Consider the following 142,882-nt stretch of genomic DNA (forward strand, 5'->3'; position numbering starts at 1 on the left):
CACAATAATCCCACGGGGTCAGAAACACTCACTTCCTATTATGGGGAGTGTGACTTGCTAAAGCTCCTTTCACCTGCAGCTGGAGGAGCCTGGGACTCAACTGCAGACCACCTGACCACTACTTCCTTTGTATTATGTCTCTTATCGCAGTAGCTGAGAGAACCTCACGAGAAATGTATTTAGAAGCATTTTCAACAGTAAAGCTCTATACACGTAGTTTTAAGAATGTTAAGCAATTTGTTACATTAGAGAGGAAGAACTAGAACCTGATTAAGATTTTAAGGGTGATGAATTAATTACCAGAGAATAGCTTTTCTCTTAATAGTAGTAATATTTCCTGCATTTTAAAAGTTCTTAATTTAAATAACAAAATAGAAAACAATTCAATGGAAAACTGGGCAAAGGACATTTCTCCAAAGATATTTGAATGGCCAATAAGTACATGAAAAGAGGGTCATCATTAGCCATCAGGGAAATGTAAATCAGAATCACAATGAGGTACCACTTCACACAAGAGGATGGCTATGATTAAAAAGGCAAATAACGTTGGTGAGGATGTAGAGCAATAGGAACTCTTAGACTGCTGGTGAGAATGTAAAATGTGCAGATGCTGTGTAGAACAGTTTGGCAGGTCCTCAAATTGTTAAACATCGTTACCATATGCCCCAGCAATTGCACTCCTAGACATATACCCCCCAAACTTGAAAACATATATAAAACTTCCACACGAATGTTCATTTCAGCATTATTCATAATAGCCAAAATATGGAAACAATCCAAATGTCTATCAACTGATGAATGGATAAATAAAATGCGACGCAATATCACTGAGCCATACACAGGAATGGAGCACTGATACATGCTGTGACACAGATGAAGCTTGAAAACACTATGCTAAGCAAAAGAAGCCAGTCACAAAAGACCATATATTGTATGATTCTATTTATATGAAATGTCCAGAATAGGCAAATCCCTGGAGACAGAAAATAGTTTACTGGTTGCCTAGGGCTGGGGTGCTGGTGGAGGGGGTTCAGGGGTGACGGCTAAGAGGTACAGGGTTTCTTTTTGGGGTTATGCAAATATTCTAAAATTGATCGTAGTGATGGTTGCCCAACTCTGTGAATATACTAAAAACCACTGACTGTACACTTTAAATGGGTGAATTGTATGGCATGCGAATTAATCTCACATGTGAATTAAAAGCTGTTCTCTTTTTTAAAGTTCTGTAAGTTCACCATAAACTGCATCTGCATTATGAAGTATTTATCAAAGTTTACTTTAAACCACATGGGTTTTTCTTATAACTGCCTATAAGTTGTTAGGATTCTAATAATTTTGTAGCATTTGCATCAAAATCTCTGACTATGTTTCACAGTGATGACTTAAAATTACATTTAATTTATAGACAAACATATGAAATACTAACAGACCTAATGCTAAGCATTTCAGTAAAAGGATGGATGGAGAGCCATATGACATCACTATCCAACCGCTTAATCAAGAAACCTTAGTCACTCATTTCCTCCTTTCATCAGCAGGAAGCCCTGTTAGTAAACTCCATAAATAGAGAATTTTGTTTATTCACTACGGTATCCCTGGTGCTTAGCATAGTACCTGACATACAGAAGATGCTTAATTAATATTTGTTGAATAAATAAAATTCATGTTCTTCTTGAAATTAACACCTTTAAAAGAAAAAGAAATTTAAACCCCCCACTTCATAATTTGTTAAATATACATATTAATTTTTTAAAAATGTAGACTATGGAAGTTTCCTTTGCCATTCTGGTTGCTGAAACATATTAAGGCCAAATTCTCAATGGGACACAGGTAGGCTACGCTGCCAGGATATGGAGAAACAGAACGTAATAACTTTATTCAAGTTTGCTGTTGTTACCTGATCCATGAATATTTAAAAGATACTTTATTTTATAAAAACTTACATCTGTAAGTAATGGATTGACCATAACAGAGGGCTTAACCTGGAATACATGGATAGGCTGAGGGTCCCATGAAACCCTAAAATTGTATGCAAAATCTAACATATATTGGCATGTGTATCTTTTTGGTAAGAGAGTTCATAGTGTAATCAGATTTTCAAAGAAGTCTCTGACCCGAGAGGTTAAAAAATTACTTAACTAGAAACAGTCACGAAGTCTTTTAAACATGAATTTGTACAATAAAATAACATCCAACAGCTCCATCTATGGGTAAGTCATTATCACCTAGTAGAAATAATGACAAGTACCAGAGACCAGTGCATCTTATGAATGCTTGTGTTTAAATCTTCAGTGTCACTCTAGTGGGAATTTATTAACTACAGTATCACAGTTTTTTTTCCAGATATGAATGCAAAAATTAGGAGACTGTTGATGAATTCTACTTACAGTACTTCAGCACCAAAAAATTGGGCAGTTACGCTGAATATGTATGTACAGTTCAACATTTGTCAGTCTTAAAATGCTTATTTATAGTGAAATCTATATAAAACCGTTAAAAAGTTTTCTATTTACATTTTTTTAAAAATGAAAAGTATAGTTTCCTTTGCCACAACTTGTCAAAAGTGACTCTCACCCTCCCACCCTCTTATCCTTCACTCTATTTGTGACAGACAGTGATCACAAGACCCAAACATATTGCTTAAATAAACTGTGTCCTAAAAAGGCAGAATGCTTAAAAACATTACATTTAGAACTGTAAATGAACTTTTTATACATTTCAAAGGGGGTTAAACAAAAGTATGCAAAAGTTATTTTCAAAGTCTCAATCCAACATGAATGTGCAAGTTCAATGTGAATAATTTCTTTTCCTGAACATAACTGAACATTTCCTTTGGGCCAGAAAATGTTTCTTTTCCTCTGCTTCACAATGAAACATTTTCTCATAAGTTTTCTTAAAGGAGGGGAGGAGACAATGGGAGGTGGAAAGGGTAGGCAATCCTGGTTTACAGGAAATTTGTCAGAAGGAATATGGCCGACTTTGAAATGTTTACATTTAAATAAATAGAAGGCAAATGTGCTGCCTATAGCACAGAGAAACAACAACACAATAAATTAGCATACAATTGGTGAGAATGTACAAGCCACCCAGAAAGCACTTCCCACTGGTTAGGGATCTGATTTCCACCATCCAATTAGGATTCTTTAATGCCAGTATTTTTCAAGTTATTTTATAAACTATGAACCGAGCAAATGTAAAATGTTAACCAATTCAACACTTCCAGGGATTTGCAAAAACATACAAGATTTTTTAAAAAACTGTTCCTGACACACTGTTTCAAAATACAAACTATTCACATTCTCCTTTTTTGATGGTGTTTTGCTCAGTAGAAACCAGTTGAAGAACATTCAAAGGAAAAGTCTTTCTCTACTGCAAGATAAACTTTTCCATCAGCCATGGTCCAACAGAGAAAGAACATCAGGTCTTATGTCACTGTAGATGTGCATCTTTTTCTTTTTTTTCTTTTTTCTTTTTTTAAAAAAGTACATTCCCCTGTGAGTTTTATCTTGTCTTAAAATGCTGCTCCAGCAGCAATTCTTGTCGAAACACTGCTGTTTCAGGGTCCGTAGCCTAAGCATGGGCAAAGTGCTCTCTTTAGACATCAAAATGCAGGGCTTCCCTGGACACTTGGTAACCAAGTAGGTTTTAAAGTGCACTCCTGTGTCCAAAACACTAGGACCGTTCAGCAGAACTCTGAGAGGGGCTGGGCTCAGTTCCATCCTCTGTGCTACTGTCTATGTCCTGCTCCATTGCCGTCTCATCGTCATCCAACTGCTGACTGGTGAAGTTGTTTAGCTCAAGGAGCCCGCTGGGCTCTACTACCACGTTGGAGCTGGAGTGACAAGGAATGGCATACTGGGGAATGGCCTGCAAGAAAGACACAGGAGAGAAGCTTCACGGTAAGGTAAGAGAAAAGGTAACAGAAGGATCTCCCCAACAACACTAAGGAAGGACAAAGGGAAACTGACGTTTCTTGGACAACTACTACCACTAGGCACTGTGCTGGGTGCTTGCTTTCACATATGGTAGTCCTCTAAATCCCCATAACAACACTGTAAGGAAAATAATATTTCCCATTTTACAAATGAGGAAACTAAGAGGGTAAGTGACTTAATCAAGGTCATACAGTTGGTCAGGGTTAATGCCAGGATTCAAATTCAAGTCCTGTACAACTCAAAGTGATCCTTCCACTCCCTGATGGTGCCTCTTCTAACAAAAAAGGTTAAGGTCTGTGCCTAATTCAAGAGAGAGACTTGAAGGACGTTTTCATTTGATCATTAAGCAAATTTTAAATGTAAATATAGTCAGATTTCGCTCATTATCATCTGCAAGATGAATGATTAATTTGCTGATACCATAATATATTTTAAGCCCTTTGGTAACCCTTTGGTAGTTCAAAGGGGAAGCTACCTGTTTGGGTCACACACTAACAATCTTTACTGAAATTGAAAGTAGAGAAGACAAAACTATCTTTTAAATAATAAAAATATCAGCAGATAAACACATACTCTGGCCATATTGCCTTGTCAGATTCTTTTTTCTCACCGTTATTAGACATCTTTTTAAAAGGTTTATCAGTACATATCACAGCCCTGCTTAAAACTCTACAATTGTTTCCTATTATACTTGCTATAACACTGAACTCCTTACCACCGCTCCAGCCTATGCCAAACTCAACAGACCTTGGGGCCTTCGTACTAATTATTCCCCTCTTCCTGGAATGCTCTTCCTCCAAATCTCTGCATGGCTGGTTCCATCCTGTCATCTGCATTTTAGCTCAAACGCTCAGGGTAAATGGCTTCAAGAAGCCTTCCCTCTATGACCATGAAACCAGAGTACTGGCTTGGTCCCACTGCTCGCTCTGTCAGGTGCTGCTACATTTTGTTCATTGCATTTAGCATCTGTTTCTTAAATTTTTTTCTTACCCTTAGAATGTAAGCTCCATGAGAGTATGGAGCAGAACATAGATCTTGACTATCTTTTCCACAGCTAGATGCCCAGAGCTTTGAACAGGGCCTGGCACACATTATATGCTCCACAAGCATTTGCCAAATGAATAATGCATCTCTGACATTAAAAACCCCAGATTAAAGTTGAATACCAGCACTATGCAAATATACTTAACCAAAACAACCTTCTACTGGGGGAGATGTAAATTTGATTTTAACACTATCAAGAAAATACTGCAAGATACCTAGGCATTGATTCTAGGGTGGTGGAGTTTTTTGTTTGTTTGTTTGCGTCCCCTCCACCCCTACCCCATTCCATATAGCTGATTATTGTGAAAAAGTCTCAGGTGGGGTCAGCAAACCTAGATCTGGCTCTGACTTGCTGTGGATCTCTGAATAAGTCACTTCACTTCCTTGAGCTTTAGTTTAATCTTGTGTAAAATAAGATAGTTGGAAAAGATATGTTCTAAAGATCCTTGTGGTTCTAAAATGCAATGAATTCCACATATGTAGTTTCCCTCAGAATAGAAGATATTCGTCTTGTCTACTCCTCTATCCTCAGCACCTAGCACAGTGCCTGAAACACAGAGATTAAATAATACATGTGGAATGAATGAATGAACACATAAACAAAACACAGATAATCTGTCTACAGAGAATGCTTTTCATTCAAAGCATTTACTATCAAACATGCTGACTTTTTACAGAACATTGTTCAACGAATCAAAGCACTTCTGCAGACTTCCTTCACTCACCCTCATAGGGATTTTACCGAATCAGAAAAATCAATAGTTCAGGTCAAAGCTAACCATAACTAATAATAAGAAATGAAAATGTTCTAACAACTTATTAATTAATGATGATTATATTAATAGGAGCTATCTTTATTAAGTATTATTCTGTATCAGACACTTAACCAGCTGCTTTGTATATATTTTCTCACTTAATCCTCAGCAACTCTGTGAGGTAAGTGTTATTGTTTCCACTTCATAGGTAATGAAACTGAGGTACAGAGGTTAAGTCTGTTGCTCAAAGCCACAATGCTGGTACAGGTGAGATTCAAATCTAGGTATTTACGACTCCAAAAGCTAGGTGCTTCATCATTATGCTGCCCTTCCCTCTGACATAGCAATAGAGCATACGGTACATGTGAAAAGTTAGCTGAGTATTCTACAGAGAACCTACCCATTAGCTATCATCTTTGATACATGAAACAAATTACATTTTCACCGCTGTTCATAAAGTACAGAAAAAATTTCCAAATAAGTTATCCAATTATTTTCAATTTAATGAGCATGCCAATTTAAACCCCCAGGAACCATCATAAATTTTAGTAAAAATAGTTCATAGTGGGGCCGGCCTGGTGGTGTAGCAGTTAAGTGCGCTCGGTGGCCCAGGGTTCACCAGTTCGGATCCCGGGTGCAGACATGGCACCACTTGGCAAGCCATGCTGTGGTAGGCGTCTCACATATAAAGTAGAGGAAGATGGGTATGGATGTTAGCTCAGGGCCAGTCTTCCTCAGCAAAAAGAGGAGGATTGGCAGTAGTTAGCTCTGGGCTAATCTGTCTCAAAAAAAAAAAAAAAAGTTAACAGCTACCACTTATTGGGCAATCACTAAGAGCCAAGTACTGGGCTAGGTACTTCATCTCAATTTTGTGTAATCCTTACATCAATCATGTAAAGTAGGCATTCTTTATTCCCATTTTACTGATGAGGAAACTAAGGCACAGTCAGGTTAAGCTGCCTTGATCAAAGTCACACAGTGAATGGCAAAGCCAGGAAACCATTCCTTTTCTACCATACCCTAACTCTTAGAGGGAAAAAACCCATAACAAATCCTTTTGTCAAGGATTATTTAATTTACTAACATTTGTTTTTACAAGGAAGAACAAATTATGTCAATAATTCAATGGCCAGTTCTATTTGCCTTTAAACATTTCTCCCATACATATATTGTATTCGGATTTATATTGACCAACTTTCATTCTTTCTCTGGAAAAGGGAAAGTCTACCACAGGAACTTTCAAGTCCCAGAGTAGTGAATCTGTGGTAAATCCTAGATTATCCACATTTCAATAAATCCAAATTCCCAATTAACTAAAATGAGCTGCTCTGATACTGTCCAAGCCATACAGCTGTTTAGCAAAAAATGACAAATGTCAAGAAAACAACCTGGTACCCGGCAAGGAGAGAGGGAAATAAAACACAACTTCTAAGGGCTAGTCCTAGTAATTCTTCAGTCTTGATCTATTATGCATGATGACAGATGAGTTTTAGAATGAAGGAAATGGGAGGCAGAGGAAGATCTGCTGTGAATGAAGAATCCCTTATGTTCACTAGCCTGTACTTACCAAGGCAGAATAGTAACCATAACAAGATTTTTCAATAACAATAATTGAAATAAAAAGCAAAGCTTTATGGTTAATCCCAAGTTAAACATAAAATTAAATTACTTAGAAACAATCTCTTACAACATGTTTCTGCAGACATTTCAGTTAATTAAGGTTTTTTTGTCCTGAAAACCATACATTTGGATCAAGAACTGTTTTTCCCAAGAAAACAGTCCCTGAAATTAACTTGAAATAAAAGTGCAACCCAGTTATATCTCAGGAGTTTTTGAGCAAAGATTGGGGAGCCCCAAGTTTGACCCCAAGAAGTTGTTCATCTTCTGGGCTGACTTGCTGTGTTAGCACTGGCAAGTATGGCTTGCATCTATAACCCAAGCTGATGAACGGGCTCAGGGCCCTTGATTGCCTCTAAGGTGTGCTGTGTGACAATATCCACAAATTTTCTAGGACTCTATTTCCAGAAAATAAATATAAATTTGAATTATTTGTAATAGGTATTAAGCCAAATTTGTCAAATTCCATCTCAAAGATAATCTCGGTCTTTTTGCCATTTTGGCTTGAGTCTTCCTGTGACATCCCAAAACACACCAAACTCACAACCCCCAAGATGCCCAAGATTTTTCATGTTCCTTCCAATTCTTACCTGGATGATAATTTCTGCTGGGCTCTCTTCAGCTTTCTTTTGGCCTATATTCTGAATACGCATGAACTGGCCTGTTGTAGGCACTCCTGGAGCATCGATTTTCCTTGTTGTTAGGGGAGGGCCAACAGCAGATGGACTTGAACAGGACTCTCTACATTTCTGTTGCTGGGGAGTCGAATTCGCCATCCCTGCCACCACCACGTGGGTGGAAGGTAATGATCCTGCATCACCAGTGAGCATACTAGTGGCAAGAGCCTTCTTTGGGGGATCCACTACCATATGCTCTACATTTGTATCAATCTGAGCTTCCATCAAAGACATTTTCAAAATGTCTGACACTGCTGTCTTCTCAGAGGCCTGAATGGGAGATATGCTTGTAACTGGTGATGTCAGCTTAGGCACAGAACTGCCACCAGTTATCTTTGTAACTGTAGGAGGCTGGCGCCCCTCAAAAGTTATCTTTGTAACAGAGGATCCTTGGGTTATAATTGGCTGCTCCACCTGAAAACAAATTGGGGTTGTGTGTGTTACAGCTACATTTCTTTGAGAAAACCTATCCAACACCCCAGACAATATGGCAAAAGAAACATTCGTGCTGTATACTAGGAAGACATTTTGAAGCTCGATGTTTTAATAAGAAGGCTGGATGGGAAAGTATCTGGTTACTTTTAAGGAACCTAGAGAAAAAGGAAGGGTTGAAAGAACCTTTGTTCAGCCAGCCAAGGTTCATAGCAGTAAAAGAAAAAAAAAGTCACAGCAGCCTTGTTTTCCTTTGGGATTTACATCCCCACACAGTATGCTTTCAACCCGTCTCAAATTATTTCACATAATCTTCAGCTTTTTAAAATAAAAAGAAGGTTTTTTTTCAATTTTTTGCTTCAAAATACATTTATACAAACATATTCTATATATATGTATTTATAATATACACATACACATATATCACTCCAAAGCCACTGATTTTCGCTAAGATAATTTTTCTTTCAAATATTCACAGATAATTCCTTGGCAATCTAGAAGATAAATTTATTAACTAGATGGTGATGATGTAAACTACAAAGGAAAATGTTCAATAAAGCTCCTTAAAAGACTGTAGTTTACTTAGCATTACTGCCACAGAAATAAGAGTTTACAGGCATGGAAATAAATACCTTATACGTAAAAAATAAAAATAATTTAGGGGTATCGCTTCTATGCACTGTTGATCAATGCTGAAGTGATTTCATTAAAAACTGCCTGGAAAATCAAGTTCTGAGTGCTATGCTTTTTTTCTTCCTATATTAATGTGTGCATTTCTTTCCTAATGTCAACCTTCTCAAGGGGTAAAGTAATATCAGCGTAATGAGGCTTTTGAGTTTCCTCTTGCCAGGAGAAAGCACTGCTAATCACGATAGGGTCGTGATGTTCTCATTTTTTCCGTGAACAGAGAAGTTTAACTTTGCATGCTATCAATATTCCGTTACCTGGCTTGCCGGCTGTTTCTCAGACGAGGCTGGGAGCGGCATTTGGCTCTGGGGGGTTTGGGGTTGCACGTAGATTTTTGGTTGGTTCGGAGCCTGCTGCAGTTTAGGGAGCTGCTGCGTCGTTTTCACTGCAAGCACCTGTACTACAGTTTGCGGGGGCTGTGCCATTAAGGTAGGAAGCTGCCTGTCTTTGGCCACCATGGGATGCTGTGTGTGCTGTACATCTGGCTTGGGCTGTGCTTGTTCTTGCTGGAGAGGGGTGAGTTTCTGATGCCTGATGGAAAGCTGGGGCATTTGCGGGAGTTTGTGCTGGAGCTGGTCTGCCTGCAGGTGGATGGTCTGCTTCTGTTTAGCCTGGAAGCACTGCAGAGTTTTCACTTGCAGCTGAGTCTGTTCCAGCTGGGGCTGGCTAAGTTTCTGCTGTTTAGCTGACTGTGACTGAGTCAGGGCAGATCGGTAAAACAGACCTGTCTGAGGGTCTAAAGTGTCCATCTCTTCAACCTCGCCCTCCTCAGTTCCAAGTTCCTCGCTGTGTTTGGTAAAAGCAGTGTGACTGCTTAATGCCTAAGTAAAAAAGGTACAAAGTAAGAATGAAATAAGAAAAACACCTACATTGCTACATTTTCCTCAAACTGGAAAAGATTTGGTTATAAGATTTATTCAAAAATTTTCAGAATGAAGAGCCCAAAAAGACAAGAAACCTCAAGGTTTCTAAATCTAAAGGCGGCTTTAGATTGAGACTCTTGTAATTTCAACTATCAGACATTAAGTACTGCAAAAACTGGTCTACTCACTTCTCTATAAAAAGTCCTAGAGGGCCCAGAACTTATAAGAATAAGGTTGCCCTGTAAGCACAGCCCATCACAGAAAAAGAAAAGGCTCCCTGGCTCCGGACACAGCTCTCCAGCCTGGTCATCACAGATGTTAACCCAGCCAAAGAAAGAACGCAGTAACCAAGGAGTGAGGTGTCCAGAGCAGAGCCAAGGTCCAGAGAAGCCCACTTTGGCTGTGTGCACATCCAACACTGTCCAGAAGGGAAGAACTGTCTGAGGGACGTGCCCATCCCAGTCCCCAGAGGGCTTCTCTGCGGAGTGGAGACGGTCCATCAGGTTTCACCAAGGTCTGCATGAACAGCCCTCTGCACAAGCCCTCCTCGCCCCTTTGCTCAGACTCCAGGCCCACCAGGCCCCAGCTTCCCAGAGACCCAGCTCCCAGGAGGGAAGGAGACGGGGGAGGGGACAAGAGCACTCCTGTCAGCAGAAAGGGAGACTGCCCGGGGTTGCTTACAATAGTGCTGGGAGGAGGCATTGACCTTGAGCGACATGGTTAGGGCCAGCCTGTCTGACTTTCCTAGGCATCTTGAGAAAGGTCAACATCAGGACTGCTCAGACGAGGGCCAGACTCCAGGCTGAGATCTGACACCTAGCAAAATCTCTGGCCATCTGGCGTCCCTCAGTTACCAAGACCCACCCCAACCTCATCCTTCCCACTGCCTTGTCATATGCTACACCTCTACTCTAAACTTTAAAACTTTGAGATTCAATATCCCTTACACATGCCGGTTTTTAATTTAACAGTTCCTTCATTGCCTTTTAGGTAGTTTGCCTACAATTAGGGTCAACCAGTCAAGTGATGGTGATTTATGTGACTACTCATGATAAGTCATGCTTAAATCTGATATCTATGATATCACTTTATAATAGAGGCAGGATGCTTTGGGTTTAAATCCTGTCTCTGCCACCCAGGATAAGTTACTTAACTTTTGTGAGCATAAGTTTCCTCATTGGTAAGAGGGATAATACACCCACCTTGCAGGATCATAGTGAAAATCAACCAAGTTAATGTATTTAAAACTCAAAGCACAGTATCTGACACAAAACCAATTTAACATATTTCTTCCTTTTCCCCATCACCCTTGATACCAGATTTTCTGTTTTATATTAATTCATTCTCCTTCCTGTTGAGTCTCTTCCTCCTTAATTTGTCACATATAGTAAAAAAAAAAAAAAAGTCAAATATTTATTTACCTACTTATTCATAATGTTCCCCTGAGGATTTATTCTGAAAGCAAAAAGCAAAACAAACAAAAAACTCAGAAATAAACAGCTAAACAAACCAACTTCCATTTCATTTGAAAATCTTACCTCAGTGATAAATTCTCCCCTAACAGTAAAATACTCAGAAACAGTAACCAATTCTGATGTCACAAACTCATCTAGATAGCCCTACCCTGCTGAAATGTTAAGAGTTCAGAGAAGAACACTAGTGTTCAAGAACACTATTTCTTAATTACTTTCCAGTGTAAAGACTATCAATTCATTTCCTCTACTCACTCCTCATGGATGAAAGAATTACACACTCTTTTATTCAGTTATTTCCCCTCTTTTACCAGGAGATGAAACTGAACCTTACTTCAGGAAGGAAGCAGTTACAGAAGGTAGGAAGAAAAAAAAGAGATACAACCTGCTGCATAATGTGGGTGATTGCTCCAGGAGAAGACGCCGGGATGGACTTCACCACCACCGAAGTCTGTGTTGCGGTCTGTGACTGAGCCACATGCTGGAGCAGGGTCCGCTGGGGCTGGGAGGGCTGTTGGGGCTGGGAGCGATGGCTGACTGAAAATAGAGGAGGTGATGATATTTCTCCAGAAATCACCACAGCATCTGTAACCAGTAGTCATTTTAAACAAATGTCTGTGAGATTGCATCCCAGAGAAAATGCAGTAATGTGAACTAGGAGGCAGAAGACCAGAGTCTGCCCATCTATGAAGTGTGTGACTCTGAGAAAGCCACTTATCTTCTCTGAGACTCTGTGTCCTCATCTGTAAAATGGGAATAACAGAGCTATTATAAGGATGAGATGAGAAATGTATGTGGAAGCACTGTGAAAACTATTATCACAAAGGAGGAACACACCCCTTCAAGTTACAACCTCCTGCGAGTTACACTCACTTTTCCAATGACCTTTTACCCCAGTAGGGAAAGAAAACAAAATCAGTTTCTGTAATGAACCCAAGACTAATATCTTTAAGGATAGTAAGACAATACAAGTTCTTTAATCTCTTGGTCCCAGTTCCAAATGCAATACAAAACCAGAAGCATACACTCCTTTATATGAAGAGACACTGTTTCTCATTCTTACAGTTCCTAAAGATGTAAGGACTCAAAATGATACTGCAGAAAGAGAATTGGACCAAGAGTCACACCCAGATTCTGCCCCACTCCACCAACAATTAGCCATGAGAATTTGAAGAGGTCACAAACTCTATTAACCTCTAAAACTTAGAGATTTTATTTTGTTTGCTTGATTTTTGGGTTTTTTAAATGAGATGATAAAAATTTCTCTCTCTACCTCGAAGAGGACCAAATGAAGTAGTGGATTGAAATTAGTCCTTAAATTAAGTACTAAAATATAAAGTTAACAAAAGAATAGAAATATCAGTGTTCTTTCACCTTCTCAAATTTAGCTCACCTGACACAAATGGGTGAGAGTGCAGTGGAGGAAGAAGCCCACTTCTTATTCTCTTGCTCTAAAGGCCCTATGGGATAAACTACACATTTATATTTACATCTATTTGTAGATGTATAACTATACGTCTACACTGACGCCCATCTATCATCTTTCACCAGCCTCAATGTCAACTTTTTGAACAGTATAAACATTCACCACTTCCTATTCTACAGAGTTTTAAAAACGCTTATGGTTGGGGCCGTCCCGGTGGCACAGCGGTTAAGTTCGCATGTCCCGCTTCTCAGCTGCCTGGGGTTTACTGGTTCAAATCCTGGGTGTGGACATGGCACTGCTTGGCAAAAGCCATACTGTGGCAGGCATCCTACGTATAAAGCGGAGGAAGATGGGCACGGATGTTAGCTCAGGGCCAGTCTTCCTCAGCAAAAAGAGAAGGATTGGCAGCAGATGTTAGCTCAGGGCTAATCTTCCTCAAAAAAAAAAATAAATAAATAAAGCTTATGGTTTCTGGGAAACCAACTTTTTGAATCAGGAACAGAGTAAACCAAATCTACAAAATTAGCTAAGGATTCTGAGAATGTCAAAACTCTTTCAATAATCCATGATTCTAATGCTCATTTATCTTGATCTACAATTTTAAGTAGTAGTAGTTCATACTTAGAAAAGTCATAGTGAGGTGTCCAAGGGTAAGATGATCACTATAGAAATCAAAATAAAAGTGCCATTTATGTATTATATTTGTGTGTCACTTAACGACGGGGATACATTCTGAGAAATGTGCGGTTAGGTGATTTTGTTGTGTAAACATCATAGAGTGTACTTACACAAACCTAGATGGTATAGCCTACTAGACACATAGGCTATATGGTACTAATCTTATGGGACCACCATTGTATATGTGGTCTGTTGTTGACTGAAACGTCATTTGGCACATCACTGTAAAGTACAGAACTTTAAAACTATCCAGTGAAATATAAACAAGCTTTACTTATTTTTATGACACATTCTATCTATATTCACAAATATAGTTTTTCTATTGTTCCTATACATATGCCTACATGTGATATAAGAAATTATAGGCACCATCATCAGTATTCTTTTAGAAATGGACTACAGTATCTTACTGTACCTTATAGTATACTTTATATGTATATTTTAAATTATAAGCATTAATAAAATCTTCTATATGTGCTCAACCAAACTGAAAAAAGGGGAGTTAGGGTTTACATTAAAACAACTATTAAAATCATTACAATATGACTGACTAGGAGAAAAGACAAATCATACTAATATTAAAATTAAGCAAGCAAATTAATGAAGTTTTTTATTGATGGAAGCATCATCAGAAATGAATGACATTCGAAAAATTAATAATAAATTTAAAATTTCTGATGAAATTATCAGATTACATGGATATATAACATATGGATACTTCTACTGCCCATAGTAATCTTCACAATTATTACATTAAATTTTTAAAATTAAGAAATGAAATGGATGTGATAGAAGACCAACTAAAACCATTTAAAAATCATCCTCATTCAAGATGCTATAAATCTCTTCATAGTAACTCCCCAGAGTGCAGGAAAGTTAGAGAAAAGTAACACCCACTGCAGGATAGTAAAAGAGGCCAGGGCCAAAGCTGGCTTTGAAGTCAAAGAAAATGCTCAATGTGGCTGAGGATATGATGGGAGGAGATTATGGAAGGAGGTCACAGACTGAACATTTGGAAAACAGCTGAAGCGACCTTAACTGGGCCATAAACGCCATAGAACAGTCACTCACTTCTTTTAACAACTCATATTTTCCAATGTCAAACTGCTCCTTTCTGAGAAGGAATCCCACTATTCTACAAAAGGAAAATCTCTCTCCCTTTCACTGAGTGGAGCTTACCTTTCCTCTACCAGATCAGAGTAGAGCGCATCCATTTAAGTGCTTCCCCCACAAAACAATCCTCTTTTACCTTTAGTTATACTACAAATGGATGCACACCACTTACCTAGAAGGGGAAAAGCAACCTCTGTCCCCTCATCAGTGCGTTCTGAAAAGGATAAGTAAGGGAAGAAGTCATAGGTCTTCTCATCTATTTACCGTTTGATAATCTAGTCTATCCCCAGTTAATACTGATTTCCCCAGATACTGCCCTCTGCTTTACTTAGCATTCTGCTAAATATCTCTAAAAAAAGATGTCAAATGGCTTTCCATAATGTTTAACTAGATTTTCCCTTTTAGCAATTTTAACCCATTAATCTTAATAATATCTCCTAAAATGATGCCAAAGAATTCCTTTTCCACTTTGGTATTTACATCCTTCAAATATTTGTAACTTTATGTTCTCTTTCAATCACTGCTTAAGAAAACTTAAGACAGGTGTTCTTTACAGATTGCTTCATAAGTCATCTCTCCTAACCCCTAATTATTCACATTACTACTCTCTGAACTATTTCAAATTTCGAGGTAATGAAGTGTCCAAAACAGAAAGCAGTATTCCAGGTGTGTTCTCACCAGAATATGAGAGAAAGAATCCATTATCCTTCCTGCTCCACTTCTCTATATATGCCATCCAAAAATCTCATTAGTATTTTGCTGCCAGACCACATTTTAAACAAATACCTAATTTGCTTTCCACCAGAACCTCCTAAGTATTTACAGGGATTTAAAGTTTTCCACATTTTTTTCTTTGCATTAAAAAAAGAGTTGGATTTTATATCTTCTTTCTCCATTGACCCACCTCCCCTCCCCGAAAACTAAAAAATACAGATGCATAAAAATATTTATTCTTATATAAAAGATATTTAACTGTTGCCATATATTCACAGACATTATTTATGGCAAACTTGCAATTTTATATTACTTGCAAACTTTGTAACAACCTATTGATTTTTTTTCCCTATTCTTAAAGACAAAGTAAATCCCAAGGACAATGAATTTGCTCTTAGAGCAAACTGGAAAAGATCTGGAAATATAAAGAATATCTTCTCCCCCAAAGAACCACCCCAGGAAATCCAGAAAGGTAGCTCTCCTACCTTAATACTACTTTTGTAACAGGACACCTACCAGTAGTGATGTATTCAGCAACTAGTTCTGACTCTACCACAGCAATTGATGGACTCTCAGGAGAATGTCTCTTTTCCTGGGTCATCTGAATAGGCACTGCCATTTGACTCAAGTCAATAGTAGGTTGTCTTGGTTTAGATTCCAATTTTTCCTTTACTGCATAAAAAAGTCAGGGGAAAAGTTAACTTTTATTACAAACAAGTACCAAAACCAGAGTTGTCCATGGGGATAATGAACCAGATCTCTGGGGTGACACACTGGCAGTGACTAAGGAGACAGTAAGTTGAAAAGAAAAAAGCAGACTACTATGTATGGCTGTGGAGTACGCAACTTGTGCAACCATACCCAGCAGCCTAGCAAGAAGGACTCATATGCAGTCAGACTAAAATCTCCCCTATTATCACTAAGCCAGACACCTGGGTCTGTGTCCCTTGTACATACTTCCCTTAGATCATTTCCTTTACCCTCCTTCAAAGTAGTCCCTGGTATTCTTGAGTTTACCAACCTGAAAACAAAGGGTGAATAAGCAGTACACAGCATGATTTGCTCTAGGGCATGCCCACCCAGAAAAGCACAACACAGTGATCAGTTTAATATGATCTATTAAAATTCAAGATGATCTCTAAAGAAGTGTTACAATGTCTTCAATGACTCTTAAAGAATAAAAATTTTCAGTGTTAGGAAAAAATGGCCTTTCTGTTCCTGCAAAAATGTCTTATGGAATGGTCTGGAATCGAGAATGGTTTCCATGGATAGATTTACTTTCTATCTTATCACTTTTTCTACAAAATTTACCCATTCGGTTTCCACCCTCTATAAGGCATTAATGGAAATGGCTGAGTATGTTAAAGACAAGGAGCTGAGGAAATGCCTAAGGCCAAAAATAACACCAACAGAAAGATTAACCAAAGACTTACATTGATTACAAGTATTCTTTGGGTAGTGTGGAATAGATATTATAATAAACAGTAACCAGTAATTAAGTCCACTGAATGATCATTCAGATTATTCCCACCAAGCATATAATGTGACAAAAATCAAAATAATCATTTAAACAAAGAAAGCAAAACAAAACCAAAAGAATACTAAAAGTCACCCCACAAGTAGAGAGGACATTGAACTAAGAATCAAAATACGTGGAATCTCACTCTGACACTAACCAATTGGGTAACCTATCTAGATCTCAGTTTGCTTATCCATAAAATGAAAGGGTGGGATGAGATCATCGCTAAGGTCCCTTAAATACTCTGACAAACTTGGAACCTATTATAATAGGAAAGTCAGTACTATAACTAACACGGTTTTGCCCAGAGTTTAGGTAAAGATATTCAATAACTAGAAATACTGATAGGATCTTGTTAAATGAGTACAGCTTTGCATGGAAGCGCAAGCGGTTAAATTATACAAAGAATATGAAGATAAAATTAAAATAAATTAGAATGCTAGCAAGGCCATTAATGATGTTTTATGACCACAAAACTGCCCCACCAAAATCAAGGAGGACGGCAGGGGCCCTTCAATCTGCCTCCCACTATTCTTGAAGAGAACTGGCAACTCTGCTGCATCTATCCTTGTGCTTAGAGTGATAGACTTACTCCTTTCTGGTGACAAGAGGCAAGAGGACTGTCCATTTCAAGTAGGAAACAGAGAAAAAAGAGCTCTGCCATTTTTTTCTTCTTTCTACTGACTATAATCTACCCATCCTTCAGTACTCCTGTGCCTATCTTAATGAACTGACAAGTAAACAGACTGCACCAATGAATACAGACAAGTCCAGAGGGGGGAAATGTGCTCAAATAATAACAAAGAAAATATAACAGTGGTAGTATTTTAGCACAACCCATCTCTAGAGAAAACATGCTTCATTCAAGTGAGCATGTGAATTCATACCTGTTGTCTGTTGGAGTTCTAACAGAGCTTTGATTGTTGAAGTAGCTGATTGTGATTCACTGGATACATCCTGATAAATTATGGTGGGGCTAGTCTCCATTGCAATCTCATGTTCTGACCAATCCTGACGCCGGGAAGCAATTACATGAACTACAGGCTGGGAATCTGTTTTATATTAGTTAAAAAAAAACAAACCCTATAAACAAAGTTTCTCTTAAAAAAAAACAATTTGTTTTTTTTTAAATCTTTGTATTTACTGTAAACTTCATGCTTTATCTCCCCAAGAAGACTGTAAGCCTCCAGAGGGCATAATGTCTTTTGTGTCTGTATTCACTTATTCATTCATTCATTGATTCAACAAACTGGGCACCTATGTGCCAGAGTCTCTATTTGGCACTGAGGATATAAAGGAGCTCACAGAGTAATCAAAGGATGCTCAAGAAGCACACAATCTGGTTGGGGAGACAGACATGTAAAAAGACAAATTACAATTCAATGTGGTAACTGCTATAATATAGGTGTGCATTTGTGTGTGTGCATGTTTGTAGGTAGAAAGAATAAAATGTTGCAGGAGTTTTATTTTCCCCAATGCACCTGGAAATGTATTCTGTATTACAACCTGAGCATTCAGTCCACAGTTATTGGATGGCTGAATTATTGAAAGGAAATCCTGTCCAGTGACAACAAGAGGGATAGATAATCTAGAAGCAGCATGATATAATAGGACACAAATAACATTTGGAGTTCCAAGTCAGCTTACAGTCCCAGCTCTATCAGTTATTAGCAAGTTGATTCTTTGGGTCTTAATATCATTATTCATAAAATGCCAACAATAAAATTACCTCTCTACCTCACAAGATTTCTGAGGATATAACGAAACGATACATGTAAAAGAGCTTTTAAACTATGAAGGACAAGAGAAATGTTGTTGTTGTGGTGGTAGTGGCCTGAAAGTTCTCAATTCTAAGACTTTTTATTAATTTGAAAACAAATTACAGCCCTAATTCAAAGCTTATTATATTCATGCTATACAGGTATGCACGTAAATACTAAATGTGCATCAAATCAAGCAACAAATTTTTTATTGAATTTTCCATTTACAGAATAAGCAGGTTGGACTAGACTACTGTTAAGTCCCTAAACTCCTTTGTCCAAGACGCTACACAGGAAATCATGTGGGATATAAAGGCATGAACCCTACTCCCAAGTTTAGATTATAGTGGAAGAGACGTAAAATAAAGATACACACAAAGCTTTTTATTTGGGGGTAAAATCAAATGATTAGGGCAAATAAGACAAACAAAAAGAAAGAAAAACACTGCTTTGAATTGGAATGGTCAGTGAAAGCATCACAGAAGAATGAAAAGCATTCGTGTAGCCCAAAAAACAAGAATAATTACAACATAAGTTCAACCTTCTATAAATCTTATACTTTTGAAAACCACAAAGTTGTCCAAAAAGGTTGGGGCAGGGAGAATAACTCTTCAAAAACAACAGCCTTCCCAAAGAAAACAAAATCAATATACAAGAGATCTGAAATTTTAAATTACCATTAAAAAACTGTATCTTCCCCTCAAAAACACTGGGTAGGATATATGCCACACCAGGAATGTATAATTTCCATTAAACTTCCAAAAAAATCTAGATTGAAGAACATTATCCTGCAATATCAAATGCCATTCGAAGCATATAACAGTTTTTCTTTACTCACTCTAAGCAGATATATAGAATTCAAACTTAAGAGAACTGATTATATTAGGGAATCATTCTCTCCACATAACCTAAGTTCTCAAATTTAGGAAATTCTCATAATGACACTGCTACCCCCTGGTTAGGTGAGAGGACCTTTAGGTAATGACTGTGCAACCCAACTCTATAAGATATACTGAACATCCAGAAGAAAGTAAGGATTGCATTTGTAGAAAGGTAAGGTAGAAAGAGACTGGAAAAAGAAAACAAATTTCCACATGGGAGCCCTATGAGAGACATCACCCCAAATAACATCACCCTGTAGGGACCGGGCAGATGGCTCACTCTTTCTGCCCATACTCAGAAAGAGTAGCTGACCATCACAAAGTATCACTGCAGCAACGCCAACAGCTGTGACACAGAACAAGAGCATGAACCTACATGTTCCTTGAGTGACTTTCTCTCTACTGCTGGCTTATGCTTAGACTGAAGAAATCTACGGCCTATCAAGTCTGATGCGGGGATCAGAGTACAAGGACTGAGACACAGGAGCCTGATCACAAAGTACCGTTCGATTATGCAGTGTGCATCCACCTAGACATCCCTATCTCTCTTGAGGAAGGTGGATTGCTGATCCTCAGTTATCTTCCCCCACAGGTCATTTAACAAATACTTATTGGACATCTACTACATGTTAGGTAGTAGAGATACACACTGTACTGTTATAGTCAAAGACAGACTGAGGCATCTCTATGGAAGAATATTTCCTGTGTCTTTATTATAAAAGGCCTATATCATACTCTCATAGAATTGTAAGACCTCTTGGCTAGAGAATCTAAAAGTTCGTCTAACACCATCATCAATCCTATGCATAAATCTTCACAACAATATTCCTGCTGGTCCAGAAACTCCAGCATCAGAGAACTCACTACTTTCCAAGACAGTTTCCTTCCCTCTCTGCACAGTTATGACAACTGGAAAAATTTCTTATATACACTGGAAATAGGTCTTCCTGTGACTTCTACCCAATGGTTCTAGTTTCCATCCATGTTTCCACAAAGACCAATTCTTTTCCCTCTTTCATATCACAGTCCTCAAGATAACTGACAACAGCTCTCATGTCCCTTCCAACTCAACCCTCATCTCCTCTTCTCCGTAATAAATCTCCTCTCTCCACCAACTATTCCTCGTATAAATGATTCCCAGACGTCTTACAGATCTAAACTATCTCTTTTAAACTAAACCCAAGATGTCTATATCCCTTCTATGATGTAACATGTACCTTCTCCCTGAAGTATTGTCATAAAGCCCAAGGCCTTCACGGTATTTAACTGCCTAGACAGCATTGCCCCAAATATTCCAGAGAACTTTAGCTCCTCAAGATGTTCTGCAAAAGAATGGTTCCATGTCAAAAAAGCTGGGGAGCGTTTAACATTATATACTCCATTCTTCATCTTTCACAATATATATTAGCACATAATGGCTCTGAAAAGTTCTGTAATAAGTATGTTTTGCTCAACCTGGATTCATTCCCCACCCTCACCATGATCTACTGAGATCATGAAACTTCTGGGAAAATCATTCTAGAAACCAAGTTGTGGCCTACTTAAAGCAATGTCTTTAGAGAATGCATTTTTGTATTTGCCTCATGCCTTGATCCATCCTTAAACCCCTACCCTTGGTTTTATCCCCTTATACTCTTCCATTTTACTTCCTATAATCTTATATTCTATCTAATCCACCTTAAAACTTTTTAGAAATAAATAGAATATAAATAAATAAACTTTCAATATTTTTCTTTTTTTTAAAATCTGGAACCCAGTAAGGCTAGCCTTTTCCCAAGTGAGAAAGGGAAAAAAAGAAGATCCAATTAGGAAGGAAAGCTCAGGAGCTGTGGAAGGGATATGGCCCAAACTTCAGTAAGTGGCTCAGACAAGTGTAGTCTTGATCCGTTAGGCTTGGTCATCTAGCTATATACCAATATCTAAAAATACTCATACTCCAGGTGTACCACATAAAACGCCCACCTGCATGGTTGGGGGGAGACCCCAGAAAGGAAACATTTTGGACTCAGGCAATAACAATAAGTTTATAAGGCTGAAGCTTAATCCTATGTCACAGTTATTATGGTTGCTGTTTTGCTGTTTGTTAATTCAGTGAAACTTTTACTAAATGTCTACTTAGGCTAGTTAACCTCTTTGCTAAATAGTGGATATATAGAGATGAATATGAGCCTTGCTCTTGAGAAGTTAGTAGCCAAGTGGAAAAGAAAACATAATAAACCAACAATCAAAAAGTACAAAATAAAATGATCAATGATAAAAGAACCGGTAGTACAAAGCAAGTTTGGAAGCATAGTGTAGAAGGAGTGATGAACATTCCCAGGGTGATCAAGGAAAGTGTCACAGGTGAAGATGAAAACCTCTATTCTAGCCTGTGAGGCAACAGTTCAGGAACAAAGTATAGGCCTAAACTGCTCCTTCTTGAGGGTGGCAGAAGGTGGGGAAAGTTTAGAAACAACAAGCAGAATCAAGAAATTCCCATGGTATAAAAGACATCCTTATTCCAGTACTTGTGTAAGGAAAGTCGCCAGAAAAAGGATCTGACATCAAGAAAAGGTTAATTCTTTCTTACAGCAGAATGTCAACTATCAAATGTATAAAGAATAATGGACTTCAGAAAATCATCAATGGATGCTCAAACTAGTAGATAAATGTTTGATGAGAAATACGTTATTTGTATAGTCTCAAAGTATTTCCCCACAAATTACTATTAATCTCAAAGGGAAATATAGTAACTCTGTAATGCAAAAAACAGGAAAACATCACCTTAACCAAGTGATGAACATTAACATCATCAATATTGAGACAAACTGACATCATGTACCTCTTGATAAGATAGAACTAAGGATATAACCTCCCATCTGTGGAATTCCTACTGAATCTAATCATGAGGAAACATCAGACAAAACCATATTGCAGAATATTCTATAAAGTAACTGATCTATACTCTTCAAGAATGTCAAGATCAAGAAACACAAAGAAAGGCTGAGGGACTATTCCAAGTTAAAGGAAAATAAAGAGCAATAGCAATTAAATGCAACTAACAGCAATGCATGGTCCTGAATTGGAATGTGGACTGGGGAAAACTGTAAAGAACATTATTGGACAGTTGATGACATTTGAATGGATTGCAGATTACAGAATTCTAATGTTAAATTTCTTGATTTTGATGACTGTACTTGAGTTATGAAGAGACTAACTCTTAAGAAATACAAACCTACAAATTTAAGTATTTCGGGGTAAAGGACATGATATCTACAACTTTCTCTCAAATGGTTAAGAAACTTAAAAGTTATAAACACCGAGGAAAGGAGAGCAGAAAGAGAATCAACAACAAAGCAAATAGGGAAAAATGTAAACAAGTGGTGAATCTAAGACTTTACACAGGAGTTCTTTTAACTCTTATAACCTTTTCGTGAATTTGAAATTACATTAGAAGAAAAAGTTACCTAAAAGGGCAGGGGCTAAACACCACACAAGCAATATAAAGGAAAAACGGACTGCTATGTAGTACTTACATTCCCAGTAGATATGACCCTCACGTATTTTGCAAACCAGTGTGATCTTAGACTGACCAAAACCTTTATCCCTTCCTCTTTAAATCATAGCATACATATTCCCAGCCCCTTGTCTTTGTGAGAATGTACTAAGGAGCTATACAAGGATAGCGGGGGGAGAGGCAAATGTAGATTATAAAAACTGGCTTGATAGTTAACCATATCAGACATTCCTATTCTGAATTGTGAAATTTTTCTGTATTACAGAATATTTTTAAAAGAAGTAATAAGTGATAAAAGATACAGAATAAATAAAAATAGAGGAAGGCATGTATAATAACAGATTGAAGAGCAAAAAATCTTACACTCAATCACTTCCAAAAATAGCCAAACTTTTGCCCCATTCTTAGAATGAAAACTGAAGACTCACTAATGAAATGGCATGTTTGGGAAGTAATGATTGGCTTACGGCTCCCCTAGGAAAAGACTATCAATTTCAAAAGATAACCTGAGATTATGTATATATAGACATCTATTGTTTGTCCCCCTTTTAGCACTAACTCACAAGCTAAACATTTTACCTGCCTTCTATGAAAATAGCCAGCCCTGGTGGTCTAGTGGTCAAGATTTGGCACTCTCACCACTGTGGCCTGTGTTCATTTCCCGGTCAGAAAATGACACCACCCATCTGCGGGTTGTCATACTGTGGCAGCTGCCTGTTGCTGTGATGCTGAAGGCTACACCACCAGTATTTCAAATACCAGCAGGGTCACCCATGGTGGACAGTTTTCAGCGGAGCTTCCAGACTAGGACAGACTAGGAAGAAGGACATGGCCACTCGCTCCAAAAAACCTGTGGCTGTGAAAACCCTATGAACAGCAGTGGAGCACTGTCTGATATAGCACCAGAAGGTGAGAGGATGGCACAAAAAGACTAGACAGGGTTCCATACTACTGTATACACGGTTGCTAGGAGTCTGAATCAACTTGACAGCAATAACAACAACTGTGAAAATATTTTTCAAGAAGGGAAAAAGGCTAGTATTATTCAAGAAACTGCAGACAAAAATAAAAGAGGAAAAGCAGCTGATGTCTTGAACTAACAACGGAATCTATAAATATCAAATCAGTAACTCCAAAAGAAATAAGAGAATAAGCATCACTCCACTGTAACTAGCACATAAACTGATCCATAATCAATATAGAATGATAAAGTGAATCTAAGCAAAGTGATTCAGAAAATACTACCATCATTGATAATATGCTGAAGAAAACGATCCACTTTCTAAAATGAGCACCATATTGTTTTTCTGTTAAAATCAAAATTTATATTTACTTTTAATTGATGAGTTTTCAACCATTTCAAATGCCGCATCCTTTGTGAAGCTTTCTCATCGTCTTCTCACTGGAGTGTGAACTTTCAGTCTTTGGCATTTTTCTGTTTATTACTAATACAATTCTTACACTAAAGTAGAACATGTATTTTTTTTTTTAATCCCCTCTTTTGGATTTTAAGCTCCTACAGGGCAAGAACTGTATTTTACTCAATCTTTCTAGGGTCTAGTACAATGCTTAGTACATAGCATAAACTAATAAATGTCCAATAGAATTACCTGAGTAATCAGCAATTTGAACCATGTAAGACTAATCTGGGAAGACTCCTCTGAAGAGTTAAAATAATAAATGTTTACACAATATGAAGAATCTGTATTAGAAAAGTGAAGGTGCTATGAAAGCACTCCAGAGAGAAGAATGGAGAGGTAAAGAGAAGAAATGGAGTGAGTGAGAAATGATCAAGGGAAGATAAACAGCTTTGCTTAGATGGATCAGAGTGTATAAGGATAGACATAAATATACCACCTGACAATAAAGGTGGTTAAGCTAACTGATACACAGGAGTACAAGATTTGTAGAAGGTCTCAAAGTTTACGATCATGAGTTTATTTCAAGAGGCTTCCTAGAAGAACAACATAATTAACACAGCACTGAGGACAAAGAGCTTCCCTACTATGGTGTCTGACTTCATAGCTCCTTCCTTATAATTAGGACAATCATAAAATTATCATCTAAACTGGCACACCTTTGAGAGTGAAAGGGAATAATATTAACAACTATGCTAGAAGAGACGTAAACCAGGCCTTGTCCCATGCAAACTGCAATGTATGGGCAACCCACTTATAGCCTACCTTGGTTCTTTCTCAAGGTTCAGCAACAACGAGCAAACAGTGTATTCACTTTTTTGCATACTTCTACTACTTACCCAAAGCAAACAGGGTGGATCACAGCTCTATCCAGTTTGCTAATACCTCTCTGTCAAAATCATCATCTCAAGTTACCAATTACTTGATGAATATATGCCATGCAGAAAAGGAATGGGAAGCCTTACCAAAAGCAAAACTTCAGCTCACTGCTTACATATCAAACAAAAGAAAACAAAACCAAAAGGAGTGACAAATCAAAGCACACATTTGTCTGAAATCCCTAGACACAACTACTTTGGAACTAGGGCACTATTGTCAGCAGTAATTACATAAATCAGAAGTCAAATGGACCTTACCTTGGGAACTTTGGGAGGACTCCGTAGAAGAGGAACTACTATCTGTGTAACTCTGCGCTTCTTCTTTTCCCTCCTGAATAGATGAATTACCAGCCTCTGCCACCCTGGATGCTTGCTGTAATGTTTCTGTGACCAGCTGCCTTGTTTGCTCACTAACAACTGTGGCTTGAAACGTCACTGGTTTGGGTTTAATAAGAACCTAGAAGAAAAGCAGAAATAGACCCAGTTTAAATTTTAGAGCACTATTTAAAATGCTAAACTTCTAGGTCATAAACTAATATTTTCCTGACATGGAAAACAGCATTCTGTATGTTTATTATGCTTTGGGCATAGCATTGTTCATCAAAGATTAATTTAATCTATGAATAAATTATAGTCAAGCCACATACAATGTTTAAAGTGGTACATGCCAGATTGCAACAGCCATGATTCTGCTAAGAGCCTTTGCTCCTGTTTTTGACTTCAGGAGTCATTTTACAACCTGTAGGCTATATAGTAGCATGATAGCCATGAGCTAAGGATGGCAGAAAAGAAAGACACAAGAAGTCTAGATTCCTAGTGGAATTTCTGAGCCACAAAATAACAGTCCAGGATTTCCTCCCTCTAAACATTAAGTAACATAATAAAAATCAAACCCTAATTTGTTTAAGCTACTGTTGTTTGGGTTTCTTTTCATTAGTAACCAGATGAAATTCCTAATTGACATAATTGCACAAAGTAAACTTGCTTGGGACCTAAGTCATCTTTGAATAAATCCCCAGAGGAATAGTGATTTACATAACTATTAGAAGCAATATGGAATATGTGGTAGATCAACTCCCAGCAGGTCAAAACCATAGATACAAAAACAAGTGAAATGGGAAAAAATTTTCAAACTGAACCATTCCACTTCAAAATTTGGACTCTAGGAGGTGACTTCAATTGGGTGCACAGAATAAAAATGTTAACTCACCACATTTATTTTTTATTTCTCCCCATCAAGATTCTAAACCTTTTCAGACTCTTATATTAGTCACCCATTTCCAAGAATTCAAGAATGAAAACATAGGTTATACTATGACTTAGATAATGGAGCAAATGAAATTGTTACAGTTGAAACTTAAGGCAATTTGGACTTATTTCCAATCACAAAACTTATTTGTTTAGATATATAAACTATTTAGCTGTGATTCTGAGGGAACTGTTTCTAAAGGCAAATTATCAGTTTAGAGGTAAATTAATATCTTTTACAAAAATTCTAGGATAGCATTTCTCAACCATATTCTTAGAAAAGAAGTTAAAGCACCTGCAAATAAACAATAAGATAGCAACATAAGATGAATCCTGAGCCTAACTGTCCCAGGTAAATTTCCAGAAAAGTTCCCTTATCTTCTATTGGTTGAAAAATGAACAGACCTCTAGCTTCTCCATTATTTAGGTTTCAAGTAAAACAAATTTTATAAGTAAATAAAGTGCTGTCAAAAGCCATATTAGCTTATAAAAAATAAATATTTTCCTCTGAGAGATTCTGAATAACTACCACCCTCCTTCAACCATCTACTTCTCAAGTAACAATATATACCTTCAGCAAATTTTATTCCAAGGTGATTCTTTTCCCTAATCTTTGCTCATGATATGACACAAATATTTAGATATCAAAAAAAGAAGTACTGAAAAAAGAAACACAGGTTTTGAAAATAGATGATATAGACCTTCAGTCATAACTTTTAACAATCTGATTTTTTTTTAAAGATTTTATTCTTTTCCTTTTTCTCCCCAAAGCCCCCAAGTACATAGTTGTATATTCTCTGTTGTGGGTCCTTCTAGTTGTGGCATGTGGGACACTGCCTCAGCGTGGTTTGATGAGCAGTGCCATGTCCACACCCAGGATTCGAACTAACGAAACACTGGGCCGCCTGCATCGGTGCGTGTGAACTTAACCACTCGGCCACGGGGCCAGCCCCAACAATCTGATTTTTTAAACATTACTGATCTTTTCATTCAAATTTCTACCTTGGAATTTTAGGAATGTGAAATATACCAGAATCAAGAAAAATCACCATATCTTATTGCATACCTGTGTTTTCCCTTGCTGCCCATAAACAATTTTTGTTGGGATGATTTTAGCTGCTGGTTGTACTGTGGAACCTATTCCTTTTGGTTGAGTTACAATCATTTTGGTGATAGGTCTTGTAGCAGTGATAATAGCTGGCTTTGCTCCTGTTGGCACCGTCTGAATAGTCTTTTCTCCCTAAATTGAAGTCAGCAAATATATGAGATTTATATGCATTTAAATGATAAAAACTACCCTTTTACTAAAAAAATCACAGAAAGATTTTCCCAGGGTGACAGGAAAGGACTGTAAATTATACACAAAGTACAATGATCAAGTATCAAAAATCCTAGACTTAGTTGAAATGATCGCAGGAGACATCTGACCAACTTTCTGTCCAAAGAAGACATTATTTCCTGATGAGTGAATTTTTAAAAATTACCTTACATAAGAACATTTATTATTCTGTCCCATTCATAGAATACACATATTAAAATAGTCAGAAAATTGTGGAAGAATATATACTAAAATGTTAAGAATAATTATCTCTAAGAGTTGGTATTATAGGTCTTGCTTGCCTACATTCATCTTTATTTTCTAATTTATCTGAAATAAACATTTATGTAATAAAAAAAAAACTAATGTGCATTATACCAATAGCTAAATGTGTACTTTCAAAATAAACTTCCTAAGTTCCCCAAATATGAAATTCTAAGAATATACAGCAGAATATCTATGTGAAAAAGTATGGGCAAGAGATGAAATCAGCAGAAATATTAACATTCCTTCTGAGGTTACAAGGGAAATTATGAAGGAAAAATTTAGGACATTTCCCACATTTTACTACTAGTATGTTACTAATATCACTTTAGTCTATTAACTAGATAACTTAAGCCCATTAACTTTTCACCATTTTCTCCATTTTCATCTGCTTTTTCTTAAGCACTATTCTGTGGTCATTTATAGAGTCAATACCTGAGCTTAACTAAATTAAATGAAAATACAGTGATTTTACTAAATTGTTAGAATTAAAAAAATTAAAATCCATAAAATTAAGAAAGGATCTGAAATTTTTCACCTTATCAGTTTTTCTTAATTTTTAGTCATTATGATCTAAATGTGTGGCCATTTAAACTTAGCAGCCAGTAAAAACAAGAACCCAGGTGAGCTGGCAAAAAGGTAATCACTCTATGAATTTAGAGCTGAATATGATGACAAAAATCACAAGTTTAACTACCTGCTGTAATCATCTAAGGAAAACATGAAGTGTCTGCCATCACGTGATTACTTATTTTAATACAGTTAAACACTCTTCACAGCAGCATTTCTGGAAATAGCTCAAGTTCATTTGCGAAGAGCTGCTAGTTTGCAAGTGGGCATGTCTATCTATTAAATAGCTGGGTGGGCCGTATCCAACTTTAATGACCCATTCAACGCTGATCAAAACCAACTAGCAGGGTATTTTTTGAAAAAGCTCTTCTAATGCATGTGTGTGAGCAGGCACAGGTGACCAAGTTGTGAGTACAGGTGCATGTACATATGTGGTGAAGAGGATGGTGTTATACTGTGATCTGCTTGTTTTACTATCACTTCCTGTGTCAAACTATTGCTACTAGATATATATCTAGCAGCTAGTATTCACTTGTGACTCTGAGATTTATGTGACCATAGGACCTAGGGTACATGGTATCCTCTCTTATTTATCAAGTTCTATAAAATTACAAACCAGACTTTAAAGGGTTCTGAAAATCTGAATTCTAATCCTGGCTTTACTTTTGGCTTACTATGTAAACTCAGGCTAGGAACAATCTATGTTTTCCAACGTATGAAAAAAATCTAATGCTGGAGCCCTACCAACATTGTAAAGACTATGATGCCTATGAAGCCACTAGAGATCTACTACAATGCAGTATAGCATTCTTTTTTCTAGCAAAGTAGGGACATTACTAAGCCTAAATAATTAATTACCAAGAACAATGACAATAAGAGTAAAACCATTTGTTGAGGACTTCCTATGTGCCAGGCACTGTCTTAAGCACTTTCAAAAGAGCTACCAGTTACTGAACAAACTCACTGGTAGAGATCATCCTCCTCAAAGTACAAATGAAGAAATTACAGATGAGAGAAGTTGAATAAGCCAAAGTCAAACAACTACTATACTGAGAGACAAAAACCAGGTTTGTCTAACTCCAAACCTCTTAACAACTGCCTTCAGAACTATAAATGAATCTGTTATTTTTTTTTACTAGCTCAAAGAGATAAAACTGAAAAGTAACAAATCCCTGTCACTTAATTTAGTCTTACTCCCAAATATTTCTCTTTGCTCAGCCTTAGCCAAATACTACGTTGGTATCTACTGGCCATAAGCAGGAATAAAACTGTCCTCTAACAGAGATCTTCCTGTAGGTAAGGCAGTGGCATCCGTCATCTGGACCAAGCCAAACATCTAAACCATGCTCATAAGCAACCTAGCTATGAAAAACATGTTTTAGAAATTACTGTGAAAAATGGCATCAATAGGTGGTGTTTTTACAGTTATTACATCACAGTAGTGGTAAACCAAGCCATTCTGGCCATTACGGGGTTAGGAAGTCCTTAGGCAAATATTTGGATAGCTGGTCTTTAAAATCCTCAACGGATTGCTGAGTCTGCAGTTCAAGCTCTTACTTACTCCAGCATTTAGCAATGTTGTGACAACGTTTTTGCCCGGGAGGCCTTGAATGGTCGTTCCTTTTCCTGTAGTCTTTTGCACAACAATCACATTGGGCTTGGAAGTCATTGGGATTGTAGTGATTTTGGTAGTCGTTCCTTAGAGAAGGGGGGAGAAAAGGAGGCCTGAGTTAAGGACTAGTGATATTTGGTTATTTCTGTTTATGTTGTACACAGTTAATACATGTAGTCAGTCATCCCTAGATGACGTGAAGGCTGTCATGAGGATGAAAATGAAGGCCTGGAATCGTAAATTACAAGTTGTCCCAGAATGAGAGAACATTAAGAAGAATTGAATCTTGCAGCAGTCATCTTTCTGGAACCTGAGGACCTACACAGCAAACTGAGAATCTAAAAAGATCACTATTAGTTTCCCCATCAATATTTTTCTCCTGACTACTTAATTGGAACAAATCAGAATCTCGATTCCATGACAAGTATTTCCCCTAAACCCAGTATTATATCTATGTGACTAGTGGTATGGTGAAACTCTTCAAAAAAAGAACATAAGAAAGAGGTAAATACTTATCAAAATTCACATAACACTACACTCTGGAGAAAACGTATGAAAATAAATAAGCCATGTATTTTTGTCTGTGATCAAAAAAGAGAAAACAAACACTCACTCACAGATTAAACGTGCACTCTGGTGACTTGCAGCACTCGGGGCAGTCTGAGGTGACACTCTAATTTATAAATTTATATTTTCAACCATTGAGATCTACTTAGTAGATCCATTATCTATTGATTCAAACATATTATCTCACCCTCTTTCCCACATCCCTCCACAATGTGCTTCTCTTCTACCTATCAAATCTACCTACCTATCAAATTTATACCTTATATTCTTCTAATTGTCCAACTTGGAAATCCTTATGCAAATCTCTGATTCTCGCCTTCTCTTCACTCTCTGTATCCCCAACAAAATGAAAGCCCCTTGAGCTCCACACTGTATCTTTTCATGTCACTGATTCCTCAGTGCTTAGCACATAGTATATGGCAATTACTCAGTAATAGTTGTTCAATGAGTATGTGAATGAACTCAATTTGTCACCAACCTATGTCTTCTTTCAAAATTTTACCCATGTCAACTCAACAGACAGACCCTCATCTTTTCTGGCTTCCCATATTTTCTATTTCAAGTTCCTCTATCATACAAATAGCTCTGATGGTCTCTGTCACATCAAACATCCTAAAAAAACTAATTTCATCATGTCAAGAACCCAGAACATGTGAAACTGGTCAAAAACCTTCCTAATCTCTGTTGTAACTTCCTAATCCCTATAGTAATCCCCTAGTTCTAACTTCCCCTCTTGAGTTTCAAAATCCTTTATGATCTGGCCCTTAATCTACCAATTTTATCTTATTTGTTCCTACTCCACAATACACACCATGAACTCTAGTCTAACAAGTAACTTCTTTACTATACGGCTTCCTATTACCAACCACACAAAACCCAAACTCCTCTGCTTAGCTTTCCAGGTTCCGTCAGACTTTAATTTTGAGGATTATCCAGATACCTCTCCTTCAGTGTGCTGGTTTCCACATTGGTGCTTGAGGATACCAATCTCAATGCTACTTTTGTGCCTGTAATTTCCTCTGTCTACGAAAACAGGCAAGTCATTTTTCTTTTATAGGCTTGCATATCATTTATCAGATGACTAAGCACAAAACAGCTACTCATTAAAAACAGGACTGATTAATATATTCTCAAGAAGAAAAATTAAAATTCTATTATTTTCTACTGGAAAATCTTAGCATTTCTTACTAGAGTTTTAGAAATAAGATTGTACTAAGAATAAGAATATTCTAATTATATGTCAGTTTTTGGCAATCTTGTTAAAATATCTTTATATCTGCCGTCATCTAACGTCTCACTAGCCCATGGTAACACACTCAGGTTACATAAAAAAGCACTTTTATCTATAGAACAGCTTCTAAATGTTTTTCCACTTTACCTTTAGTCCCTGAATAGTGAGCTGTTAAGAGCCACAAAAACAAAAATCAACTTTAACTCTTAATTAACTCCAAACCCTCATATGCGATTATGATGCCTCCTTTGATAATGCAGCCTCACCAAATATTTGGTTAATAAAAAAGTGTTTTTAGAAAGTAAACATTAAAAACTACCTCAAGAAAATGTAAACTATGCTTTAACTCTAGGACTACTTTTTGGACAAAACTTGCTTAACAAGTGAATTATATCTACGAAAATGTCTAATCATTTCCATGACAGACGTGTGTCAATTTACGAGACAGGTGCAAACCAAGTTTATCAGCTTAACAAAATTGGGGAGGGGGGACTGTTAGAAAACAGAAGAAAAAGGCATAGCATGAGGAAAAGTAAGTACAGCATTATATTAAAATAGAATACAATTTATGACGAGAATCAGCAAATTATAAAAGTCTAAAATTCCAGTGAGAATGTTTCTGTATCTCAGGTGATACCTATGTTATATTGAAGAAAGACATATTACTCATCTTTTTAAAAAGGTCTTCCTCTGTGCTTCCATAGTATTCAGTCTATAGTTCTCATGTTAGAAGAGAAGATATACAAGTCCATTTGTTTAGCATTCTTTAGGGCAGAGAATGCAGCACATGTACATCCCTAGGTATCACAGCAACCAGCCCAGTGTCTGCTTTATACCATAGCAAAGAACCCACCTCTATATACAGTCTTTACTTACAAAGAGTCAAGATACAATGGGTGCAAATAACTGTGAATCACATTTGGATCATGGGCTATGATACGGATGCATTTCAGAGATTCCTATTTAAAAATAAGATGCCCATAAAAGTCTGAGCATCATGGCAGGGAGGCTTAAAGAATGCAAATTTACTGGCCTAGATTTTACTATTCACAGATTCTTAAATCACTCTGACAATCCTGGTCTTTTGGGTAATGTTTTACATTGCTTTGCTCAAAGAATGAGCGAATGAATGAATGAAAAATATATAAACACTAGCTCCTTGCCTGGACACTGTACTAAGATCAAGAGAATCAAAATCAAGTCTTGCCATTGTCACAGGTTCTCATGTCCTTAGAGGCAAGACAATCAGTTCATCTCTGGTGGAGCCAATCTTCTGCTTATATAAACAGGCATGATTCTTTAACCAATCCTCAATGAAGCTCACAAAAAAATTTACATATCTGATAGTTCTGTTCGACTGAGTTAAATAACTGCAAAAACAGTCAGGCCTTCCATTTAATTGCTTACTCTAATAAAAAGAAAAACCTGACCTTTCTAGAAAGCACTCTGGAAGCATGAACTTGCCTTCTAGGATATTATACGAAGGAAGAACTTCACATAATTTATGTATAATGATGTTCATCACAGGATTATTTATAACGACAAAAAAATTCTAAGCAACCTAAAACATTCAACAATGAGAAAATGGCTAAATCATGGTACATCATATGAGGGAACACTGCGTAGCCATTAAGTGGGGTCAGGGGAGGTTTCAAAATATATTTAGTGGAATGGGAAATAATATTATCATATGAAAAAAGGATAACTGATTAGATTAAATCTCAACTTAATTTTAAAAAATATATACACACATTTATCAAAAAAATTAATAGAAAAAGGACTAAATGGAAATATTACACTTAAATTTTAACATATTTCTCTGGATGGTGAAAATTATAAATTTTTAATTTTCTTTGTACCTTTCTGTATTTTCCAAATTCCCCACAATGAGGGATTTTTTCTTTTTTAAAGCCTTATTCTTGGAGCTAGATGCTTGAGTGTACTTTAAGAAAAGTATTTCTTTTTTGTTGAGGGCAGGGGGCACAGACTCTAGAATCCAGCATCTGATCATGCATGAAGGCAGAAAACTGTTTAAATTTATCCAACCAGGCTTACCAGTTTACTGTGAATAGACAACCAGTGAAACTACTGTGAAAACTAATAAACTAACCTATAATCCCAGTATCATGGAGATATTCTAAGAGAACTGTCCTTATAAAATATATTGACATGTAACATAAAGATCAGTTTACAGCAGTCGGAAATGAGACAATTTCTTTAGAATAAAAGTGTCAAACAGTGAAGCAGAGGTAGAGACAAAATGAACTCCCTGCAATTCTGAATAAAGTTGTTTCAGCTGTGTGTCAAGTATACCTTACAGTGCTGGAAAAGTTTAAGAACTCTTCTCATTTACATCCAGACACTTGAAACAGCAACTAATCATGAGTTGCTTTATATTTAAATACAAAGGTGGATAAAATGCATACATGTGTAGGGTATATATCTCACCACCTCTTTGATTCTAGGAAAACGTGCTTGCTGGTATTGCTCTACCCTGGTACAAAGCAACTAAATCATAAATAAGCTCTGAAAACAGAGACCTCGCGACATCTAGACATTCTTTCAAGCTATATGGTATCATGAATTCATATATAAGTAAAGAAAAACTCTTATGGTCATAAAAAACTACGTACAAATGAAAAACACGATGACTTTTTGAAAAATGTTTTAGTATCTGCTCTTTACTATTTAAAGATATTGTCAGGTAATAAATTATAATTTGAGTTTTAACTGTGTTATTTAAAACATCCTCTTAAAAGCTGGAGTATGATGATTCTTTCCCTACTGGTTTCACCCTCCTCATTTGGCAAATGTTGGATTGTCTCACTTACATTTAAAAGTAGAGCCAAAATTAGCAGCTTTAAATATAGAGCTTTATGCCAATACTATGCCCTGCTTTGTTTTTTTTCACTCCCTGAGTTATCAGCAACATCATATTACTGCCAGGAACTTCAATCCTTTCACTTTAAAATGTTAGAACAACTCACCTGGGGCATACAAAATACGGCTAGTCTACAAAAATAGTAGACAAAGTCCACAGGGCTTGCCTGATCAGAGATTATTTACATCATTTTAATTAAAAAATAATAATCAACGAAAACGGATGTGATGTTAACATTCCACTTCAGGGTCCACAATCCAAATACTGCAGGAATTAACGAGCCAATAAAAATTAGGTAGGGTTCTAAAATACCGATAAATACTAGCCTTCACTAGCCAAGTAAAGTATTTTTAAAAAGTAAACAGTCAATATAAATGGTGAAAAGTAAATAAATATATTCAAGTATTTTTATTTTTAATAAGCTAAAGTGACATTAGTAATTGAAATTATGAGATATAGTCCCTCAGATATATTTGGATGAATAAATACTAATTCTGCCACTATCTAGCTTCTGTGGTCTTAGGTTGATTTCATCTCTCCAAACTTAAATCTGTCTGTGTCTGGAAACTGAGGATTATACCAACTATTTTAGAGTTATGATGTCTGAATGGATTGACAAATGGGAGAATATTTTGTAAATGAAAAATCTCTATGCAAATGTAAACCATAATCTTTTCATTCTGATTAAAAGCAACTAAATGTTCTTTCTATGTTAAAACTATCAAAAGCTTAATATGTGAAGATTTAATACCAGAACTGAAAAACTATACTTGATTACTAAATGTCAGGGCTAAAAACAAAGCTCTAGATTTCTAAGAAGAAAATTGAGATCGAACAGAATCCTTCAAAAGTGAAATGTTTTTTTCCTCTTACTGGTCACCTATACCTTTAACATATTTTGTATATACCTACCAGAAACTATATTACTGCTAATTATCTTGCCCCCCAAGGTAGCTAATGATTTGGGTACTACTGTAATGATGCTACCACTGGTAGTTTTCACATAGGTTGCAGCTCCAGGGGTTGCAGCCATCCGACCTATGGATGGGCTCACTGTTGGCCGGGTATAGGTTGCCTGTGTGCCTATAAAAAGGGAAAAGCCAAAAAGAAAAACTTGTCATTACTTACATAAGAATGACAATTTATACAGTTTAACTATAATTCAATGTAATCTACATTGCCTAACTTGAAAATGGAATTTCAAGGTGTCAAGACATTAAGTAACAATTTACAGCCAGTTTTCAATGCATATAGCAAGAACTACAGCCAAGTCAGTTTGAATTAATTTTACACATAAAATTTTGTGATGTGTTGCATCAAATTACTAACCCCAAGAAAAAGTACAACTCTGTTCCCTTCTTCTACTACCCTTCTTCTACTAGTTTTATGCCAAAAGAAACTTAAATTTAATCATCTGTCCTGCCAGAGCATTTTAGATATTTCTGTTATAGATTTTAAGGTTTCTGCATCTGTTTTATGCTATCTCAGTGCCAAACCCAATGTCAGCACTCAGCAAATAACGCAGTATTGTTTGCCTGAAGTTTTATAAACTTTTACTGTTTTGTACTCTGCTACCCTCTAAATATATTTCCATCTTTTAAAGAGTCATTCCATCATTTTACTAGAGATTAAAGTTGAAGCTGCCAAGAGTTGCCAGGAATATTTCTCTGTAGCCTAAAAAGTTCACTATTTACATATTTCCTCAACTTTAACTGACCCGTTATTTTTCCTTATGTCTCTCAAAGGATTTTACACTCTTCCCCAGTATTTCTAGAACGTTTTTCTTTTCCCAAACAGGAATTAAAAACTAACCAGATGAGCCTATTGTAGTTTCCTACAAATCTGGTAACTCAGAAATATTATTCCTAAACTAAGAATTACTACTCTTGGGGAGAATGAATATGACTAAGATAACACCTTCTTCAACTGAAAAAAAAATTTTCATGATCATTAGATTCAGAGGTCACTGATAACAATTTTCAACAACTCCCTACCCCCAAAAATGCTTTTAGCAAGTTATTCACTGTTTTAAAATATAATCACTACCCAAAAAAGGGAGGAGGGGAAGAACATTAAGTAGCATTAGTTTAAATTGGTTACAAATACAGCTGAATCAGAAAAAAATCTACTGCAAAGTAAATACACTATAAAGATACACAGTTTGAATCAACCGAATTAAACTGAAAAATTCAACTTAAGCTTTTGTTTTAAAAATAGAAACACACCTTAATATAAATACATAAGCATAGATACATTATTACTTTTTACTACTACCTTTGTACCAAATGGAGGAAAGTTTTGGGGGAAGTATGATAGATTTAATACAAGAATAACAGTGTTTTAAAAGCACAGGCTTTGCATAGAGACAGAAAGTAGAATGGTGATTGCCAGGGACTGGGGGAAGTTGGGAATGGAGAGTTACTGTCTGGTGGGTACAGAGTTTCAGATTGTGAAGATGAAAAAGTTCTGGATGGTTGCAAAATAATGTGAATGCACACAGTTTAATCTGAGTTCAAATCCCAGTTCTTTTATTGGCAGTGTGACCTTGGGCAACCTGCTCAACGTCTCTGTTTTGTCACTGAAAATGGAGATACTAAAGCCCAAGGGAGATTAAGTGTAATGTTTATACAGACCTTTACATACTGGACAATAGACAATAGCTTGTAAACTTGAAACAGGTATCATTTTTCACTATTTAGAGTCTATCATCTAAATACTGACCCTCTTTAATAAGTTTGGTAAGAGTTATACAAATTTAAAATAATGCTAATGGCTAATTCTAATTTTAATTAGTAGCAATAGCTATTGAGCTCTCTGCTGGGCACTTTACATACCTGATTTCATTTAATACTTACGATAACTTTATGGTATAGGTATTATTATCCCAATTAAATGATAAGGTAAAAGATTTAGAAGGATTAAGTAACCAGCTCAAGGTCACAGAGGGTGGTACTATTTAAAATGTTCTAAAGCGTCACTTCCTTGAAGATAGCCTGGTTGCTCTCACATCTGGGCAAAATGGCATCTTGTGCGTCCCTCAGTCTGAGTAATGCTTATTACTATACTGTAATGTAACACACTCTCAACCTAATCAGAGTGAGATCCTTGTGGGCTGGGACTATATTTTCATTCATACAACAAAATCCGACTAGCTGTGCATATATATGGTGAATAAAACAGACATGGTCCTTTATCCTCATGGAGCTCATGGTCTAATAAGGTAAACAACATTCAACAAATCAACAAACAAGTAGCTAAATAATTAGAAATTGTAGTACATGCTATAAAGGAAAAGAACAGAGGACTGTGATAACAATGAAAGAGGGCTAATTTCAGTTGGGGGGGCGGGGGACGTCAAGAAAGGCCTCTTTGAAGAATTGTCTCATTAATCTCTGTATCTCCACTGTCAAGTACACTGCTGGTCAGAGAAATTACTCAATGAATATATGATGAATGAACAGACTCATGCTCAAGAAAACTTACCAGTAGGAGTGGTTACCAGTTTAGTTGTCATAATTGCACCATTACTGCTAACCACCATAATAGGGGAATTGCTACTGGTGGGCAGAGTTGCTGTTACTGGTTTGGGTAAGATTTTACTTGGTTGAACTTGTTGTGTGATGATTTTAACACCTTTAAAAGAAGAAAGATAAATCTCAGTACAAATTATTTTTAAAAACATGTGCCTTATACCAACCCAAGAGGGCAGTAGTTACACACATTTACTCAGTCCTCCTTAAAGAGCAGCTTTTTTCCATATTGATGAAACTCTAAATTTTTATTCCTTAAATTCCTATCTTTCCTAATTTCTCTCATTTAGGAATACAATTAAAACACTACAGAAGCTATTAACAAGTTCTTAGAAAAACCCAATCTTTTGTCTAAGATCATGTGATATAAGAGCTTTCAAACCAAATTAGCCACTGACCTGAACTTTTATAGACAAATAATCTGTTCCATGCAAATACTTGGGATGAGAGGATTAGAATAACAAGTCAAAAACAAAAGTTAATGTAGCTTTTATATATTCCCAACTACACCAAAGATTTCTCTAACCTCTTAAATTATAAAGGCTGGTGAGAACTATAAAGAGCAAGAACATTTTCTTTTTGAACGTTTATTTCTAAAGTGACTTTTTAAAAAAGTATTTTTAACAGCTCACTTTGTCAATACAAAATAAAGGATACATTATTATTGCACCTACATGAAATATGCAGGTGGATAAGAATTTGAAGGCAATATGTAAAAATAAAATAAAAATGTTAGGGTAGTGATGTTATGAAGTTTTTTTACATTTTTCAAAAATTTTATTTAAATGTTATAATTGGTACGTTGACTTTCCAAATGTAAAAACCCCATTTAAAAGAAATCTCTCATGCTAACTTTAAATTTAAGTACTCATAATTATTAACTGAGTAAGGAAATTTTTGGTAAAACTTTTTCCACCATTAACTTCACTGAAATAATTCATGGGATAGAATATATTGCCATAGACAACTTAAAATTTTATTACTTTTTTGGATGGTGATTTAGGTTAAGACATTAGAAAACAAACAAATATATTTAATAGCCTTAAATAATCTTAAATTTCTTGTAGTCAACAAATAAGTTAAAAATATGACATCCAGGTATAATTAGGCAAATTATTTGATCTCTATGACTCAGCTTTCTCATTCATAAAATAAACATACTGTTAGTATATACCTAGAAGGGCTATTGTGAAGATTAAATAAATCAAAATTGTAAAGTACCTAATACGTAGCACGATTGAATAAAAGTATTATTGTAGAAATTAAGAAATTCTGATTATAATAAATCATAAATAGTGAAGTTGTAGGGGAAAATGATTTCTACTATTATCTCATTAATGAATTACAATAATGCTTAAGGCACGCAAAAAGAAGCCCCCAAAGAAATAACTACACAAAGAGAAAAAAATTAAGGGAATCATAAGAAACTACTTTGCTCAGTCATATGCAAATAAGTTGAAAATCTGGATCAAATAGATCATTTTCTAGAAAAATACTTTTTATTGAAATTGACCTCAGAAAAGAGACCTACCTAAAGAGACAAATTTTGTCAAAACAAATTTTTAAGAGCTCCTCCCCCTTTGCCAAAAAACAGCAGCCCAGATAGTTTCACAGGACAGTTCTATAATCCTTTAAAAAGAAGACAATTCCAACATATTTTAAACCATTTCTCTTAAAAGTTCTCATCACAAGAAAAAAAATTTTTGTAACTGTGTGGTAATGAATGTTAACTAAACTTATTGGGGTAATAATCATCTAATATATACATATATCAAATCATTATGTTGTATACCTAAAACTAATACAATGTTATATGTCAATTATATCTCAATTAAAAACAAACAAAAACCATCCAGAGACCTGTTTTGACAAGAGAGCATGAGGAGCTCTGCTAATCCACCGACCCAATGAGAATGGTGAAAATGATAAAAGAACAACCAACAAAAAACTCTGGAAATAGTCCCAAGGAAAATTAAGAAACATCTATTCAAGAATATGTAGAAAAGTTTGGTAAGAAAGACAAGATCTGGGGCCAGCCTGGTGACATAGCTGTTAAGTTCGTGTGCTCTGTTTCAGCGGCCTGGGGTTTGCTTATCAAGCCATGCTGTGGCAGGCATCCCACATATAAAGTAGAGGAAGATGGGCAGGGATATTAGCTCAGGGCCAATATTCCTCTTTGCTGAGGAAGATTGGCCACAGATGTTAGCTCAGGGCTAATCTTCCTTAAAAAAAAAAAAAAAAAGGCAAGATCTGCAGTATTTAAACTAAGACCCATACCTCCTTCCCCCCAAGTAAGGCAAAGACTTCTCTTCGGACTGCTGCAATCAAGAACACAGGGCTTCCTCTTACTCCAGCTCCCAGATGGAGGGCTTTCTTCTGAGGAGCAGTAGGACTTCAGCTTATCTCATCCTGCCCCTATGTACCTTTTGCTAAGGCTAAGTCCCAGAAAAGTGCAATCAAGACGTGGGGGCTCCCTTCTTCTGCCCAGGCCCCAATTTATGGAACAAAGGCTCTACCTTGGGCATGGCACTGCTGAGAATACTGAGGTTTTGATCAACATTGCCCTGGCTTGTGAGGCAGTGGCTCCACCACCAAGACAAGCAAATTTGGAGGATCTCACGTGGCTGCTCATCCTCCCACTCATACCTTCACTGAGTGCTCAGCTCCTGGAGCTGAGGAGTCATTCAGAAAGAAGCTTGCCACTGACCCTAGCCCGAGAGCTCCAGAGCTGCGTGAGAGTAGAAACAGGTCATAGAACAGATAGCTCCTAAGCTCTTTGGAAAGCGACTGACTTCATTTGTCAGAGAGCATGAAGTTCAAGCCTAAGGGCACTGTCAAGAATAATGGAGGATGTGATGAAAAGCAACTGGAAGGCGATTCATGGTTTAACAAAGACACATTCTAGAATATAGCCAGATAGTTTGCAGGAGAGAACTGAGGAATAGGGAAGCTGAGAAGAACTCTCCTGTGGTCAGAACGAATATCAAAAATAGACTTCTGAAACTATTACTTCAAAGAAGCCAAAATTTGGTTTGTAGAGCAATTTATGCTCCAGGGCATTGTTGAAAACAATAGAGAAATCAGTTATTAGAGTTTTAATGGCTGGGTGTGGTCAGGGAAGAAGAGGAAGAGAGCCATACCAACATCACTGTCATCTCAGAATGACTGTGGGCATACCCAGAGCTGTACCTCCCTGAGGAACAACATCAGAGATTTAACTGCTAAAATAATTGATCTAGTAACTAAAAAACAAATAACCAAGCAAATAACAACAACAAATCGGGGGTAGGGGGGGCCAGGGGAAGACCAGTACCCAAGTACAATATCTAATATCAAATATCTAAAATATCAATATAAATACCAAAAATGTGCAGTTTCCAACCAAAACATTAGAAGGCATGTAAACAGGAAAATATGACCCAAACACTGGGAAAAAAGGAGGCAACAGAAACTGCCTGTGAGAGCAATCAGATGTCAGGTTTAACGAAAAAGAAATCTAAATAGAATTAAATATCAGATTATCTCTTCAAACGGCCCCTCTAAAGATAATTCAAATCAAATCTGTTGGGCCAGCCCCAGTGGCCTAGTGGTTAAATTCAGCGCGCTCCACTTTGGCATTCTGGTTTCGGTTACTGGGAGTGGACCTACACCACTCATCGGCAGCCACGCTGTTGTGGCGATCCACATACAAAATAGAGGGAGACTGGCACAGATGTTGGCTCAGGGCTAATCTTCCTCAAGCAAAAAAGAAGAAGATTGGCAGCAGATGTTAGCTCAGGGCTAACCCTTCTCAGCAAAAAAACAAACAAAAACAACTTCAAGGTAGCTATCACAAATATGTTTACAGAACTAAAGGAAAACATGATTATAGAAGTAAAAGGGTATGGTGACAAAGCTGCATCAAATCGAGAATATTAATAAAGCAATAGGAATTACAAAAAAGAACTAAATGGAAAATCTGGAGTTGAAAAGTATAATAACTGAAACAGCAAATTCACTAGAGGGGCTCAAAAGTAGATTGGCTTTCAAACTGGCAGAAGAAAGAATTAGCAAATTTGAAAATAGATTAATAGAGATTATGCAAGCCAAAGAATGGAGAGAAAAAAGAATGAAGAAAAATGAACAGAGCTTCAGAGAAATGTGGAACACCATTAAGTGCACCAACACACTTGTACTGGAACTACCGAAAGGAAGAAACAGAATAAAGAAGAAATATTCAAAGAAATAACGGCTGAAATGTCTCAAATTTATTGAAAAGCAATAACTTACACATCCAGGAAGCTCAACAAACTCCAAATAGGATGAACACAGTGATGCACAAACAGACACATCATACTAAAAATGCTAAAAGTTGAAGACAAGGAGAAAATCTTGAAAGCAGCAAGAGAAAAGCGACATCACTTACAAGGGAACTGCACTGAGATTAACAACTGACTTCACAGTGGAAACAATGAAGGCCAGCAGGCAGTAGGATAATCTATTCAAAGTGCTCAAAAAAACCCAAAAAACTGTCAAGCAAGAATCTTTCAAAACAACAGGGGAAACAAAGTCTTTGCCAGAAAAACAAAAATGGAGAGAATCTGTTGCTAGCACATCGCATTACAAAACAAGCATTAATGGAAGTTTCATGAACAGAAAGAACAAATAACAAAATAATGATGTCTTCTCTTGCCAGTTATATTCAACATTTTACTAGAGCTTTTTTTTTTTTTGAGGAAAATTAGCCCTGAGCTAACATCTGCTGCCAATCCTCCCCCTTTTGCTGAGGAAGACTGGCCCTGAGCTAACATCCGTGCCCGTCTTCCTTCACTTTGTATGTGGGGCGCCTATCACAGCATGGCTTGCCAAGCAGTGCCATGTCTGCACCCGGGGTCTGAACCGGTGAACCCCGGGGCGCTGAAGTGGAATGTGCACACTTAACCGGTGCGCTACCAGGCTGGCCCTACTAGAGCTTCTAGTCAGGGAAATAAGCAAAGAAAAAGCAATACAGGCATCTAGATTATAACAGAAGAAATTATCTCTATTTGCAAATAATGTATCTTTTACATAGAAAATCCTAAGGAATTTGAAACTATCAGAACTAAAAAACAAGTTCAGCAAAGTTGCAGGATACAAAATCAATACAAAATTCAGTTGCATTTCTATACATTAGCAACAAACAACCCCCCCCCCCAAATTAACAATTCCATTTACAAAAGCTTCAAAAAGAATAAAATATTTAGGAATAAATTTAACAAAAGAAATGTAAAATTTATGCTCTGAAAATCACACAACATTGTTGAAAGAAATTAAAGAAGATTTAAATAAATGGCAAAACATCCCATGTTCATGGATCAGAAGACTTAACATTGTTAAGATGGTAATACTGCTCCATTGATCTACAGATTCAATGCATTTCCTGTCAGAATCTCAGATTACTTCTCTGTAGAAATTGACAAGCTGATTCTAAATTTCATATGGAATTGCAAGGGACCTAGTATAGCCAAAACAATCTTTAAAAAAAAGAAGAACAAAAAAGGAGTACTCACACTTTCTGATTTCAAAGCTTACTACAAACCAATGGTAGTCAAAACAGTGTGGTAGTGGCACATGGATAGACATAAATTAATGGAATAGAATTGAAAGTCTAGAAATAAACCTATACATACGGTCAACTGATTTCCACCCAGGGGGCCAAGATCATTGAATTGGGGGCAGACAGTCTTTTTAACAAATGGTATTGGGACTACTGGACAGCCATATGCGAAAGGATGAAGTGGGATTCTTGAATCACATCATAACAAAATTAGCTCAAGATGGATCAAAGACCCAGGGAAACTATCAAACTCTTAGGAAAAAATCAGGGATAAATCTTTATGACCTGGGATTTGGCAAGATTCTTAAATATGACATCAGAAGCATGAGCAACAAAAGAAAAAATACATTGGACATCATCAAAATTAAAAATTTTTGTGCTTTGAAGGATATCATCAAGAAAGTGAAAAGACAACCCACAGAATGGGAGAAAATATTTGCAAATCATATATCTGATAAGGGTTTAATATCTCAAATATATATATTAATAAAAAACCTCTTAAAACTCAATGACAGAAAGACAAATAACCCAACTAAAAAGTGGGCAAAGGATATAAACAGGCATTGCTCCAAAGAAGCTATATAAAGGGCCAATAAGCACATGAAAAGATGCTCATCATTAGTTATCAGAGAAATGCAAGTCAAAACCACAATGAAATGCCACTTTACACAACTAGGATGGCTAGAATCAAAAAGTCAGAGAATAACAAGTGTTGGAAAGGATGCAGAGAAACTGGAACCATCATACACTACTGGTGAGAAGGTAAAATGGTACAGCTATTTTGGAAAACAGTCTAGCGGTTTCTCAAACAATTAAACATAGAGTTACTATATAACTCAGCAATTCCACTCCTAGGTATACACACAAGAGAACTGAATACTCAAATACTTACACGAATGTCTTCCACAAGAATTATTCATTATATCCACAGGTGGAAACAATCCAAATGTACATCAACAAAGGGACAAAAATGTGAAATATTATTTGGCCATAAAAAGGAATGAAGTACTAATACATGCTGTAACATGGATGAACCTGAAAACATTGTTAAGTGAAAGAAGCCAGTTAAAAAGACCCTGAATAAAAAGCCAAAAATTTTAGACTCATGTGCATATCATATGATTCTACTCACATGAACATCCAGAATATAGAAATCTAGAGACAGAACGTAGATGAGTGGTTGCTTAGGGCTGGAGAGTTGTCATGAGGAGTAGAAAGTGATAGCTAAAGGGAACAGTTTCTTTTGGAAGTGATGAAAATGTTCTAAAATCAACTGTAGTGATGGCTGCACATATCTGTGAATATATTAAATATCATTGAATTGTACGCTTTAAATGGGTTAATCATAATGGTATGTGAATTACATCTCAATAAAGCTGCTTTTTAAAAAAATTACAGGGCATTATAAAAAAGGAAACTTCACAATTCTTTCTTGGAAGGACACATAACATTGAAACTAAAGCCTGATGAAGACTGCACACACAAAGAAAACTGCAAACCAATTTCCCTATGACTATCAATACATTATATTATCCATGCCTCATATTAGGATAAATTCCAAAAGACTTAAATGAGAAAAATGTGAACTATGACTAAGAATCTAGAAGCATAAAGACCACACTGATAAATTCAACTATATAAAAAGAAAAAAGATCTGCACAGCAGAAGTCCCCATAAATAAACTCAACAGAAAACAATAAACTGGGAGGAGAACCTCTGCAAATCATGAAACACACAAAATGTTAGTTATCCTGCTACATAAAGAATTCTTAGAAACTGATCAGAAAAAGATCATAGAAGAATGGACAATGAACACACAGAGTACACAAAAAATGAAATACAAAGGGCTCTGAAACATAGAGTTGCTCAAACTCACTCTCAGTAAGACAAACGAAAATAAAACAACACCAAGATAATGGTCCCCCCACATCAGATTGGCAAAAATCCAATTGTTGGCTAATATCCTGGTGGGAACAGAACACTCTGAGAAAACTGGACAGAAGTACATTACTGACTGGAGTATAAATTAAAAATTCCTAAAGAAGAAAATCTGGCAATATGTATCAAAATTTTAAATTCTTTTATCTTTTGACATACTCCTGGGAATCTCACTCCTGGGAATTTATCCTACAGATATACTTACAGACATGCAAAATGACTATGTACAGTCTTGTTTACTGCAGTTTTGTTTGGGAAAAATACCCGAAGATTGGAAACAACCTTACAGGGGATGAGTTACATAAATTATGGCATATCCACTGTAGAATACAGAGACAAATTAATTTTATGTACTGAATGCATTAGAAAGCTCTCCAAGAAACACTGTTAAGGGAGGGTGAAAAAAGCAAGGTGCAAGTATTACCTTCTACATCAGTGTAAAAAGAGAAGAGGAGTAAAAATTCGAATTTAAATTTGCTTGTATATTCAGACACTGTAAAAACACATAAGAAGCTAAGACTTTTATTTAATGGTTAGGGAGAACTGGATAGATAGAGGACGATTTATTCACTGTATAACTTTTTATGCTTTTCAGTTTTTGAGGAAGATATTATTCTCCATTCAAAAAGTAAAATAAAATAAAACAATTGATTCACAAATAAAAATCTCACCAAAACAGACCTTAGAAATTGGAACATAACATATAATACTTCCAATTTCTGCAAACAAACATCAGAGATATTGAAATCTCCCTTCTTTACTAGAAAGATAAAGTTATCAAGTATAGAGTAATATGCAGTGAAAAAGTCCAGACTATGATAAGTTACACATGTATATTACAATACCATGAGCAAACACTACAAATTTTTCCAGTAAAACCACAAGAAGGAAAGAAAAGAGAAACAAAACAGAGGAAAAAGAAACAGAAGAAGCAAAAAGAAAAATACAGTCAATAGTCACTTAACAACAGGGATATGTTTGGAGAAATTCATCGTCATGTGATTTCATCCTTGTGTGAATATCATACAGCATACTTTCACAAACCTAGATAGTAGAGTCTACTACACATCTAAGTTATATGGTACTAATCTTAGGACCACCATAATACATGTGGTCTGTCGTTATCCGCAATGTCATTAAGCTGCATGTGACTGCAATAAAACAGTACATTTAAGCTCTACCATATCAATAATTACCTTAAACGTAAATGACCTAAATATATCATTTAAAAGACAAAGATTGGCAGAGTAGATTAAAAAATGTAACCACACTATATGCTGTCTAAAAACTCACTCCAAATATAAAAACATAGGTAGAATGAAAGTAAAAGGATGGGAAAAAATATACTATACAAATAGTAATCAAAAGAAAACAGGAGTGGCTATATAAATAACATTAGTAGACTTTAGAGCAAAGAAAATTATTAGAGAAAAATAGGGACACTACATAATGAGAGAAAGGACCAATCCACCAGGAAGACGCAATGTTTCTAAATAGGTATGCACCAAACAAAGATGCCTCAAAATACATGAAGCAAAAACTGAGAGCTATTTTGGGGTATTAAAGTCCAACAATCATAGCTGAGAATTTCAACATCACACTCTAACCAAGTGACAGAACTACAAGATAGAAAATTCAACAAGGATATTGGAGAACTGAACAACACAGTCAACTAATATGATCTAATTATGCGTGTGTGTGTGTATAAAACACTTCACTCAACAACAGCAGAACAGGTATTTTTTCAAATGCCATGGAACATTCACCCAAGTAGAAAATATTCTGAGCCAAAAAATGAACCTCAACAAATTTAAAGTAACTGAAATGACACAGAGCACATTCTCCAACCAAATGGAATCAAACTAGAAATCAATAGCAGAAATACCACAGAAAAAATCTCCAAACACTTGAAGTTCAGCAACACACTTGTAAGTAATTCATGGGTCAAAGCGGTGGTCTCAAAGGAAATTTAAAAGCACACAAACTTGAATGAAAATGAAAACATAACACATCAAAATAAGCAGGATGCACCTATAGCAGTGCTGAGAGGAATTTATGACATATTTATTTATGTGGATGTAAATATACATGCTAAATGTTTAGAAAAGAGGAAATGTTTTAACTCAATTTCTAACTCAATTTGCTCTATTTTACTAGAAGAGCAAAGTAAACCCAAAGCAAGCTGAAGGAAGGAAATAATAAAGACAATAAAAGTGAAAACAGAAAAATGATTAAGAAGATCCATGAAACAAAAGCATAGTTCTTAAAAATCTCAATAAAATTGATAAACCTCTAGCAAGTCTGATAAAGAAAGAGAGAGAAAAGAGACAAATCATCAATATCAGGAATGAAACAGGGGACATTAATAAAGATGTTGCAGTCATTAAAAGGATAATAAGAGATTACAACTAACAACTTTACACACATAAATTCAACAACTTTGAAGAATTGAACTAATTCCCTGAAAACCACAAATTACCAAAATTCAAGAAAGATAAAACAGATACTCTGAACAGTCGTATAACCATTAAAGAAACTAAATTCATAATTTAAAAGTTCCCTATAAAATAAATCTCCAGGCCCATATGACTTCACTGGAGAATTCTACCAAGCATTTAAAGAATTAACACCAATTTTACACAATCTCTTCCAGGAAACAGAAAAGGAAGAAATACTTCCAAAATCATTTTATGAAGCCAGCAGTACCCTGATACCAAAATCAGACAAAGATAGGACAGAAAAAAGAAAACTATAGACTGATATCTCTCATGAAAACAGACACAAAAATTCTCAACAAAATGTTAACAAATCAAATCCAGAAACGTATAAAAAGAATTATACACCATGACCAAGTGGGATTTTATTTCAGATGAACAAGGCTAGTTCAGCAGAAAATCAACATAATCCAGCATATCAAGAGACTAAAAAGAAAAGCATGATCATATCAATTGACACACAAAAAACAGCTTGCCAAAATCCAACACCCATTCATGATAAAAACTCTGAGGAAACTAGGAATGGAGGGGAACTTCCTTAACTTTATAAAAAAGCATCTACAAAAATCCAACAGCTGACATCATACTTAATGATGAAACATTGAATATTTGCTCCTTAAGACTGAGAACAAGGCAAGGACGTCTGCTCTCTTCACTCTTATTCAACACAGTACTGGAAGTTCTAGCCAATTTAAAAACATAAGAAAAAAATAAAAGGCATAAAGATTAGAAAAAGAAGAAATAAAACTGTTCCTATTTATAGATGACACAATTGCATACACTGAAAATCCCAAGGAATCTATGAAAATATTCCTGGAACTTATTAATAAGTTAGCTCATCAAGGTCAAAGGCTACAAGATCAACCACATTTCTGTATATCAACAACAAACGTGAAAGTTGAAATTAAAATCATAATTACATTTAAAATCACTCCAAGAAAATGAAATACTTAGATGTAAATCTAACAAAACGTGTGCAAGATTTGTATCCTCAAAACTGTAAAACAATGATGAAAGAAGTCAAAGAAGACCTAAACAAATGTAGAGACACACTGTGTTCATGGACTAGAGGACTCAACAAGATGTTAACTCTCCTCAAACTAATCTATAGTTTTAATGCAATTCCTAGGAAAATCCCAGTATGGTTTTAGTACATATAGACAGGCTTAATCTTAAATTTACATGGAAAGGCAACAGAACTAGAACAGCTAAAATAATTTTGGAATAGAAGAATGAAGTGGAAGGAATCACTCTATCCAATGTTAGATCTTACTATACAGCTACAGTCATCAAGACAGTGTGGTATTGACAGAGACAGACACATAGATCAATGGAACAAATGGAGAACCTAGAAATAAGACCCACAAAAACATGCTAAACTGATTTCCTAACAAAGATGCCAAAGCAATTCAATGGAGTTTGATAACCTTTTCAACAAATGGTGCTAAAGCAATTAGGAACCCACAGGCAAAAAACAGATCATGGACTTATATGTAAAAAATAAAACTCTAAAACTTTTAGGAAAAAAGAAACAGTAGAAGGAAAACATGAGGACCTACAGCAAGGCAAAGTTCTTTGACTTGATACCCAAAGCATAATCTATAAAAAGAAAAGCTGATAAACTGGACTTCATCAAAATCTGTTAGTGAACAACTAGCCCTATTATTAGGATTTTTTAAATAACAAATTCCTCCCCTAACTATGTTGGTTAGATTTCTGAAAGCAGTGATGGTGTGAGACTCTACAATTGAGGAACTTAAGACTTACAGGAAAAATAGGGTTAGAGGACTGAGGTTTTGAGTAAATCTAGAAAAGTTTTTATAAGCATTTTTAGATGGAATAAAACAGAATCCAAACAACATAATAAATATATAATATCATATGGCTTTATTAGCCATAATAGATTTTTGTATAACCCATACTGTTCCAAAGAAATAATTAAAAATCAGTTTTCATAATAAGACAAAGATGCCCACTCTTACCACCTTTATTCAAAATAGTACTGGAAGTCTTAGGAAGAGTAATTAGGCAAGAAAAAGAAACAAAGGAATCCAAATCAGAAAGTAAGAAGTAAAACTGTCTCTACTTGCAGATTGCATGATATTATATATAGAAAACTCTAAAGATTCCACCAAAAAACTGTTAAAGTTGTAGGATACAAAGCCAGTATACACAAATCAGTTGCATTTCTATACACTAATAACAAACTATCGGAAAGAGAAATTAAGAGAACAATCTCATTTACAATTGCATAAAGAAAATAAAATACCTAGGAATAAACTTAACCATGGAGCTAAAGACCTGTATGCTGAAAACTGTAAGACACTCATGAAAGAAAGTGAAGAAGATACAAAGAAATGGAAAGATACTCCATGCTCATGGACTGGAAGAATTAAGATAGTTAAAATGTCCATACTATCCAAAGCAACCTACAGATTCAGTGCAATCCGTATCAAAATTCCAATAGTATTTTTCACAAAAATAGAATAAACAATCCTAAAATTTGTATGGAACCACAGAAGACCCCCAAATAGCCAAAGCAATCTGGAGAAAGAAGAACAAAGCTGGAGGCATCACACTTCCTGATTTCAAACTATGTTACAAAGCTATAGTAATCAAACAGTATGGTTTGGGCACAAAAACAGACACTTAGATCAAGATAACAGAACAGAGAGCCCAGAAATAAAGTCATGAATATGGTCAATTAACTTATGTCAAAGGAATCAAGAATATACAATGGGAAAAGGACAGTCTCTTCAATAAATGGTGTTCAGAAAACTGGACAGCGACAAGCAAAAGAATTAAACTAAACCACTATCTTATACCATACACAAAAATTAACTCAAAATGGATTAAAAACTTGAACATAAGACCTGAGATCATAAAACTCTCAGAAGAAAACGTACAGGGCAAGCTCCTTGACATAGGTCTTGGCAATGATTTTTTGTATTTGACACTAAAAGCAAAGGCAACAAAAACAATTATAAACAAGTGGGACGATATCAAACTAAAAAGCTTCTGCTTAGCAAAGGAAACTATCAATATAAAAAGGCAATCGACAGAATGAGAGAAAATATTTGCAAATTATCTGATAAGGGGTTAATATCCAAAATATACAAAAAACCCACACAACTCAATAGAAAAAACCAAACAAATTAAAAAATAGGCAGGAGATCTGAATAGCCACTTTTGCAAAGACATACAGATGGCCAACAGGTACATGAAAAGGTGCTCAACATTACTAATCCCACTAATCATCAGGAAAAGGCAAATCAAAAGCACAATGAGATATCACCTCACACCTGTCAGAAAGGCTATTATCAAAAACACAAGAAATAAGTGTTGGCAAGGATGTGGAGAAAAGAGAACCTAGGTGCACTGTTGGTGGGAATGTAAATTGGTGCAGCCACTATGGAAAACTGTATGCAGGCTCCTCAAAAAATTAACACTGGAACTACCATCTGATCCAGCAATTCTACTTCAGGGTATTTATCCAAAGGAAACAAAAACACTCTCTCCAAAAGATATCTGCACCCTACGTTCACTGCAGCACTATTTGCAACAGCCAAGACATGGAAACAACCCAAATGTCCATCAATGGATAAATGGATAAAGATGATGTGGTGTATATACATACAATGGAACATTATTCAGCCATAAAAAAGAAGGAAATCCTGTCACTTGCAACGACATGGACAGACTGTGAGGGCATTATGCTAAATGAAATAAGTCAGACAGAGAAAGACAAATACTGTATGATCTCACTTATGTGTAGAATCTAACAAAACAAAACAAAAACAAAAATCAAAAAAACCCTGAACTCAGATACAGAGAACAAACTGGTGGGTGCCAGAGGAAGGGAGTGAGGGGCTGGCTGAAATGAGTGAAGGTGGTCAAAAGGTACAAACTTCCAGTTATAAGGTAAATAAGCCCTGGGGATGTAACATACAGCATGGTGACTGTATTAACAACATATATTTATTCAAATATACTAACAATACTGTATTGTATATTTGAAAGTTGCTAAGAGAGTGAATATTAAAAGTTCTCATCACAAGAAAAAAATTTGCAACTGTGTCGTGATGGCTGTTAACTAGACTTACTGTGATCATTTTGCAATATATACATATATCAAACCATTATGTTGTGTACCTAAAACTCATACAATGTTATACGTCAATTATCTCTCAAAAAAAATAATAAAATGTTCTTATCAGAAACAAAATAAGGCAAAACTGAAAATGTCAGTATCTTCTAAATTCCTGTTCTACCGTTAAAGTTCAGATTCATCGAAGGGAAAAAAATCCATTTTCTTTTCTTAAAGATATTAAGTATCTTTTAAATTTCCCTGTGTCTGAACTTCCATCCTACCTACCTTTCTATTCAATACTTTTATGATTCAATAACTTAGAATAATTGACTCCTACTTCTATGATAGAAATGCTTTCAATAACTGCTAAATTCTTATTCTTATAAACCACAAACTTCTTCATTGTACACAATGTTCTATAATCTTAGCATCTCTCTCCATAACAAATTTTATGCTAAATTCATAATACAGCCCTCTAACACAAGACTCCTCAGACTAATTTTTCCACTGCCCACTTCCCATAACACCAATGGGCCTCAGGATATAGTTCCAAAATCTAAGTTTGTATTTATCAGTTTCCTTTCTCTTCTGAGAGTTCACCGAAAAAACTTCCTGTTGTGCAAGCTGCTTTTTCTCCCTTTTTCTATTCCCAAGCTCTATTCTCTTTATATAAGTATTTCCAACAGGAGGGTGCAGAATATATTTTCGAATTTAAACACTGGTGCTTGAGGAAATTGTATATAGAAGTAAATCCATCTATATTAGCAGTCTTCAGAGAACTGGTGATTGGGGAAGAATTCCCATTTCTTATAAACATTTTCCAGTTACCTGACTCCTGTTTGATTTGAATGGTAGGCTTGATACCAGGTGGCAAAGGAGACTGCTGAGGCTGTTGCTGATGAGATACTGGAGAAGGCTGAGCCACCTGTTGCTGTGTCTGTTGCTGCACTGGATGTAACTGCTGCTTAGGAGACTGCTGATGCTGTTTAGGAAACTGTGCAAGAATCTGAGTTGGGGCACCCACTAAGCTTTTGGGGGAAGGAAGTCTAGTTGATGCCATTTTGATTGCTGATGTAGATACACCTGTGAAAGAGTTAGGAAAAAGAAAATTTAATAGTAAAGCATAATTAAAGTTACTACTGGTTATTGTAGTAGATATCAGTGTAAAGACTAGGTAAATCAATAAAAACTATGATTTATTAAGCACCTAGTAAGTATCAGATACAATGGGTGCTATTTTACATATTTGATATCTAGTTTTCAAACTTTGCAAGGGAGGCATCGTTGCTCTCACACCCAAAAAAACTAACTGATTTTCCCTTGGTGAAGAATTAGAATGAGGGGCCAGGCTGGTGGTACAACAGTTAACTTTGTGCGCTCCACTTCAGATCCTGGGCACAGCCCTACGCACTGCTTGTCCAGCCACGCTGTGGCAGGTGTCCCACATACAAAGTACAGGAAGATGGGCACGGTTGTTAGCTCAGGGCCAATGTTCCTCAGCAAAACGAGGAGGATTGGCAGTGGATGTTAACTCGGGGCCAACCTTCCTCAGAAAAAAAAAGTTAGAATGAAAAAGTATCAGGCAGGATGTTCTCATACATGTCTCTCAACAGATTTTCTGTTAGAAAATATAGGTTCTCAATGTGAATAATATAAGAACAAAGCAACCTAAATTTTGAATCTCATTTGTAGTACATTTTTTCAAATATTACTTTTCAAGTTCTAATGAGCCAATTTTAACACAGCATTACATAAAATAATTCCCAATGAAACATTCACCTTTTGAACTACTATTTAGCATGGCAAAATAGCTTTTCCATAGCTCATTTCCAATAATCTATAACTTAAGGGCATTTCTTGAGAATTCTACCTGGATCATTAAATTAGCATGTGGAACGTTAACAAAGGGGCACACTCAATATACTCACAGGAAAAAATCTTCATGATTTAAGGTTTTAAGACATTTCTTTCCAGTGCAATGCTAATATTAGCATGCATAGATAAGAAGTACTAATAACCTCCACTAAAGATGTAGAGTTTGAGAGAAATTCTTCCATCTGCCAGATTTTTCATCAGTAATCTTCTTACAATTCATCAACAACTCAACAGGACTATTACCTGTAAATGAACTAATATTCCTAACAGAAAGAACCAGGAATATAACTGGCCATATCAACTTTTTCAGCACTGCTAAAACAATGAAAAGAAACTGATAAATAAACAGCCTAGTTATCAACTTATTAGGCTATACACCTTCCTCCACCATAGGCCCACCACTACATTGCATTACAGAAAAATTCAAAATATATCACACTGCTATGTAAAATGTGTCTGGAGAATGATAAAGTTGGAGAAGAAACCTTGAGAAGTCACTCTGACTCTCTGGGCCTCAGCTTCCCCATTTCTTGAATTTTCATTGCCCTAAAAGTCTCTAAGGGTTGCTGTGTGGATCAGGTAAAATCGCAGATTGAAGACTACTTTGAGAGGAGACAAAAGGAGTAGTCAGAATCACCTGGAGGGCTTACTCACATTACTTACACATCCCCCTACCATTCCTCCATGAATACTAGTATTTTGGAGACATGTGTGTGCTCTATTGCTTAGCCATATTGAACTAGATTATCTCTGGAGCTGCTTTAGGCATCAACATTTTATGACTTAATGAGTATAAAGTGTTATGCAAGTGAAAGATGTTATTTTTAAACTATTTAAAAGCTTTAACCTTTATTCTGCGTCCATAATAAACTCCAGTATTAACTGAGGAAATTTTGTACATGGGTAACTCCCTAACTAAACTATGTTCTCCATATACTTTTGATTAGGAAAACTATCTGATGTAAAAGCAGTCAGGGTGACTTTAGAGTCAGAGAATTGTGTTCAGATCATGTCTTCAGGGAGCTAATGTCAGCATCATGGCAGAGTGAGCTTCCCCAGTAATCTCTCCCCTCCAACATACAATGAAAAGGGCATCCATACGCCAACAGAGGACGTCCAACACAACACAAAAAACGTCGGAGAGACCCACGCAGCAATACAACAGAGGGTGGAGATGTTGGAGGCCCCTCGGAGGAGGTGGAATGGGATAAGAGAAAACTTTGCTCCTTCCCATAAAGACTGCAATCTGGGACTCCAGGAGGCCTCTGAGAGGGAAGGAACGGGTGAGGGGATGTTCATTTGTGGGAGCTCAAGGATCCCCAGTGGGCCCTTGCAGCCTAGAGGGAAGCTCGCTATCGGGGTGAAAGCTTTCGCAGGGGGTGACCTTATGCATCCAACACACCAGGAAAGCAGATAGTGAGAGCAGACGCCCCTCCCCCCACTCACCGAGCACCGGCTCCAGCGCCTGGGATTTCAGTGGAAGGCAGAGGTTCAGAATACATGCCTCTTGCCCCCCCACCCAGTGGTGATAGGCGGTAACTGCAACCAAATAATACCAGGATGGTAAAAACAGAGCCACACCCTCTAGCAATATCAAACATTATATTAAATCTCCAGACCAGAGAGAAAATGACAAGTATCCACACATCAGTTCTGAGGACACAGAAATATGTAATCTAAATGACAATGAAATCAAAATAGCTATAATAAAAAAATTCAACGAGTTAAAAGAGAATGTAGAGAAACCATTCAATGAGTTCAGGAGCTACTTCACAAAAGAGATTTAAACTATAAAGAAGAATCAATCAGAAATATGAGAGATGAAAGACACAATGGAAGAAATAAAACAAAATATGGATTCCCTGAATACTTGAGCAGACACCACAGAGGAGCGTATCAGCATAATCAAAGCTAGACACGTTGAAATGCTGCAGATAGAGGAGGAGACAGAACTAAGACTAAAAAGAAGTGAAGAAAGTCTCCGAGAAATATCCCACTCAATTAGGAAATGCAACATAAGAATTATAGGTATTCCAGAAAGAGAAGAGGAGGAGAATGAAGCAGAAGGCCTGTTCAAAAAAATAATAGCAGAGAATTTCCCAAACCTAGGGAAGGAGCTGGAAATCCATGTGGAAGTGGCTAACAGATCTCCTAAATATGTTAATGTAACAAAAGACCTACTGCAAGGCATATAGTAGCAAAACTGGCAAAACTGAATGATAAAGAAAGAATACTAAGGGCAGCAAAGCAGAAGAAAATAACATACAAACAATCCCTATCAGGCTTTCAGCGGATTTCTCTGCAGAAACCTTGCAGGCTAGGAGAGACTGGAATGACATACTCAAATCTTTGAAGGACAAAACTTTCAGCCAAGAATACTCTATCCAGTGAAAATATCCTTCAGATATGATGGAAAAATAAAAACTTTCCCAGACAAATATAAACTAAGGGAGTTCATAGCCATGAGACCCCCCCCCCCCCACTACAAGAAATCCTCAAGAAGGTCCTCATACCTGACCAAAAAAAGGGGTGGGGGAGAGAAAGGGGATACAAAGCACAGAATAAAGAGATAAATAGGTAGACAGAATCAGAGCAGAACAGCAAATATTCAAGTATAGCATTAAAGACAAAGAGACGGAAAACACCAAAAACAAAGATAATCTTGTCATTTTAACTGGAAAGACATAACACAAGATGGAATAATATGTGAGAAAAACAACTTAGGAGGCGAAGAGGAAAGGGACTGAATTGGTTTACTCTAAGGAAATAAGAGGCCATCAGAAAAGAGACTATCTTATCCACGAGATTTTGAATACAAACCTCATGGTAACCACTAAATAAAAAAGCAGAACAGAGACGCAAATAATACATAAGGAGAAAACAAAGAAATACAACATAAAAAACTACATAACTTGACTGGCAGACCAAAATACACAGGACGAGAAACAAAAGAAATACAGGAGAATCAGAAAACAAATGATAAAATGGCAGCATTAAGCCCTCATGTATCGATAATCACCCTCAACATAAATGGACTGAATTCTCCAATAAAAAGACACAGAGCGGCAAGATGGCTTAAAGAACAACACCAAAGAATATGTTGCCTCCAGGAAACACATCTTGGCTCCAATGACGAACACAGGCTCAGAGTGAAGGGATGGAAGATGATACTCAAAGCTAATGGCGAACAAAGAAAGCAGGTATCACAATACTTATACCAGACAAAGTGGACTTCAAGATAAGACAGGCAAAAAGAGACAAAGAGGGGCAATATATAATGATCAAAGGGGCATTCCATCAGGAAGAAATAACACTTATAAATATCTATGCACCAACACAGGAGCACCAAAGTACATAAAGCAACTATTAACAAACCTAAAAAAAGCTATTAATAACAAGACAATAATAGTAGGGGTAGGGGACCTCAACACTCCACTCACGTCAATGGATAGATCCTCCAGACAGAAAGTCAACAAGGAAACAGTGGAATTAAATGAAAACCTAGACCAGTTGGATTTAGACATATACACTCCACTCACATCAATGGATAGATCCTCCAGAAAGAAAGTCAACAAGGAAACAGTGGAATTAAATGAAAACCTAGACCAGTTGGACTTAGACATATACAGAACACTCCATCCAGAAAGAGCAGAATACACATTCTGCTAAAGTGCTCACAGAACATTCTCAAGGATAGACCATATGTTGCAAAACAGGGCAAGCCTCAATAAATTTAAAAAGACTGAAATAATAACAAGCATCTTTTCTGATCACAATGCTATGAAGCTAGAAATTAATTACAAGAAAAAAGCTGACAAAGGGACAAAGATGTGGAGACTAAACAATATGCTAGTGAACAAACAATGGATCATTAAAGAAATGAAAGGAGAAATCAAAAAACATCTGGAGACAAATTAAAATGAAAATATACCATGCCAACTCATATGGGATGCACCAAAAGCTGTATCAAGAGGAAAAGTCATCGCAATACAGGCTCCCCTTAACAAATAAGAAAAATCCCAAAAAAGTAATCTCAAACTACACCTAAGTGAATTACAAAAAGAACAAACAAAGCCCAAAATCAGCAGAAGGAGAGAAATAATAAAAATCAGAGCAGAAATAAATGCTATTGAAACAAAAAAGGCAGTAGAAAGGATCAATGAAACAAAGAGCTGGTTCTTTGAGAAGGTAAACAAAACTGACAAACCCCTAGCCAGACTCACAAAGAAAAAAAGAGAGGGGGCTCAGATAAATAAAATTAGAAATGAAAGAGGAAAAATAACAATGGATACCACAGAAATACAATAGATTATGAGAGAATACTACGAAAAACTATATGTCAACAAAATGGACAATCTAGAGGAAATGGATAAATTCTTAGACTCTTAACAAGCTCCCAAAGCTGAGTCAACAAAAAATAGAGAATTTGAATAGACCAGTCACAGGTAAAGAGATTGAGACAGTCATTAAAAGCATCACAAAAAATAAAAGTCCAGGACCAGACGCTGTCCCTGGGGAATTCTACCAAACTTTTAGGGAGGATTTAATACCTATGCTTCTCAAGCTATTCCAAAAAATTAGAGAAGATGGAACGCTTCCTAACACATATGAGGCCAACATCATTCTGATACCAAAGCCTGACAAGGACAACACAAAAAAGGAAAACTACAGACCAATATCACTGATGAACACAGATGCAAAAATCCTCAACAAAATATTGGCAACCCAAATACAGGAACACCTCACAAAGATCACACATCATGATCAAGTGGGATTTATACCAGGGACACAGGGATGGTTCAACATCTGCAAATAAATCAACGTGATACACCACATTAACAAAATGAGGAATAAAAACCACATGATCACCTCAATAGATGCAGAGAAAGCATTTGACAAGATCCAACAGCCATTTATGATAAAAACTCTTAACAAAATGGGGATAGAAGGAAATTACCTCAACATAATAAAGGCTATATGAGACAAATCCACAGCCAACACCATACTCAATGGGGAAAAACTGAATGCTATCCCTGAGAACAGGAACAAGACATGGACGCCCACTATCACCACTCTTATTCAACATAGTACTGGAGGTTTTGGCCAGAGCAATTAGGCAAGAGAAATGAATAAAAGGAATCCAAAAAGGGAGTGAAGAAGTGAAACTCTCACTGTTTGCAGACATGATCTTATATATAGAAAACCCTAAAGAATCCATCAGAAAACTATTAGAAATAATTAACAACTACAATAAAGTTGCAGAGTACAAAATCTACCTACAAAAATCGGTTGCATTTCTGTACTCTAATAATGAACTTACAGAAAGAGAACTCAAGAATACAATTCCTTTCACAATCGCAACAAAAAGAATAAAGTATCTAGGAATAAATTTAATTCAGGAGGTGAAGGACTTATACAATGAAAACTATAAGATATTATTGAAAGAAATAGATAATGACATAAAGAGATGGAAAGAGATTCTATGCACATGGATTAGAAGAAACATAGTTAAAATGTCCATACAACCCAAAGCAATCTGCAGATTCAATGCAATCCCAATCAGAATCCCAATGACATTCTTCATGGAAATAGAACGAAGAATCCTAAAATTCATTTGGGGCAACCAAAGACCCCAAATTGTTAAAGCAATCCTGAGAAAAAAAGAACAAAGCTGGAGGCATCACAATCCCTGACTTCAAAATGTACTACAAAGCCACAGTGATTAAAACAGCATGGTACTGGTACAAAAACAGATACACAGATCAATGGAACAGAAAGCCCAGAAATAAAACTGCACATAAACGGACAGCTAACCTGCAACAAAGGTGCCAAGAACATACAACGGAGAAAAGACAATCTCTTCAATAAATGGTGTTGGGAAAACTGGACAGCCACATGCAAAAGAACGAAAGTAGACCATTACCTCACATCATACACAAAAATAAACTCAAAATGGATCAAAGACTTGAACATAAGTCCTGAAACCATAAAACACCTGGAAGATAATATAAAGTTGTACACTCTTTGACATTGAACTTATAAGGATCTTTTGGAATTCCATGTCTTCTCAGATAAGGGAAACAAAAGAAAAAATAAACAAGTGTGAGTTCATCAGACTAAAGAGCTTCTGCAAGGCAAAAGAAACTAAGATCAAAAGAAAAAGACAACCCAGGGGCCTGCCCGGTGACGCACGGTTAAGTGCGCACATTCTGCTTTGGTGGCCCAGAGTTTGCCGGTTCGGATCCCGGGTGCAGACATGGCACCACTTGTCAAATCACGCTATGGTAGGTCTCCCACATATAAAGTAGAGGAAGATGAGCACAGATGTTAGCTCAGTGTCAGTCTTCCTCAGCAAAAAGAGGACGACTGGCAGCACTTAGCTCAGGGCTAATCTTCCTCAAAAAAAAAAAAAGAAAAAGAAAAAGACAACCCACCAATCAGGAGAAAATATTTGCTAATCATCTATCAACAAAGGGTTAATCTCCGTAATATATAAGAAACTCACACAACTGAACAAGAAAAAAACAAACAGCCCAATCAACACATGAAAAGATGTTCAACATCACTAATCATCAGGGAAATGCAAATCAAAACTACACTAACATACCACCATACGCCTGTTAAAATGGCTATAATCACTAAGACTAAAAATAACAAATGTTGGAGAGGGTGTGCAGAAAAGGGAACTCTCATACACTGTTGATGGGAATGTAAACTGGAGCAGCCACCATGGAAAACAGCAGAGATTCCTCAAAAAACTAAAAATAGAAATACCATATGACCCACCTATCCCACTACTGGGTATTTACCCAAACAACTTGAAATCAACAACCCAAAGTAACATATATATACCCCTATGTTCATTACAGCACTATTTACAATAGCCAAGACATGGAAACAATCCAAGTGCCCATTGACTGATGAGTGGATAAAGATGTGGTATATAGATACAATGGAATACTACTCAGCCATAAAAAAAGATAAAAACATCCTGTTTGCATGAACATGGATGGACCTGGAGGGAATTATGCTAAGCGATATAAGCCAGACTGAGAAAGACAAACATCAGATGATTTCACTCATATGTAGAATATAAACAAACACATGGACAAAGCAAACAGTTCAGTGGTTACCAGGGGAAGCAGGGTTGGGGGTGGGCACAGGGGGTGAAGGGGAGCACTGATGTGGTGACAGACAAGAAATAATGTACAACTGAAATCTCACATTGATGTAAACTATTATGAACACAAATAAAATAATTTTTAAAAATCATGACTTCAACACATAATGCTATATGATCTGATTAAAGTACTTAATCTCTCTGAATATTCATTCAGTCCATAAAAACTTACTGAGCACATACTTTATGCTAGATCCTTGGAAAACTATTCTGTATCCATGAAACAGTCCCTACCTTCAGCAAAATTAGAGGAGAAGTCAATCAAATGATCACACAAATCCATCATTACAAACTATAATAAATGCTATTTTTGTTTTAACAAGTAAAAAGCTCCTCTTCCTTTTGCCCTTTGCTTCCCAAAATATTCAGCACTAAAGCCAACAGGTGGTGCAAAGCAAGATGGACCGAAACTAGGTGGCTAAGCAGAAGAATGGGCAAGCATGAGGTGTCAGAGCCCACGAAAGAGACTGGTCTAGCATGGGAGTCAGAGTCCAAGTAGGATAAGGAGGATGTCCTTGCTGGACAAGGGGACTGCACCACGTGTGCAGTTAAAGCCCAAGTAGGATAAAAAAGGGTTCCATGAGTGTGAACCACCTAGCATAGGGTCTGAAATTTTGAGGAGGATGCTCACGGGAAGGGGTGGCTAGGGTGGTACCCGAGTCCAAACTGGATGAAGAGGACTTCTGGGTGGGAGGACAGCCTGGTACAGGTGTGAAGCGCTGAGCAGGGTGAGATAGGCATCCACACAAAAGGGTGACATGGGCAAGGTGTCAGAACTCAGGTAGAGTGAAGCAGGAGTCTGCAGAATGTCAGAGCCTGAGTGCAGTGAGGAAGGCATCCACATGGAGGTGGGGGCATCAGCAGGAACAATGACAGACTGGTTACACACTGGTGGACTTAGATAAGTAAGTATATGAAAGATAATGGAAACTAGGTTTTTCACTATCAAATAAGGGAAAGGAGAAAATTAACTGGCAGTGTTTGGCTGAAACTGGATATATCAGTATGAACCCATAGTTTTCAAGACATAGAAATAAATATAGATTTAAATAGGTGTGTGTATAAATGTCTGTGTAAGCTGACGGGTGCATACACACACACCCCCCCCCCCCCAGCAATGACCATATCTAGCACCCAGATTCTGGCTTCTAATTATTAGTTTCCATTAAAAGGAATCAAGGCTCCTTGAAGGAATGGCTGATCCCAGGGCTAGAGCAGGAAAAGTACACGATGAGCTTGGTAGATAGAAAAGACTTCCTTTTCCGCCTCTTTTTGCAATTTCTTTGAAAGAAAATTGACTGCTTACAGCAAAAATAACAACAATGCAATATGGGGTTTATTATATATAGAATTAAAATGTATGACAACTGGGGCCGGCCCAGTGGCGCAGTGGTTAAGTGCGCATGTTCTGCTTTGGCAGCCCGGGGTTCGCCAGTTCGGATCCTGGGTAAGGACATGGCAGTGCCTGTCAAGCCATGCTGTGGAAGGCATCCCACATATACAGTAGAGGAAGATGGGCATGGATGTTAGCTCAGTGTCAGTCTTCCTCAGCAAAAAGACGAGGATTGGCGATAGACATAAGCTCAGAGGTAATCTTCTTCTTCAAAAAAAAGTATGACAACTGTAGCACAAGGATGAGAGAGAAGAAATAAGAAGTATATTATTCTAAGTGTATGGGAAGTGGTATATTATTTGAAGTTAGACTGTTGTAAGCTCTAGAGCTGAGTTCTGAACCCCCTCCCCACAGGATATTTGGCAATCACTGGAGACATTGTTTATTGTCATGACAGAGTGTGTCTACTAGTATTTAGTAGGTAGAGGTCTGCTAAACATCCTATAATACACAGGTCAGCCCCTCACAACAAAGAGTTATCAGTCCAAAAAGTCCATATGTGGAGGTTAAGAACCCTACTCTATAGAAACTATTAAAAAAAATATATATATATATATATATGTAGCTAATAAGGCAATGGAATCTTTAAAAAAAAAAAAAACTCCAAAAGAAGGAAAAATAAAGAACAGAAAGGATGAATAAAAAACAATTATCAAGATGGTATAAAGTCAATCATATTTATAATTACATTAAATGTAAACGAACAAAACATTTCAATTAAAAAGCAGAGATGGTCGGATTGGACAAAAAGGTAAGACCTAACTATACAATTCTCATAAGAAAAGCATTTTAAATACAAAGGCACAGATGTGTTAAAATTAAAAGGATGAAAAAGATATATTATGCAAACACTAATTATAAGAAAGTTGTAGTGGCTATATTAATATCAGGAAAGGTAGACATCAAAACAAGCCGTATTACCAGAGAAAAAGAGCAATACTTCATAATGAAAAGGAAGAAGGAAGTCACTTCATCAAGAGGAGACATCAATCCTAAATGTTCATGCACCTCGTAACAGAGCTCAAAATACGTGAGACAAAACTGACAGTTAAAGGGAGAAATGTACAAAGCCACAATTACAGCTGGACATTTTTATACTCCTCTCTCAGTAACTAATATAACAAGTGAAAAAAAAAGATAAAAAGGAGGAAAATTTGAACAATTCCATCAACCAATTTAATTTCACTGACATGCATAAGACCAAATGAAAAGTCAATTGTTTAAAAATTATTTATTAAATAATCTAATGCAGCATACACTCTTGGTTGCCTGACTAATTTTCTTTCTTCTCTGCCCTTTCTCCTTTCTAACAGAACCCCATTTTCTCCCTCCAAAGGATGTACATTCCTGGGCACTGGCATGGACTTTAGAAGTTGGCCCCAAGCCAACACTGGAAGTCAATTCCTAATTGATCTAATAAGCTAGTCAAGATGGCCCCATTCCTTTTTGCCAGGGACTAGTTTAGGCTAGGGTATACGACACAGATAAAAAGACATGAGGGGAATCACCTCCCAGGGACTTCTGGGAAAGGTTTTCTATTTCCTAAGAGAGACCCACAGAAGGGGATTATCCTGTGCCCACTGTGATATCTGGATGTGATTCATGGAACTGATGCACTCATCTTGCAACCACGATGGGAGCTACCATGGAAAAAAGCTGATACACCAAGAAACGCAGGGAAGAAAGGTGGAAAAAAAAACTCCCTGACGGCTCCAGTGAGCTACTATATAACTTAACTGGAACTTCCTTGCTTCTAGACGTTTGGTTTCACGAGATGATAAATTTTTTTATTGGTAAACACCAATCACTCTGTCAATGCAGATTTATGTAAAGTCATTCAATTATTCATTGCATTTTGCAATTCAATTTAGATATTAACAATCTAGTGGCTGTGAACAATTTATTAAACATTTGAATGCCCAAAAGAATACAGGCGGCTGTGAATACCAGTGAAACAAACATAATAGTTCATATCTGGAGGAATTACATACAATTCAGGCTACATCGGTAATTTTGAATAAATATGAAATACTTAGTGTTTTAACATGAGCCCTAGAGAAAGAATGAAGCCAAAAAGACATCAAAAAACAAAGTCATATAAATGAAAGGGAAAGAAGATACATAACTGTAAGAATATTACCTATATTTTATCTTATACCCATCGTGATAAAAGAAAAAAATCAAGTATTAAACAACTTGACTGGTTAAACAGTATGCCATTCAAAATTTTTTTTTAATTCTAGAAATCATCTAGAAATACCCCCCTTTCTTTAGCAAACAGGAAGAACAAAGACTTCATAGTGGATACACACTAGTGAAATATTTCAAGATGATAAAGTTCAGGGAGCTAAAATATGGCAATTAGCAAACTCTACAAAGAAATTCCAACCCTTTGATCTGGTAATCCTGCTCCTGAGATCTGGTTTTAAGAAAATAGAGGGGTCAATTAAATTCAAAAAATGTTCACTATAGTTAAATCTGTAATATCAAAACCTGGAAATAATCTAAATATCCAACATTAAGGAAATAATTTAGTGAATTATGTAATAGTAATAGAAATATTAAACAGCACTGAAAAAAATGAGAATAATTATAGAAAAATAGAAGAATGTTAATGAAGCAATGTAACATGAACAAAGTATGATACCAAATGAAATACAGATTTTTCATTTCAAATCAATAAAAAATATCATATGGGTCAAAAGGAAATAATATATAAAATGGAAAGTGCTGTTGTAATAGAGTGGTGGGATTACTAATGGGCTTTTGTTCTCCATTGTTCTCTAAAATTATTTAATCCACTAATACTTTTTGATTTTAAAAAACTTGGATGTTAAATGAGGACCACATTTGAATTGACAGGGTTGGGGGATTTCATAAAAGCAGGATTTCATGAAACAGAAATGGAAAACAGGGCCAGCCAGGTGGCACAGTGGTTAAGTTCGCACGTTCCGCTTCCCAGTGGCCCGGAGTTCACCGGTTCGCATCCTGGGTGCGGACATGGCACTGCTTGGCAAAAGCCATTCTATGGCAGGCATCCCACGTATAAAGTAGAGGAAGAGGGCACAGATGTTAGCTCAAGGCCAGGCTTCCTCAGCAAAAAGAGGAGGATTGGCAGTAGTTAGCTCAGGGCTAATCTTCCTCAAAAAAAAAAAAAGAAAGAAAGAAATGGAAAACAGGAACTGCATTCAGGGCCACCCTAAAGAAAATAAATACAGTGAAGAGAACAGGAGTATTAGTAGACACAATGTAACTGGACGTAATGTGTTGAAGTGGGGTCAAGGAGGGAAATAAAAGGTCAGCAGAAGACTGTCACAGTATTGGGTAAATAATCCATGAAGTCCACAAAGAATATGAGGAGAACAATGAAATGAAAGAAAACTTCTCTCACCAAAGTAAGTGAGAAGAAAATGGCAACAAGATTTATCTGAGAAACAAATAGAATAAAAAGTAGAAAGGCCACAGTAATCAATGTGAGCAATAAACAGCAGCCCATTCTTCGGTTAATGAGGAATAGGAGGAGTCAGATGGATTTAAGAGATATTTAAAAAAGCTATTTACACTTTCTGCTCTAATAAATATGCAATCTAGAGAGGGAAAAAAGAAATCAAATGTGAAAAAGCAGTCCACTAAAACAAACTATTTCCTTCTATATACACAAAGCACATTTCAACTATCACTTTTTCTGTATTACCAGCACCAGACTTATAATCACCAAGTTAAAAATTACCCGTTCCAAACATTAAAGTGCACAGCAGAGTGTATAATCTGTTACCTTTTATCTAAGCAAAAGGGGAAATATACTATATACATATTTGCTTATATGTTAAAAAAAGGAAGGATAAAAAAATTACAGTAGCCCCCCCCTTATCCATGGCGGATAAGTTCCAAGACCTCCAGCGGATGCCTGAAACCATAGATAGTACCAAACCCCATATATACTGTTTTTTCCTATACATACAAACCAATGATAAAGTTTAATTTATAAATTAAGCACCATAAGAGATTAACAACAATAACTTCTCTTTGGCAGATCCAAATTTCCAGCATCACTACTCTTGCGCATCAGAGCCATTATTGAGTAAAATAAGGGTTACTTGAAGGCAAGCACTGCGATATGGTGACAGTATATCTGATAACTGAGACTGGCTATGAAGTGACTAACAGGCGGGTGGGTAGCATGTGCAGGACAAAGGGATGATTTACTTCTCAGGTGGGACAAAGTGGGACGGCACAAGATTTCATCACGCTACTCGGAACAGCAGGCAATTTAAAACTTATGAATTGTTTATTTCCGAAATTTTTCATTTAATATTTTTGGGCTGCAGTTGACCATGGGTGACTGAAATCATAGAAAGTGAAACAGCAGGTATGGGGAGACTACTGTAAAGGAAAAAAAGGTTAGCTGTCAGGTAAGGATAAAACAAAGTATAAGAACTGTAGATCAAAGGTAGACTTCTCAGAACACACCTTGTTTTGTAGATTTGAATTTGGAACTACATAAATATTTTACATAAGTATAAACGAAATTAAGTCAAAAATTTTAAAATGCAATCCATAAAAATAAAACAAAATGAAAGAAATTACCCTAATTGTATACCAAATTAGAGCTTAACCACAGAGGAAGTTATTTCAAGTGACTTTAAAATATACTAATTTGACTGTATATCTTTAGTGAGAACATCCTAAGAACCAAAATAACCATAATGAAATCTTAAATTTTGTTCAGTAATCATATTGTTAGTCATCATATTGGTTTTGTTATTCTGAAACTGTTATATATTACAGTATACATCAAATACATAATTTTATTAATCATTAGGAACCAGAATTTTCAGTATAGGAGGAGAAAAAAGATACAATTATACAAATAGAAAAACAAAGAAGTAAAACCCCCATAATTCTAAATTGGAATTGGTAACATCAGTGCAAACTAATGATGTATTTCCTCGTTACAATAAAGGACTTGAGGTCTGTCCACAGAAAAGATCTAGAAACAATGACCAACCCCAAAGCGCCCAGATTGTGGTGTCTAAACACTATTTCTCACTAGGAAACCAGGGCTCCTTAAAGAAACGTCTAATTCTGAATCTGGGGCAGAAAATGCACAAGATGAACCCGGGACACCTTGCCATACCACGAAATTAGAAAGCTATTAAGGACTAATGTGGTCGTGTCAAAAGAATTTAGTAGTCAATTTGAAGAGGCTCCCACTGAAATGGATGGGACAGTTTGAGCACCAAAAGACTTATCTGCAATGGATTGATAGACATCAAAAATCTTAATGAATTGGGGAGTAAAAATCTCATTGGTCACTGAACCAACTCATTATCTGAAAACATATAAATAAAGGGTAATAATCAGGCATTTATCCTTCTTTTCCTACAAGAATTGGATCTCAGGGAAAACAGTAATAAGAGAAAGCTCTTCTTTAAGAATTTTAGCTAACAAATGAAAAAAAAAAGATAAAATTCACTTTGTAACTACCAATAAAATAATGATCAAGGCAAAGATTATCAATAGCTATTAAACATTTGGTAATACTTGTACCTACCAATCAAAGTTAATATCATTAAAGAGAGAAACCAGACACACACCCCTTGAAGAGATGCAACAGAAAATACCACAAGACTACTTACGAAATGTCCATTCCCCTATCTCCAAAGACAAGCAGACTTGAATCTGATCAAGCTTCTTGATTTAACTATCAGTTTTATGGAAATATACGGAACAGGAGAACATGTTAAACCACACCATGGAGATAAAAATCAGCAAAATCCAGAATATGAAAAACTCTTAGGAAAAATGGCTGATTTCCTTAATAAATAAATTAAAAGAAAAGGGGAAAAAAGGTAGAGAGAGCTATACGTTAAAAAAAAAACAAAAACATAACCATATCAACTAATGTGTTCATCTTATTTGGATCCTAACTCAAAAAAAAGATTTTTTTTATGACATGATCAAGGAAATTTGGATACTAACTAGAGATTTTATGATATCAAGAAATTATTGTTAAAAATTCTAGCTGTGATAGTGGTATTGTGAGCTGTGATCTTTTTTAGAGATACAAACTGAAATATTTATAACTAATTATATGATATCTGGGATTAGCTTCAAAACATTACAGCTCAGGGGTGTGTGGAGGGAAATAGCAGGTACAGATGAAACAATACTGATCATGTGTTGCTTATCCCTGAAGCTGGATAACGGGCACATGGGGGTTCATTTTGCCACTCTCGCTACTTATGTATGTTTGGAATTTTCCATAATCAAAAATTTTAATTATCCTTTCATGTAGATGATCAACTCAGAAAAACCTTCTAATTGGTAGAATTTTAAGAACTCCCTATTCTGAATACTAAAGAGTTCCTTTCCCTTCCACAGCATGAGCCAACCATATGCAATGCCCCTACTCCCGACCTTTGGAACCATCTCTACATTTACAAACATGGGGTCACCCACCAAGTTACTACTACTAAGACTCTTCTCCCCTTCTACCACCAGCTGCCCCTACAAGAATAACCAGAGAGAGATACATCAGCTCTAAAAGAGCCTGTCTCTAATCCCCAACAGAAGCACACACTGAATGCCCTTGTGCCCCAGGTAACCACACAGGAGCTGCTACAGAAGTCCTCCAGTCAGAATCACAACTGCAGTCTGTATACTGCCACTTCCAATAACATTTACCTTTTTAAAAAATAAATCTTAATTTCTTAGCACTAATAATATCTAAATTAAATATCTCAAACAAAAATTCAGAATAATCATATAGTTTCCTATAGTATCTACTTAGATAGTTTACTTTTACATCTCTCATGCTCTATAGAATTCCAGTGAATTTATGAGAAATCTCTGAGATGTGTTGTACAGCTCCCCTACAACTACTTACGGCTCGAAGAAATACAGGATGCTAAGAAGCAAAGGAGAAAATAGGAAAGTCATTAAGTTCCCAAGAGATTCAGAAGATACCTGGAGAAAATTAAGAATGAAAAACAGAAGCATGGAATATTCATTTTGCCTAAAGATATTTCATTAGTAACTAAGAGAAATACCCTTCTTATCACACATCACATCTTCTTTAGAAGAACAGTAATCTTTCTAATACAGTAAAACTTGAGCAAACTGTGTGACGAGTAATAAAAGGGAAAAACAACTATCCATGGATGATAGTTTTGAAACAGGGGTCAGAAAGGTGGGGAGACAGGTGGCCTTTCCTTCTCTCGCCTTCAAATATTGAAATGGTGAACTTGGATCATGTCTGCAACCAATATTTTAAACAGATTATCTATATTAAAATTATTTCTATTTTTAATAATACTATATTATAGTCTACTGTTATGAAAATAGAAAAGTTGGAATGGTTTTAAAAAATTACTTAAGGTAACAAATAAAAGAAAATTTCAAGCCTGCTATTACCTGTCATTGATTGAGACATTAAATGGGTATTAGAGCCAGAAAATAGAGATGTTTTCATACCATTAGGGCTGTAGAGTTAAGGAATACCGATCACACCCACATCTAGGTAACCTCTTCCGTGTTAATACAGTTACATAGAACACACTAAACATTACTAAAGCAATTAAGAAGAAGGCTGTGCTTTCCTATTTGGGTGCTTGCATTCACTACTAGTTCATAAACTAGAATATTTCCAAGTCCCAGTCTATCTTAAGCTATATATTGTTCAACTAAAATTCAATGAAAACTAACACTAAGTACTGTTCTATATTGCTCCTATGCTCCCTTTGATAGACTACAACCATGGGTATAAAGTCTGCATAATAAATGCTTGCCTCTGATCTCCATCTTAAGACTTACCCACACTAAAAAGAAAATTTCCAACAGTGTGCTATTTGCCTTTCCATGGCAGGAACACAAAGATATGGAAGAGAGCTAAGCTGATTTACGCTAACATGGAACTGAGGGTTCCACATTTCCGTTCCTCTGCTATTAAGTAGCAACTGACCTTCAGTTCAGCCTCAGTTCCTATCAATACCTCCCATCATCCACCTATACAGAAAATTTAGGAGACTGAAGAAAAGGTGAATGGCATGTCCTTGAAATTATCCTCTTCCCCATACTTCTTATCACTGGGCAACTTACTTTGAAGCGATTGTATAATTAACGTTTCTTCTGAAGGACCTATAGTAAAATAATTTCAAGTTCCTCATTTAAAAATTTCATTAAAGATATTTGTATATGCCTTTGAAGTATTTTCTGACAAGATTAAGCTACATCCTGTGAATGTTAATTGCCTAGGTGACTAGGTAGTATGTATTTGAAAACAAAATCTTGGTAAGCATATTAATATAAGAAAACTGAGATAACCCACTATCTTAACATTCTCAAACTGGGAGAGGGGGAGTGGTAATCTCTGATATAACAGTAGGAACATTCACACCCAAAGCAGAAAAACACACCTAGAATTTTCTTCAAAATTCCCATACAGCAGAGGGAGAGAATTACACGGTGAATCACTCACCTTGTGCTACTGTTGACATGACCACAGACGGCGTGGAGGACACCACAGCTGTTACTGCAACCGTATTAGGAACAGGTGACGGTGTAGAACTGCTGCTGCCACTGCTGCTGCTACTGACCAGCGAGGACTGTGAAGCAGTTATAACCACTGGCGGCTTCTGGGTTGTGGAAGCAATGACTGATGTTGGTACAAGCTTAGTGACTGCTGCATAGTTATGGGATTTGGAGAGAATGTTGGGCACGAAGGTTGAACTTGGTGATGTGGTCACTATAATAACCTAAGGAAGGAAAAATAAGTTATTTTCATGTACCTACTATGCTACTAATGTATCTAAACTTGCAGTTAGTTATATACAATTCAAAAATAGCTTAACAGATATGAAGAAACAATTCAACAAAGAGAAATATATAGTTAAAAATATATGAAAGCTTTCCTTTACTAGTAATCATCAAAATGCATTTCAAAGAAAAAATTTTTACCAACCAAACATTTTAAAAGACAACATTCAATGCTGTATAAGATACAGCAAAGTATGCATTTCGATATACTGCTTAGGGAGTATAAATTGGCACAATCTCTCTGGAAAGTAATTTGGATAGTGACTCATTTATACATACTTGTTGAGCATCTACTATGTGCCCGGCATGGTTCTAGATGCTGGGGATAGTGGAATGAACAAAAGAGACAGGGTTCATACTTTCATGGAGCTACATTCTAGTAGGGGGAGAGAAAAAATAAACAAAAAAGTATGTCATGTAGAGATAAATAGGAGAGACAATAAAGCAGGATAGGAAATAAAGGGTAACAGGAGTGCTGTATGAGTTTTTATAAAGTATTCAATGAAGATCTCTCTGATAAGGTGACATTTTAGCAGAAACTAAAAGTAGGTGGGGTGTGAACTATGTTACTACCTAGAGGAAGAGCACCCAATGGCACAGGGAGCAGTAAATACAAAGGTCCTGAGGCAGAAGTAAGCTTGGTATGTTCAAGAAACTTCAAGGACCTAATGAACAGGATTGGAATTTATAAGGCAGAAAGTAGAAGGAGAGAGATTCAGAGAAGTAATAGAGGACTAGATGATTTAAGATGATGTTGATAGTATATACCCTTGATATGATGTGATGCAAATGGCACTTTACCTCTATGGTCTTTCTTCTGAAAACCCATAACCCTAGTCTAATCATAAGAAAAACATCAGACAAACTCCAACAGTGGGGCATCCTAGAAAATACTTGACCAGTATTCCTCAAAACTGTCAAGGTCATCAAACACAGGGAAAGTCTGAGAAATTTTCACAGCCAAGAGGAGCCTAAGGAGACATAACAAGTAAATGTAATGTGGAATCCTTTAACAGAAAAAGACAATAGGTAAAAACTAAAGAAATCTGAATAAACCAGGGACTTTAGTTAATATTAAGGCACTAAGGTTGGTTCATTGATTATAAGAAATGTATCATACTAATATAAAATGTTAAGAATAGGGGAAACAGTGCAGAGTATATGAGAACTGTCTGTATTATTTTCTCAATTTTTTTGTAAATCTAAAACTGTTAAATAAAGTATTTTTTAAAAAGCAATACTCTTATCTGCTAGGTGAAAAGTACAGTAGGGCAGAGACAGTAGAAACAGGGAGTCAAATTAGGAGGCTCCTACGATAAACCAAGCAGAGATGATGGTGACTAAAGTGTTTGTGGTACAAAGTGAACAGATTCTGAACATATTTAAAAGAAAACCAACAAGATTTGCTCATGGCTTGGATACAGAGAATGGAGAAAAAAAGATGCAAGAAAGATACTTCAAGGCTTAGAAGAACGGCCAGAAACCTGTAGATATAGGGACACAGCATTTCAGGCAGAGAGAAGAGGATGGTGCAAAGTGTCTAAGGTGGGAAATAATTGATATATTTAAAAACAGAAAAAAAGCCAGTGGAGCAAAAGCATAGAGGGCAAGCAGGGGTTGGAAAAGAAAGCAGAAGCCGGATCAAATTTGTAAAGCTAGAGTAAAGAATTAAAATTTTACAGTAAGTATAATGGGAAGCCATGAGAAGATTTTAAGTAGGGAAACAAAATTTGCTTTATATTTTAAAAGATCATTCTAGCTGCTACATGGTAAGAGGCAAGTGCAGAAGCAACGAGACTAGTAAAGAAGCTATAACAGTAGACCAGGAAAGAAACGACAAAGCTGCTTGGACTGGGGTGTTAGTAATGGAAATAAAGAGAAGTGATCAGATTCAGATTATTTTAAGAGGTAGAGTCAATAGGACTTGATGTACAGAAACGGTAGGGTTAAGAAAAAGAACATAATCAAGATGAACTCCTAGAGCTAATATGCACTTGCTTATTTAAATCTCCCCAAAATCCTATTAACACAGATACTATTATTATCCCCATTTTATAGTTGAGAACACAAAAATCATTTACAAATCTGCAGTATCACAGTTCTGGGTGAGTATAATGGTGGTGTAGTGATACCCAAAACAGAGCAGAGTGTCTTCTTCCAAATTCTTTCCCCAAAATTACTTGTACCTATCTAGGACAGAAAATTGCTTTGAAAAATCCAAAGAATTTAAGGGAGAAATTCTTTTTCATTTTTATATCAGTTCTAAAGAAGGCCTAAAGTTAAATTAGTCAAAATTTACCAAGTATGTCTATAGTCAGTACCTACACCTCAAAGAAGCTTTAACTATATCATTTTTATATATTTCCAACATTACAGAGAATTATAAGACATAAGTACAGGTTCATTACTTTAAGGAGTTTGTTGATTATTTGAGGAGTCAAGAGAGACAAACAAGCCTTGACCAGTAAACACCTTTATAGAGTCGACCGGCATACTTCTACACAGACTTAATCAGCAACACTATGCAGCATTATTACAAAAACCATCATCGGTGGCCGGCCCTATGGCCAACTGGTTAAAGTTCCATGTGCTCCACTTTGGCAGCCTGGGTTCATGGGTTTGGATCCCAGGTGCAGACCTACTCCACTCATCAGCCACGCTGTGGAGGCATCTCACATACAAAGTAGAGGAAGACTGGCACAGATGTTAGCTCAGGTCTAATCTTCCTCAAGCAAAAAAAAAAAGGAGGAAGATTGGCAACAGATGTTAGCTCAGGGCTAACAAAAACAAAAACAAAAAAAAGTAAAAAATACAAAACCAACCATCAGCCATCATATAAACTGAGAAGAAGTAGACTAATATGGTAAAAAGACCAGAGGTTTAAGAGTCAAATGAACCTAAGCTTAATCCTGCCTTTGCCACTGACAAATGGCAGGCCCATGGACATGTTAAAATCTCTGGGCTCCAATTTCCATCTATAAAATAGGGATAATAACACCTACCATGCAAATCATTACAAAGGTTAAACGAGATAATGATGTGAAGCATCTAACATAGTGCTAGGCACATAGCAGGTGGTCAATATTTGGCAGTCAACAAATGGTACTTATTAGTACTACTTACTAAATGTCAAAAAGATATCAGAAAGGCATTATAGATCATACCAATCTGGAAATATATTTTAATGCACTCTATTTTTGTTTCATTAAAGCACTGTATATATCTTTTCCCCAAATTCTGATACCCCTGAGAATCCAAAGAACTCACAGCTACTACCACAGCCAAACCAATTAGAGTAGTAATGGCAATTAGGTTTCACATTTGCCAATTCCAAACTACAGTAGCAGCTGCCTGGAGGACAGTGTTTATAAGGACTCTGCGGCACAGATGAGGACTCACCAAGGCTTGGCAGGAAAGTATGCCACAGTTAATTAGCAACGTCTGTCATGGGCAGGGAAGAACAAGCATTCATACTTGTGTCAAATATCTGCAATTTTAGAACTAGAGTATGCATGTAGGGTTCTAACATGAAGACAACAAAATTTCAGCAAAATAAATCTGGAGTCTTTAAGAGCATGTTTTAGGTTATAGACACAAATGATAAAACACACTTTGAGTTTTCAGTCTGAAAGTTGATTTCTGATCTGAAAAGGGGTTATCCAAAGTCAGAGATCCACCCTGAAGAAATTACTGGCACTTTAAAGTCACTTATTACGACAGGGAAAATAAAGGGATTTTGAAACCAAGTGAACCCAACAGTGTTTATTCAGGCCATAATTCAAATTACTGACCTTCTAGCACTCACAAAAACTCCTTAAGAGTGCTGGGACTTGCACCCTAAGGATAAAATGAAAAATATCAATCAAGCACGTGAAAGCATAAAGCTATATTCTGTTGCTTTGTTTATATAAGTGCTGTACCAACTGTTATACTTAAAATGAAGGCACCACATTAATATAGGTGGAAATTTGTCTACCCTGAAAATAGATGACCTATCTGAATTTGAATCAAGTCCACAAATTCATAATTATACTTAATGCAAAATTTTACTTTACCTAAAATAATTCCTAAGTTGACTGGCATAGGATTTGTGAGAAATCCAAGGTGAATGCAATAATGGCAACAGCCTGAAATTTCAAAAAAATCCAATTACCCAGCAAAAGGAAAAAAACCTAAAAATCCCAAAGAATATCTATTAGTCCTATCCACACTCAGCTTGCCCAAATAACAAAAGTAATGGCAATGAGTCCACATGAAGTAAAAGAGTACAGTTTTGCATCTGGAACATAGTAGATACTCAATAAATATTTGTGGAATGAATGAGTCTTATTTTTAATTTAGTTTACGTTAAATGTTTATTTTTCAAACACAGTAGGAAAAACCTAAGGTTCCGAGCCTGGAATCTCATGGTATGGCTCATATATAACTTTGGAGATAAATAAGCCCTCATATAAGCATCACAAGTGACAACCTCAATTATCCATTCCCAATTGACAATTCAGAAGAAAAAACAAAAACAGAGATATGGTAAAGTCAGTGAATCAAAAAAAGCAATCTCATCGACTTCACTTATAGGTAAACCCCATTTATTACTAGTATTTTTATATAGGTCTACCAAAGAAAACTAAAAAAATTAATACTGGTAGGTGACATTTTCTAAGCACTCTCATATGTACTATACTAAGTACTTCCCATGAATCATCTCATTTAATTATCCTGATAACTCTAAGAAGTAAGTACTACTATACTATTATTATCTTTGTTTTATAAGGAAATGGAGGCTCAAGAGAGGTGGCAGAGCTAGTATTAGAACCTGATCTATTTACTCATTTATTCATTCATTCATTCAACAAATATTAATTAACACCTACTACATGCCAGGCACTGTTCTAAACACTAGGGAATACAGTGATGAATAAAAACAAGGTCTCCACCCTCAGCAACTTATACTCTATGGGAGAAATAGGAAATAAACAAATATGCGATATAATGTCAACTAGTTATAAGTATAATGAATAAAAATAAAGCACAATAAGGGAATAGAAAGACATGGATGGAAGGCGGGTACTCTTTTAGCTATAACTTTGCTACACTATTTCTCAAATACCAAATTAAAAGAATAGACAAGAAGAGGGGAGGAGAAAATTACTGACAAAATAAGACCCAGCAAAGAAGGTAGTAGAAAAAATAACAATAAGTAGATTTAAAACCTCCTAGAGTATACTAGGCTGATGACACCTATTATAGGGCTAGCCCAGAAAGCAATAACCATATTATAATAATATATGAAAAGTGATATTCAGAAAGATTACCTTGAAGTCATCAAATACAAATGCAAAAATTATGTTCAGTATAACATTTAAGAGGTCATCAAAAATAGTCAATTTCTATATATTAAGGGGTAAGATTCAGTTAACTGATGAATTCACTTATTTGGAACAGCTCATTCTCAACAGTGCCAATAAATAAAACACTGCTTTCCATAAAATACCTGCAAGGGAAGGGAGCTAACAGTTTTTGAGTACATACCTTATGTGGCATGTTTAAAATACCCAATCTCATTTTAATCCTCACAATAACCTTATAAGATTGGCATTATTTTCATCTCACAGATGGGTAAACAGATTTAGAAAGACTAGTTTATCTCAGGTCATAGTGGAAGAGCTGGGGTTCCAACCCAGGCCTCTTTGACTACAAAAATTCTTGTTTGATTTTAACACTACACCATAATGCCTCATCCTGAGACTGAAAACAGAATTTTATTCCACAAATAAGGTCATTATCACTTCCAGTTTATTAAGAAAATGATAATTGTTTTTATTACATAATGACACCTTTCCAGAAAACTCAAGGAAGTTCTTTAAATAAAAGTTCTCGTGGATCTGAAGATTCAAAGGTGGGAAAGACGCTGCACTGAACCCCAGAATGTACCTCTAACCCTTCCCCAAATCCCTCTAAAACAGTATGAAGGATATTTTAAAAGGGAGGGAGGCACATAAACCCCTAAGGTCAAAATGAGAAGGAGACAACAGCTGTAAAATTTTGGAAACTGGAAAACAGACAGACAACTAGTAACCGATCAAGCATACCCAAGAGAGTGGAAACCTAAGATGGCAAACAGAAGAACAAAAAACAAGACAACTTGTATCAGAGAATCCCAGACTCAGGAACTGAGAGCACCAGATATTTTGAAGTGGGAGTAAAAGTGGGACTAGAGAGAGAAAAATTAATTGAAAGTTTGTTTAAGCAGCATTTATATCCCTAGCTATCCTCCCCCATCCCAAAGTAAGACTAGGAATTTATTCTGAGGGAGAGACTGAACCCAAGTGAATCTGATGATACCAGACTGAGGCAGGTGGGTGCAGTGCTAAAAATAGAGGGGTTAAGTAAAGTTTATATACTGAATGATGAGACTATCCAGCTCTCTCCCTCCATTTACTCCCAAAATACTGGCAGACAGGCTTACTACTCTAGGCAAGAGACTGGAAGATTCTTTTCTGAGGAAACCTGACCAATCCATGAAAAAGCCCTAATGAAAGTGATAACTGGTGGAGGTAAAGGGGTAGGGGGTGTTTTTCAACAAAACAGCCCAGTTAAGTCAACCTACAATGAAAGCCACCAGCCAACATGTCCCACTCTACACACAGAGCTTTCCGTCAGCTTTTTAGTGCCCACTTTCATATATAAACGGACAGCCAGCATTTAAGGAAACTCTGAAATGAAAGACAGAGATCAAAACAAATAGATAAAAGGAACTTACAGGTAAGAGAGAAACCATGAAAGAAAACATCAAAAAAGTTATCATGAATATGATCAGATAAGAGAATATAGTGATTTTACGAAGAGCAGGACACTATTTTTTTTTTAAAGGAACTTTCAGAGAACAAGAGCTACTAGAAATTTAAAGTATGGTAGCAAAAATGAAAAGTACCACAGACTTAATAAAGTACAAAGTAAAAGGATAAAGAAAATAACACGTAGAGAACATTTCCTATGTGCTAGGCTCCATTCTAAGTTTTATGTTCATGATTTCATTTTTTACACCTGAAACCTTATAAAACAGATACAGTGCTCTCCTATTCTACAAGTGAGGACACTCAGGTCTAGAGTTCAGCCTTCCCAGCCACACAGCTAGTAAGTGGCAAAAACTGGGATTTGAATTCAGGAAGTCTAGTTCCAAAATCCGAACTGTTAACCACCATACAATAGTAGAAAGAAAAAGCACCAACGGAAAATGGGAATCAGAAAAGGTAAGAAAATTAAGGTAGTTCAACGTCCTGAAAAATAGGTGATCCAAAAAGAGAGAACAGAGAAAAATCAGATAAATATTTCAAGAAACTTCCCAAAATCAAAAGACATGAGTATCTAGAATGAAAAGGGCCACTGATTATGCAACCCAATGGATAAAATAAAGACCCATACCAAGGAAAATTTCAGAATTCTGAAAGTTACTAAAAGTTTTCAAAGAGAAAAAGAGGATCTGAAATTAGAATGGTATTGGGCTTCTCAAAAGTAATACTGGAAGCCAACAGCCAATGGAGCAATACCTCCAAAATTCTCAGGGAAAATGACCTCCAACCTAGAATACTTTAGCTAAACCATCAAGAAAGTGGCAGGGTGCAATAAAGAAATTTTTAGTCCACCATTTAAGGTCTCAAAAAATTTACTTTCCATCCACCTATACACCAAGAAGCTACTGGAGGATATGTTCCACCAAATGAGTAAATCAAGAAAGACCAAGATCATGATGGTGAAGGGAGATTCCCAGAAATACAGGTGTGCAACAAGCCTAGGGCATAATCAGCATCCAGATTAGTGTGGGAAGTTAGAGGGTTCTGATAACATAAAATTGACAGAACACTGATGATTTGAACATACTGAGTGAAGAGTTTAGGAATGAATTAATGATAGCATACAAAGAATTTTAAAAAAGACAATAATTATTCACTTAATCATATCCTTCCTTTCTTCTATGAAACACCTGACTCTGACAACTTTGTTACTCTGGCAAAGTAAAAACTGAGTTCCTAAAGATAAAGTTATCCAAATATAGGTTAAAAAAATCTTTTATATTTTCATTTTTTTCCAAATCACATCACAATAATAAAACAGACCAAAAGCCTTAAAGTTGGGAGATCTGCTATCTGTGTTATATTGGGCAAGGCATTTGGCATCTCTGAGCCTCATCAACAAGAAGTGAAATAATAATACCTATCCCAAAGCTTATGTGCAGATTTAAGAGAGGTGAACATTCGCAGCATAATGCCAAGCACATAGTAAGCACTCAGTGCATGTTTGTTAAATCTGAATCATAATGACTAAAAAAGATGCAAATAGCAATTGGCAGACAGAGACTCCCTCCACCACATACCTTCTGTGTTGTTGTGTTTGTCGTCTGTGTTGATGGTTTGGTGAAGGTAATTTTCACAGGAGACATGTGGGGTGGTAAGGAGTTGGCAATGCTCTGCATGATGTTGCTCATCTTGGGACTGCCACTCACAGGCACAGTGATGGTCTTTGAGACCGGAACAACAGCCTTTGGAACCTCCTTCAGGACAACAGGGGAGGAGCTAGATGAGTTTGTTCGCCTTCGCTTTCTGGGTTTTTCATCTTCATCCGAACAGCTAACACCTGAAAGGCAATGACAATATTGCTATATTTATAGCAATCTGACCTTGGACTTTATACTTTATTTTAAAATCTTTGCGTCATCAGTCATCTTCGACCTCCTTTTGCCTCAAGCCCAATCAGAGAGTAAGTCCTATCAATCTTCCCTCAGAGAAGTTGTCTCTGAATACCTTCCCTTCTTTCTTTAACCTGACAGCCATGTCAGGCCTTCTTATCCTCAATCTGTATTTTAGCAACAACCTCCTAAAAGGTGTCCACACTTTCAACTGCTCCACTTCTATTCTACCCTCCAGCCTACTACCAGTTATAAAATCTCACGTGGACTCATGTCAATGCCATGCCTCAAATCCTCAAATGCAGGGAGTTTTTATCTCCCTACAAAATGAGGCACAAAGTCATTACTACATCATTCACAGCCCTTTATCTTTCCAAGAACACAATACCCTGCTCTACCCAACCCTGTGCACCCCTATAATCCTGGCACACTGAACTACTCAACATTCCCCAAAGCCACCTTAGCACATTCTATCCATCTAGAGTCTCTACATACTATCTTTCTTTGGGGAATACCACCTACCATCAGTGACCTCTTCACCATTCTGCAATTACCATCCTGCAAGCCATCTCCTCAGTGAATCTTTCTCTTACTCCTCTAAGTGAAGCTAATCCATGCCTCCTCTGAGCTTATAGAGTGCTTTAGACATTCCCTTCTGTTATCACTTACCCCATGGCAATGTGGCTGTTGGCCTGCACATCTCCCACTATTAAGGGACTCCCAGAGGGTAATGACTAAGTCTTAATGGTTTATTTCCCTGGTATAGTTAGTGCCTTGCACATATGAAGTTAGGTGAATGAAAAATTATATCCCAAACTAATGTTGTCTGTGTGACTTCCGAGAATAAAGCAATAAACTTCCTGTTACTTCAAACTACAGATTATGTAAAATGGTTTCTTCATGATTGGGATTCACCTTCAATGTTTTAAAAAAGGATAAAAAAATAGACCGCTATAGTTATTTTAAAAGACCACCTCGGCTAAATCTATAGAAATCAGATATAAACTATTAAGTCCCAGATTCTTAGTTGTCTCTTTATGCACTAAAGCCTCAACTGTTTTTGTAGACTTTTAAAAAAAATCAAATGAGAAACATAAAACCTTGCAATATACAAAGGAAATCTCTACAGAGCAGACATTAAAAAAGTATACAACATGACTCATAGAATTGGTAATAAAATATAACTCCTTACACCTTCAACTTTTAGACACTAATTTAAACAAGGCTGACAATGACCTAAAATCATTCCTGCCTAAAACAGCAAACTTTACATCTAAAAGTTACAAAGAAATTAAACTTATAACTATACTGAGAAAAATGAAAATCCAATATTAATGATCTCCAGTTGATATGAAAGACAAAACAATACTGACATAACAGACATTAAAAACAAAAAATGAACTGGACATCAAACTGCTTCACAGGGTAGAATCAAGGGGTTAAAAACTGCAAATAAACTTCAAAAAATTACAGTCAACTAGAATACAAAACATGGACTCTCTAGAATGCTTCACTGAATCAACAGTTGGATGACATATAAATAATTTTTAAAAACACCACAAAGATTATAACTATAGGAGTTAACACTGAATAAATCACATAAGCACATTCCTTTAGTTTCTATTCACATTTTTATTCCATGACAATCAAAACAAGTGAATACTTGAAGGATAGTACTGTTGAAGGCAGATTTTCCACAAAGAACAAGAAAGAAGCAATTTCTCAACCCCCAGAAGTGATTAAAAAGCAATATAAACCTAGTCACATGTAAAGAAAGGAATTCTTTAGAAATTTCAAAAACTAACCACTGTTAATAGCCAGTGGACTGATGATTTAATCCAGGAAGGCAGATCTAATCAGAGCCTATGCTGCAGCATTTAGCCAAGATGGCCCTGATAACACTGAGAATATCACTTACTTTTGACATAAACAGTACTTCCACTTGGCAAGACAACTACATTGGAGGCAGGACTGGCAGGTCTTGGAGACTTAACCGTTGCTATGCTGCCACTTGGAACAGGGGTAGAGGTTGGGGTTGACGTGGTACTTGTGTAGGAATAGCAAACCACTACTGAAGGAACGATAAAAAAGTCTGCTGTTAACTTTCACCAAAACTGTCCACGCATACAGAAAAATTATTTTTTTACTGCAGGCCAATTTTAACATTTTCATACGATCAGAAGTTAGAGGCCAGTACTTAGGTATTAGGTCCACAGGTTAAAAGGTATTAATAACCTTTCCTGATAATCATCACTTAACTGGATTTTCCCCTAAGTATTTAACAGCTGTCTATAGGTGACATTGCCAATGGAGAAGAGAGTAGTTACAAAGAAATCAAATACTGGGAAAAATGAAAATCATTTTTCATTCATGGCAGGACTTGGACAAGAGGTAAATTACTTGTATTCCCTTTTAATACTAAAAGCAATATCAATAAGGGAGTAATGGATAATTTTTCCCTAACCATAGCAATTTCCAACTTGGCTACTGGGAGGAACCAAGGCAAGGTTCCTTTATTATAAACCAACTCACTAGTCACTTGCCATCCAAGTAGTGTAAGAATAATTCAACAAAAGTAATGACAACATCATATTTCAATTTCTTGAATAACAACAACAACAAGCAAGAATAGCTCATAGGCACCATTTACTGAGTACCATACATTATGCTAAATCCTTCCCATATATTATCACTAATTCTGACAACACCACAACCTCATTTTAAAGATGAGGAACCCAAGGCTCAGGGAAACTAAAGACTTGCTGGAAGTCACAGCTAGGAAATGGCAAACTAGGATTCAAACATAGATTTGACCATTGGAAATCTTTCCACTCTACCAGAGAGCTGGTGGATAGAAAATGTAAAAGTGGAATTTCGAAAAGGATACCCTTCCTATGACAAAGAAAACAGGAACCCTATGGAGGCCAAGTTTGCACACTGATAACTGTCTTTCTCTAAATACAGCTTCCTTCAGCCTAAAACAGAGCCTGGCATGCGTGAAAACAGTGTCTCACTCTGCTCCACAGCCCACTGCTAGTCAAGAAAAGGCAATTCCCCAAAGTAACCTTACAATTGCATTATTTTCAGGTTTCATGCAACACCAAACTAAGCTATTAGAGTTAATTCAAATATGCACTCTCAAATTTAATGTTACTCTTGGTGACCTCAGGAGAACTTGGGGATTTTTAAAACATGTGTCAATTACTAGATTAAATAACAATAAGAAAGCCTTCTCCATCTGCCAGGTAATCCCTAATGGATTCAGCACATTGACTGGAACAGAGAAGCAGCATATACCATTGATTCCAGAAGACAAAAACAGAACTTTATTTTCTAAAGTATCAGTTCAGCACCTTTGTCCAGCAGCTAAATGACTTCTATCATCTTACTTATTTTCCATGTCACCCATTAAGGCCTTTTATCCACTTTTAACAAGATACACTGATATCAAAACTTCATTCCAAGAAGGCTTTTTGCAATTTTCTGATTAATATAATTCACATTTTGAACAAAAGAGAGGTTTAATTTTGGCTGAAACTAAAGCCTTGGCAGTTTCTAGTTTCATAATAAGACTTGCTCACTATGTTTTGCAACCTTTAAACACTGGGATAAAAACAGATGAAAAATAAGACAACTTTTCTTGAAGAATCTGAGAAAAGTCATCTCTACACAAATATTTTTCTACTCACCTTCCTTGCTTCCTGTTTCTGCAGGCACTGGAAGAGATGCATTGTGCTGGATAGCTGCATTGGCAACAGCGTTAGCTGTTACAGTGAAGGCAGTTTGGGGAACCAGCCGGGGCATCAGTGGTACCAATCGACGACCTTCAATGGACCATTCTGAAGAGCTATTAGGTCCAGACATACTAAACAAAAAAGAAAACGCTGCTACAAGGGTTCTCAATCACTAAAAATGAATCAAATATATTTTCTCAAACAAACAGAACTCTTTAAATTACAAAAAGTACCCTGAGTGAATAGGAAAGGCTTTATTTTAAGCAAGCAAGATCAAAACTATGAATAATAATCAGAATTCAAGGAATTTCACACACACATATTTTATTCTATAATCTGAATCTTTTAACAAACATAACTGAAACTGTGAAAAATTTTCCCATGCTTTCTAAATAAATATTGACATTATTTTCATTAGTTTAAATCCAGCATTGCTAATGAAAACTAGTATTTCTACTAACTTTTAGAACTTAATTTTGTAATTAAACGGAAAAGGTAAAAAGTATTCATAATTTAAAAAATCAGATTTTCCTTAATAATTAAGGATGGAATTCACGAAACCTTCGTGAAATTATCTAACTGCCTGCATGGCCAGAGGTTCTAAGGCTTTCAAACAAGGGAAACTGAGGCAGTAAACGAGGGAGACCAGGTACTGAGGGATGGAAGAGGGCTGCACATATCACTGCATGTGTCACTGCCGACGTGTTGTAGTATTACCCTTCCTACTGAAACAGACTAGATCTGAGGACACGGGAAGAAAACTGCTGCCACTTTAATTTTATTGTTTTTCCCACTCATCGCTCTAAGAAGTATTCCAGGCTACTGAACTCTACCCCTACACAGATACTGTTCTCAGTTTCTCTACTCTAAACTTCTTGAGCAAATTTTATCCCAGGAATCCAAATAGAGGTTAAAATATGAAAAGACAGGTGCGTCACTTCTTTTGACTTGGCTCCACAAAAAGTAGTTGTCACCTCTCCCGACTAATGATTGGTGTCGAAGTTTAAAATTCACTCAGAATCCATGAAACAAACTCTTCACTAAGAAATATTCACTGCACCTTTTTAAAAACCAAAGATCCTACAACCCTACCTAGAGTGTAAGACTCTGTCCACTGATTCTTCAGATTTAGATAGAGTACACAAAAGCCCTTGTTAGTGGAGAGTGGAATAATGATAATGATGATGATGATGGTAATGATAGTTAACATCAATTAAGCACTTACTATGTCAGGCATTGTTCTAAACATTTTTCACGTATTAACTCATATACTTTTCTCAACAATCCTATGAAATTGGTATTATCATCTCCATTTTATAGATGGGGAAACTGAGTAACTGAGAGGTTAAATAACTTGCGTAAGGTCACAGAGCTACTAAATGTCTCTTTCCAACAAGCATACATCATGCTACTGAAATTATTCACCACATCATAAGTAGAAAGTAGAAAATTTTTCAAATGTGTTTTATGTCTAACTTTTGCCTTTGATTTATACTAATTAGGTACTGCTATCTAATTACTACCAAATTCTACTGAATGGAATAAATAAATTACTTTACAACTTGAGAAGGATTTACATTCAGTTCAGAAAGGAGTTTCTAGGAGTCGATGAATCCAGTTGGGTTACTGTGGGAAATCTGAAAATTCCCTCCTGGTTTAACACAGTCCTAAGACAAGGGAAAGAGGAGTTCCTAAGACCCCAATAATCCTCACAAACTTTTTATCACTTAATTTCCAAGTTGATGCTAGTTCTGAAACAGAAAACAGTACAAACAAGAAATAGAGACAGGAAAGGGCTTTAGCTAGTTGTCAAAGGAAAAAATTCTAAAAGCTATTCAGCATTTTCTTGGCTTATTCCTATTTTGCTATCATTTCACTAGAATATCACTAATAAATTTGCTTGGTGAGAGTTTACCACACAAACTGATGTCTACACTTACCTGGTGCATTGTTTAAATGGTGGCAGAAATTATGGAAGATTAATAATTTGAAACACATGAATATATGCTATGGAAAAGACAATTTGCAGTGCAAAAGACACAACTGCAACTTTCAGAAAGATCTATAAATCTTCCAAATTTCTACTCATGCAAACATGCTCAAGCTTTTTTAAGTGAGTGAAAAATTAAACATCATGTTAGAATTAGACTGAAAAATTCCTATTTGCTTAGTAATGAAGGTATAAATATGCATTAGTTGCACAAATCATCTAAACTAAATTTTACCAATTTTTGTAAACATCTTACTCCACGGCTTCCCTGGGATACCTAAGTTTCAATGTAAGAATGCCTCTCTATTTATACTAAGTATGGCAAGAGAGGGTGGAAACCTTCCTCCAGCCCCTTTTCTGAGAAATCTGACCTAACACTAATGAAACTATCTTGGCTCTCACATCCTTTGCTGTGCAGGGCACCAGCATGAAATCCTCATCCTCACACAGAAACTCACACAGTATCCTATCAGTGATTGGCTGATGGGGAAGGGGTTAAGAGAACTGTAATTCCAGATAGCCACTTTCTTTGAACTCAGAGACAACGGTGGCAAGAATTGCCCAATTAAAAAATCTGAAGCCCCTTGACATTCCAGGCTTTAATACCGTAATATTCTAACATATTTCAAAACTGAATTAGAGTATCAAATTTAATAAAGAGTCTGGTGCCAAATAATAAGTATTATGCTTCAAGCCACAAGCAAGGCTTTTCTTTGATCCCAGACACTCTACTCCTTTTGTTTCCACCTCCTTTGTGCTCAGTCTCCTCGGCTTTCTGTTCACCTTTCAACCGCATTCCTTCTGGCCCAAGCTGCTGTTTTGAGTGGGGGAGGGAAGGGAGAGGAAGAAGGGAATGCAGTCAGTTCAGATGCATTCCTCCTTGGCTCGAGCTGCTTTTTTTGAGGATCAGAGTGTGAAGCCCTCCTATAGACAATCTTTGGAACTAGGTTCTGTTGCAACTTCTGAGGGAAAGAGGGCCAAGGAGATGGGGAGAAGGAGGGGTCTATTCCTTCCTCTCCATTCCCCACTCACTGACCCTTGGGCTCAACAAGTAAATTCGACATCTGGTCAAACTAAAACCACAATATAAAATATTAAAACAGGAGTAAGGAAAGACCTAAGAAGCTTACAATTTTACACTGCAGTAAACTCTTTTCAAAAAATTAAATTTGTGTAGTAAAGAAATCAGAAAGGAGAGTAAAAAAGAGGAAACACAGGCAGATAAAAGCCAACTCTCAATTATCCATGCTAATAGAGAGAGGAGGGAAAGGGAGAGGTCAAACAGATTAAAGCAAGCCACATATTATCCAAAAATACTTTGGCAAATACTTGTAAATTCTTCCACCAAACCTTTTCCAGGACAACTAACAAGCAGTAAAATGACTAATTAAAATTTTCACCTCCTCTCCCTTCCCACCCTCTGACTAGAGGTACTCCCAAGCAGCAAAATAGCTAAAGGGTGGGTAGTATTAGGAGGGGGAGGAGGGGAAGAGAAGGAAAAGCAAGGGGCACAGTTAATTTGTAAACAGAGTATGTGCCCCTGAATAATTGAGAGCTTCAATTTTGAAATAAATACAAGAAAAGCCTGAAATAATAATAACCTATTTGCATACCTGTAACTTGGTCTTTCACCCAAATATAAGGATAAATTCATTCTTTAAAGGGGAAAAAAGGAAAAGGAGACTAAATAAATGTTATCCTTTAAGTATGAAACTGATGCATCAACTTAAAACTAATTGCCCCACAATATTGTTCCAATGCTTTTAAGGTACTGATTTTGTCTCTAAGTGCCTCTGAATGCAAGCTATTGTTTACTACTTTATTATTTAGCACATAAGTTTCCTATTACCAGTTCTCAAATTAGAATCCAGCCTCAGTTATTACTTTTAGAGCATCCCAATTCAAAAGTTTAGAGCAAATTAAAGAAGGAACACATTAATATTTGAATGTTTCAACTGTGCTGGCCTGCCAACTAAATACTTGATGTCTCTAACGGAAAATTTCCAAATTTCTACAGTGCATACGTACCTACCACTGAAAAATCTCAAAATTCAAATAGCTAAACTTTCAACCTATGCAGTTAAAAAGGTAGCACCTCATTTTACAAGTTAAGTAAAATGAGGAACAGTGAAGCACAACATGAAGCTAACGGATCTTCTGAGTCAGTTCAAATACTGCCAACTGGTTTAAATGCACTATTTATCACAATACGGAAACACACTCAATTTTTTCCTTTAGTTTTATTTCACACTAAAACATAAAAACAAAAAACAAATGAATTATACTATAACATATCTTATTTTATGAAATGTTCCTATCATCTTGCATTAACATTTAAAGGATTTCTGTTCCTTCTATTCTTTAGGAGGGACTATCTCCACACATACTCTATTAATGCCCTCCACTCCATCTGTCAAATAGTTATCATGATCTGAAAACAATTTGATAATCTTTCACAATTTTATCCTGTTGGCTTTTAAAAGTAAATTAAGATATACTGTATTCACATTTCTTAAAAGCATAACATATTTTACAACCTTTTTTCGGAATCTCAAAATACATGAAATATTAGAGTCAGTTATCAAAAAATTTATAATGCCTATTTATAAAGCAACGTACACATCAAATACCATTACAAAGAACCTCTAAGGGCCCATCAAATTTGGGGAGCACACTACTGTTATTAAACTTTGATTCACAAGTAAGTGAATCATCTGCTTAAGTGTGTCGGCCCTTAATCATACGGAGATTACACTGTAACGGGATTTGACCTGAGTACTTAAAGCTTGCCTAACCAAATGCAAAAACAATCAACTGAATAAACAGTTAACACCACTATGGTCAGGATCCCTGAGTATAGAGATATTACTATTAAGATAAAAACTCAGGAATCTGCTACACAATAGGAAGACTGTTTCAAAAACTATGTTACGCTACGTCATAAAAAAATCAGGGGTGGTATGACTAATGGCTTACTTATGTGCAATTGTTGTTAACCGTTCATCGTTTACTGCTCTCCGAACTTCAGCACGGTGGCGTTCTGTTGAGATGCTATGAAAAAAAATAGCCATTATAGAACTCTGCCAAGCAGGCAGCTCTTTTCTATACTTTTATTCATGTAAGTCAACATTTTGCTTGGTGGAGAGGGGACAAGATTGATTTGTGAAAAGAAATAGACAGGGGCCTAATATATCTTCAAATGCTTTAATTAAAGTCATTAAAAAGGATTCATACTGATTCTGTGTAACTGCAGAGAGAACTTGTCGCAAATTAGAAATCACAGGAAGACAAATTCAGCTTAATCAAAACTCAGAAATGTCAGACCACGCTCAAGATTAGTAGAGGTTCCTCTTATCTAAATATGCAAACAGCCAGTGAATGACCCATAATCATGGTTACTGAGAGGAGGATTTTGACACTCAGAAGAAAGTCTTCTAAGGTTCTTTCTAAAGCTTAAGAGTCTATAATCTTAGGTTCAGTGAATATAATGAAGAAATGAAAGTGGCAAAATAATTAGTTTTCTGTGGGTATATGCTATGAAACCTGACACCAGGATATTACTCAACACTTCAGCTGTTAGGTTACCACTATGGTTAAAATGTGCTTATATTGATCCTGATTAAATACATGTAAAGTGAATACTAAACAACTGAAAAAGGCTACACCTGTTCCATTCATAAATATTCAATAAAATGAATACCACTCTTCAAATTGCAATCTTTACTGCTTAAGCTAAATCTACACCATGGACTAAACTATTCAAAGGGCTTGAAAGCAGAATTTATCAGGAAATACAAACAACAAACAAAAAACATAAACTGTTAAATTTAAAGGACAGTAAGACTAAGGATTTGGCTTAATAACATCTCTATATTAATGTTGATTAAATACAGGAAAAGCCTCTTCTCTATTTTCACTTAAAAAAAGAAGAGGACAAAATGGTTTTAAATGTAGAAAGGAGGGGCCAGCCCCACCGCCTAGCGTTAAGTTAGGTGCCCTCCACTTCAGTGGCAGGGGTTCAGTTCCCCGGTGCAGACCTACACCACTCATCAGTGGCCATGCTGTTGCAGCAACCCACATACAAAACAGAGGAAGACTGGCAGAGATGTCAGCTCAGGATGAATCTTCTTCAGAAAAAAAAAAATATACATAGAAAGAAAACTTCAGTTAAAACATATTTTGAGAAAGTTCAAGATGTTAGAATGGATCAAGGCAAAGTATCAAAAAACCTTTCACTAGAATTTATAATGGATTCAATGCCTCTAATGGGAAGCTGAAGGCATAAACTATGCTTAAGGCTATTGCTATACAGTCATCACCCATTTCTATCAATTAAGACAACAATTACCTAGTATCTCCTTCTTTTCCCCAACAAATGCCACTGCGCCACTCTAGATCCTCATATTCAGTTGCTGCCAGCTCTTCTCTCCTTCACCCATGTCAAAAATATTTCCCTTTCCCAGGTAGCTCAAGCCTAAAATAATCTGCCTTAAACCATTTCCAATTATATTATAGAATAAATGGTAAATTACATAATTTTCTGTAAAAAAGCACACAACTGGGATGAGATCTCTAAGCACCAACAACTTGAACACCTCTATTCTTCAACTTGAGAATGAACAGTAATAAAACCCCTCAAAAGGAAATTTCTAGAGTCACATCTCACAAACTTTTATGATAATTTACCTAAGAACTTTTGAGAGTTCTCCAAGAAGATCTTTCTTTTCCTTGGTGAGATCCCCCTGTGCCCGAAGTGCACTGATAACTCCAGCATATGCCTCCAATTCTAGAAGAAGAAAATTATTTTATCAGGATAGGCCTTCAATATTTTAATACTATGGCTACATATAGTGAAATTTCAGGGCAGGAAATCTAAAAATAAATTAAAAATCAAAATGCAAATTTTTTTAATTCCTCTCAAAAATTTTATCTAATAACATCGATTAAAATGTGAGTTTTATAATTGTATATCATTTTCTTTCATACTGCCCCACAGAAGTCATATATGTTAAACTTTTAGAAAAATCTAACAGTAAATATTTTGTCTCACACATTATCACTGAAGAACATTTAACTCAGATGCTACCAACTACTGGGAACAGGCTCCAAGTGATATAATAAGGCTGATAAGTGTAGTTTTTAGCACTATTGAAAGGTACCTTCACTGCCCAATCCTTGCAATAATTCCTTAGGCCTGCCTAAGAATTCAAACTATATTCCACCTCCCTCCTGGGTAGCTGAGAGTACTATGAGTACTGTGCAACTGAAAAACTACTGAAGAGTCAAATGACCAGACTCTGCTCTAGCACTGTGACTCACTAGTTGTGTGACCTTGGGCAAGTCCTTTCTCATCTCTGAGCCTCAGTTTCTCTATGTAGAAGAGGTTTTGAAGGTACCTTCCAGATCTAAGATCTTCTGCATCTATAAAAACCACCATCACAATGACTAAGGCAGATTAGGGAACATGAAATGCTCTTAAGAGCAACAAGGACACAATACTAAACCCTAAGGCCAGACAGTTTCATTCCACTATCTTTCCACAGCAACAATCATTATGAAATGAAGTTGTCAGTCTCTAGTACTGGTCAAAATGTAAAACAAAAAAGTCCCTCAATGGTTCTCAGTGAACCATGCCTGCCTCCCAGCGTACTCCTTTTGTACTACCTTTGTATAGTCTGCTCCCGCACTGACTCTGGGCTTGGCACATGACTTGCTTTGGCCGATGGAACGTCAGCATACATGATGCAAAAAGCAGCTCACTAAGCACTTGCACACAGGGCCTTGCTCTCTTAGAACCTTGAAATCACCAAGCCATGAAAAAGCCCAGGATGAAAGGCCACAGAGAGAGCCCTAGCCATCTCAGCTAAACCCAGTCAACCGGCTAAATACCACCACCTGAGAGAGCTCAGGCAAGACAAGCAACCTACAGAATCATGAGAAATAAGAAGACAGTTATTGTTTTAAACCATTAACACTATAAGACAGGTATATCTGAGTAAAATAAAATGATGGGAAATAAGTATCCAGACTACAGTTATTTTCTTACTCAACTGAAGTTACTACCAGTATTTGCTATTTGCCAATGCCTGACACACAAGAGACACTCAATGTTCGCTGAATAATGAAGGCATGGATACTTGCATACTGGGTACTACACCAATAATAAATTAGTAGACTCATTCAGTTCATATTATTCACAGTTCTGACAAACAAAAAGAAGCTTTATATAGAAGAGTGAGCTGACTATATTAAACAGAAATGTCGGGGGGCTGGCCCCATGGCCGAGTGGTTAAGTTCGTGCGCTCCGCGGCAGGCAGCCCAGTGTTTCCTTGGTTCGAATCCTGGGCACGGACATGGCACTGCTCATCAAACCACGCTGAGGCAGCATCCCACATGCCACAACTAGATGGACCCACAATGAAGAACATACAACTATGTACCAGGAGGCTTTGGGGAGAAAAAGGAAAAAATAAAATTTAAAAAAAAAGAAAACAGAAATGTCTGCTCCAACAGAATTATCCTATACATTGTGGCCAGCCTGGTGACGTTGCAGTTAAGTTCACACGCTCTGCTTCAGTGGCCCTGGGTTGGCCAGTTTGGATCCGAGGCACAGACCTATGTACCACTTGTCAAGCCATGCTGTGGCAGACACAAACAAAACAGAGGAAGATGGGCGCAGACGGTAGCTCAGGGCCAATCTTCCTCAGCAAAAAAGAGGAGGATTGACAGCAGATGTTAGTTCAGGGCTAATCTTCCTCAAAAAAACAAAAACAACAAAAAAAGAATTATCCTGCATGTTCAATCTGTGCTGGATACCATATAGCTATTTCATGGGGTCTCTCTGGAAGGACAAAGCCCTGCTGCTCTGGAGTAGTGAAGGAAATACTTCATTCCAGGAAACACATACTTCAGTTTTTATCACAACCCAAACCAGAGTTCAGAAAGGCACTGGGGATAACCAACTAAGAAATTGCTATATTCTAAATGTTTATGCCCCATTTATGGAGTGTTTTATTCAATAAATCAGTATTGAGTCCTGTTATTTATACCAAATAGTATGGTAAATCCTGCCCTCAAGGAGTTAACTCTAGAATAAAGCTACCATGAAACACGTCATCAGACAAGCATGATACAGTTTACAATGCAATGGTAAAAGTACAGACGAGAAACATATCATCTAGTCTGGAAGCATAAGCTTTAATCAGAAAGACAACTATGCTCTAGGCAGGCAGGGGGGGAAATTACAAATGTGCAAAAGAACAGAGAGAGCAAAAGAGCAGACAATGGTTCACACAGACACCCAACTTCCAGTAACAGTTAGTGACTATTTTGAGAATTTTACATTAAAGAAGTAGAAATACATCTGTACTTGGATAGTCACTAATTCAAACCAAACTACTAATTGAACATTACTACTATAAGGTACCATGGAGAATATTTACAGGAAACAAAACAAAGCCTTTATCCTCAAGGTGATTAAAATCCAGCAAGGGATGCATGTAAAGGAATAAAGAAGGATAAAAATGGAAGAGAAGTTTGGGGCCTGCTAAGATAAGGCCTCTACTTCCAGTCCAAAAATATTTTTATTTGGGGGCCAGCCCCATGGCTGAGTAGCTAAGTTCATACATCCCGCTTCAGCAGCCCAGGGTTTCGCGGGTTCGAATCCTGGGCGTGAACCTGGCACCACTCGTCAGGCCATGCTGAGGCAGCGTCCCACTTAGCAGAGCCAGAAGGACCTACAACTGGAATATACAACTATGTATTGGGGGGGCTTCAGGGAGAAAAATAAAATACAATAAAAAATAAATTCTTATAAAAATAAAAATTTTTATTTGATAGGACTCTGTAATTGATTTAATGTGGGAGGAATGGCATAAGGACAGGAATCAGGTTCTGCAGTTTGCAAGATGCTGAGGAGAATGGCAATACCATAAAAAGAAATAAAGAGGTCAGAGAGAGGAAGCACTTCGAGAAAAAAGAAAAAGAAGTTCACTTTTGGTCTGTGGAATTTATAGTGATCAAGACACAATTTCTTAAAAAGTGAAATTAAATAACGAAATGTGACAAAGATTTTCGACATCTGAAGTCTCATTCCAAGTCTAACTAAAAAATCACGCACGAAAGTAAAAGGTGGCAACCTCACACAAAACTGGACTCAGAACACAGTTATCACGGGTACACAATCCAAGGCACTTCCTCCCCTTCTCAAGAAATTCACTTACTGTAAAGAACCTTTACTAGCTTCCCAACCTCCTTCACGTTTTGATGGGTATCTTCAGATCCTGACAAATATCCAACTTACTTGAAATTCTGGTATTATTTTTGGTGCCATTCTATTGTAGTGTTAACGCTAATGACACATAAGTATAATGAAATAATAAACACATGTAAACACTACAGGAAACCAAAGATTTGCCAAAGCATTTTTTAAAGCCTTCAACTCATTCCATTTAAACAAATCAACCACTCAATTATACTACAGTCCACAAAGCCATGTTAAGAGTTACAGCTCAGGAATGGTCATTAAAAAATAGGGCAGGGGAGAGGCCGGATAGAAGGAAGGAAGTATTTACCTATCACTGGTATGTTCAGTACATATAAAGAAATTCTCTATCCAAGTTTCTCTATACTTAAGTAAAATCTAAATGTTTAGCATCTTACGTTAAAATAATTTATAACTATTTTTAAAAGGACAAAATTAATTCTTAAAATATTTAAGTTAATTCTTTAATACAGTACCTTCTCTAAACTTTGGACCTAGAGCTAGAGTTTTAAGGCAATTCAAAGGTTTCATTGTCATGATAATAAGTCAACGGGTGGGGAGGAAGTCCTTCTGCAAATCACTACCAAGGCTACCTCCTAAAGTGAAGGGTCATTGAAGATGACATTACCCTGTAGGAAGGCTGTTTTCTTTTGTAGAGAAGCAGCTCTCCAGCAGCGTTACCCATACTGCTCTGACTAAAATTAAGGATAAATTTAGACTTAAAGGTTACCATTTTTATATTTAAACATAATCTCCTGATTCCAGGCCCCCAAAGCCCGGAAACCTTAATCTAATCTACTGTAATTGTGATCTATTCCTCCTCTACAATTGCTTCAGCTATGAAATAAATATGAGTCCAACTTTATAATTAGAGGTAGCAAGTTACAGCAATTGCACATAAGTGTGTTGAAAACCATCTGTGAATTATACTAAGAGATTACACACACAGTTAAAGGAAACAAAAAGGTAAAAGAATGACTGACTATAAAAAAGCTCTGTAGATGTGTTAAAATATAATGCTAAGAAGGAGTTTAAAATAGAGAAATCCTCATAGTGGCTTAAAGGGAAATAAAAAGGGTAAAGATTATTAGCAGGCAGGGCCACAGCAGCTATGATTCTGAGTGACAGATAGGAATTGCCAAGAAAGATTTCCTTTGAAGATTCACTTGCAAATAAATTAATGTCTGAAAGCAACTGCTTTAAAACACTATACACTCAGATGTCAGGCAGGCCCTTTTTATATACAGTTAATCCAAATAACAAACTTACGAGGCAGATATCATTATCTTTCTTTCACAAAAGTGTCAACAGATTTAGGGAGATTAAATAACTCATCCTTGATCATGCAGGCCATTAGTAAAAGGATCAAGACACCAGGTCTGTCTGAATTCAAGGCCCACACTTTCCCCCTCAAAAATCACAGATATGTAAATAATTCATATCCACTGCCAAAACATTTAATGTTCTTTCGAATTATTTTTTCATTTACGGAGCGGCTACTATGCACCGGCCTGAGACTGCACTGGTAAATAAGACAACTGCCTTATACTGTAAGCTCCTTCTCACAGTATAAGGCAGTATTCTCAATCAAGGGTCCTCCTTTGAACCACAGAATTCAGAAAATGATCTGAATAACTCTTTTTCTCAATTTTCCCAAGGATACTACATAAGTAATACCACGCTAGATGCATAAGAAGTTAGTTCATTACATACAGTGGATTAACATCCACTGTAGCCTTAGCATTAGGGCTTAATTCTCTCGCTAAATGCTAGTTGAGAAAGCCTGTTCTAAAGGAAAAGAAGCACTAAATAATTCATTAGAAGCATAAAGAGTGTTTTATTACTGACAGTAAAATACAATTTGGGAAAGTCAGCATAGCTTACATTAATTTAGAATTCAGAAATACTATGTCATTCACACATACATTAATGCAGGTTAAAAGTATGCTAAAGTGAGACTGGAATCATATTCCCTGGGTTGAAACCCCAACTCCATGACTTACTATTGGCATTACCTTGGGTTCTAAGCTTCAGTTTTGTCATCTATAAAATGGCAACAAAAAAAGCAAAATACCTACCTTTTTGATTTGAGGATTAAATGGGATGTTGAATGTAAAGGACTCACAAGAGCCCAGTACCCCTCAAGAACTCCTAGTTGCTAATATTATGATGATGATGATGATTTACGCACGTACTTTGTACAAAGCACTATGCTAGGCACTGAGAAAATAACAATAAGACAGAGAGTATACCTCTAAAGAATTTCTGACGCAACATGAGATATGACATCCATGCAAAGAGCCGTGACCCAAACACAAAGGGAAAAGTATCAGAGAGAGGCATAACACATCAAAAATGAAAATCATACCCAATTTTCGAAGAATCCTTTTGCACTCATCCCTGCTGAGATCCAAAAGGGTTGGCCACACAACAGGCATTCCTGCTTCCTTTTGGTAGCCCCAAAGAGCTTGTCTTCCCTACCAAAACAAAAAACAAAAAATCAAATAACCAAAGTACCTTCAAAAAGCCACTCACCTGGAGACCCATACACACTCAGAAGTGCAATCCATCAGAATATCTCAGAATCCTATTTCACCACCACACTTTCCAACTTCTCCCAAAGAACTAAGTAACCACCTGGGAGCTGACTATTCCAGCCTGTGACAGCGGAAAGAGCACAGGCTTTTAGAGCCAGACACGTCTAGATTCTAGCTCCAGCTTTCAACTTAGTGGCTGTGTGACGCTGGGTAAATCAGCCTATCTGAGCCTATTTTACACTCTTGTATAACAGATGTAATTTCACCCAGTTTGCTATGAGGATTAGAGAACAGTGTATGTGAAGTTCTTATAGTGGCTGGCACGCTGTTTATTAAATAGGCGCTACTACCTGTGTAACCCTGGGCAAGTTACTTGACTTCTGTCGGCTTTCTCACTTAACGAGTTACACGAGATAAAATGTGTAAAGCTCCCAGCACGTTATGTGGGTTCATGGAACTTAATAAAGAACTTTCTCCTCCAGTCTCAGCAATGAAAGGTGAATTTACATCCTGCAGGCCTTCAAACCGTTTGCCAAAAGTTTAGATGTCAGGAATTTCCCTCGTCCTGGGAATTCCCTGGTCTAGAAGATAAAAGGACAACCGCCAGTAAAGCGCTGGGCGCTTGCACAATGCCTGCTTAGCACTCAATAGATCTTGTAAATATTTGTTAAATGGACAAATGAACGATTGCCAAGAGTGAAATGAATGAATGAATGAATGAGTGAATGAATGAATGAGCAAGCTCGCTGTCTAGTCTGGGAGTCAGGCCCCGAACCGCAGTAACTGCTGCACCCCGTTCCAGGCGCTGGGGCTGCTACCTCCAACTCAACGCCCGGAGATGGGCCCCCTCCCCCTCCTTCCCATAGTCCTCTCAGCTCCGAACCAACCCAGAGCGAGGAGAACTGGACTGCGCGCCCCAGCCGGCAGGATGACATAAAGAAGAGGGGTGGGGAGGAGGAGGAAGGGGCCGAGCCAGAGGAATCCGCTCCCTCCACCAGCCAGGCCCCGCCTCCCGACAGGAGCTCGGAGGCGGCCGGCGACCGCCCGAATCCAGCACCACGTCACGGCATCCCGACGCGTCCCCGCCGGCGGACCCCAGCGCGGGGCCGCCCTGCACCGGGAACCTGGGCGGCCCCGGCCCGAGCCCGCTCCGGGAAGCCGGCTCTCGCATAATCCTTCCCCAACTCAGGTGTCAGGCAAGCAAGCCCGCCCCGCCCCCGCCCCAAACACGCACTCGCTCGCAGCACCACAACAAGAGCAGCCCGCCCACCCTGCTCACCCGCGCCGCTCGGCGCCCGCCCCGATGTCAAGCCCCCCGCCCGAGCCCTTCGGGACCGGCAGCCGGTGTCAGGGGCCCCGGCCGGCATCAGCGCCTCGCTCCCTCCTCGGCGCAGGGGACAACGGAGAGAGAGGAGGCGCGCGGACAGCCAGGCAGACGACCGAGGCCCACCGGGAGGCCCCAGAGCTGGACCCCCGGGAGCCCGGTCCCAGGCCTGCCAGAGTCCCCCCCCCTCAGCCCACCTCGGGGAGCCCCACGATCCCGTTAGGAGACAACGGAGGATGGGGCTGGGCGCCCCAAGCCGGGTCCGAATGCTTGGCCCTGCGTTCCTCCAGCCTGGCTAACCTGCCAGCTCTTCCCAGTACCCTGTCTGAGAGTCACCCACCTGCCCGGCCTTTCGGGGCTCATCTAAAAGGCTCCTCCGCCAAGACTAGGGGACACCAGGAATTGGGTTTGTTTGCGGTGCCTCAGAAGGGGCAAGATGGCGACAGGTATCAGGGCGCAGGCGCAGCCGCGCGCTGGCAGTCGGGAGGTGTAGTTCGCCTTTCCCGCCTTTCGCAGAGCGGACGCCAGAAGGCCTCCATGCTCCCTGCTCCTCTTGTCCTCCGCGTTTTGAAAGGGAAGAAGAGACATGGCGGGGGCGGTGCTGGGAGTTGTGGTCCGAACCCAAACTCCCTCCTCTTTCGCTCTCAGTATGCTGTCGCACGCGCAAGGAAGGCTGGGATTGTAGTTTCCTTCGCTTGTCCTCCTCACCCTCCTCCCGGGCTTCGCGCGCCTCTCCTCCGGCTGCCGTATTCCAGCCAATCGGCTGCGCTCTCTGCTACGTGTGGCGTCACACGTCGCGGTCAAAATGGCGTCGGTCGCTGGAGGGGAGTCTTTCCCGCGACCTTTACTTTAGGCGAGGTTAGGGACAGTAGGAAAGCACCTTCGTCCCTGAAGCGCCGTTGAGAATTAGGACCGAATTCCTCGGTCATGGGAGCAGTTATCGGCGGCCTCCGGTCCCCCGGGACGCAACTCAAGTAGAGATGGTCCGCGCTACGAGAACGACAGTGGACGTCGCGGTTGCCCGTAGCCGATCCCGTAGCTGCAGGTAGAGAAGGTGGACCCGGGCGTCCTCGGCTTCGGGTTCCGCCACGAGTGGAGCTGGAAGGATAGTGCCGCCTCGTGCTTTATCTGTCAAAGGCAAGAAGAAGGGATTTATTTGAGGCCCCGCGACGTGGTAGGTTCACCCTGCAGCCTTTGTTCCTATTTAATCGCAGAACAATTGTGTGAAGAAGACGTTGTTGCCCCTATTAACAGATGAGAAAAGGGGCCCGGTCTATAGTTAGTCGCGGCCATAAAATCGAAGCCAGTGTCTGGTCTTGCTGAAGATTCAATCACGTTTTGTGGTTGCCCTCCCTCTTGAATTTTGTACTTTGGGAAACGTCGGATCTGATAAAATGCTCACGTCAAAAGGGGTTTTTCACATGGATAAAAAACAGATTAGTGGTTGGCAGCGGGGGAGGGTGAAAGGGGTAAAGGGGCACATATGTATGGTGAGATAAACACTAGACTATTGGTGGTGAGCGGGATGCGGTAGCTACAGGAACTGATATAGACTAGTATACGTCTGAAATTACACAATGTTATAAACCAGTTTGACCTCAATAAAAGTTTTTTTAAAGGGGGTTTTCAGTATGCTTTCTAATGTTAACAGAGTTTTCTTGCAAAATGGGGTTAATCCTACCCTGTGGGGATATTGTGATACACAACATTAAAAAGTTATTTGTAAACTGTCGACGACTATACAAATGCGTGAGACTGTTCATGTTCTTGAATGGAGGTATAAATTAGAAAGAGAAAATAAATAACAGCATTTAAGTTTCCTACTGTAATTCCCCATTAGCTAAAAATACTGAGGTCCAGGAACGTGGTTGTTGTTGAAACCCAAGCCTTCAGAAAGTCATGAAGTGAGACAAATAACCTCCAGGCTCTCCCTCCACGCCACCCGTGATCTTCCAATGCATTCTTTTCCGTCTTTCCCCCTAAATTGAGTTACCTCTTGTTTTCAAGCCAGTTAGAAACTCTTGGAAAGGTGGTAAATGAAACGATTTTGCAATTTAACTTACATTCTTTGATTTTAGCCTCACAGCATCCCAGTGAGTCAGGTTTAATTAAGATTCCCCGCCACTCTGACTGAGGAAACAGATCAAGAACTCACCCAACTTCACAAACGAGCTAGGAATTGAAAGGAGCTGGGCTTTATAACCGCAGATCTTCTAACTTCCAAGCGTCTTCCTCTATGACAGATAGCAAGGTGACGGGTCATGGAGTAGAAATGAAAGACAAGCAGCTTATAAAGCCGACCCTGACCGTAATAAGTAGCATATGATCAAGAGTTACTATAGCTTATCCTGGTGCTTACTAGGTTCCAAGTCCTGTTCTAAGCATTTCACATTGATCCATTTAGTCCTTAGAGCACCTTTATGAGGTAGAAACTATTGTCTCTGATTACAAATGAGGAAGCTGAGGCATAGACAGCAGGTAAAATAGCTCGCCTAAAGTCACACATTATAAGTAAACAATAAGGCCAAGATTTAAACCTAAGCAGCTTGGCTCAAGACTCTCCTGTAGGCAGTGGTTCTCAAACTTTAGTGTTCAGTAGGAGCTGCCTGAGGATCTTGTTAAAGATGCAAATTTTGATGAGTAGGTCTGGGTAGAGCCTAATGTCCAACATTTGTAACAAGCTCTCAAATGATATTGATGCTCTGGCGTCAGCTACTATCTACCACATATCCTCCTAACTGTATTTGTCTTTTGGAGCCAGAAACTGCCTTCCCCATGCTGCCTCTGACTGCTCCATATTCCCAATGTTGCCAATGTTAAATTCTCTTCGTTAAGGATCAGACCCAAATTTTACCCTCAAAAAGCGTATCCTGCCCCTGCCTTTCCCTCTAGGATGAGACAGGCTTTCCTGCCTCTGCTCATACACCAGTTACTACACATCTTGTTAGAGAACTCAGAACATTGTGTTATGGTCATATGTTTGAACATCTTCCTGACTAGACAGTGAGCTCTTTAAGAGGGGAACTTGGTTTGCACACTCTTGTGCCTAGCACGTAATAGCTAGTGCTTATCCAAGGCTTTCTCTGTTCCAGATGCTGTTACATACATTAACTTGTTTAATCTCCACAATAACCTTATGAGATATACTGTTATCCCCATTTTATGGATGAAGAAACTAAGGCACAGAGAGGTTAAGTAGTTTGCCCAAGGTAACAATGCCGTGATTTCAAGGGAGGGCACTTTGACTCTGGAAAGTGTGTGGTAAATGAGAGCCACCCTCCACCTACTTCCAAAGAAGAAAAACCATAAGGCTTGATAACCTACTAGACATGAGTATAACCACCTCTAGTCTGGGAAAATGTCCTGGAGTACAATACCTGCCTCAAACTTTATTCCTGTATTGATTAAGCAGGTTTCTTGAAACAAACTTCTTCAGATGCCTATGATCCACCATTGTAATTCTGTAGTGCTATATTGGAGAAGGTGGATTTCACCATTATGAAAATATCTGTTAAGCTCCTGTGGTATTGTAGAGGTAGGCAAGTTGAAATGGATAAGACCTTAGAGATCCATTTTCTGAATGAAAAAAACTGAGGTCCAAAGAAGTCAAGAGAGTTAACCAAAGTCATACGGAGATTTCATGGCAGGACTGAGATGGAAACCAGCCCTTTTAACTTACAGGCTGTTGCTCTTTCCACTGTACCACACTGCTCTTAGAAAGTTTTGTTACCACACTGGTATAGCCAAGGTATGTACTAAAACTGGATGTTGCAAGACCAAAAAGAGTAAAAATACAAATAGGATACCAAATAGTAGATCAAGATAAGTGGATTTAGGGGACAGGAACGAAAGAAGCAAAGTAAACTGGGGGTAACTGGCGGTTAAAGATCCAGGCTCAATGGCCGATCAGAAGAACTTTGAACGATCTACAACAGCTTCAGAAAGGAGGTGAAAGATCTGGCCACTGCCTTCTCAAGTGCCTCCACTCCTCTCCCTCACTGCCCATTAAATTCAGTGGTCTCTACTTCTGGATAGCTGACTCCATTCTGTTAGTGGGCTGATGATGAGGCCTCAGCACCTGTGTGGAAGGGACACTTTTACCAACCCTTTTCCTTCCAAGGAACCTGCCAGCACTCATGCGCAGTACATCCACCATCCTGCCACTGCTGTCAGGGTGAGCTTTCTAAAATTCAGAGCTCATCATGTCAGTCCCCTGCATAAAACTTTCCAGTGGCTCCCAGTTGCCAACAGAATAAAGTTCCAGCTTCTTTACAAGCAGACTCATGCCAATGCGAAGAAACTTCCTTACACTTCGAACCTTTTCCTAGAGCATTCATTGCTGCACCTCTTGATCTTGTCTAAAATTCGACGTTTCCTTGAGTTCACTGCTTCCCTTGAAGCCCTGTCAAATTGAGTTCTTCCTTCTTCCCAAGTCTTCAATATCTTGAACCAGAAGTAAAGGCTGGCATTCTAACTTGTCGCTACAACAACCAGGCCAACTACCCCTGCGTTGAGGCTTTCACCATCAAGCCGTGCAACCTGCATTCCATCCTCATGCCATCACTTTAGGGATGAAGGGATCTTAGGAGAAGATTTCTAACAGTCTGCTGTCATCCGTTTATGCTGCCGCATCGTCCCATGTGTACTTGTACTCACCAGAAAGTTAGAAAGACCTTTCCCCAGCTCTGCCATTCCACCACCCACCTCGGTGACCATATCCTGCACTTTGTTCTCCAGAACTGTCCCACCTGTGAAATCAGTAACCAAGATATTCCACATTCTGAACAAAACTTGCTTTTGTTCCGGATTTCTTAGTCCTTTGCCCTCACCAGACCTGCTCTTCAACTTCAGTGAACTCTGCAGTTTAGTATCCCGGTTCCAAGTCTGTTTCCCTCCTCGGCTTTACTTTCTTCCCTGTCTACTCCAGACCCCATGGCCATTTATTTCAAACTCAGTCTCATTCTTGAAAGTCAGCACTTTCAAGTCCATTCAGCCACCTCTGTCCTTCCATGTAGACCCTAAAACAGCCCTCAACCTTGGATCAGTTTCTCCCCTACATCCCTTCTCATGTTGATATATCTGTTAACTATTAGTGCGTAATAAATTATCCCAAACTTTAGTGGCTTAAAACAGCAATAAAATTATTTTTATTTCAGACAGTTTTTGCAGTTTCTGTAGGAATCAAGAGTGGTTTAGCAGAGTAGTTCTGGCTTGGGATCTCTAAGAGGTTGCAGTCATCTGAAGGCTGCCTCAAGCTGGAGGATCAGTTTGCAAAGTAGCTCACTCAGGTAGATGGCAAGTTAGTGAGGCAAGAGGTCTGTTTCTCACTATGTGGCCCACCCTGTAAGGCTACTCCAGCATCCTCCTGACACGGTAGCTGGCTCCCCACAAAGCAAATGATGGGAGAGAGCTATGTAGAAGCTACAATGTTGCAATGTGCCTATGTGTGTGCCAGCGCACAAAACCAGATTTTGTATTTGTGTGTACGTAACACACACATACCCTACATACCCTGAAAGGAAATTTATACAAAGCAGTAAATCCAGAACAACTTGATGGAAGTAAATTGAAATAATAGGTAGCATTTATTGAAGTCCCGTTGTGAAAAGAACACTTTGTGTGTGTTATCTCCCTTAAACTTCACAACATTTCCATGACATGGTAATTATTGTTCCATTTTACAGCTGAGGAAACCAAGGCCTAGAGAGAAAAATAATTTGTCCACAGTCAAATATCACCAGAAGGCTCTTCCCGAGAACACATGGATATTACAGAATTCTGTTTATCTATGGTTGCATAACAAACCATTTCTATGGCTTAAACCATTTATTTTGCTCATGAATCTCCAGTTTGGGTAGGACTTAATGGGAACAGCTCATCTCTGCTCCTCTGGGCATCAGCTGGGGCAGCTTGAAGGCTAAGATCTGGAACCATCTGAGGCCTCGTTCATTCCCAGCAGTTGATGTTGGCTGTTTCCTGGAGTCTTTGCTGGGATTACCAGAAGGAACATCTGTATGTGGCATCGCCACGTGGCCTAGGCTTCATTACAACATATGGCCAGATTCCAAGGGCAAGTGACTGCAGAGAAAGAGATAGGAGGAAACTCTTTTTTTATGATCAAGCTATGGAAGTCATAGCATTATTTCTGCCAGAGTCTTGATTGGAACAGTCAAGGCCAACCAGGTTCAAAGGGAAGGGAAATAGAGTCCATTTCTTGATGGAAGCGTGGTAGAGTTCTGAAAGAACAAGTAGGACCAGAAATATTGCTTCAACCATTTTTGGAAAACATCATCTGCCACAGTCAATCCTCGGTCCACAAGTCATGTCCCTCTCACATGCAAACATTCATTCCTTCCCCCACGACCCCCAAGTTTCTTCTCATTATGACAGCAGGTGTAGGCTGCTAAGAGGCTAAGAGGTTGCAGTCACATCATGAGATTCCATATATATCAAGTTCAAAAGCAGTGAAAAAATATAGTGATAGAAGTCTGAATACTAAGTACCTTTAGGGAGCAATTACTTGGCTCCATCTGGGTCACATGCCCATCCCTGAACTGTGGCCAGGGGAATGTAGTGCCCTGATTCGCCAGGCCTAAACCACATGTTACTCTCTGGAGAAGTGGGAAGGGATGTGAGTAAAGTCAATTATTCCCAAACCACATGTACTGGGTATGAGGGTGGGCTTGGTTTCCCTTGGGAAAATTAGGGTACTATTATCAGAGGAAGGTGAAAGAGTGCTGCAGAGCAAAATCACAGATGCTTACTAAAATAAACTGTGGCAATGTGTGGTAAGTCATACAAATGTTGGGATTTTTTTTTTTTTGATGGGATTCCCATTTGTTGGAATAACCCAAAGTATGGGAAAAGTTAGATTTACTGAGATTTTAGTTTCAGTGCTATCAAAAAATTGACAACCTAATTATCTTACAATAGGAGAGTATTTACATATCCCATTCATCTACTCAGTCTGTAGTCATTTAAAATGAAAATTACAAATAATTAACATCAAGGAATATGCTTATGGTAAGTGGGGAAAGCATACACATGTAAATGTAAAAAATAATGGAAGAAAACATTGCAAAACAATAACATTAGAGAGGTAGAACTATGGATGGTTCTTTTTCCTTTATTTCCCGTTTCCTTTTAGGTATTTATATTACTGTCATGATTTAATAATATATTTTGTACAACTCCTTAGTATCTTATTAAAAATACTTCATTCTCCTAAGTATGGAGTAGAGCCAAAATAAATAAACTTGCTGCATCAGTTGACTAATGAATCTGGTTGAGGTCATAAAACCTCAGAGTTAGGAGAAACCTCAGAGATGTTCAATTTTACCCCTCATTTTACAGAGGAGGTGTCCAAGACCCAGAAAAGTGAAGTAACTTGTACAAAGTCCCACAGGAACCAGGGGGCAGGTCTTCTAATTTTCAGGCTGACATTCCCTACACTGATTGAACCAACCAATTAAGATTTGGAGTATTGTAAGATTGCTTTCCTGAAAACACATTCTCAAGTTCAAGTTGATATCCAGCCTTCCGTTACTAATTCATATTAAAGCAGCTATTATCACTTTTGTTGGGAAAGTGATGTTTTTAAAAGAATATTGAAAACTAATTTCATAGCCCTGTAGGTCCTTCTCTTTCACATCCTTGCACATCTTTCTTTGTAAGCAATTTAGTGAGTAAATGCAGAGGAAGCCCAGATCTGGCTAAATTAAACCAACCAATGTAAAGTCTCTTTACTTTTTTTGGGTATTGACTTCCTCATTCATTCAGTGAATGAGTGGCAGGTCCCATGCCAGGCCCTGGAGACAAAAAGATGAATAAGGTACAACCACTATCCTCCTGGAGTTCACATTTGGAAGTTAGACACATGCAGATAGCTCAATTTACCACAGGATAATGTGATAACACAGAATGTTCGTAAAGGTGTTTAAGGAGTGCTATGAGATCAGAGAGAAGATTATTTCCATCACAGGAGTCTTCATAGCAGAGGTAGCATTTGGGCCAGGCCTCATAGGGTCAACAGGACTTCACCAGGTAGAGAAGTGAGGAGAGGGTATCAAGGCTATCACAGCAGAGGAAATAGGAGAAGCAAAGGCATGGAAGCAGAAAAGGACACATAGAATGGCAACCTCAAGAAGCAAAATGAGGGATGTTGGACTTTTAGTAGTCCTCAACTGGGAGTACTTGTCAAAATAACCTGGGGAGGTCTATCAAATTGCAGCAGATTGTGATGTACACTCTTGGCTAAAAACCTTAGATGGCCACTGAGATCTTGTCTATACCCCGAAAGTTGCTGAGCCTATCACTGCCACAGTACCTCACGAGAGAGCACCAGATCTAATAACAGAAGTTATTGCCATTTAATCCATGTTGCAACTCAAGTGGCAAAAATACTGTCTGTGCTCTGGACGATGATTTGACACTGATTAATGACTTGATCATTAGAAAGCCAAAGGGAATTGCAAATGAAAATAGAAATAAAGACATAATTTCACACATTGAGTTTTCCCTAGTTCATTTTTGGAAAGAAAAAAATTTTTTTAGGTTCACCCAAATGCTAAAGCGCCTCAGGTGAAGAGCTGATGATAATTGGTAATTATCCAAGGTGAGATCCAAGATATTTCATAAAGATGGAAATAATAACCCTGTCGGAAATGGAGATCAGCTATCGTGGGGGAGGGGGCTATAAATCCAAACATAATATCCAACTTGTCTTCACCTTAGAGAGTTTCCAGCTGTTTATGACGTTCTGCTGTGATTTGCCAGAGATGAAATGCATTTTTTTTAAACTCTGCTCCAACCAGCTGAACAAAATGTTTGGAGCCATATTCTCTTTCAAGAAGTGTCGAGCACTTGTGAAGTCTGCAGAGAAATGGTGGAAGGTGTCTGCTTGCTTGTCAGTTCCAATGAAGATCTTTTCCTTGCAACCCTAGGATTGATCATTATTTTGTAAGTGAGCTAGTGGAAGACCAGGTCAGGTCTCTCTTGGGTTGAAAGGGCACTTGTTGAGATGCTATGGGCTTTAAACTTATCACGTCAAGGCCAGCAGTTCAAATCGAAACCTGGCTAAAGGCAGAGGTAATAAAGGAACACACGCTTACGGAGAGCCCAGGGAATGTATGTGTTGAGAAATGATTGTGGGAAGGAAATGGTCCAAATAATGCTTGGGTGAGTATGTGCACATGCACACGCACACACGCACACTCACATCCTGAGCTGAGATGGGGAAAGCAGTCAGTGGTGATAACAGTTATCTCAGCACACTCTAATGAGATTGGAGACTCCTTAAGAGCGAGGATTGAGGTTACTGAGCTCTGAATCCCCAGCACTGTTGAGTGAATTACTGAATGACATATTGACCCTGAGAAGACAGTGATATAGGTGTGTGACGATGTCTTCCCACAGTCACCAACCCCCCTACAGGCCTCTCGCAGTGCCCTGCCCTCCCATTCTTCCTGTCTGGAATGCATTTACTCCACCCCTTCTTCCACCCCCTCGCCTTTCAAAGCCTGTCAAAATTCTCATTCTTTATAGTCCATCTCAAATGTCTTTTGAAAATAATTCTCCAAGCACAGATGGGAGCAGGGCATGTTCTGGGAAGTCAGAGAGATCTGGGTTTGAATCCCAATTCCACCTCTTTCAAACACGTTACCTCACTTCTTTGTGCCTCAGTTTCCTCCAGATGGGTTTTGGGGAAGATTTAATGTGATAACGTATCTCAATGACTGGCACAGGATAGATTATCAGTGAGTAACTGTTAGTTCTCTCGCCTGGTTCACCTTCCTCTGGGAAACCCAGCTCAGTGCTTAAAAAATGTTAGCTCCCTTTGCCTATACATTCTTTAACACTTCCCTTGGACTTCTTTCCCCTAACCCGGCACTCCCTTATCAGGAATAAATTGCTCCCTCCTCTGTTCCATAGTGCTTTGTATATGCCTCTTTTCTAGTGCTTATTATAGGCTGACGTGCTATAACTTATTGTATTTCCCTCTGGCTGAAAACACCTCAAGGGCAGTATCTCCAGCTGCTAGCCTAGGGACTAGTGGAGAACAGACATTCCATCAATGGTCGTCTAATTGAAACAACATTCAATCCAGCTTTCCAAGAGGCAAAGTGAACGTGAAACATGTCTTCTCCCAACAAGTGCCGAATGGTCTAAGTAGCAAGGAGGAAATTCCCCTGCAATTAAGCGGTTCAGAGTTGATTGCTGTCCGTCCAGCCCAAGTGAGCAGAGCCTCCCCTTCCAGATGTCTGTTTCTTCCACTTCCAACCCAGCGCAGCCAGAAGAGCATTCCCACAGGGTAACCCAATATATCTTTTTTGGCTGGTCTGATTAGAGTGTGAAATACTTTCTTTGGAGAAAATGCACAAGAGTGAGGTTTTTCTCTGTTTTTGCAAGGGACAGAAAGTAGCGGGGGAGAGAGGAAAATTGAAGCCAGAGGAAAATCTATTGTACCCCAGGAGATGAAGAATCCATGTAGCCAACACAACAGATATCGTCCTGGGTCAAAACTTCAGAGCCTGAGCCATAAAGGACTCCATACCTTCGCATTTATCCCAGGAAAAGAATTAAACAGAAACAAAAACAAAAAAAACTTCTTCCCCAGAAGCTATTCTTTGCAATGATATCTGTACCAATGAAGAACTGGAAACAACCTAAAAATTCAACCCAATTTGACACAATACTTACTGAACTACTAAATGCAAAGGCACTGAAGTTAAGGAGATATTGGTGAAGCTAGACTTCTAACCTTAGTCTGTTCTTCTATCCACTCAATTATTTTCATCCTTGGGAAAAGCATAGTATTTTAGTCAATGTTCAAATAAGGAAGCAGAACTACTATGAGTTGTGGGATAAGGGACTTATTCATTATAGGAATTAGAACTTACCCAATTCTGGGAAGAGCTGTGGAAGTGCCCTCTGAAAATGGAGGGATGAGGATCAGGGGATCATCAATCAGTCAATCCCAGAAAACACTAAGCACATCCAGCTGTGGAGAGGCAGCTGATGGAGAAGTCTACGGAAGGAGTCTGTGGGTCCACAGCCAAGTGTCTGGTGGTGGGCTTGGAGCAGGTATTAGCCAGCAGAGTCAGCAGTCAGGAAGAGCTGCATGTAGAGTGGAGGAGAGTGAAGACAAGCTAGAATCTGCTGGCATCTCCACGCCTGTTGTTGCTGTAACCATCTCCTATGAGCTGCAGAGAGTAATGGCTGCTGATTCACTTTGGCTTCCCAAATCCCAAGCCACTATCTTTTTTGACCAACTTTAACCTAGAACCATACAGTTGTAGCTTAACTAAGCTGACACACATAAAATTTCCTCCATCACCACATATTCACATCCATCTTCTTCCAATTTTCTACAATGGAAAAAGAGTAGGCTTTTAAGTTGAACAGGCCTGAGTCCTAATCCTGGTTCTGCTCCTGCCTAGCTGTATGACCTCAGGTAAATTACCATTTCTGGGCATTAACGGATCAGGAGCCCTTCCTCTGTGCTACCATAGCCCCCTGTGCTTCTCTCTGTTGTCACATTCATTTCATTTTCTTACCATTATTTATTTATGTGTCCATTTTCTCCACCACACCACAAGCTCAAGCATAGGGATCGTATCTGATTCTGCTCTATGTTTAGAGTACCTAATGGTGCCTAGCACAGAATAGATGCTCAATAGATGTTTACTGAGAAGGAATCCTTGAAATGGAGAAGAGAATCTTGTCAGACTATCAAGCTGAGAGTGGAGCCCAGTAGTAAGAAGTTAAGGCAGTGAGATCCATCTCTGTCCCTGTCACATCTCAGCACCCTGTAAAAACAGGCTCCAGATGCCCTTACCTCATCCATAGCTTCTATCCTAAACCATTCCACTTGCCAGCCTGTTTTAATCCTCCCCTTTCCTGACTCCTGAGCTTGTCTTCTGTTTGTCACCTGCTATCACCTCTTGGACCTAGTACTCGAAGTGTTCAGGCCTCTGGCTCTCTAGCTTGTCTGAATTTTTATTTTCCCCTCTGATTAAACTATTTTTACTTTCTTGGCACATTTCTGACTCTCCTACCGTAGGTTCCCAGGGCACAAACTATGAAAGTCTCTACCCTCAGGGAGTTCTCGGGCTGACAAACGACAGACAAGGAAACCAGCAATTCCAGGACAGCGTGGTAAGAGGCCTGGTTGAAGTATATTCAGGGTGCTATGGGAGCATAGAAAGAATGAAGAGCACCTAATCTTACAAAGAGAAGGGTAGCTGTTGGAAGGAAGTATAGTTTGATCTGAGTCTTTTGAGATTCCCAGGCAGAGAAAAGGAGGATGTGCATTGCAGACAGAGACCAGCAATGCGGAGGTGAGAAGATAAGAGAGATCAGGGCCTGGGGGCTGCAGGTGGGTTGATGTGGTGGAAAGAGCATGGAGGCACAGTTGGAAAGTGGAGGGAAATGAGCCAACATTTTAAAATTGGGAGATTTCACATAAAATTCTGGATCTCTAGTTTCTTTTGAAAAATCAGAAGATCTGGCCTCACCAGGCTCTCATTCCTACCTGAGCTGAGTGTTGTTTGTTCTTCTTAGATGCCATACATGTTTGGTAACTAACTAGTCTCCACCACGCCTTTTGTCATCACACTTGCACCCTCGTCTCTCTTTAAGGGGAGAAATATTTCTCAGTACCTATGTCTCTGTGAAAAGTGGAGAAGTGGAGGTTAGACCACAAGAGCCACACATTCCAAAAAATGGGGAATGACATGTTTCTTTGTGGAAGTGAAGAAACAAGTGTATCTCCTAAACCCAGTCCCTTTCACTGGTCTACGTTACCTGCAGGGCTTGCTGTATAGAGTGATGACTTCATGGGGCCACCTCACTTTTCATAAAACCTCGCAATGTTCACAGACCATCAAGAAGGGATGTGCCAGGAGTGCTAGTCTCAAAGAAGGTGTAGGAGACATGTACAGGTCTGGAAGCCAACACTGACTCTCAGAGCCTCTAATAGGTGATGAATCAAGTAGAAAGAAATCAAGAGGATTCAGAAAAGGGCTTGTCCATGGCCCAAAGGCAGCTCATGGCAGGAGTTCTCTGCAGCCAGTGACAGCAGGGGGATATTGCTATGCAACCCTCACTCCCAGATCCAGAGCTGAAAGACGGAGCTGTTCCCAGTAATCAAGCAGAACTGGCCCAGCTTCTCAGTAAGAGGGTTACTGGATCCTTCAGAAACCCCCCTGGTCCTCACATCCTGGGACTGCACTGCACTTCCAAGTGTCTAAGGCATCCAGCCCTCCCAGAGCCTGGAACTCCTGCTCTGAGCTCCTCGCAGCTGGCTGAGAAGAAGCCGCTTGGGCTCCTTTGGGGCCTCCTGTCTTCAGTGATGATTCTCTGCAGCTCAGCTCTGGCAGTCTTACCTCCTTTCCCTGTGTAACTGATCCCAGTCCTCTGGCTCTGTCAGCACCTCTGCTGCGTACATCATGACATGTGTGAGCCTCGAGCCGGCGGGGACCCCTCAGAGTGAGGTGTGAGTTTCCTCCCAGGCCATTGAAGCTGCTTTTCCACGGTATGCCAGACATTTGGGCTCTCTTAGTTGGAAAGCAGTGCCTTTACTAGGTCATCAGGGAGAAGGGATCCCCTAAGTCTTCAAATTGATGTCCCTGCTCCCCATCTTTTCTCACATCAATTCTGCTTGTATCTGCTGAATTAATGTACAATAAAGCATAATGCTGAGTATGTTATGTTTCTGATCAAAAGCCTTCATTTGCTCTTCATTTCCTCCCAAATTTATTTCTTACCAAATTCAAATTCAAATTCATCTGCCCTGGCATGTTGGACCTTTCCCAGGATGACCCCAAATGCTTTTTCTAGGCTTATCTCCCAGTATGAACACCAAATACTCCAGCCAGAATAACACTTACCATTCTCTGCAGCCATGGAGTTTTCTTGCCATGGTTCTTCCCTTCCTACCTCCCCGCCCATTTCGACCTGTTCAAAGCCCACCTGTTCTACAAATCTCATCTCAAGGCCACCTTCAATGTCCCTAATGGCTCTACTCACACTCTACTACTTGCTTGAGGTTCCTGCCACACATTGTGTTTTCCTCGTTAAAGCCAAGGCATAGTTTCCTTATTTTAATTATGTGGCCCCATGCCCCAGCTTTCTCACTAGACTGAGCTTAGATGACAGGGGTCATGTATGTTCTATATTACCATGTCCTGGACAGGGCCTAGTAAATGCAAGATGCTCAGAAATATTTATTTGAATTGATTGTGTTCCTCTTTCCTGCCATGTTTTTTGGTAGATTTGACAAAAAGCCTTTCTGGTACCTCTCATGTAATCCTAGACTCTTTAGGAAATGAGTGGATCTGAGCTGTCATTTGTCCAATCCTGCATTTGATGATAGGAATCTCTTCCTGACATCCCTATCAGGGATGCCAAGTAATTTATCACTGGGGCAGTTGGAAAAGTGGTTGGGCTCATCCAAGTGGGACTAAATACCTGGGGCAAGTGAGGAATTTCATGTAAAGAAGCACCAAAGAGAGCACTGGTGTCTCATTGTGTCTCACCGGGGGCCAGGCTGTCTCTTTCAACAGATGTTCTCAAGCCCCAGTAGCAGGAAAGGCCCAGTCGACTGGTAATGGGGGACCCAGGGCAAGCCAACTTGTGTGTCTGGGTCCCTCTCACTTGCAACCATCCTGCCCTGCATCCTGTGGCTGCCTCTCCTTATCCAAACGGGGGCAATCATATTGTAAGTACCATACATCATGGATTCAAGTTTCTTGAAATATCTTCCTAGCAAAATCTGGAAGAAAAAGCACGGTCTTTGGAGCTAGCCAGACCAGGTTCAATTTTCACTGTCTGGCTAACTGTGATGTTAAGAACTCTGGCTCTGGAGTTAGGGAGAACTAGAACTACTCTACCATTTCCCATCTCTGTGACTTTGGGCAAATTACCCAACTTCTCTGAGCTTTCATTTTCTAATATGTAAAATAGGGACAATAACACAATCGTGCTTTATTTTTTGGAGACAATTAAATGAGAAAGTACATGTGTGTCAGCTAAAATGTCTTCAGCTGTAAGTTAACAAAAACTCAAAATAGCTGAAGCAAAAAGGAAAATGTATTATGTCACACAACAAGAAGTCCAGAAGCATGGAAGGCTCAGGACAGGTTAATTCGTCAAAGATCCAAGTTTTTTCCACCTTTATGCTCTTCCAACCTCAGCTAGTAGGTTTTCCTATGCTGTTTTTCCCCATGATCATAATAAGATGGCTGCCACAGTTCCAGGCATCACATCCAGACACTACAGTATGCAACAGAAGAGGGTCATCTCTTTCGTTTGTGTTTTCTTGAGTAAGAAAACCTTTCCCTGGTATTTCAGTAACAGAGGGCTGGGCACCTGTTCTCTGGGCCATCCTGGCACATCTGTCAAGGCTCTGGAATCCCCCTCCCCAGCCATACTCTCCAAGCCCGCTGTCCCTGGTCGTTTTTTTTTTTTTTTTTTTGAGGAAGATTAGCCCTGAGCTAATATCTGCTGCCTATCCTCCTCTTTTTACTGAGGAAGACTGGCCCTGAGCTAACATCCTTGCCCATCGTCCTCTACTTTATATGTGGGACGCCTACCACAGCATGGCTTGCCAAGAGGTGCCATGTCTGCACCTGGGATCTGAACTGGTGAATCCCGGGCCGCCGAAGCGGAACATACACACTTAACCACTGCGCCAGCGGGCAACCCCGATTCCATCTTTTAAATAACCCTGAAATTGTTACATGCTTCTGTCTTCCCACTGTCACCACTCTGTTTCAGGCCTCCAGCATCTCTTGGAGTAATGTAGCAGCTTCTTAACTGGTCTCTCAGCCCTGATGTTATCCTCCAGCATGACATTTCTGAAGGAGAAAGCTGACATGTCATTCATGCACTTGAAACTCTTTTAGAACAGGTGGCCCTGCTCGCCTGTGCAGCCTCATCTTTTGTCACTTTCCCTTCAAATTCTGGTCTCTGGTCACTTGGAATGACCGGCTGTTCCTAAACAGACCACACTGTCTCTCTCCTTCGTAACTTTGCCCATGCTACTTCCTCAGCGAGGAGCAATGCCAACCCCACTCCCATCCTCACCTGGAAAACCCCTCCTTGTCCTTCAGGATGAGGTTCAAGACAGCATCTCCTCTTTCTGCACCTCCTACCCACAGCTCAAGTGATCCGGAAGCAACTTGCACTTATTTCTATCATTGCATTGATCTCCCTGGATTGCGACTGTCTTTTACTGCTCTATCTTTACCTCGAGACTGTGAGACTGTGAGTTGAGGGCAGGGTCCCCCAACTTATTCATTGCTCTGCTCTCAGATGAGTAGAGGGTGGAAGTGTTATCGCTGCACTGGAGTCTTATCAGGGAAGGGGAGCTCTGCAATTTCCAGTTGCTATGGGTGTTATGTGGAGCCCCCAAAGCATCACAGACTCATTTACCCTCCCCCCTCTTTAATCCCCAGAATCCCAACCACAACAAACTAGCATGATGACTGACTTCCTTGGGAGACTTCCAGCAAGCAGAGCATTTCAATAAACAAACAATAAAAGTGTGGAACAAATGGGAGAGGGAAATGTAGGCCCCCAAGAGGAGGATTGGAATCCAACTTGGCAAGAGGCTGTGAATACTTCTAAGGCAGATAGATTTATGATTCGGAATTTTGTGTTTCCACACGGACCTTGCCTGCTTCAAGTAAACGAACAGGCAGGCTGGACATAGAGTCAAAGTGATTAGGAGGAGATAGGAGCCCTAGATTCGTTTCACTTGGAAAGAGCTTTAAACTTTTATATTCTGTCTTCAAACATAGGAGTCCTGAATGGTCTTAGGGGGGTACAGGTGCCTTTATGCACATGTGTGCTCTTTCTCTCTTCCTCTCTCACTCGACACACACACACTTCTGTATGCAAGGACTGGTTTTTTAAAAAACTTAATCACATTCCCATGCTTCCCCAAGAAATTAGATAGATAGAAAGGAGACCCATAAGCTTCTTTTTAATTTTTCTGGAGATCAGGAGGATTTAGGCATTCCAGATTCTCCTGTTTGTCTGAGTCGAACCAAATGTCTCCATCCCAAGTCTCAGGATCCCATTTCTTCCCATTTATGCCCTAATTTTCATCTAAGAAAACTGGGGAAGCTGTGAACTGTACTAGCATTATAATTCTGTAGCCACAGGATCAAAGTTTGGGTCTGATTTTCCATTACACCAGTCTTGAAGCTATAATAGATAAAAAAATATTTTAGAGCCATAGTAGAAGCTCTCAAGTTCTTGGAATGTGCTTAGAACTGAGAGTTTAGAACTATGAGCTTGTAATTTTCTTTCAATAAGCCCTCCAGTGCAGTGAGAGGCGGCCAACCCATCTCAAAATCCTTATAGTCACAATTCCCGCCGTAACAGTCCATTTCAGCAGTAATTTGGTCTCCCAAAGATTTGCCTTCAATAGGTGTTTCATTCTACGTATTCACAGGTGTTAGTTTAACTAATTCTCTTGCTATTGCATGCCATGGATTACTAGTTACTGGGAGAGGCAGTCCACCAGGGGCCCCAAGTGTCCCTATACATCCTTGCTGAGTGTACCTAACTGCAAGGCCTAACCATGCCCTGACCCTGAGTATTTCTGCAACTAGTCTCAAAGGCAATTAAGTAGGTCAAGGTGACCACAACATGACTACTGTACAACTATTCACTCCTTAGGGGAAGGGAACTAGCTTGTTGGCTGCTTGCTGTAAAATGTTCTGAGTCCTTGGCCCCAGGTTCCTCAGTGACAATGCAAACCCATTGCATGCATAGTTGCCATCTGGGCCCATTGCATTGCCCCATGGGCCTCGAGGGCAAGGAATCCAGCTGTACCATGCTGTTGCTCCTGCTGTTTACAGTGCTGTGAAATAAACTGTCTTTCTCTGGTCTGCTGAATCTTTTCGTCTACTTTCATCACCCACGGAGTGTGGCAAGCCAGCTTGGAGTCCTGTTGCTCCTTGCCATCTTCCAAGAGGTTGGGGTTCTTCCTTGACACAGTATTCTATTTTCCACTGGCAACGAGGTCGTTGCTGAATTCAAGCCCGGTCAGGTCATATAACAATCCTAGAGTCCATCTTTGAGGGTCAGTTTCCCATGACCACTTTCTGTATCAACTACCGTATTAGCCAGTGCTCTGTCAGGAAAACAACTCATTCTAGACCTGTGCTGTCCAGCCACGTGGGGCTGATTACATTTAAATTATTAAAATTAATCATAATTAAAAAGTCAGCTCCTCAGTCACACTAGCCACATTTGAAGAGCTCAGTAGCCACATATGGCTAGTAGATACTGTATTGGTCAGCACAGTTGGGGCTTTCTCTCATCACGGAACACTCTATGGGACAACACTACTCTAGATCATTGCAAGCAGAAAGGGATTTAAAGAAGGAAATTGTTTACAGAGATGTTGGGCACATGGCAGTAGCCCAAGGAAGAAAGGGCTTAGAAGGGTTAGAAGAGAAAAAGGGAGATCAGGGAGGTGCTGCCACCCTAGGTGGAGCTGGTGCACAGTAGGTCTACTAGGGCTGCTGCTGCTGAGGAGGAACTCAGCGCTTGGTGGTGCTGCTGCTGGAGGCACCACCAGAAAGCAGAGCCAGACAATGGCTTCTTCCCTCCACATGCCCTTCCGTCTCCTGCCAACACCTTCCATCTGGCAAAGGTGTCTACAAAAATGTAATTTGCAAGTTTCCACACTTCCTGTAATACTAAAGAGAGCAAAGAGGGTGGGAATGTAACTTATAACAAACAGACAAATAACCGCAGAGTAGGGATTTCACCAATAATAATATTATTAGAAGGTGCCAGGCTCTCACCCTGTAACTTACATCCCTTCCCTTATCTCTAGCAACTGCCCCTGCCCTTTATGTTCCAGCCATATGGAATTGTTTTCAATTCTGCTCTGACGCCTTTTGGTGTTGCTCCTCCTTGGATCTTGCATGTACTGTTCTCTTTGCCTGGAACATGCTTTCCCTTGCTCTTCACATAGCTGGCTCTTCTCATCCTTCAGCTATCAGGTCAAACGTCACCTCCTCAGAGAGCCCTTCCATGACGTTGCTAACCTATCTAAAATAACCTCATCCTCCCCACCTGCCACCCTGGCCATTTCCCATCATGCCGTCTTGTTTATTTCATGGTCTGTGTTTCTACTGAAAATTATCTTCTGTGTTTATTATCTGTTTTTCCTCACCAGAATGTAAGCTCCGGGAAGGCAGGGGCCTTGTCTGTGTTGTCCAGTGCTGTGTTCTCAGCATTTAGAATGGTGCCTAGCAAGTAAGAGGCACTCGGTAAATGTATGTCGTGTGAGTGAATAGTTTCTATCCATCGTTCAGGTCTGAAATCCTTCCTGTCTCTCTACCTGGGTGAGGTGTTTCTGCTAGGTGTTCCCATAGAATTCATACTTCTACCATTATAACACTTAAAACAACTGTAATTACTTGTATCTGACCCCTTGCTAGAGTGTAAACTCAGTGAAAGCAAGGACATGTCTATCTTATTCACAGTTGAGTCCCCAGTGCCTAGCAGGGTGCCTAGGATATAGCCGAAGTGAGAAATTACCTGATGGATTTGGTCATCATATTGTCCTATCAAAGAGTTTAGAAGAAGATTTAGTGATGGGTATATAGAAACTAAGCAAAAGAAAATAACAAGACAATTATTAACTCTAGGAAAAACTAAAATCTTGCCAAAAATGAAAATATAACCACAAAGGCCTACACAGCTTGGCTGTAAATAATATTTACATAATCATAGTCAGGGCCAACAGGACTGTGTTAGTTATATTAGATTCTGTTAGTTGTTGAAATTTTTCTATACTTGTTAGGAAATAGCAGTTACCTCAAGCTCCCTAAGTACCCCACTGCCACTGCTCCAGCTGCCACTGCTCCCCGTCTTAGAATTCCTTGAACTTTCTCAGGATCCAGCAACTAAAAAGATAATACCTGAGACCGTCAGGGCTCCAGAACCTTGTCAAGAAGACAGCATCCGTTTGAATCAGTCAGTGCCTGTGGCAATCAGCAACCTCCAGCCCGTCGTGGGCACTACCTTTGGCTCCCAAAGAAGGCTTACTTCAGTCCTGCTTGCTACACCTACCTGGGCCCGGGGAGCCCTGCACAGGAACCATCCAGGGACTGTTCTGGTACCCACCAGGCTTCCAGCCAATGGCTGGCCTGCCTCACCTCCCACACATCAGCCCCTGTCCCCTGAGTATTTTGCTTTCTCCCAACATGCTCAGACCTCACCAGGAGAGACGGCAGTCCTGGAGAGGATGCTGGCATCTCAGAGGGAAAATATTTTTAATGGTACTCTTGGTCATAATATGTAAATACCATATAATGATTTAACCAAAATTGTGATGTAATTATATCGGAGGATGGAGCAGGGAAGCGGTGCTAGAGAAATCTTCCATTGTTCAAAATCAGTAGATAACTTCTGAACTTAAAAATCAAGAAACAACAATAGTGGTACACTATTTGGAAGACAGAAGTAAACACTAAAAGAAACAGCTGAAAGAGTTGAAGTGCCCAGTTGTCTCTGAGGAACAGGGCTTGGGGTGCAGACAGAAGGTACAGGATCTACTGTTGCCTATTATAAGCCTTAGAGAGAAATTTGACTTTTGAGCCATGAACATATTACTCTTTTTTTCTTTTTTAGGAGACTATTGCAGGAACCCTCATGAGAGGTGATGGCCAATGGTGATGGCAATGAGACGGAGATAAGTGGATCCAAGAATATTTAGGAGATGAATTGGCGTAACTTGGTAATTGGCAGTGCAGAGGAGGAGGGAGGGGGAGGGGGGGAGAACCACACAGATTTGGGCATGCAGCTGGGCTTAGGGGATGACTGTCTCTTGATGAGCACTTGGATGCCAAGGGTCCCTCCAGGCTCCACATATAGCAAGAGTGACTACTCTGCTTAGAGAACTGGAACTAGTCCATGAGAAAGTGGTATTTGAGATGGGTCTTGAAGAGAGTATGGAAGTTTCCAGTGCCACAAAGCGTGAGCTCTATGGTAAGCGAATGCGTTAAAGGAAGGATATTCTTGGACAAGGGTGATGGAGAATAACAGGAAGTACAAAGGCACAAAAGTGTAGGAGCGTCATTTTGAGGGGAAATAGTGAGTTGCCCCACGTGGCTGCAGTGTGGGAGGCAAACTGGGGGAGAAAGTGGTGGGAAATAAAGCAGGAATGGGAATTTGTGGCGAGAGCCCAAAAGTCTATGTTGTAGTCCGAGTGGTCCTCTCCCCTGAGCTGATGGCAAAATAACAGGTACAAACTTCTGAGAAACAATTCAGAAATACACACGAGAAGCCATTAAAATGTGTCTAACCTCTGTCCTAGTGATCCCGATCCTGGGGATTGTTCCTAAAGAAGTACTTTTCTTAAAGGATGGAGTGAGTAATACACATTAAGATATGTATTGCATCATTATTGGAAATAGTGAAAAATTGGAAAACAACCAACATCTCCATCAGAGGAGAATACTTAAGTAAAAGATGGTGCATTCATCCAGTGAATAATAAATACACAGACTAGTGTGCCTGTAAGAATTTAGGTGGGCTTTCCCAGGAGGCCTGCTTGGCCCAGGTGAGAGGAGAAGGTCCAATGTGTGCAAGAGAGTAAGGGTGGAAGCAAAGTGGACCCTAGGTCAACCCCAGCAAGGGCATGGGAAGGGGACCCTAGGTCAACCCCAGCAAGGCCATGGGAAGGGGACCCTAGGCCAACCCCAGCAAGGGCATGGGAAGGGGACCCTAGGTCAACCCCAGCAAGGCCATGGGAAGGGGACCCTAGGCCAACCCCAGCAAGGCCATGGGAAGGGGACCCTAGGTCAACCCCAGCAAGGCCATGGGAAGGGGACCCTAGGTCAACCCCAGCAAGGCCATGGGAAGGGGACCCTAGGTCAACCCCAGCAAGGGCATGGGAAGGGGACCCTAGGTCAACCCCAGCAAGGCCATGGGAAGGGGAGCTTCCATTTATTGGGCGTTTCCATTTTAGCATCTCATTTCGTCCTCACAGTAATCCCATGAGGGTGATACTAATACCATCCTTATTTTACAGACAAGGACCTGAGCCTCAAAAAGACAAAGTGATCTGCCCAGGGCCATCTAGCTTCAAAGTAGAGGAGTTGAGATTTCAACCCAAGTCTACATGATGGCAGAGCAGTCAGTGCTTTTCCTGTGTACCATGATGCCAATTGTCAATGACGGCCAAGTTATCCATAGGATGTCCCTTTTACATGGCCCTGGCATCTTTCTCTTGTCTTGGGGAAACAGGGCCAAGCCTGTGTGGACACCAGGGGTTGGCAGTAAGTAGTGAAGTGGAAAAAGCTGTGTGATATAATGCTGAGCAATAAGACTATGTAACTCTATCAGTGATAAAAGCTCCCCCAAAATTATGCTCACAGTCCACAGCAGGAAGGAGAAATGGAAACAGATAATGTATGAGTGAGTGCTTTTTCCTCTTTCTCTTATTTTTGGGGTTTCCATTCTTATCACTGTATTATTTGCACAATAAAAAAACAATTTACAATGAAAAATGGAGAGACTGAGAAAATACGAGTCCCTGGGGTGGGCCCATGGCCATGCCTTGAGTCCAGCTGCAGCTCCTGGCCTTCCAAAGCCATTCTGATGGCAGCACTCATAAAGAAGAAGTTGGCTGCTTCTAGACAAAGGAGGGAAGGAGAGAACTGTAGTGTGTGACCCATGCCAAGAGGCTTTGGGTCTTTGCCATCATGCTTCAGATGTTGGTGTCATTGCTACATCCATGTGAAGCTCTAACCTGGGCTGGGGAGGTGTAGCTGTGACCAGTCCTTCCCAGCCCAGGCCCCTTTGCATCTGATGGTCGTTGAGGTTCCCTATTCATTTTCATTGTTGGCTCTCCTGCCTGCGGCTTGAGTTTGGCCTTGCTGGAGGAAGGGCCAGTACAGGATTTTCTGTGATTAAGGGACAGAGGCCAAGGTGACCTCAGCCAGCAAAGAGAACAGTGAAACAGCAGTATTCATGCCTGGGTTTCAGAGCTGGGGCCCAGCAATGTTTCTTTTGTTTATGCTAACACCCCACATCTCATTTGATTTTATTCTGTTCTCTAGATCACCATTCCTTTCAGGATTCCATGCATTTGCCCATGCTGTTCCCTCAGTCTGGAGTGCCCTTTCTCATGCTTCCCAACAAAGCCTCACTCTGCCCATCCTTTAACAACATTTCCTTGATGAAACTTTTCCCAATTTCCTTTTGGGGAATGAATCATTCCCTCCTCTGGCTCCCACAGCACTTGATTTGTATCTTTCCTGTGGCAATTGTATTTTTCTGCAGTATGTTATAGTTATTTATGTCCACGTCTGTTTCTCCTACTAAATAGTGAGCGTCTCAAGGTGGCCAAGGAACACATTTTACCCAGCTCTGATTCCCCACACAGTATGGCCGATGTTTGGCATATGGTAGGTGCTCAATCAATGTGTGGAATGACATTAGAGTACAATGGCTGAGTTCTTCTTCTTTCTGCATCATGGACTCTCTGGGAAAGCTGTTGAGACTGTAGGCAGATGACCAACTGATTTTATATCCATTTCTCTCCTGTGCATTTTGAAAGGGACAAGAAGAGGAACAGAATTAAAGCTATCTGTGGATCCATAGCCCAGAGATTTCAGCCAGAGGTCCTTAGAGGCGTAATAATATGAGTAATAACTAACATGTGCAGAGACTTTTACTTACACTCTCACACCCTTAACTCTGCCGGGTCTCACGGGGACTCTAGGAAGCAGGCTGGGTGGGCAGTATTTGGCTTGTCCCAATGTTACAGCCCAGGAAACCAAGGCTCAGAAAAATGAAGTGATTTGCTCAAGATTACGTCACCTCAAAGTAGAACTGGGATGACTCGAACCCAGATCTGTTGACTGCAAACCCCATGTTCCTGGGACTGCAGAGGTGGCAAGGACACGGGATCTCCTCTTCTTGATAAACCTTTGCAGAATGAAGGAAGGAAGCCCAACTCTGGGAAGACGGTGGCATGGGAGGACTCTGAACTCATCCCCTCCCATGGACACAACAAATCTACAACTACCTGTGGAACAACTTCCTCTGAGAGAGATCTGGGAACTGGACTAAAAGAATCCCCACAACAAAGGACAACACTGACAGGGGTGCAGGAGGCAGGAAGCCCATCATTTAACCCTTGATAAGGTGCGCCCGCCTCAGGCCCCAGTTATTACCTCCTGCACGTTTACCTGCTCCTCCAGGGGTTTGGCTCCTCAGGGGTAGGCACCATGCCTTCTCCTTTATTTCCCTCCCCAAACCTCAGGTCTTTGGCAACCCCTACACTTTTGTTGGGTCTTGGTCTCCATTTCTGTAAAGAGAGAAGGCTGAGCCAGAAGTTTAAATTGGGTCACATTCCCACCAGCGTCCAGCACAGAGCCTGGCCCACAGTTGCCATCACCCTCCTCATGGACATCTCCCAGCTCCAACACTAGAGGCCTCCAGGATTCCAGCTGACATGATGGAGTGTGTACCCCGCACGTTGCAACCTCTTCCCAGGCTGGCTGCGGAAACAGAGCCTCCTCCAGACAGCAGGGCTGCTCCGCTCACGCGGATCAAGTTGGGAGCCTCATTAGTCATGTCAGATGACATAGTTAACACTCGGGGCAGGCACAGCCAGTTCATCAAAAGCTCCTATGTGCCTGGCTCCATCGCTGCAGCTGAGGAACTACTGTATGTGGAGCAGGCAGCACATCAGAGGAGCAGCGCCAGAGCGCTTCCAAATTGGTTTTGATTAATTGCATAGACATGTCTTTAATTGGTGCCAGGATAGCGGCCAGAGAACTTATGGGAAAGCAGGATGTTATGCTTTCATTCCCTGAAGTCCCATAAAGCAATGAAAGATGAGGAACAGAATCACCGCTCGTTGAAAATTTATCGACCGTGCAGACCTAGAAAACACAAATAACTATCTGAATCGAAACCTAACCTCATTTTCCCAACTCATTGGAAGGCATGCATGTTCCCCTCGGTGCCCCTGCCTGCCCGCTGAGATGTACAACTGAGCAAAAGGTGTGATTTCTAAGAAATGAGTGCTGTAGCCCAGAGACGGCACATTCAGCTTCCCCCAGATGGGCGCGGGGGTAGCTGGGAAGGCCCCTCCCCTCAGAAACGTCTCTCGCTCAGACCCCGTTTCTATGAGCTGATATCAGAGGCTCATTCATTTCGGGTGAAGCATTCGTTCTCCATTCATTCTTTCTTTTCCCCCCGTTGGAGATTTAAGACCCGTGTATTGAGTGTGTACATATACAAAGCACTTTTCTGGCGGTGTTGGGAATACAGATGGAGTCAAGTGCAGACCCTTCCCTCAGGGAAATAGCTATCTAGGGGAAAAGAGGGGACAGATCCACAGATTAACTAATGTGTGAAGGGAGGCACCATAAAGAAGATGAAGCATTGGGATTTGGCATCAAGAGGACTTGGGTTCAGATCTTAGCTCTGATTCTTATTCCTAAGCCACCTTGGAAGTCACTTTGATTCTCTGAGTTTTAACTACAGAATAGGATAGTAATACTTGCACATGGCGGTGGGGAGGCTTATAAGAATCAGCAGAGGTGAAAGGACCCAGCATAGGGCCTGCCACTCATGAGTAAATGGTTGCTAATTCTGAATAAGCTTCACCAGGGAGGTTCTGATAGAGTGCTATGGGAGAGTTCATATATTCAAGGAACAGATGTTTACTGATCGCAGCCCCTGTGCCTGGATCTGTGCCCAGGGATTTAGTTAGCAAGAGGGAGCGGCAATGCTAGAGTATGGTAAGAATGGCAGACTGTTACAGGTGTGCCTCAGAAGTCTACTCAGAGTCCATGGGCGGGAAAGGAGACAGTGGTCCCCTCTATCTGGGGAAATCAGGAGAGATTTGCCTGAGGGGGTGATGCTCGAGCCAGGTCCTAAAAGATGAGGTTTTCGTTTGCAGGTAAAGCAAGAAAGGGGATTCCATGCTCAATGCCAGAGTTTCCTTCCTTTTGTTCCTAGAGCAAGCAGAGGTTATCCCCTGGGATCTTGGAATCTGCTCTCTTTATATGGAAAGGTCTTCCCCTGATTTTCCCACAGCTGACTCCTTGACATTCATAACCTGATGTTTTCTTACTTGTTCCTTTGTTTTTTGTATGTCTCCCCTGCTAGAATGACAGGTCCACAGGAACATGGGACCTGGGCTGGCTTTTTCTCCACACTATGACAACATCTAGAACACCGCCTGGCATGGCGTAGGCACTCAAAATCTGTTTGTTACATGAGTAAATAAATAAACAACAGGAGGCACAGGAAGGAATACTGCAATCAAGGACTTATAAGCACAGTGCCCGGTGTACAGCGGGCATTGAAGTTTTTTCTCATAAAATTGAACCACGAGGAGTGCCTGAAGCACAGGCCGGAGGAATTGAGCTGCACCTGAAGGCAGAGAAGGATGACAATGTGATGGGGATGTTGGGGAGGGCATCAGAAGGATTAAGTCAGATAACTTTTAAATCTCTATCAACGCTGAGCTTCTAAGGATTTCTCCCAAACACATCAGCTCTTGCCATGCTTCCTGGCCCCCTCGCTCACTCCCTTCCTTTCCACTCCACCCTGTCTGGAGGCTGTAAGGACCTCTGACAAACCATTTCCTGCCAATGTAAATGATGGACTGATGTGTGATGCTCGTTCTCAGTTTTTACCATGCCCCAGGTGGAGATGGCCCCATCACTGAGGGTGGAGGCCCCAAGCACAGCCAGTCTTTCCACAGAGTGGCAAAAAAGGGGGAATTGTTTACCGACCAGCCCCTTCCTGGCCCTGCTCCCACATCATTTTATGTCCTCTGGTCCTGGATCAGCTCCTCAGTTGGATGCACCCCAGTTCACTTGCTGGAGCACTGATGTGTGACTGTTTAACTGCCGCTGCTTCCTGTCTCAGGGATCCTGGGCTTCAGGGAGCATGGGAAAGAGACAAGAAAGAGAGCTTTATATGAGGTTAGCTTTGACAGTAACTAACTTGCACTTACATAGTGCTTAACAATTTACAAAGCCCTAGAGAACTCCTATTCATCCTTCAAGACCCTGCACAAATGTTACCTCTTTTCACCAACCTTCAACTCTCCCAGGCAGAGCTAATCCTTCCCTCCACACTTTGCAAAACCTCCATTATAGCCCTCATTACCTTGTAATTAATTTGTTTGTATACGTGTCTCATTTCCTCCATTAAACCATCAGCTCCTTCCAGGCAGATCTCATCTCTTCCAGTAAAACACATTTCTTTCTTTCTTAAAAAATAATTTTCATTATATATATTTTTCTAAATATAAAAGTAATATTTATAGTTACAATGATCAAAAATTGTATATATAAAAGCATAATTGAAAATCACCTATAGTTTCATCACCTAGATAAAAACACTGGTAAAATTTTGAGTATGTCTTGAGCCTTTTTTTTTAACATATAGAAAGCAAAAGTGGGACTATATAATGCATGTGGTTTTATCATCTATTCTACCATGAACATTCGAACATCACTGACAATTCTTCAAAAACATCATTTTAAATGGCTGCATTATTTCATTTAATGAGCATACACAATTTCCCTGATGATTTCCCTATTGTGGGACATTTGAGTTACTTCTTTTTACAGATAAAATGAATAGCTGTATCCGTAAATCTTTGTCCGCATCTTTGACTATTTCGCTAAGAAAGATTCCTAGAAATGGAATTTCTAGGTCAACTGCTTTAAACTCTTCAAAGGTTCTTGATGCTCACTGCCAAATTGCTCTGAGGGCCAATTTACAATTCCCCCAGTGCACGAGGGTGCCCCTCACACAGGCCCTGGCCTGAATTATGGATTATCCTATTGGTATCTTTACCAAGTCCAGTGTGCTTTTCACAGTGCCCCTCAAAGCAAGTAATGTTTTTTAAACACAGCAGAAATTATACAAGCAAACTTACCATTGTCTTTTTCCAAGATATCAACCCGGAAGGGCATATTTATCTGAACAGGGCTTCTACTGCTTTACACATTTCTATAATTCTGATCTGAAAATTGCCTGCAGGTCAGACAACCCATTCTTTCACATCTAAATTGCAGTACAATTCTGTCTTTGGGGAAGGATTTTTCACTTTTGGCAACAGTCAAAAGCCATTTGGAACTCATGGTAAATGAGATGAGGAGCTGCAGCTGGGTTTGGGGTCCGACATGAGGTGTCATTTTACAGTAATGAGATTGAGGTCTTTTGGTGACTTGTAAAGGGGAGTCCCACGGGAGTTCTGGGCAGTAGCAGCAGCATCAGAACTAGTGCCGAGCCTCCCAGAGTGACCATTTCAAAGTGGCTACGCTCAGGTGGAGGCACGAGTCTAGCACGTGTAATTATGGAACCTCTTCTCATGACGTCATGTTTACGCCGCGTCGAGCCCCAGGGGCAGGCCTCAACTTATTTCAGAGCTACTCTCTTCCTACCTTCTCTCTTCATCAAGCCCACCGGGGCCTGATGTGACTCCAAGACCTTAGAGGGCCAGTTTAGGGGAGGGTGGGGCATAGCATGGCAATGGAAAAGTCCCTTGGACTGCAGTCAGAAAGAACCGGGTCTGACACCTGGCTCTGCTTTTTACCAGCTGGGTGTTAGGCCTCATTTGTAGAGGAAACGACTTCACAGGATTGTTTGGAGTAGTGGAGAATACATATAACCACACACAGACACACAACACACACACACACAGAGGCACACAAAATAGCTGACACATACTGAGCTCTTCCTGTATGCCAAGTACTGTGCTTTACATGCATGTGGCAGACCCTGTTGGCTGGCCACCCAGAAGCCATCTCTCCCTTGCTACCTCCCACCACAACTTCCTTGTAGCTAGGGGTGATGGCCCAGTTCTGGCCAATGACATTTAGTAGAATGCTGCTGGGAATTATTGGGAGGGCTTTTGCTTTTCTGATGAAATAGGACAGCTGAGTCTGAACTGTCCTCCCACCCCCACCCCTTCCTGCCTTGAACTTGGAGGTGAAGGCTGGGTGTTGCAGCCATCTTGTATTAAGATGGAAAGGCCAAAGGAGCACCCCTGGAATTCTTGTTATGTCAGAAAATAGCTACCTGTTTGTTTAAGTCACTGTTAGTTAATACTTGCAGCTAAAAATATTCCAGTACACATGCACATAAAAAATGTCACACAGGGGGCTGGCCCCATGGCTGAGTGGTTAAGTTTGCATGCTCTGCTTCAGTGGCCCAGGGTTCGCCAGTTCAGATCCTCGGCACAGACCTACACACCACTCATCAAGCCATGCTGTGGTGGCGTCCCACATAGAAGAACTGGAAGGACTTACAACTAGGATATACAACTATGTACTGGGGCTTTGGGGAGAAAAAGAAAAATTAAGATTGGCAACAGATGTTAGCTCAGGGCCAATCTTCCTCACACACACACACACCAAAATTATAGAAAGATTGTTTATTAACTTCTTTAAAAAGTCACACATAATCGATGCTCAATAAAAGGTTTCTATTTACACTCATATTCACATAAAATACCCCCTCTAAAGGACTAAGGAGATTAATGATGGTTACCTCATATTTATGCATCACTCGGCAATTTTCAAAAGATTTTCACATCCATTTTGTCATTTGATCCTCTCAATTCTGCAAGGAAGGCAACTTTTTATCCTAAAGACTGATTTAAATTACAAAAGGATATATAAGAAGTATTTTAGAAAGCTTATATGTTACATATAGGCTTGTCTTCTCTCCTTTCCTTCTTTTCTTCCTTCCTTCCAGGCTGGTCCTGGGCCTGTTTTTCCCAGACCCATCCCCCAGCCCTCTCCTGCTCTGCTCTGCAACACAGGAAAATTGATCCATTCACCTGTGAATCCAGGCTCCAAGACATCTGACTTCCAGTTGAGTTTGGCCAAAGGAAGGTACTAGCAGAAGATGGGGGTAGGTGGAAGGCACCAGCGGGAGACGGGGGTAGGTGGAAGGTACTACAGGAGATGGGGGAAGGCAGAAGCCAGTGTTTCTTCCCCTCCCTATCTGCCCCAGGAGGCATCTCTGGCTACATGTCCTCCATGACTCCAGTTCCCACTGACAGACCTGCTAGGGTTCAAGCTTCTGATCACTTGGCTCCTGGGTCCTGGTGACACTGTGCCCCACCTCTGCCCCTTTGCCTTATTGGTGGCGACAGTTTCCTGCTCTTGCTAAACTCTGTGATGCCTCTTTGTCCCTTATCCCATCAACCTGTGTAACCAGTCCACCTACTTAAGGTCCCTCTACTGTAAATACTTGAAGTGTCTTCTTTTCTCCCAGTTAGACCTGAACTGATCCCGACTGATCCATGACACCTCTGCAGGGTGCCTACTCACTGCCAGGACCTGTGCAAGATGCACAGGGTTAGAGGTGCTCCCAGGCTAAGGAGTGAAGTGAAAGCCTCAGAGTAACCCAGTCTCTGCTGAGATATCCCCCAAAGCCAGCAGAACTTACAGGTAAGTCTTGCCCTGGCCTGGGCTTCCTCCTTCTTCCAGAGTCAAGCCAAAAAGAATGTGCAGGACTCTTGGTATGTCCCCTTCACTGCCCACCACATAAGTGAGCTTGGGGATGCTTCTGAATGGTGGTGGAAATGCCTGTTGGCTTTCACATCCTCCCAGCCAAATGCTCTTATCAGTGGCTATTAGGTTCCGGAGAGCCCAGCTTCCACAGCATGCTTTCTACTCTCTCCCCTTCTCTCCCAAACAGCCTTACGTAGGAAGCAGGAGGAATCTCTTCCACAGTATTTGCTTCAGCAAAATGCCAGAGGTGAATTGTCCATAAAGGCTAACAATGGAGAGAAGGTAGAGGTACAGAGCTACTTGTAAGGGGCCTAGAGGTCCTGCATGGGATTTTGTAGACAAACAGACTGAACACAAAACCTATTTCCCCACTTAGAGTTGTGTGGCTCTGGCAATTTTTTTAGACAACCATTCTGAGCTTTGGTTTATCTATAAAATGGAGACAATGAATGTCCTCCTCATAGAATTATTGTTCCTGTTCTGGCAACTTCCAGAAACATGACCAACTATGCTAATATAGATGGGTTTCCCATCCCATCCCCTGTTACAGATGCATAGAGATGCTACATGAACTATAATAGAAATGTTATATATATCGTTTTCAATTATTTTATTGAGGTTATAATGATTTATAACTGTGTAATTTCAGGTAAACATTATTATTTATCAGTTTCTGTATAGACTGCATCGTGCTCACCACCAATAGTCTCATTCTTATCTGTTACCACATATATGTACCCCTTTACCCCTTTTGCCCACCCCCCAACGCCCTTCCCCTCTGGTAACCACTAATCTGTTCTTTTTATCCATGTGTTTGTTTATCTTCTACATATGACTGAAATCATGTGATTGTCTACGTCTGGCTTATTTCGCTTAACATAATACCCTGAAAGTCCAACCATGTTGTTAAAAATGGGATGATTTTGTCTTTTCTTATGGCTGAGTTGTATTCCATTGTATATATATACCACATCTTTATCCAGTCATCAGTCTTTGGGTACTTGGGTTGCTTCCACTTCTTGGCTATTGTGAATAATGCTGCAAGGAACATAGGGGTGCATAAGTCTCTTTGAATTGTTGATTTCAAGTGCTTTGGATAAATACCCAGTAGTGGCATAGCTGGGTCATATGGTATTTCTATTTTTAATTTTTTGAGAAATCTCCATACTGTTTTCCATAGTGGCTGCACCAGTTTGCATTCCCACCAACAGTGTATGAGGGTTCCCTTTTCTCCACACCCTCTCCAGCATTTGTTGTTTAATTTTGTCTTGGTACTTATAGCCATTCTAACAGGTGTAAGGTGATATCTTAGTGTAGTTTTGATTTGCATTTCCCTAATAATTAGTGATGTTGAACGTATTTTCATGTGCCTATTGGTCATCTGTGTATCTTCTTTAGAAAAATGTCTGTTCATATCCTCTGCTTATTTTTTGATTGGTTTTTTTGTTGTTGTTGTTGTTCAGTTGTGTGAGTTCTTTATATATTTTGGAGATTAACCCCTTGTCAGATAGATGATTTGCAAATACCTTCTCCCAGTTGGTGGTTTGTCTTTTTGTTTTGTTCTTGGTTTCCTTTGCCTTGCAGAAGCTCTTTAGTCTGATGTAGTCCCATTTGTTTACTTTTTCTTTTGTTTCCCTTGCCTGAGTAGACACGGTATTAGAAAAGATGCTGCTAAGACCGATGTCAGAGTGTATTGCCTATATTTTCTTCTAGGATTTTTATGGTTTCAGGTCTTACAATGTCTTTAATCCATTTTGAGTTAATTTTGGCGTATGGTGTAAGATAATGGTCTATTTTCATTCCTTTGCATGTGGCTGTCCAATTCTCCCAACATCATTGATTGAAGAAAGTTTCCTGTCTCCATTGTATGTTCTTGGCTCCCTTGTTGAAGACTACCTGTCCATAGATGTGTGATTTTATTTCTGGGCTTTCAGTTCTGTCCCATTGATCTGTGTGTCTGTTTCTGTGCCAGTGCCATGCTGTCTTGATTACTATAGCTTTGTAGTATATTTTGAAGTCAGGGATTGTGATGCCTCTAGCTTTTTTGTTTTTCCTGAGGAAGATTAGCCCTGAGCTAACATCCATGCCAATCTTCCTCTATTTTATATGTGAGTTGCTGCCACAGTGTGGCTGACAAGTGGTGTAGGACTGTGCCTGCAATCCAAACCCGCAAACCCAGGCCGCCGAAACGGTGTGCGCCGAACTTAACCGCTATGCCATGGGGCTGGCCCCAAGAGGCCTTCAGCTTTGTTCTTTATTCTCAGGACTGCTTTAGCTATTTGGGGTCTTTTGTTGCCCTCTATGAATTTTAGGATTCTTTGTTCTATTTCCATGAAGAATGTCATTGGGATTCTGGTTGGGATTGCAGTGAATCTGTAGATTGGTTTAGGTAATATGGACATTTTAACTATGTTTATTCTCCCAATCCATGTGCATAGATTATTTTCCCATTTATCTATGTCATCTTCTATTTCTTTCAATAATGCCTTATAGTTTTCAGTGCATAGGGCTTTCACCCCCTTGGTTAAATTTATTCCTAGATATTTTATTCTTTTTGTTGTGATTGCAAATGGGATTGTATTCTTGAGTACTCTTTCTGCTAGTTCATTATCATGTATAAAAATGCAACCAATTTTTTTTTTTTTGAGGAAGATTAGCCCTGAGCTAACATCTGCCGCCAATCCTCCTCTTTTTGCTGAGGAAGATTGGCCCTGAGCTACCATCCATGCCCATCTTCCTCTATCTTATATGTAGGACGCCTACCACAGCATGGCTTGCCAAGTGCTGCTTCGGTCTGCACCTGGGATCTGAATCGGCGAACCCCAGCCACCAAGTGGAACATGTGAACTTAACTGCTGTGCCACTGGGCTGGCCCCGAAATGCAACTGATTTTTGTAAGTTCATTTTGTACCCTCAAACTTTGCTGTAGTTTTTAATTATTTCTAATAGTTTTCTGGTGGATTATTTAGGGTTTTCTATATATAGAATCATGCCCTCCACAAACAGCAAAAGTTTTACTTCTTCTTTTCCAATTTGGATTCCTTTTATTTCTTTTTCTTGCCTAATTGCTCTGGCCAAAATCTGCAGTACTATGTTGAATAGGAGTGGGGAGAGTGGGCACCCTTGTCTTATTCCTGTTGTCAGAGGGATGACTTTCAGTTTTTCCCCATTGAGTATGATGTTAGCTATGGGTTGGTCATATATGGACTTTATTATGTTGAGTTACTCTATACCCATTTTATTGAGAGTTTTTATCATAAATGCAGGTTGGATCTTGTCAAATGCTTTCTCTGCATCTATTGAGATGATCATGTGATTTTTATTCCTCATTTTGTTAATGTGGTGTATCACATTGATTGATTTGTGGATGTTGAACCATCCCTGTGTCCCTAGTGTAAATCCCATTTGATCATGGTGTATGACCCTTTTAATTTATCACTGTATTCAGTTTGCCAATATTTTGTTGAGGATTTTTGCATCTATGTTCATCAGCAAAAGTGGCCTGTAACTTTCCTTCTTTGTGTTGTCCTTGTCTGCTTTTGGGATCAGGGTGATGGTAGCCTCATAGAATGAGTTAGGAAGTATTCTGGCTTCTTCAATTTTTTGGAATAGTTTGAGAAGGATAGGTATTAAATATTCTTTGAATATTTGGTAGAATTCTCCAGAGAAGCCATCTGGTCCTGGACCTTTGTTTTTTGGGAGGTTTTTGATTACTGTTTCAATCTCTTTACTTGTGATTGGTCTATTCAGAGTCTCTATTTCTTCTTGATTCAGTTTTGGGAGGTTGTATGAGTCTAAGAATTTATCCATTTCTTCTAGGCTATTCAATTTGTTGGCATATAGTTTTTCACAGTATTCTCTTATAATCCTTTGTATTTCTGTGGTATCCATTGCAATTTCTCCTCTTTCATTTTTAATTTTATCAGAGCCTCCTCTCTTTTTTCCTTAGTGAGTCTGTCTAAGAGTTTGTCAATTTTGTTTATCTTCTCCAAGAACCAGCTCTTAGTTTCATTTATCCTTTCTACTGTTTTTCAGTCTCTATTTCATTTATTTCTGCTCTAGTTTTTATTATTTCCCTCCTTATGCTGAGTTTGGGGTTTGTTTGTTTTTTCTAGTTCTGTTGGGTGTAGTTTAAGATTACTTATTTGACATTTTTCTTGTTTGTTGAGGCAGGCCTGTATTGCACGAATTTCCCTCTTAGAACCACTTTTGCTGCATTCCATAAGAGTTGGTATGATGTATTTTCATTTTCACTTGTCTCCAGGTATTTTTCAATTTCTTCTTTGATTTCTTCCTTGAGCTAATAGTTGTTCAGTACTATGTTGTTTAGTCTCCACATATTTGTGACTTTCCCAGCTTTTTTCTTGTAGTTGATTCATAGTTTCATAGCATTGTGGTCAGAAAAGATACTTGATAAGATTTCAGTCTTCTTACATTTATTCAGGCTTGCCTTGTTTCCCAACACATGGTCTATCTTTGAGAATGTTCCATGTGCACATGAGAAGAATGTGTATTTTGCTGTTTTGGGATGGAGTCGTCTATATATATCTATTAAGTCCATCTGGTCCAGGTTTTCATTTAAGTCCACTATTTCCTTGTTGACTTTCTGTCTGGATGATCCATCCATTGATTAAGTGGGGTGTTGAGGTCCCCTACTATTATTGTATTGCTGTTAATTTCTCCCTTTAGGTCTGTTAATAGTTGTTTTATATCCTTTGGTGCTGTTGTGTTAGGTGTGTATATATTCGTAAGTGTTATGTCCTCTTGGTGGAATGTCTCTTTTATCATTATATGGTGCCCCTCTTTGTCTCTCACTGCCTTCTTTATCTTGAAGTCTGCTTTGTCTGATATAAGTATGGCAACACCTGGTTTCTTTTGCTTGCCATTTGCCTGGAGTGTCATCTTCCAACCCTTCACTCTAAGCCTGTGTTTTTCATTATAGCTGAGATGTGTTTCCTGGAGGCAGCATATTGTTGGGTCTTGTTTTTTAATCCATCCAGCCACTCTGTGTCTTTTGATTGAAGAATTCAATCCATTTACTTTTAGAGTGAAATTGATATATGAGGGCTTAATATTGCCATTTTATCTCATTTTCTGGTTGTTCTATATTTCCTTTGTTTCTCTTCCCTTGTATTTCAGACTGCCATTTCAGTTTGGTGGTTTTCTGTGATGATTTTCTCAGTTTTCTCTTTATTTATGATTTGGGTCTCTGCCTGAATTTTTGTTTAGTGGTTACCATGAGGTTTCTATAAAAGATCATGTACATAAGATAGTCCATTTTCTGATAGTCTCTTATCTCCATTAGCTTAAGCAGGTTCCATCCCTTTTCTCTTCCTCATTTAAGTTATTGTTGTCACAAATTATTCTGTTTTGTGTTGTGAGTTTTTGCTTAAAATGAAGTGTTTATAGTTATTCTTGATGCTTTCCTTCTCTTTATCTTGTATGTTATAATTAAGTGTTTGCTGACATATTCTGGTAGAGAGCTGAAACTTCTTGATTTTGTCTGTCTATTTATCTCCTTGCTCATGGATTTGTAAACTTTGCCTTTTTGTTTCAGGTATGAGGGCATCCTTGATCATTTCTTGTAAGAGAGGTCTAGTGGTAATGAACTCTCTCAGTTTTTGTTTATCTGGGGCAGTTTTTATTTCTCTATCGTATCTGAAGGATAGTTTTGCTGGATGGAATATTCTTTGCTGGAAGTTTTTGTCTTTCAGTATTTTGAATATATCATTCCGATCTCTCCTAGCCTGTAAGGTTTCTGCTGTGAAATCTGCTGAAAGCCTGATAGGGGTTCCTTTGTAGATTATTCTCTTCTGCCTTGCTGCCCTTAATATTTTTTCTTGTCATTGACTTTTGCCAGTTTTACTATTATATGCCTTGGAGAAGGATTTTTTGCATTGATGTAATTAGGAGTTCTATTGGCTTCATATACTTGTAAGTCCAGTTCTTTCCCCGGGTTTGGGAAGTTATCAGCTATTAGTTATCTGAACAAGCTCTCTGCTCCTTTCTCCTTCTCTTCTCCCTCTTGAATACCTATAATCCTTATGTTGCATTTCCTAATTGAGTAGGATATTTCTCAAAGAATTTCTTCATTTGTTTAGTCTTAGTTCTCTCTCCTCCTCCACCTGAAGTATTTCTTTATTTATGCCCTCTAAACTATTAACTCTCTCCTCCATAAAATCAGCTCTATTCTTTAAGGTTTCTAGATTGTTTTTTTATCTGATTCATTGTATTCTGCATCTCCAGAATTCCTGTTTAGTTTTTTTTTAAGAGCTTCAAGTTCTTTTGTGAAGAAGTCCTTCTGCTCATTAATTTTACTCCTGAGTTCATTGAACTATCTTTTGAATTTTCTTGTAACTCATTGAGTTTCTTTATGACAACTATTTTGAATTCTCTGTCCTTTAGATTGTAAATTTCTGTGACTTCAGGATTGATTTCTAGAGACTTGTCATTTTCCTCCTGCTCTGGAGTGTTAAGTAGTTCCTCATGGTGTTTGATGAAGTGATCCTTTGCCAGTGCATAGTGGTAGTATCAAGTTGTAGATTCCACTTGCCACCACTGGGGGGGGGAGGGGCAGGAGCTGTGTTTTCTGAACCTGCCAGGTCTGCTGGGAGTTGTGCCAATAGGGCTAGTCTGTGTTTGCCCACTGGTGGCAGCCACTAGGCAGGTCACACATGTATGCACAGGCACTCTGGTGCAGGTCTGCTGCATTGTCTGGGTCTGGCTAAGCTGGAGCACAAGGCAGGAGGTGGGACACACTTTATTTTGCACACATGCAGGGCCTGCTATGCATTCACGGGTGGTTTGCCTGAGCTGCTGTGCTTGGTGGATGCATCCATGCGGTGGCTGAGCCACACCACTCAGTGTGGAGCATTCTTGTGAGCTGGGCTGCCACTCTGATAGTGAAAGCATTTGCATGCAGGCCTGCCTGCTCCCCTGCCTCCTTTTACAGCCACACGCTGGCTGCTGTGTGAGGACCTGCAATCTAGATTACTGCTGTGGGGGAGAGGAAGGAGATGTCTCACCTCCTTCCACTGCTTCCTGGGATCCAGTACCCCTATCTTCAGATGTATGGCTGTGTGAATCTCTCAGACATCCTATTGTGCTTTGTAGGAAATCCTCTCTTGGTTAAGGAATGTCCGTTTGGTTGTAACTTAGTGGGGAAAGACTAAGGGAACAGCTCACTCAGCCATGATGCTGACATCACTCCAGAAATGTTATATTTTTATTGCCAAATTTGAAAAGTATAAAGAGAAATCCCCAAATGTCAGAAATGAAAAACTCAAAACCAGAACTGGGTAGAGATGATGTGCCTTAGCAGCACACAGGGATTGCACACTTAGCTACAGATCCTGAGAGCTGAAGGCTAGGGTTCCACTCCACACTAAGGAGAAGGAGATGGGGCTTCAGTCCCAGCCAGGGGAGGGAGCTGGAACCGAGCCCCCTGCATAAAGCCTTGACGTAGGAAGCTCTGCCCCCTTCCATAAAAGGAGACTGGAAACACTGTGCCCGAGGGTTAGAGAAGTTGCAAGGAAGCTTGATGTCTGAAGAAGCCTTGGGTGGGGAAAAATGGCACTCATGGGAAATAGAAACCCCAATATCCGCCAAATGCATATGGGGTTTAAATTCACTCTACCTCTATGTACAGGCACCTACTGAGATACGTTAACACAAAAATAGGTCCAGACCATTAAAATTCCTAGGTTTAGGCTGAAGCAAATTCAAAATAGCTCTGTAGGGATGCTATGAAACCTGGGCTTGCAGAATCCACTAGAAAAAAAAATCCCCTATGAAGATGCTCACAAAAAGTAACAAACCAAATGAGGAAGGAAATGACCAAAATAGAGAGTCAACAAACACAACAAACTAGAGAGAAGAAGGGTAAAAACAGAACCATCTGAAAGAGACTCTGAATTAGGATGATTAAAATAGAGATAAGAGAAGGAATAGAAGCCATAAGAAAAGAACCGAATAATACAAGGGGAAAAGAGTTTGGAGATCTGAAAAAGAACTATATAAAACTTTCAGAAATGAAAAATATAGCCATGAAAATTAAAAACTCCAAGGAAGGGGGTCAGCCCTGTGGCCCAGTGGTTAAATTCGGTGTGCTCTGCTTTGGCAGCCCAGGTTCAGTTCCCTAGCGTGGACCTGCACCGCTTGTCAGCAGCTGTGCTGTGGCAGTGACCCAGACCCACACACGAAATATAAGAAGATTGGCAACAGATGTTAGCTCAGGGCGAATCTTCCTCAGTAAAAAAAAAAAAAAAAAACTCCAAGGATGAGTTAAACTACCTATTAGATTAGCTGAAGAGGGAATTAGAAGAGACATCTTGAGGACATCACCCAAAATGGAGTAAAAACGAGAAAGAGATAGAAAACCTAAAGAAGAATTTAAGAGAGATGATGTATAAAAAGAGAAAGTCAAGCATATGTCTAATAGGAGTTCCAGAAAGATTTAATAGAGGGAATGGTGGAAAATCATTATTAAAAATATTATAGCTGTATTAGGGTTCTCCAGAGAAACAGAACCAACATATCTGTGTGTATATATCTATATCTATATAAGTATGTGCGTGTGCATATATATATATTTACAGATATGTAAAATCCTATTATAAGGAATTGGCTCATGCAATTATGGGAGCTGACAAGTCCCAAGATTTGCATTTGGCAAGCTGGAGACCCAGGAGACCTAATGATACAGTTCCAGTCTGAGTTTGAAGGCCTGAGAACCAGGAAAGCTAATAGTGTAAGTTCCAGTCCAAAAGCCAGCAGTCTTGAGACCCAAAAGGGAGCTGATGTTTCAGTTTAAGTCTGAAGGCAGGAAAAGACAGATGTCCCAAATCCAACAGCCACTTGTAGGAGGAGTCCCTTCTTACTTGTGGGAGGGTCAGCCTTTTTGTTCCATTCAGGCCTGATTGGACGAGGCCCACCCACGTTAGGGAGGACATTCTGCTGTACTCAGTCTACCAGTTTAGCTGTTACTCTCATCCAAAAACACCCTCACAGACACACCCAGGATAATGTCTGACCAAATATCTGGGCTCCCCATGGCTCTGTCAAGTTGACACATAAAATCAACCATCACAAAGGCTGATAATTTGCTGAAATTGAAGAAACATATCAAGACAGTCAATCAACCATTTCATAACTAGTCATACCCTGATGAAACTGCAACACTACAAGGCAATGGAAAAAGACAAAAGCCCTCAGTGAAAAGGGACGGATTACCAAAAGGGATGTTAACTACAATGACGGCAGACTTCTCAGCAGCAACAATGGAAACCAAAAGACAGGAGGATAATATCTTCAGAGTGTGGAAAGAAAATAAATCTCAAAACAGAAATTCTAGACACAGTTAAATTCATAAATGAGAGCCAAATTTTCAGACATTTTCAGACAAGCAAAGACAATGCGTTTACCTCACCTGAACTCTTGCTGAAAGAACCTAATGGATATACTTCAGTAAGAAGAAAATCCAATCCAGAAAGAAGATGTGAGATGCAAGGAGGGGCAGGCAAGTGAGGTGCTGGAGCCAGCTCACATTAGCACAGAGGACCAATGGTTAAAATTTCAGGAATTTTGAAAACTGGCTGTTAAACACAGTCATTATTACAAATTAAATTATATAAACTTACAATGAAATGAATTAGTCTAAAAATAAAGGTAAAAAATCCTCACAATGCATCACTCCTTAATTATTTCACTACAATTTCGCTATCATCTATTGTCTTGAGGTTATTGCTATCTCCTGTATCCATAATGGTAGAACCACCATAGAATGCTATGATACCGTGCATCTCTTACCATCTCTCTATTTCAGTGATGTCGCCTTGGCAACTTGAGTATTTACACCCCACAGATCAACAAATGCCACAAATCAGGGCCCCCCACTTACCCCCTACAACATGAGAACAAGTTATTAAACAGCTATCAGCACACCTCTGGATACGAGAAATAATAGTTTCCACTCCTAGGTATAAATCCAAGAGATCTGAAAACATATGTCCACAAAAATACTTGTAGGTGAATGTTCATAGCAGCATTAATGTACAATTGCCAAAAGGTGGAAACTACCCAAATGTCCATCAACTAATGAATAGATAAATAAAATGTGATTTATCCATACAATGGAATATTATTGAGGCATAAAAAGGAATGAAGTACTGATACATGACCCACCATGGACGAACCTTGGAAACATTATGCTAATTGAAAGAAGCCAGATACAAAAGGCCACGTATTATATGATTCCATTTATATGAAATGTCCAGAATAGGAAATTCATAGAGACAGAAAGTAGATTATTTGTTGCGAAGGACTGGGGATGAAGGGAATGGGGAGTGACTGGCAATGGGTATAGGACTTCTCTTTGGGATGATGAAAATGTTCTAAAATTAGATAGTGGTGATGGTTGCACAAATTCGTGAATGTACTAAAAACTATTGAACTGTAAAAGGGTGAATTTTATTGGCTGTGATTTATATTTCAATTTAAAAAAAGGACTAAAGAAAGGTAGGCAAAGAAATTGGTATGCAGGTTTGTAAATCTAAATAAATACTGGCTGTTTAAACATCTAATGGAGAGGTGAGTGGTTAAAGTAAGTTGGAGCTAAAATACTAAAAACCAAATCACTTGGAAGATAGAAGTGGGTGGAGGTCAGAAAGAAAGCATTCTAAAGATCCTGAAATCTTCACAATGAGCCAGAGATAGTGATTAACTCACCGATGTTCAGTCAAGTCTGCACATTAATAATGTAAGAACACCCACGGAAAGAACAGGATTAGAATGTATAACTTCCAAATCACTAGTGAGAATAAAAAGGGAGTAAAGAAAACAACCAAATCAAAAGACGGCAGGATAAGAGAATAAAGCAAAGAAAACATACGGCAAACAAACAAAACAAAACAATGGGGGAAAATGTCCCCAATATTTCATAACAATAAGAAATATAAACCTGCTTAAGAAAAGACAATGGTTCTCAGATCAGATTTTTAAAAATCCAGCTGTATGTAGATTGCAAGAATACATTCATAAGATAATGACACAGAAATGTTAAAAGGATGGAGAAAAGTATACTAGGCAAATACTAAGTGAAATAATGCAATAATAATAGATTTTAAGTCAAGAAGCATTATTAGGGATAGAGCCATATGCTTTAATGATAAAAGAGAGAGTTCACCAGGAAGATACAATGACCCAGAACATCTCTGTTCCAACTGGAAACACTGCCTCCAAATATGTAAGATGGAATTACAAGGAGAAACAGACAAATCCGTACAGTGGGAGATTTTAACACCTCTCCCTCAATAGCTGATAGAGTAAGCTGACAGAATATTTTAAGGCTACAGAAGATCTGAACAACACAACGACCAAGCTTTTTGCTTTCCGTCTTTCCGTGCTTACATTTCTAGGCCTTGAAAGTTCCTCGTCCCTGTTGCCGTACACAGAGTCAGCCGCCAAGCCTTGTGGACTCTTGTAGCACAGTGGATTGGTTCCCAGCCAACATGCTTTCACTCTCCAGCTAGTTCTTTGGCTCAGGCTTTGGTTGCCTCTTGCCTGAACGGTTGTAATTGTCCTTTAATTGACCCCCCTATATTTATGGAGAATTGCCCAAATGACATGTGCTTCAGTAGTTTCATTTTGATGCTATAAATTTTATCTTTGGATTAAGCCAGACCAAAGGTACTGCAATATTTCAGTCACAGTAGAATCACTTTTACTGAACTGAGCTCTAGTGTGAAGCTATTGGCTATCTGGAGGGATGGTAAAGATAAAATCCTGGGAAACTCCTCTGGCTGGTATATTATTCCAGGCACATACAGTATCCTCTTTATGAAGAATCTTGTGAGGAAATATTCTGAAATCTGTACTTGTCCTGTACAACCAGTTTGTATATATTTTATGGACACTAAATCTTGTAATGGATATTTCCACTTTGCTAGGGTCACTAGGAAACTCACAGCCAAATTTGCTGACCACTTTAAACAAGTATACAGAATAATAATAGCTAATATTTATGGAATGCTTGCTCTCAACCAAGCACTGTTCCAAATGCTTTACATTAATCCATTTAAACCCCATCTCATTCCAATGAGATAGGAGCATCATGATCCCCATTTTAAGATAAGGAAATTGAGGCCCAGAAAGGTTATGTAACTGGCCCAGGGTATACAGTTAGTGAGATGGAGAGCCAGAATTGAACAGAGGCAGTCTGGTTCTAGAGTCCATCCTCTTAACCACCATATGAATTACCTCTTTAAGTCTTAGGATATGCATGCCTGTGTGCTAATCACAGCCGCTGGTTCTATTAATTTCCTGTGCTTACACTGTTGCTTCCCGCCGAGATGTAGTAATAGGGCCTAGATTTTCCTTCCCACTTGAAGCAGCTACAAATCTGGACAAAATATATGAAACAACAGTTTTTTAAGACAGTGGATATCAGGCAACTAAAGACAGTGATCCCTGAAAGATAGGAAACAAATGAGGCAAGCCCTACAAGCGTCCCTGCTCACCTCCCGAGAGGCTTTCTAGGCCCTGGGGCTGAGAGAGCAAACACAGACGGAGCCCAGCAGTTTCCCTGAGTTGAGGGGATGGAGTTAGGAGTCTGGGGAGGACAAAGTGGCAAGAGTTCACAGCGAATACCCCCAAAGAGAAGGGAGCTGCACAAGAAGCAAGCTCTGGCTATCTGCTAAGGGTTCCCCCCCAAGTCTTCAGCATGCAGGTGAGGAAACTCCCTGAGGCCAGAGAAAGAACCATCCAAAAGAATTAGAAGAGACAATTCTCGGAGATCACACAGGTCCAGTTCCTGTTCCCAACATTCAGAGGCAAGGCATGTTTCACAAGGCATCAGGTGGGCTTTGCCACAACAGTGGGACAAAATTACCCTAGACTAATATTGTTCTGGTCCCATCTAACAAAGCTTAAAAGTAATAGCCAACAGCTAGTTCCAAAAAGCCAAAGGACCCATGCAAAAGGACCCAGAATGACGAAAAAATATCACTCACTTGAAACTGAGTAAGATAGGTAGAATGGATAGATAAGGACATTCAAACAGGTATAAACATATTCAATGTGACCAAGAAGCTAGAAAAAAGAGTACGCTTTTTAGTAAAGACATAGAAGATATAAAAAAGATCTAAATCCCAGTGGCAACAAACACATTCAGTACTCATATCTTGGTTTCTAAATACCATTCTCCAATAAAAGGACCAGAGTTCTTTAGAGAAATGTTTGATTGCAGATCTGGAACAGGGAAATGCAAGATGGTCCTGGAGTATGCTATAGAACTAGAAAGTCAGGAAGTGCTCACAAAACAAAAGGATGGGAGCATGTCAAACAGACACAGAAGCCAACCTGAAAGAGCATTCAATGGCCAAAGCTTCAACAAAAGAAATAACATAGTACTGGATTATAATCCAAAATATTAAATAAATATACAAGAGTCCAAACTGATATAAGTAAATGATTGAATAAATAAATAAACTGGGGAGAAAAGATAACTATCCCATACAGAAGAACTCCAAATAGTATATGCAGATACTGCCCCTCTGCGGGAGGTGGAACTTCATCACTACCCTCCCCTGGAGTGTGGCCTGAACTTAGTGACTTACTTCCAAAGGACAGAGTATGGAGAGGGAAAAATAGTAACTTCACAGCAGGAAAATCTAGCAAAACTACCTTAACCAAGTGACTAAGGTTAACATCACCAATGATATCATGTGCCCTCTAATTTGATGTAATAAGAAAGACACTTTACCTCCATGTGAGTCTTTCCTCAAACCCACAACCCCAGTATAATCACAAGAAAAATGTCAGATGAACTCAAATCAAGGGATATTGTATAAAATACATGACTAGTACTCC

At 38.9% G+C, this 142,882-nt stretch overlaps 1 protein-coding gene across 39 annotated transcripts; it reads right to left on the reverse strand.

Moving 5' to 3' along the window:
- Positions 1-1,849: 1,849 nt before the first annotated feature.
- Positions 1,850-99,055, reverse strand: EMSY (EMSY transcriptional repressor, BRCA2 interacting). Of its 39 annotated transcripts, none has more exons than XM_044752811.2 (22): positions 98,821-98,948; positions 96,988-97,096; positions 91,043-91,142; positions 89,333-89,407; positions 87,970-88,011; positions 84,322-84,497; positions 82,551-82,700; positions 80,321-80,580; positions 71,612-71,888; positions 53,513-53,767; positions 38,540-38,689; positions 35,969-36,139; positions 30,327-30,463; positions 27,680-27,853; positions 25,624-25,822; positions 17,820-17,984; positions 15,930-16,085; positions 14,872-14,913; positions 11,868-12,067; positions 9,405-9,968; positions 7,942-8,442; positions 1,850-3,867 (listed from the first exon to the last, which is right to left on the reverse strand). In XM_044752811.2, the coding sequence occupies exons 2-22, from the start codon at positions 97,055-97,057 to the stop codon at positions 3,673-3,675; spliced, it is 4,059 nt and encodes a 1,352-aa protein (XP_044608746.1). In that variant the 5' UTR covers positions 97,058-97,096; positions 98,821-98,948; the 3' UTR covers positions 1,850-3,672. The 39 variants fall into 39 exon arrangements, with proteins under 39 accessions (XP_044608746.1, XP_014711304.1, XP_044608745.1 ...); XM_014855818.3 differs by having other exon boundaries at positions 11,868-12,019; positions 82,551-82,703; XM_044752810.2 differs by having other exon boundaries at positions 82,551-82,703.
- Between the last annotated feature and the right edge of the window lie 43,827 nt (positions 99,056-142,882).

This window comes from Equus asinus, chromosome 20 (genome assembly GCF_041296235.1).
Source record: "Equus asinus isolate D_3611 breed Donkey chromosome 20, EquAss-T2T_v2, whole genome shotgun sequence".
NCBI classification, from domain to species: Eukaryota; Metazoa; Chordata; class Mammalia; order Perissodactyla; family Equidae; genus Equus; species Equus asinus.

What these genes read in the sequence shown, in the direction of transcription:
- EMSY (XM_044752810.2), bottom strand. Translation starts at nt 97,057, where the DNA reads ATGCCTGTTGTGTGGCCAACCCTTTTGGATCTCAGCAGGGATGAGTGC. An exon ending in GGTGAAAGACCAAGTTACAG is followed by an intron (nt 84,498 to 87,969) that starts GTATGCAAATAG and finishes TTTTTTGTTTAG; the next exon opens with TATGTCTGGACCTAATAGCT. An exon ending in GGTTGCTTTTCCCCTTCTAG is followed by an intron (nt 12,068 to 14,871) that starts GTAAGTGGTGTG and finishes TACTGGTTACAG; the next exon opens with ATGCTGTGGTGATTTCTGGA.